Raw genomic sequence first — 123,246 nt, 5'->3', positions numbered from 1 at the left:
AACAATGACAACATCACTAATAATCCTTCACATTTGCAGAGCTGTTCAGAGTGCTGGAAACAAGAGGGGTGTTATTGCTGATAGGAATGAACATAACAATGGTCAGATCCTCACATGCCCTATTAGGTAAGTAGGGAAGGTGTATGCTCCATTTTACAGGTGAGGAAACTGAGGCGCATTTTTCTGAGGTCTCAATGCTTCAAAGTCCCTACTTTGCCCCCAAGATTCTTGTCTTTGAGACACAGGTTCTTCCTTCAGTCTATCTAGCTCCTTCACACTCACTGAAAGCCCCACTTCCCCCAAGAAGCCTGCTCTGATTCCTGGGTTCCCTGCACAAGCCCCTCTCTTCTTTGACCTTCTCTACTTGGCCAGGAAGTCCAGAATGGTTATCGTGAGTAGAGAAGTTCTCTCTCAGTTGACTGTGAGCTTCCTGAGGTGGAGGGGTGGAGAACAATTGTGGGTATCCTAGTGCAGGGCTGGGCTTGGAGAAGGTCCTCAATTCTTGTCTGTGGATCTAGAATTTGACTTGGCAGGATTAGGCCTGTACCCATCAGAATAGATTCTGGCCAACCCTCAGAGTTGTGCTGGAGAGGGAACCTGATACCACTTGGGAGAATCCCTCATATCTATGCTTGCTAAGGCAGCCACATGGTGCCTGGACCTGTCAGGAGGCATGTAGGTCAACACTGGTGCAGCCTCCTTGTAGGATGGTGGGGCGGGAGACCTTCTGTGTCCAAGTCGCATTGGCCGGAAGATGAAACTAGGTACTTGACGCCCTTTCCCCATAACTGGAGAATTCCCAGAGTCCTGTGGGCAATTTGTGTGACCAGTGACTGACCAATCCCAAGAGCGGAGATACAAATAGACACATAGCTTTAGCCGTGAACAAATCTCAGTACTTTATTCATCCCTTGGCAGGGAGAAGGTGGCCAGCCAGTCGGGAGGGGTGGCTAGGATATGTTATCTATTCAAATAGCATATAGCACTGATTATGCAGAACAGGAAGGGAAGCAATAAGTTAACAGCCACATAAGTTATGAAAAAATAATATATATATATATTTTATGTATCTTGTATCCCTACTGAGGATTTGCTCCCTTGGAAACCAATAAATAGGCAGAGAAAAAGCAGCAATCAGCACCCTTTGGGATCTCAGGATGGGTGTGTCCGAGTTCCCTCCAGCCTGAGTCAGTAGCCCTTCAGCGCCCCCGACAGGCCTGGAAGACCTGAGCCCTCGGAGGAGCCCAGGCCTCGTGGAAAGGAGATGAATGAATCAAAGAGCGGGGCTAGAAGAGGAGGGGAGGCAAGGGCAGGTAGGGAGGAGGGAGGGAGAGCGAGGAGGGGGCTTGTGGAGTGGGAGGCTAAAGCTGCCAAGATCCCCTGCAATCTGCAAAGACAAAAGCCAGGAGGAAGAAAGGGGAGCCCCGCATCTTGTTGGGTGCAGAGTTTCTCTTTGGTTGTCACTGGGGCTCCCCAGCCCGACTGACTGACCACAGGAACTCAGAAGGTCCCAGGCCTTCCTGGACTGCGCCTTCATCATGGCCCCGCCGGAGTCAGGGGAATGGACATGGAGGGCGGAGGGCAGAGGGGGAAGAAAAGGAGGAGCTCTGACCCCACAGGGATGGGGTGTCCCCGGGCTCCTCAGTGAGTGCAGAGGAGGGCAGGGCCAGGCTGTTTGGCTTGATGGGGAGAACAGAGACGCTGAGAAGGGATTCATGGGAAATGGGCCTAGGGTTTCATGGCAGGGGTGGGGCTGGGAGCTGGTACACCAAAGCCAGGTTTCAGGCTGGGAAACACCTGTGTGGGGTGGGGAGGCGGGGGAGGGGTGGAGAGCAGGCAGGGTGGCGAACCCCAGGATGCAGGGAGGGGAAGGGAGGACCGGATCCTGCCGCCTGGGCCCAGGCTGCCGTCCAGCCTCCACCCCCGCCCCCCCCCCCCCCCCTCCGGGAGTTCATCATGGCAAGAATAGCTTCTGGAGAAGGTGCCGGGAGCTGCTTGGGCAGCCTGTCCATTTCTGTGTGACCTGCTGGGAGGATCCTGCAGGAGGAGGGAGGGCACAGGTGTCTGGGCTGATCTCAGAGGTCCAGGCTCAGGCCCCAAACGCCCAGGGAGCCTCCTTCCCTCACTCCCTAATACTGTCAGACCTCTGGGGAGCCCAGCTGGTGCAGGAAAGCCAGGGCACCCAGCCCCCTCAAACTCCGGATACTGGGAGGGGGATAAGCAATCCTCACTGTCCCTGGTCCATGGCTGGGTCTGGGTGAATGAGGGCACCAGCCTTGCACAGAGTTTGAGGCGAGGCGAGGCTTGAGATGTGAGTTTAGGCCAGGGCAAGGGTTGGGCAAAGGGTCAAAGGGACCTGCTCAGAGCCCTCTGCTGAGTAGAAGTCTCAGAGGAGCGAGGAGGTGGAGATAAAACTGACCCCACTTCCCGTTCACCCCGTCAGGAAGCCTCTGGCCAGAGGCTGGAAGGGTGGATTGTGAGATGCTGATGCCGAGTGGCGTGACTTTGAAAAGCTGGTGGACAGTCCCAGCACTCATTGTTTGAACTCTTCTCAGTTCAGAATCAGGTTTGCCTCCCCTTGCAACCTAGAGGCTCTGAAGAGCTTTCTTGAGTCCGGCTCCAGTCTCTCCTGCTGCAGGGTGACCTGGGCTCCCGGTGTCCAGCTGCCTCACTCGGAGGCCTCTGACTCCTGCAGGAGGAGCTTCTCTGACATCTCGGTGATTTTGATCACGGGGCCTCTGCTGTTCTTCTTCTTCCGGAAGGGGGCTCTGGCCAGGTGGGACTTGGAGGCAGCTACAGGGAACAGAAGGGGTGGGGGAGGGAAGGGGCTGGAGGTGTGGGGGCCACTTAAAAGGATGCCTTTGGGGTCATGACCCCCACACCCTGTCCCCCTCTCCTCTGTGGGGCAAATAGACTCACCAGTCCTGGGTCTGGATTGCACAGTGCTGACCACAGCGGCCGGAGCCAAGTCCATCCTGGGAAAGGAGGGCGAGGGAGGGATGTGAAGGGAGCCTGTGGCTTATGTTCCTCTGGGATTGGGGCCTGGGGACTGGCAGGTAGAGGGCAATTCTTGTTGTCATCCCCAGCCCTGGGCTGCCCTGCTGTGTGACCCTGGCTCACCAGCATGTCCTCTCTGAGCCTCTGCCCCCTCTCCCTTGTATAAATGGCTAACTTTTACTGAGCGCTTATTTGTGACAGGTATTTGCATGCAGAATCACCAGTCCTCCTCACCACAGGTGGAGCATGTTTATGATCAGCCCATTTGCCAGATGGGAAAACTGAGACTTTAAGAAGCTGGGCCAACGTCTCAATTTGTAAAGTGGCTGAGCCGGGACATGAACCCAGGCCTGCCAGGCTCACAGTATCGTGCTGGAGGGGGAGGCTGGCTGTGTGTGGCGCTGGTTCTCTAGTTCTCCTTCTCCCTCAGCCCCACCCCACTGTCCCCACCCCTCACCTGCTCTCCTCGCCCTCCACCAGCTTGCGGTAGGTGGCGATCTCAATGTCCAGGGCCAGCTTCGTGTTCATGAGCTCCTGGTACTCTCGTAGCTGCCGCGCCATGTCCTTCTTGGCCTGCTGCAGGGCCTCCTCCAGCTGGGCCAGCTTGGCCTTGGCGTCCTGGAAGGCCAGCTCACCCTGCTCCTCGGCCTCCTTGATGTTCTCCTCCAGTTTCAGGCACTGCAGCCAGGAGGACAGAGGGAAGGGGTCAGCGAGCAGAGCTGAGAGGGAGAGAGTGGGCCGGGGCCAGGAGCCCACCTCACGGGTGCGTGTGGGGAGGGAGGGCTAAGCAGTCCGTTCCCGGGTGTGGTGATGGGTTGCATTGCAGCACCAGGGAGCTCAGAGAGACCTAAGGCGACACTGTCCAGAGACCACCAAAGAGGCCACCTGTCCCAGCCGCCCTTCTTTGAAGGCCCACCACTCCCTTCTCTCTGCGTGGCTGGCGGGAGGTGGCAGGCTCTGGGCGTGTGTGGCGGGGGCTCTCTAACAGTCCAGCAGCCCTGGCCAGTCCACAGAGCCCTCTCACAGGCAGAGATCACGTGATCCTCACAGCCCTCTCGTAGAGCAGGTGAAGGACGGAGGCACAGAGGTGCTAAGTGACTTGCAGGCCACTTCGGTCACTTCCTCTTGCACGTACTCAGCATGCATGAGTGAGGTCTGTGTGTATATGTGTGTGAGCAGGGGCGGGACGATGGGAGAAAGAGTAAGAGAAAGAGAGGGAGGGAGAGGACATGTGTCCCTGTGCTCCTCCCCGCTCCTCCCCCCGGGGCTCCTCCAGACTCACGTGGCTCTTCATGGAGAGGATCTGGGATCGGAGCTTCTGGATGCGCACATTGAGGTCAGCAATCTCGCTGCGGCTGCTCTGGAGGCTGTTCCCAAACTCGGCTGAGCAGGCGGCCCGCTCCTCCAGCTGGAGGGCGGAGAGGGGGTGGTGGGCAAGATCTGCTCACTGTGCCCCCGCCCCAGCACCCTGCTTCTCACTCCTTGCTGCTCCTTTTCCTCTCACCCCAGCCTCCTCGCTCCGACGCCCTGTCCTGCCCACCACATCCTCCTGCTGGCTGCCCTAGACTGAGCCGCACAAGCTGTGCCCACACCTGGCCTGGCATTGCTGCCACCCAGGGTGGCACAGGAGGGAATAGACTGTGGGCTCTCTTGGCCCAGCACAACGCTGAGCTCTCTAATTCTCCATGCCTGCCTGGGAACTGCCTGCTGTGGCCTCTGCCCTGCCCAGGATCTCAGCACACACCTGAAGGAGCCTCAGCCATCACTAGTGCAGCCCCTGCTGCCCTGGCGGCCTCTCCCACCCTGAGGTCCGCCACGAACCTGCCTCCGGGAGTACGCCTCAGCCTCCTCCTGGCTGCGAGCCGCGATGGCATCATACTGGGCTTTCACCTCCTCCACGATGCCGCTCAGGTCTATGTGGCAGCGTCTGTCCATGCCCACGGTCACTGACATGTCCTTCACTTGGACTGTCAGGTCCTTCAGCTCCTGGTGGCACAGATGTGGGGGTTCAGGGCTGGTGGGGGACACCCCATAGTCCCTTTATCTCCAAGGTGAGGGGAGGGGAGGCTATCTGTCTTCCTGGAGAGACAATCGAAGCATGAATGCCTCCCAGCTTGCACTCTGGGAAAGCAGCTCGCCACCCCACTTGCCCACTCTTGGGCCTTCCTCGCTTCGCAGCGGAGAGGGGCACAGGGAGGACTCCTGGCTCCAGGCCTACCCTACAGACTTATTCTCCTTCACTTTCCCCACTGTCTGCACTGTGGCCACCCCAGGATGCACACCTTCCTCCTGGGTGATGGGGAAGCAGCCCAGGACATTTGGGCCTGGGGGAGCCGTTCGCTCTGCTCATGTTGCACCATTGTGGCTCGAAGCAGCTTAGCCCCACCCCCCCGCGATCCCTCCCCCCTAGATGGGGAGCTCCCTGAGGGTCTGGCAGAACCATTTCAGCTCCGGGCCCTCCACATCTGGTAAGGGAGCATCTCAGTTTGTTGATAAATGTTGGAATAGAAACCCTAGAATGATGAGGGCAGGAGTGGGCCTAGAGACTGACAAGCCTATACTCTGCACCTGAGGCCAGGTGACATCAGGATCACCTGAAACGGGCTGGCCCCTCCCCATCCAGCTGAGGGGCTTGCCCAGCAACAATGACAATGGGATTCAACCTCAATATTTCCCTCTTTTCCCTATCCTGTAGGATCCTCTCTGTTCCTCCTCTCTGCTCAGAAAACGCCAGCCTCCATCCTCAGAGACCCAAACTGGTAAAGCCTCCCATTTCCCCGGGGGCTCACCCAGGCCCGGCCTGTGCTGAGTGCCCTCCTGGCAGCCTCGCCTCCCATCCTCACCCGGCCTGCAGGAGTGTGAGCCCAGATCACAGACAGGAAAGAAGCCCAGCACAGAGGTTATGGGGACACTGGGAATGCACTTTGCGGCTCTTGCTAAGCTCCCTTAGAGGGGCAGAGACAGGAGGGGAAGCCGCTGTCCTTCTAGCCCCAGACTGGCTCTTTCTGTCACAGCTGATAGCTTCTGGCCTGAATACTCAGGGATGTGGAGAAGCAGGTGGGGACAGGGGTCTTCCTAAGGGGCTGCAGGGTGTCCCCTCTCTGGCCCTGGGCTGCTTTCCCTGGAGGTGCTGAAGAACTGCTGGCACCTGTAGGGGGGGTGGGGGTTGCAGGGGGCCCAGTGGGAAGGAGGAGGAGGCCAGCATTGTACAGAGTGAGTCAGATGGCCAAGGCTCCTAGAGGCCGGGAGGGGGGCCAGGCAGTGGGGGCGAAACTCTCCTGGAGGAGGGAGGGTGTGGGGTGCAGATGTAGTTACTCCTACTGGTACTCACAGTCCATCCTTGACCTCTCCTTCAGGCATCAGATTTTGTTCAGTGATCTCATTTTTCTGATATATTTATATTTTTACTTGCTTGTTTGAATCAGGATCCAAATGAAGTGCATATACTGCGGCTGGGCCATATGTCTCTAAGTCTCTCTTCCCGTAGACGCAGATACCCCTGCCATCGCTCTCTGTTTTTTTGTTTTCCTTACTGTTTTTTAAAATTGAGAACACTGGGTTGCTTGCCTGGAAGCGCCCCACAGTCGGCATTTTACGGATTGCTCTGTGTGCTGGTTTAGCACGCACCTCTGCTCCCTGCGTTTCTAAACACTGGCATTGGAACTGGAGGTCTGCTCCGATCAGGTTTGGTTTGGGCTCATGACCGAATTCTGACCCTGTCTCCTGACTTTGGGCCCCTCCCTGACCCCCATCTGTCTCTATGCTCAGAGAGGTTGTGTTTGAGCCTCTGGAGTCTATACCAGCCGAGGCAGGTGCCTCTGACCTGCAGCTCGTACCCCTGCAGCCATAGAATGCAGGGCCCGGTGGGTCAGCTAGTGCCACATGGGCCGCTGAGCAAGCCACCCCTCCCCTGTCTGCTCGCTAGCATCCCTGGTGACAAGGATGGGCTCTGGGAAAGGGAGCTTGGGCAGGGCAGGCATCCTGCAGCCTCTCAGGCAGCATCCTGTCTCTGCCTCGAAGCTGCAGGACCCCGAGCCCAGTGGCCAGCTGCCCTTTAGGGGGTCTCCTGACAAAGGGTTTTGGTTGACCTTCACATGAACAGAGACTACAGGTCAAAGGCAAGGAAGGGCCGACCCCGTGCCAGAATAAGGTCAATGATGCCCACAGACTCACACCCACCTCTGCTGCCCCGGTTACCACGGAGACTGTCATTTCCCACATGGAACCAACATCCCGGCCAGGCCTGCTTGGCTGGGGACAGTTTCAGAGATGCAGCTCTGGGGTCTTCGGTCACCAGGTGGTGGGGGCCAGCGGGTTCTGCATAAGGCCCTCTATTGGCACTGCCAGCCCCGGCCTAGGTTGGCATTTGTTTCAGTTCAGGAACAGGCTAGGTCAGTGATGGCGAACCTATGACACGCGAACTCACTTTTTTGGTTGATTTTTCTTTGTTAAATGGCAATTTAAATATATAAAATACCAAAAATATAAATCTTTGTTTTACTATGGTTGCAAATATCAAAAAATTTCTATATGTGACACGGCACCAGAGTTAAGTTAGGGTTTTTCAAAATGCTGACACGCTGAGCTCAAAAGGTTCGCCATCACTGGGCTAGGGCACTGTCAAAACACACAGAAGGAGGGCTCCCCCACCAGGGCAAAGGACTGGCTAAACCGCTGATGGAGCAGGGAATGCAGGAGCTTGGTAAACAGAAGCAGGAAATGGAGGGTTTAGGACATCTGCAGGCCTGTTCAGACATGCCAGCCCATGGGGCTGCACAGTGTAGAACAATGCTGCCTTGTGCGGTGTGGCAGTGCCACCCTGGGCTGGGCCCTAGGAGGATGTCACCTCCAAGTTGGCAAGAATTAAGCCGAAGTACAGTGTAGAGCTTCTCTAGGGAGCCAGAGGCTGAGGAGCTGCCACGTGGATTGGGTGACCACGCTCCTGTGGCCCCCAGGTCTGAGGGCTCACTTAGTGGTGCTCAGTAAAATGTAGGAAGGGCACTGGGCTCTGAATGCCACCACCTCTTATAAGCTGGGTAACCCTGGGCAGTTTTTAAACCTCTCTGAGCCTTGGTTTTTTTCATCTGTAAAATGGGCATAATTATAGAACTGAAAACAGCTAATGTTTACAAATACTTCCCACGTGCCAGACACTGTTCTAAGGGTTTTGGGTTATAGTAACAAAATAAGTCTTCACAGCAGGCTGGTGAGGCGGGCGCTATTATTCTCCTATTTTGCAAATGGGGAAATTGAGGCATGGAGCGATAAAAGAACCCGCTGAGTTCACGTAATTGCTGGGCCAGGATTCAATTCCAAGCTGCTCTGACGTTAATCATTATCCCTCCCTCATAGAGTTGTGAGGATTAAGTGAGATTATGCCTGGAAGGTGCGTACACGGTGCGGGGATACAGAAGGCCCTCAATAAACAGTAGCCGGGGATATTTTCGTAACTTGTGAAGGCGACGGAGCCAGGGGAAGTGTCCAGGGCAGAGCAGCCGACTCCCCGAGGCACCACGAGGGCAGGCGCCAAAGCGGCTTAGACTCAGCAGGTTCCCTTTGCAGCAATCTGCACCCCAGGAGGTGTGCCTGGCTGCAGGGGGGTGTCCTCAGATGTAGCTAATCTCTGGAACCCGAGTTTATGGGTGGGGCAGGCGGAGTTCTGGCTGGCTGCAACCAGGCCCACGTACGCTCAGGATCTGGCATGCACTTTGGTAGCTGAGGGGGAATGCGAGCCTCTGTCAGCTTAGGCTTCTCTCACCAGCCTGTGCCTGGAGGTGAGGGGCAGGGGGACTGCCCAGAAGGATGCAGTGTGGACATGGGGCCCCAAGCAGTGCCTGGCCTTTGGCTCCTGCAGGCCTATCCGTGTGAGTGTTGTGTGTGTTGTGTGTGTTGTGTGTGGTGTGTGGTGTGTGTGTGGTGTGTGTGTATGTTTTGGGGAGAGGAGAGGGCTGTTTTCGGGGTGCGTGGTGTGTGTGTGTGGTGGGGTTGTGTATGTGTATGTGTGTGTGTATATGTGTGTGTATGTGTCTGGTGTGTGTGTTTGGTGTGTGGGGTGTGTGTGGGGGTGTGTGTGTGTGTGGTGTGGGATGTGTGTCTGTTTGGTGTGTGTAGTGTGTGTGTGTGTGTGTTTGGTGTGTATAGTGTGTGGGTGGGATGTGTGTGTGTTTGGTGTGTGTAGTGTGTGTGTGTGTTTGGTGTGTATAGTGTGTGTGTGTGTGTGTTTGGTGTGTGTGTGTGTGTTGGTGTGTGTGTGTGGTGTGTGTGTGGTGTGTGTGTGTGTGTGTGGTGTGTATGTGTGGTGTGTGGTGTGTGGTGTGTGTGTGTGTGTGTGTGTGTTTTGGGGAGAGGAGAGGGCTGTTTTCGGGGACACAGAGGTGGGCCTACACAAGTAGCCCATGCTTTGCTGATCTGGTATCTGCTCCAGAGTTGAAAGCAGCGTGTCCAGCCCTCCTGGGGCGTCTCGTGTCTGCCATGTTTTCCTGCCCCCTGAGGTGGCCATGGCTGCCCCTGCTTTTGCTTAGACCTGCTCTATCAGATGCGGTGGCCACTAGCTATATGTAGTCAGAATGGAGGTGGGCTGTAAGTGTAACCTACACATAGGATCTTGAAGACTTAATATGAGGAACAAAAATAGCCTGTTAATTTTTTTATATTGATCACATGTTGAATAATCATATTTTGGATATATTGGGCTAAATAAAATGTATTATTAAAATTATTTTTTTTCTGTTCCTTTTATTAAAATAATGTGGCTACTAGAAAACTTAAAAGTACATATTAAATTACATAATTACTAGTATGTATAAATTATGTACACATGACACATGTGGCTCACTATGTTTCTGTTAGTGCCGGTGCAGAGGCTCACTGTATGGGGGATCTTTTTAGCGAAGAGTCAGTCTTGCCTTCTCAGCCTGCAGCGCAGACCTCGCTTCCTAACACCTTCACCTCGCTGCCTCCCAAAGTGCCAACCCGGCTCTGAGCTGAGCCCCTGCGGCTCTCACCAGCACAGCCGAGCCCTCCCCTGCTCTGCAGCACCCTCCCCAGGTCCCCCCCCCCCCCAAGGCCACCCAGCACACTTAGAATAAGGTCCAGAGCCCGGCTCTGGGTCCAAGCCCTGCATGATCTGGCCCTGCCTGCTTTGCCCTGGTTCTTTCCTTGCTTTCACCACCAAACTCACTTCTGCTCTTGGTGCTTTGCACAGCTCTTCCTTCTGCCCGAAGCCTCCTCAAGTCTCCATTAGGCTGGATTTTCCTGGTTTTGGCCTCCTCTCGCTTGCACCTCCTCGGAGATGCCCCTTGACCTTGGGGTCTAAAGCTTTCCCCTCCCTCCAGCACGATGGCATCACTGGCTTCTTTGCAGCCCAGCACTTCTCACTCTCCAAAAGGATCTTCCTTCAGATGTTTGTTTAGTTGCTTATTACTGTCCCCTCTTAGCTGAGCTGCACCCCTGCGAGCAAGCAGGCACTCTGGCCGTCTTGCTCGCCTGCTGTGATGGCAGTGTCTGGCATCGGCAGGCCCGGAGGACACATGTGTTAGATGGATGAATTGGCTTTAGTCCTCATCACCAGCCTGCGAGCCCGCTACTGTTACTCTCCCCACTTTACAGGTGAGGAAACCGAGGCACAGAGCGAAGAAATAACTTGTCCAAAGTCATAGAAATGGTAAGGAGCAAGAGTCAGGCTTGGGGTCCAAGGGCTGCAACGTCTAAATGGGACAGGAGCCAAGCAGTTCTGCAATGCTCAGCTCAGATATACGTCTGGTTATGCCTGGCCTTCCTCCAGCCATAGCTCCATACTTGTAGGACCTCCGGCCTGGCTCCGAGTTTGGGCTCTGGGGTGAGCAGCAGGGAGGTCAGATTCAGAAACACTGGCCCTGTGATGCCTGCCTCGGCTGCACCCACAGTGAATTTGGGCCGAGAGTTGTGTAGCTCTGATACCTCCCCCCTCTCCACAGGAGGAGGTCGTGAAGCTGTGGTCAGCAGCCCCTAGGACCATCTTAGCAGAACTTTCTAACTGTGGTGCCTTTGATCCCTGCTCTGGCCTTGGCTGCGTTGCCATAGCTTGGCACCAGCTGTTTGCAGTATGCAGGCTGCCACGTCCTGTCATCCCCAGCAGTGGTGCTGCCTGCTCATAGCTCAATGGAAGCATCACCCCTGCAACTTCTCACCCCTGAAACAGGAGGTGTGGAGAGGAGAACACATATCCCATAGGATGCCAGGAGGCAGAGTGGCGAGGAGGGGCAGCGCCCAGAAGCCAGCAGCAGGGCCCGTCTGCTGACTGCACTGACTCTGCGCTAGGCCTTGCTGGGCCATTGTCCCCCCAGGCTCAGCTGGGGACTTAGGGACAAACGACAGTGTGTCTGGAGGCTCTCTGTCTGCATTTACTGGGTCATTTTTGTTTGGTAGAAGCTGGTATTGTCTTGTAACCAGAGAACCTGACTCCAAGCCTTCCCTGCCTTGGCTCAGAACAGGGAAGGGTGAAGCGCGTGGCCATCAGAGCTGGAAGCGGGTACCTGCAATCAGGCTGCCGGGACAGAGGGAGATCGTCCAGTAGGAGTGGCTGCTCAAGGCCCCCTGGCTCCCTGCTCTGAGGCCGCCTCCTGACCCTTGTCCATATGCACCTGGTCCTCGCGTGCCCTCAGCACAAGGAGGGCACGGGTGCTCCCTGAGAGAGGCCTTTGGGGACCCTACCTGCCCCAGCTCCATGAAATACGTGATGAGGGACAGGTTGGATGTTGGATGATTGACAGCCGTGCAAGAAGGGGCTAGGAAACCGTTACAGCTGTGGCCAGAAACAGCGAGTGACTGTGAAGGTTCCACACCCCACTGGACGTCCTTCCCTCCCCTGCACCCCTAGCCGTGGACCAGTCAGCTCGTGGCTCGGCAGGACACCGCCCTGTCTCCTCACCTGCTCGTAGACAGTTTTCATCAGGTCCACGAAGCTCTGCAGGCTTTTCAACTTGGTCTCCAGTTCGGTCCGTCGAAGACACTCTGTGTCCAGGTCCTGGGGGTGGGAGCAGTGGTGAGTGATGGGAGAGGGAGTCGGGGGTCCCAGGGTGGGAGTGGGGTGGGGGTCTTTGCTTCCTGGGTCAGAGGGGGGCGAGTCCCAGGGGAGACCTGACTCAGAGCCTGGAGGAGGAGCAGGTGGGGCAGGTATCTATCTCTGTGGTCTTGGGACTCAAGCCTCTGAGGGCTTTGCTGGGGGATCTGGAGGGAAAGCGGGCAGAGGGTCCCCGAGGAAGGAGCCCGGGCAGGCTACCTTCTTCAGCTGGACGAAGGTGAACTCCATGTCTGTGCGCTTGGAGATCTCGTCTTCGTACCTGGGAGGGAAGGAGGGAGAGAGAGAGAGAGAGAGAGAGAGAGAGAGAGAGAGAGAGAGAGCGCTCAGCTGGATGTGGTGGGAGCTTGGGGTTTGGTTAGCCCTCCCTGGGCGGGGCTTAGGGCTTTTGCTGTCTCATTTGGTGCCTTGTGACAATGAGCAGAGAGTAGTCCTTCCTTCAGGTGGATGGAGGCCCTCTTCTTCTATGGCACAGCCCTACTCCCCCGTGACACCCTAGTGTTGGCTCCGGGGAGGCAGGCCACCCGTTCTCCTTCCTGACTCTCACCAGTCCTCTCCTGCTGGCGTCTGCCCCCTTGCTGGCTGTGCTCCACATTCGCCTCCTCCAGGAAGCCTCTCCTGATTGGTAGCCCTTTCACCCTGACACTTTATTCCCTCATCTTTTCCCTAGTTCCTCCCCTAGGAGTCTCAGTTTCAAAAAGCTGTGCCCTTGGCCAGGCCTGAACCGAGCATCCTGCTTACCCCTCGCCCTCTCCCACCTCTCCCCTTCCCTGCAGCCCCTCCCTCCTCCCTTCTGCTGGATGGCAGGACACCATCCATCGTGTTCCCTCCAGAGGGAGGGCAGGAAGAATGTGGACTCCACAGTCAGACGAACCCTCAGTGTGGTTTTGGGCAGGAAACGCCATCCCTCCTTCCTTGAATCCCTGGTCTACCAGGGGTGTGCCTGTGTGCACGTGTGCATGTGTGCTTGCATGTGTGTGTGTGTGCCTGGGGCCGATGAAGTCCCCTCCTGACACAATGACAGACGTGCACAGTCAGTACCCTCTCTCCTCAGCTTTGCCTTCTTTGCTCAAGTCCACCTTGTGTTTGGAACAAGGACACTGTTGGGAGGGGAGATGGGTCCCTGCATCCCTGATCTTACCCTCTTTCTCTAGTCCACACGTCTGTCTTGGCTCCCGGGGGGGGGGGGGTGTTGGCCAGCCTTCCTGCCCCCCGCATCCCCCCAGCCCTGCCTGCCCCGGGGATGTGGGGGTTCTGTTGCTTCCTGTGTGCTTCCCTCCTCCCCAGGGAATACCTGAATCACTGGGGCTCTAATTACAGCCGCCTGCCCAGCCCCTGACCTCCCAGCCGGGCAGCGTCACCCCTCGCCCACATCAGCTGCTGGACCTGCGCCCTCAGGCCTTCTTTCCCGCCCGCCTTTCCGAGGAGCGGAGGGGACAGACCCAGGGGTGAGAGCCCTCAGGGCGCTGGGTCTGAAACTCAGTGTGCTGCCTGGTCACTGCCTGGGCTTCCAGCGTCTGCAAGGGGCTCCTAGGCTGCAGGTCACGGTGGCGGGCGGAGGGCGGGTCAGGGACTTGCCAGGGTGGATGAAATGCCCAAGAAGCTTTACCTTAGAGTCCTCAGCCAGGCAGGCTGCTGGTCCCATTTCACAGATGGGGAAGTGGAGGCCCAGAGAAGGGCCCGGAGGCACGTGGGGTGTGCTGGTCAAGCCCGGGCCCAGAGCCAGGCCAGGTGGGCTCCAGTCTTGCTTCCTTGCTCACCAGCCAGGCGACCTTGCATAAGCTACTTGTGTGTGCCTCACTCCCGACAACGGTGATGTCGTGAGGATGAAATAAGCAAAAACATGACGTGCTCACCGCAGTGCGTGGCGCCTGCTAAACCTACTGCTACTCTGACCACCTACGCTCCGTTCTCTCCAACGCCAGCCAGGCCCTTGGCCCCTCTGACTCAGCCTCCAGCATTTTCGGAGAGAAACGGGGGAGGCCTCATGGCAGAGAGAGAGCACAGGAGGTTCTCTCCGCACGGCCTTTACAAACCCTCCGGGCCAGGCTGACTTGAACAGGCCTCCCTCTGGAATTGGGGGGAGCCCAGATCTGAGCAGCCCCTTATGGCCTGGCCCTCCCCACACAAGCCTGGGGGTCAAACCTTTCCCCTTCTCCCCTCCCCCCTGGATAGGGGAGCTCTGCCCGCCTGGGAGGGCTGTCCAGTTGGGGCCTCTGTGGTGCCAAGCTCCTCTTTATCCCTCCCTGCCTTTCCCATCCTCTGTGCAGCCTTCCTCCTCCCTCCCCATGGGCTCCGCTGGGTTTGGGCCCCAGGTCACCCCTCAGCTGGGTGCTCTTGTGAAGGGAACAGACTGCACAGCTGTCTCCCATGGACCTGAGGCGCTCGCCATGGCCTTGAGCAGGCGGTGCCTCTAGCAGGGACTCTGCTTCACTTTTAGTAAGTAGACGGGTTGGCTAGCTGGTCCCTGGGGTCCCGGCTACGTCCAAGCTTTGGGAAGTCTCCATCTCTATAGAGGCTGAGGTTTGCCATGCCCCCCATTTCACCTCCAATCTCTGCCAGTCACCACTCTCAAACCCGTTCTCAGCCCTCTCAGCTCGTCACACCCACACCCCCCTCTCTGCCCAGCTTGTTTATATCTAGGAGGGAAGCTGATCTCATCGGCCTTGAGGAGGCAGGGCACACCCCTCCCTGTCAGGGCTTGGGCTGGCGTCTCCCGGCTCCTGGGGGCCCCGGGCTTTGGAAGGCCAGGCGGCAGCTTCCCGGGCTCTGGCGTGCAGACCCGGAAGCCCTCTGGCCTCACTCCCCCCAACTCAGGCGGGTTCCCTACCTGGAGAGAGGATGGGAAGCCCTGAGCCTAAATGTAAAATCAGGCGGCAGATAGAAACCAGGCGGCAGGCCAAATGAGGGGGCTGAGCCAGATCAGAACAAGTAGTGTTTGTACAGAACTTCCAGTTACAAAGTATCTCCGCAGATGCGATCTGGCTGGGCTCATGGGCGCAGCCTCTCACCCTGGATGACATGGGCTGGGATGGGTTTTAGCTGGGATGGGTTTTAGCACGCATGGCTCTGTGACTGCGGACCAGCCCCTGTCCTCTCTGGGCCTGTGATTCCTTCCGCATGTAACCTATGTCCTCCCACCAGCTCTGCCATTCTCTGATCCTTTGAGGGCCAAAGACCTACTAGATACCAGTGAAATGAGTCATAACTTCCCCCATTACGGTCAGAATGGGCAATCAGATTCCTTATGTGTTTATCTAGGACCTGGGAGAGAAGGGCTGGAGTAGAGGAGACCTCCAGGCCAGGGAGGGGCCCAGCCATAAGGACCAGTCCTGGCCAGGGCTGCAGATCACGCCTGTTGGCTGGAAAGTTCCTGGCAGACTCACAGGTGAGGAAACCGAGGCCCCAGAGTGGGGGGAGCGTCCTGGTGACCATGCCCTCTGACTGTGGCCTGAACAGAGGTGATGCGGAGAGGCGACGGGCAAGCTAAGCCCCAACCCAGGTCCCTGGACAGGCTGCCCACACCCTCCATCCCTGTCTGCTAGCTGCTCAGGTCAGCGGGGCTTGGGGCAGGACCCAAACACCGGAGGTGGAGAGGGGGTTGTGCCTCAGCCTGTCCACCCCTCACCCTGGCTGGAAACCAGACCTGAGAAGGGGGTGAAGGGGGCGTGCAGGGGCAGGGCCTCTCTGCCCTGCCCAGCCTCCGTGTCCGTGAAGCCCTGGCCACTGTCTGATCAGAGAGGGTCCTCTCTCCTCTGAGCCACCCATGTGCGTGGTCTGCCTTTCTAGACTGTCCAGTTCAGCCCAGCAAGCCTGCGTGCGTCAGGGACGGCCCTGTGTGCGGGCACTTCAGCCTTCTAGGGGTAGGAGGGTGGCCACTCATCGCCACACTGAACTCTCCACTTGCTCCTCACACCAGCCCCAGCTGGTATCAACCCACACAGGAGGAAACTGAGGTTCGCCTGTTAAACAACTGGACAGAGGTCACAAAGCTAGGGTGGGAGGGGGCAGGGAGTAAGTCCCTTTCAGTCTATACCTAGGCTAGGTCTTTAACCACTGAGCTTCCTGCCTGCCAGCTTGTCCCCCAAAGTCCTAAAAGCATAGTGCAGGCTGGGGCTGTGTCTCCCCCATCTCTCTGGACCCCACTGAGGTCGGCACACACCACCTATAGATGATTGCTTCTCAATTCCAACAAAACCCACTGCTTCTGTCTTCTGCCTGCACCCGCTCCCTTCCCTGGCAGCCCATCCAAGCCCATCAGGACTTCCCACTGCCAGTGGGACGTGAGCGGAGAGCAAGAGTGTTTATGGACACAAGGGGAGGGGACAGGGGACAATGGCTGTGATGGTGCCCAGGGGTTAGCTGTCAATCACAAGCCTGACCTAGTGTAAGAGTCACTATCTGGGGGTGGGGAGCTGTGGGTTCACTGCTATATTCCCTTGAAACCTAGAATACTGCCCGGCACATAGTAGGTCCTCCGTAAGTATGTCTGGAGTAAAGAAATGCTTCTTAAAGAAGCTTCCTCTTTTTCTGGCTTGAGTGCCCCGGACCTTGTTCCTGAGGGCAGGTTGGTCCCCACCCCCAGTCCCTGCCCACCGCCCCCGAGGGCGCACGTTACCTGATCCGAGACTCCTCTACCTTCTCCAGCATCTGCAGCAGGTTGGCCTCCAGCTGCCCCCGCTCCTGGCTCACTGTGCGCAGCTCCTCCTGCAGCCGGCCCTCGTACTTCTGGTAGAGGTGCCCAAGGTCAAAGGCAGTGGAGCCCTGGCTCTGCAGGAAGCTCCAGCGCGTCTCCAGCAGCTGGTTTCGCTGCTCCAGGGCCTGCACCTGGGAGAGCAGGAAGGCTTCGGTGACAGGGCCAGGGTCAGGCCCGGAGGCCCCAGGACCGCCATCGCACCCCCTCTGGGGCTCCCCTGGGAAGTGGCAGCTCATCGGCTCCCTGCGCCTCTCTGGGGCCCTCACTCAGCACTCAGATGGCACCTCCAACGGCTGATTGTTCCAACTGAAGATGGTGAGATAAGGAGGGATCTGAGAGAGGTGGAGCCAATTAGCAAAGGTTTCCTAGGGGAGGCGTGGGGCCAGCTAGATGAAGGAAGGGGCCAGGGTGTGAGTGTGAGGGCTCTTCGTGCCGCCTGGGGCTTGGGTGGGAGACCCCAGGGAACCTGAGGTGTCAGAGGCCCATCTGACACCCCCCTCGACAAGCCTGGTCTCATTTTGCCTTGGAAACCCAGCAGGGTAGGGCCTGGTTACTACTTAAGTGCTAATCCTCCTGGCAACCATGGGCTTGTAGCCTTGCCAAGCCTCAGTTTCCCCAGCTGGAAGTTGGGGATAATGTCACCTGCCCTTCCCACCTCTGTGGGCTGTTGGGAGGAGAGCCTGGGATGTACTTTGAAATAGAAACAAGAGCAAATGCTTCTGTGGCTCCTTCTGGGCATCAGGCCTGTTCTAATGCTTCACATGCTTAACTCATTCAATCCCCACCACAACCCAAAGGGGTATTGTTATGAGTTGCATCTGCCCGTGAGGAAAGGCGGCACAGAGAGATGAACTTGCCCAGGGTCACAGGATTAGCAGGTGGTAGAGCAGGTGTGGACTCCAGTGAGTTTGGGTTTAGGATCTTTTAACCACTGCAACCTATGCCTCCTGTCTGCTGCTGGGCCACCGTGGGCCCTGCGCCCACCTGCCCTTCTGCGCTGGCTTCTGCCTCTAGCTAGGCCAGGTGCGCCTTGAGGATAGAGGCTGGGGGCTCTGAGCTCAGCTGCTCCTCTCAACCTCCGCCTCCTTCACACTCTCCTGCTCAGACTGCTACACGGGCACCCTCAGCTTACTCCTCAGCTACCAGCAGGCCGCCAGCGTCCCTCCTGCATCCTCTCCTTCCCTCACCCAGTCCAGGCCAGCCAGCCTGGGCTCCCCTGCCTCTTCCCCACCCTGCCTGTCCTCTCCAGGCTCCAGCCTTCTTGGGGCATACCCTTCCCACCACTCCAGTCCCTCCCCAGCCCAGATGTGCCCCCATCTCCCCACCTGCCACCGCTCCCTCCGTCCCCCCCCCCCCCCCCCCCGCTCCGCCCCATTCCCTCAGTATGAGGCCCTCAGTTTATCTGCTCCTCACTTGTCTGGACCTACCACCCTCCCATCAGACTGACAGCCATCTGCTCCCTTCTTGGGGTCCCTAACCCCTTGGCGCCGGGACAGGGATAGACCACAGAGGCAGGAGGGGTGGCTGGGCCTGGCTTCTGGACAGTGTGGGCTGTCGTGGTCATGAGGATGTTGTGATGACAGCCCCATGGTGTTCCCTGTGACCGCAGGCGAGTAGCTGGGCCCCTTGCTGCCCACTGCGGGCACCAGCTCCCAGAATCACAGCCAGGAGCCTTGGTCCGTACCCTTCACTTACAGAGGAGGAGACGGGGGCTCAGGGCAGTCAGGTGACGTGTCCAGTGTCACACAGCAACTTGGTGGCCCAGCTTCCCAGACCTGCCCATCTGATGGTGGCTGCCTACTCTGGACGGTCAGGGGTTCCCTGTTCCTCCTGAATTTGGGTGCCTGGTGGGCCTCCTCTCTCTTTCTCTGCCCTGCTCACATCCCAGGCAGTCTGATGCCCTTGGGAAGTCCCCCTTGGCATTCCAGTGACAACGCTCAGTCCCACCGGCACTGGGAAGTCCTGCTTGAAGCTGACCTAAGCCTACCGTCTGTGTCTGCGGTAGTCGCAGCCAAACAGGTTCCGTGGGGATGGAAGTCAAGAGGGTTTCTGTCGTACTTGTGTGTGTGTGTGAGTGTGAGAGGGTTGTTGGAGGGGAGGTATCCGCTCGCCCCACCTTTGCTCCGTTTTGACAAGCAGGAGCCGTGTTTACAGTGAGGGTGGGGTGCGAGGAGAGAAGTGAGGCTCCTTTCTCCACCCATGAGCAGCAGAAAACCCTTCACGCCAGGCAGTTCTTCCCGTAGTCTGACTCCAACGCCCTATGTGCAGCACTAGCCTCTGGAGAGGGGGTGCGTTTGGCCAGCCAGTGCAGCCAGAGGGCATTCTGGCTCTGGGGGATGGGGGATGGGAGCAGCCCCCACCCCTGCTGCCCCTGGGGGAGCTGCCTGTTGTCTCAGTGGTTGGGGATGGCACGGAACCCCCTCCCAGTACCTTCCCACAGACAGGCTCCTCCCTCTCTGCACAAAGGCCTAGGGAGGTGCCAGGTTAATTGTCACCATCCTCCCAGACTGCTGAGCACTCACCTCTCCTTCCCCTTCCTCCCCATCTGGCTGACCCCCCTGCTCTTAGATCACTGGGTGGCAGTTCTAGGAGGGACCTCAGAGAGCAAACCTGCCTCCCACTGTACAGATGAGGAAACTGAGCAGCCCAGGTCCCCAGCCCATGGGCTCCAGGCAGGTGAGCCGACAGGGTGGTGTCCTTGGGCACGCAGGTCCTATTCCTCAGGTGAGGGGTTTGTCAGATCCCCTGCCTTCAGCCAGACGTTGGCTTTGCCCAGGGAGCCCGTGGGCCTCTTGGTCAGGAAGGGCTGGTATCTGCCTCCTGCGTGCAGGCAGGGCACGGCTCTGGGGACTTCCAGAGGTCACACAGGCCTTGGGGAAGACATGGTGCCACCCTCTGTCTCCAGGCATGTCACCACCCCTCTTAGTTCCCCACTCAGGCTGACTGCTGGCCCCTTTCTCCTGCCCCATCTCCCTCCCCTCTGTGGTCTGCATGTGAAGGTGAGCTGCCCGCCAGCGGCCTCTGCGGGGTGGTGACATGGCCCTCCCTGCCTCCCTCAGCCTCCTCTCCTGCTGCTGCTCCTGCTCACGCCCTCCTCCCGTGGCTGCGGCTGGACCAGCCTTCCCACTGGCATGCTCTCAGGGCCTCCCTCAGAGCAGGAGGCACAGGAACTACAGAGGGGCAAGTGGCTTACCCAGGAGGCACAGCCTGCGAGTGGAGGAGCCAGCACTGCTCCAGGGCCTCTTGCCAACTCCTGGTGGCCTTCCCCAATACCCCTTCACCCCCTCTTCTCCTTCTCCACGAGCAAGGCCCTCGTGGCCTTTACAGGAGATAGAGAGGGACTGGAGCTGACAGATCTTCCCCATGGGATTGTGAGTCAGGGCCAGAGGGCTGGACAGGAAGGTGGAACTCTTGGGAGGTCATCCCTACTGGCCATCTACTTCGGAGTAGGACTGCAGGCCATGCCTTCACCAGCCATTCCTATGAGGGGGTATCCTCTTGGCCATACTCAGAGCGCCTCCCTAGCCGATGGAGGGTGTATGTGTGTGTGTATGTGTGTGTGGGGTGTGTGTGTGTATGTGTGTGTGGGGTGTGCATGTGTGTGTGTGTGTGTGTGTGTGTGTGTGTGTGTGTGTGGGGTGTGTGTGTGCATGTGTATGTGTGTGTGGGGTGTGTATGTGTATGTGTGTGTATGTGTGTATGTGTGTGTGTATGTGTGTGTGTGTGTGTGTGTGTGACCCCAGCCCACACAGCATGTTATTCCCAGACATCCCAGAGGCCAGAGCCTCCTCACAGGCTCCCTGATTTCTCTCCATGCCGCAGAGGGACAGAGGGGATGTGAAGCCAGAGGGCCCTCGCCTGTCCCTTCTCTTTGCCTAGAGCCCCACCCCTACACTGGCTGCACTCCTACCCACCCCCTCTTCTCAGGCTCCTGCCTGGAAGGGGCTGGTGGGCGGGGCCCATGATGGTGTTTCTGATAGGACAAACAGCACACCTGGGGCATGGTAAGTGCTTTATGCATTTTTTTCAAAAATGATCCCATTTGATTATGACAAGCCCATTACACGGATGTGTACCGAGGCACAGGGAGGTTAAAGAATTTTCCTGGTCAGAGGTGGAGCCGGGATTCAAACCCAGTAATTTGGCTCCAGATTGCACACGCTTAACTGCTACCTGCTTCCAGTCAGGCCCTCGTGGCCTTTACAAGGGGACAGAGAGGGACTTGGGCTAACAGATCGCCTCAGAACGGGTGGGTCAGCCGAGACTCCTCAGGCAGAGCCCTAGCAACCAGGCCCCTGGAGGCCGGCACCCAGGGCTCCCTGCGTCCACCCTGAGGAGCACCTGTCTCAAGGTCCAAGCTTGAGGGTCGGGAGGCTCCAGTCCTGCTAAAGACCTTCAAGGGCATTGCCTTGGCTCCTGGGCACAGGACCCCAACCCCTCAGGCCCCTCCCTGTACCTGCTCACCCTCTTGTCACCACCCCCCGCCCCCCCCCCCCGCCCCCCCCCCGGCAGAGGCACAGAGTAATATCAGCTCTGGAGTTCAGGGAACAAGCCGCCCATCTGAGCCAAATTACATAGCTCATGAAGCATTCCTTTTAAGGGATTAATCTGGGTTAGGAGAGGAGGTGGCTCTGCAGGGACCTGCCTCCCCAGGGCAGCAGGCTAGTCTGCTCCTAGGCCAACAGCCCTCAGTGCAGGGCACTGCAGCCAGCCAGGGCTCCCCACCCCCCACCCCCCACCCAGGCACTCCAGGTATGGAGGCAGGAATGCTGGTCCGGGCACGTGAACGGGAGAAAGAAATGGTTCCCATCACAAAGGCTACTGGCTTTGTGTCTCACAGACCCGAGTTCAAGTCCAGCCTGTAGATTTGCTGGTTGTGTGACTTGGGCAAGGCACGCAGGCTCAGGATGGGCCGTTTCCTCGTGTGCATAGCGAGGGAACCAGGCCTGGGGGTGTTGTGTGTGGGCTAAACGACACGCATCTGCTAGGTTCCCACAGAGAGCCAGGCACAAGCGATGCTCTAAACCGGCTGCTCTCTTCCCTGGGCCCCTCTCTGGGAGCACCCGCCTCCTGGGGACACGAGCAACAGCAGACAGAGGAGCCCAGAGGCAGGGAGAGCAAGGCGCAGGCGAGAATGAGTCAGGGCAGAGGGGTGGCTCTGGTCTCCTGTGGGGGGGGGGGGGGGCTGCAAGAAGGTGGAGTTTTCCTTATCGGAAAAATGGGCATAAAATGACTTCTTTCCTAAGGCTGTTGAAGGAAAGAGAGATAAACATGGAAGCACGCAGCACAGTGCCCAGCATGTAATAAGCAATTAAGTAACAGCAGCTCTCACTGTTGTGACTATTACTCTTGGGCAGGGCCGGAGGGAGCAGAGCTGAGGGCTGGTCAGGAGAGGTTTCTGGAAGAGGCGAGGGAGGAGCAGGCTGGGGAAGTGGACAGGGCTTCCTCAGAGCTCCGGAAGCCCTTGCCCAGGGGCAGAGGGGACACGAGCACCCAGACCAGCATGCGGCCGCGGCATCGGCTCTCGGAAGTCAGGGCTCCGGGCACTCGGTCCGTCTGCTCAGGTGGGGGCCTGGCTGGCTGCCTGTCTCTGACTCGAGCATCCATCCCCTGCATTCCTATCTCTTGACTCCTCCGCTGCACCCCACTCAGCGGCCTCCTTCCTTCCGGAACCCCACACGCCCCCTAGGCTCCGGGGTGCTCCTGACTCCAGGAAGCTGAGCAGAGCCCGAGGGCTGGGCAGGAGGCTGGACCCCTGGGAGGTCATTGCCACTGTCCCTCTGCTCTGGAGTCGGACCGCAGACCATGCCTTCAGCTATTCCCACGAGAGGGCATTCTCTTGGCCATCCTCAGAGCTCCTCCCTAGCCCCTGCCTGGGGGGAAGGTGACCCCAGGCCACACAGCACATTATTCCCCAGACCTCTCTCAGAGGCCCTCCTGGGGTCTCTTTCTCCCTCCATCCCGGGGACGTCCCTCCACATCTCTGCTCAGAGCTTACGGAGCTAGGAATGCCGGCTCCCCATTGGCTGGGGGCAGGGGTGGGGCATGATGCTCGAGGAATAAAGAATTCAGCCACCTGCCAGTCCTTACCTCTCTGGACCCTCTTCCCACGCTCACTTACCTTGCCAATCAGGGAGGCAAATTTATCATTGAGAACCTTCATCTCCTCCTTTTCTTGGTTCTTCTGCTGCTGGATGGCTGGGTCCACCTTGAAGTCCAGGGGCACCAGCAGGCTGGGGTTCACCGTCACCTTGGGGATGGTGCCAGCTGACCAGCAGCCAGTGAGGCTGTGAGAGCTGAAGCCGGGCCTCGGGGCTTCGCAGCTGCCCCATTCCGAGGTCCCAGGCCGGGGGCCGCCCGCTGGAGTCACCTCACAGCTGCTCAGGCTGCTGAAGCCAACGACGCAGGAGCGGCAGGCCATCGCGGCCCCCGGGCCTGGAGCGGGGCGGGTGCAGGGATGAGCGAGGGAACCTCTGTGGGGCGGCGTTGGCAGTTGGCTCCCGTCGCAGGTCGGGCAGGCTGGGGACTGAGGAGCAAACACCTGTCGTACAGTGCTCATTAGCTGCAGGAGGGCGGGCACCTCCCAGCCCGACCAACCTGTTAGATGGTTACATGATGTGGTGCCCCGGCCCCTCCCCCCGCACCACTCCTCCAGGCCCGGGATCTGCCTTGCTGAGGGGGCAGGTCACAGCCCCCAGCCCAGCAGGGCCTGGCTCCAGGGAGGGGTCGAGTCTGAGCTGGCTGGGTAGGGGTGGGAGGCGGCAAGAGGAAGGGGCGATTCAGCAAGGAAGGAGAGGAGAGAGAGAGTGTGCGCCTGCCTCTCACCGCAGACCTCGCTGCATACCTGAAGGCTGACGTATCCAGGCCCACATACTTCTGGAAAGGATGAGGCAAGCGCAGGCCCTGGGCTCCCTCCCGAGTACAGGGCATCTCCCTGAGTGTAGGGCTGCCATGCTGGGCGCCGTGCCAGCCTAGCCTTGGAAAACAACACCTTTATTATTTATTTTCCAGCTGCCCGAGAGTCTCCCCGGCTTATCTTCTCCTCTGCCATTCTTCCTCCCTCCCCGCCCCCTTCCTTCCTTTGATCTCCCATTTATGAAGCACCTACTCTGTGCATCCCACTGTTTCAGAGGCTGGAGAGAAAAATAGATGGTCCAGGCCAAGAGCCTTTGGCTTTAGACATGTGAGACGTGGGTTTAAGACTCAGCTTGGCGGCTCACCACTGGTGTGACCTCAGGCAGGTTACTTGATTTCTGTCCTCGGGTGTGAGATGCGTATGGAACTACCAATCCCACAGGAGGTGGTGTATGCAGAGAACTTAGTGGGGGCTGGCGCAAAGCCCCAGGAAACGGTGCTAAGACCAGTGCCTGCCTTCTGGGAGCTGAGTCTGGTGGGGGAGACAGTTATGGCCCAATGTTGCCCTGCCTCAAGGGCCATGAGAATGTGCCCCTGCCTCCCCCATTCCCATTCCTCCGTTCTCACTTCTGCATCTCCTTCCCCTGTTTCATTTTAAATATGAAGTAAAAATAGAAAGACAGCAATTTGCTCCTACAGAGCCTCTGATGGGGCAGGGGAAGGCTCAGTCTCTTCCCTCCCCCCCGCCCCCCCCCCCCCCCCGCCCTGCACTCCCTCCCACCTTCCTGAAGTTCCAGAGGCTCACTTTTCACCCTCCACTCTTCCCCTCCTGGGCCTGCCTCTTCCTCCCTCCCTGGCCTGATGTCCTGGATGCTCCCTCCCTGGCTGGCTGGCTCCGTGTGCCCTCCTTGGACCAGGCACACCACCCTGGGTGGAGGGTCACCGTGGAGAGAGTGTGTCTGAGAGAGAGTCAGGGGTAGAAGGGCTCTCAGCCCCTCTGGAACTGGAGGAAGAGAGGCACATTGCTCATTCCAGGCCTCCCGCCGCCTGGGCCAGACCTCCTTCCCACACGGGGCGTTTCTGGCTCACTAAGGCGCAGGAATCTGTACCAAGGGCAGGAGCCGATCCCGAGGCTGCATCCCAGGCTCTGATGCTGGGGGATGAGTGACGGGGTCACTGCACTGGGGACTGTTTCCACTTCTGACTCCGCTGCCACGTTGGGCACACACCTGCAGGGCCCAGCCCAGTGTCCCTGACCTGGTATCTGGATGGCATGTGGTCAGACTCAGCACCCTGCCCTCCCCACCCAGCTGCCCCTGTACCCTGTGGGAAAGCGGAGGGCAGGCAATGGCATTGGGTGACAGCTGGCAGGTCAGATATGTCCCAAATGCGTTGCATGGATTAGCTTCCTTAATCCTCATTTGAGGTAGATGCTTTCCTTCTCACCAGCTGGGTTTACAGAGGCGGAGACTGCGTCTCAGAGGAGTTAAGTGACTGTCTAAGGTCCTGGTGCTGGATTTGAGTCCAGACAGTTGGAGCTACGGGCCCTTCCTCTCATCTTAGCCTCTGAACCCGACGACCCCTGGAAGGGGCAGTGGATAAAAAGGGAAGCTCTCTTCTTACTGTGTGGGATTCAGCTCTACCTTCTAATCTTCTTCTTCTTCTTTTTTTTTTCACCCAAGGATCTTCTTTCCATTTATTTCTACAGAGAGTGAAAGGGAGGAAGGAGGGGGAGAGAGAGAAAAAAACATCGATGTGAGAGGCACATTGATTGGTTGCTTCCCGCATGTGCCCCACCATCCAGGCTGGGCACCTGCAACCAAAGTAGGTGCCCTCGACCAAGAATCAAACCCATGACCCCTTGGTTCACTAGCCAATACTCTAACCACTGAGCAAACGGCCTGGGCAGGCTATGAGTATATTTTTAACAGATATATATTGATTGTCTACTCCTTCATTTCCCAAACATTAATGTGTACTCGTTATAAGCCAGAGTAGTGATATTAATATAGGATTTAAGATTTTTATAATAGAGATGAGAAATGAATACATGCTTAGTAAAAAAACTACATAAGTACAAAATCTTTCATAAAGTAGAAATGATTCATTCATTCATTCATTCATTCCATGAATATGTATTGAATTGCCGGGGCCCAACCCCAGCAGGTCCAGGGGTTCCCAAAGGCGTAGACGGAGTTGGCGAAGAAGGAAGGACACGGAGACAGTGTTCAGTTGATCAGCAGCCTAGCCAGGATCTCCAGCCAGGATCTCCAGCCAAGTTCTGGTCTGGATCTCCAGAGAGATTCTGCTGTAATCTTCTTCTTTTTAAATTCTTTGATCCTCACCTGAAGATACGTTTTTAAAAAATATATATTTTTATTGATTTCAGAGAGGAAGGGAGAGGGAGAGAGAGACAGAAACATCAGTGATGAGAGAGAATCAATGATAAGCTACCTTCTATACGCCCCACACTGGGGATTGAGCCCGCAACCTGGGCATGTGCCCTGACCCGGAATCGAACTGTGACCTTCTAGTTCATAGGTGAATGCTCATCCACTGGGTGATACATTTTTTAAATTGATTTTTAGAGAGAGAGGAAAGGACAGAGAGAGAAACATCGATGTGAGAGAGAAACATTGATTGGTGCCTCCTGTATGCACCCCCACTAGGGATTGAGCCCACAACAGATGTATGTGCCCCAACCGGGAATTAAGCCCAAAACCTTTTGGTGCATAGGATGATGCTCCAACCAACTGAGCCACCTGGCCAGGGCCCTTCTAATTTTCTTTAAGTTGGAGGCCCAATTCTTCAAAGTGCCTCTGTCAGCCCCTGAGTTCAGATAGGTCACAGTTAATTGCTGAGTCCCTGGCTTCGAGGCTGGCATTGCAGGGCGGTCCCTGAGGCCTGAGCACGGGGCGGCCCTCTTGAGGGTGGCCTGGCCTCTTGAAGGCATGGAAGGCATGCTCCCTGGGGCTCTGGCCCTGGGCTGGGACAAGCTGGGACTGGCTGGGACGTGGATCCCACTGCTGCTTCCTCCCTGCCCGGCCGTCTCTCCTGGGAGCAGTCAGAGAGCTGTCTTGACTGTCAGCTGTGGCTGCCAAACAGGAAGAGCAGTCAAAAGGCCCCAAACAAACACAGCTCCATGGAAACACCTAGCCCTCCCCTTTCCTCCCCATCTCTCCCCTAGCCCCCCCTCCCCCCGGGTCATTGTTCCCGGTGAAGTGTCCAGGCCTCTTTGTTTCCACCCCCATGGAAGACCTAACACGACCCTCTCCTGCCTAGATATGGAGCCTGGAGCACTTAGGGGTTCAGGGAGCAGGATGCCTGGCAAAGATGGGGGAGGGAAGATGGAGAGTGAGTAACATTTTCAGTCTCTTTGGGGACGTTGAGGTACCTGGGCAGTCTCCAAACTCCCCCTGAGAGTACTCCCACACAAAGCTGAGCCTTCCTGTGGGGCATGAGCTTGGGTGACCCCAGGGGCAGAGCAGCATCAGTGAGGAAGCCCCTCTGGGACCCTGGAGGCCTGTCCTGGTTGTTGCTTACATAGTCCAGGGGCAGAAACCACAGCACCCCCTCCCTCCTCCTCCTCCTCCTCCTCCTCCTCCTCCTCCTCCTCCTCCTCCTCCTCCTCTTCCTCCTCCTCAAGTCTCCCCGCTTTGCCTCTGGTCCCCTGAGCTGGTGACAGGATGCGATCCTGATCTCTCAGGAGGCAGAGAAAAGGTGGGAGGGGCAGGGCTGGCCAGAGGTAAGGAGTGGGGGAGGCTCAGGCCGGGCTGCCGGGAGCCTCCTGAAGTTGGTCCTCAAAGAAGCAAGGGGGTTTTCCCATTTGCTCTGCTTCCTCCTGCCTTCTGTTTCCCTCTTCACCTCTCTCCTTCCCACACCTCTGATCTTCTCCCTCTCATTCTCACCCACCTCTTCTCTCTTGCCTCCCTGTCTACCTGTCCCTCTCAGTGTCCTGCCCACTCAGAGCCCTGGCCCAGGGCGCCTCTGTCTCAGCCCTGGGGCGGGAGGCGTCTGGGCAGCCCCCGCCGCCGGGTGGATGGCATTCTAGGCACGGCATCCCTGTGTCACAGTTTCAGCACCTCCTCGGTGCCTTGCTCCCTTTGGCCTGGATCCTGGGACAATGCAGGGCAGCGATGCATAGTTGTTGGATGAATGTCTCAGTGAGCACATCCCAGCCTGGCTGGGGCCCTGGCGCAGGACAGGGCCCTGGGAGAGACTGGCTGGGAAGAATCCTAGGCTCAGGGCATGATGGCAAGGTCAGGACACTCCTTCAGGAAGCCTTCCCGGAGGAGCCTGCTTGGGTTCCTGTCCATCTCCCCTCCTCTCCTCTAAATGCACCTCCCCGTCCAGGCTCCCTGGGTCAGGGCCTGCTCCCTGACGTGACGAGGCTGGACAATTGGCCTCCTTTCTCTGGACTGTCTCTTTGAGAAGGCCTGTCCTGAGGCTGCAGGAGGGAGGCTCTGCCCAGTGGCTAAGTTCTGGGGATGGGATGGCCTAGGCCCGGGGCTGAGGGTCTTGAGCCACCTATGGCTGCGTGGAAAACACTTCTGAGGGCCTCAGAGCTGGGGGCAGGGGCGCTGAAAGTAGATTTGGGATGAGAGAGGGCTAAGAAAGGGGAACTCACGGCGAGAATAGAGAAGTTAAGACAGTGTCTATTAAGCCACATGCCAGGCAAGGCTATGGAGACACGGAGAGGCACCGACCCCGTGAGGGTGTCTGCGATGCCTTCCCAGTGGGGCCAGTGAGCCAAGGCTTGAAGGAAGAGGGAGTGCTGACCAGGAGGCAGAAGTGTGTTTCAGGCGAAGATACTTGTGGGGGCGAGAAGCTGTTTGTGTGGGATGGTGACCATTACGACAGCCCATGTCACCAGAGTGTCAGAGTAGCTGGGACTGCTCCGGGCCCGGGGAGGATACAATCAAAGCATTTCGTTACTTCACGTAAAGTCCTTCAGCGGCTCCCTGAGGACTTTGGGATAAAGTCTAGAAGATTTCTTGGAACATCAAACAAGATCCTTTGCACCTGTTGCCCTTCTTTCTCTCTGGGTTTCAGCTCCTCGATACCCTCTCTCCTTCCACATCCCCTGCCGATTTCCACCCCCACCAAACTGACCCGGTTTCTCTGAACCCACTGAATGACCACGTGCCCGTGTTGGACAGCGCAGACATGGAACACTGCCATCGTCGCAGGCTGTTCCGTTGACAGTGCTGGTCCCTCTACGAGGCAGGATCTGAGACGGGCCAGGAGGCGGCAGGTTCCTGCAGGCTGGGAAGTGCTCAGGAGGGACTAGCAGGGCAGCACGGGGTCATGGCAGAGCTCTGGACGGGAGACCTGTGTTCAGGTCTGGGCTCTGCCACTCACCAGCTGTGAGGTCTGGGGCCAAATGCTTGGCCTCTCTGGGCCTCCGCGGTTTGTAAAATTAGATTGTAAGAGCCACCTGGATAATTGTTGTTGTTTTTATTTTAATTTAAATTTTGTTTTCCAGTTCAGCTCATCAGTGTTTCTCACACTGTTGCCAACCCCCTCGCTACGCCGGGGGAACGCGGTTCCTGGGCCAGCAGCGTGCGGGGAGGCTGGGCCGGTGTGGGCATTCTGTAATGAGAGCAGGCGCGGGAACAGGGAGGTGAGCAGAGGCTAACTGCACTTTCCTGCCTTCAGAGCACGGAGCCCAATTTGTAGTCATTTGTTGTTGGTTGTGTGCTTGTCCTCCTCCCCTTTGCAGCTCTGTGGGCACCAGGCCCACGTGGTGCTGTGCTGCCCCCGTGTCCCAGCGCCTGGCACAGTTCCTGATGCCCGTTAGGTGCTTCTGACCATTTCTTTCTGGAACGAGGAAGAGGCCAGCCACCCTTTCACCCAGGCCACTTGTTCTCTGTGTGCTGACAGGAGACATCAAGAGCTTCGCATGGCCCGGCCGGTGTGGCTCAGTGGTTGAGTGGCGACCTATGAACCAGGAGGTCACAGTTCAATTCCCGGTCAGGGCACATGCCCAGTGTGGGGCCTGCAGGAGGCAGCCGATCAATCATTCTCTCTCATCATTGATGTTTCTATCTCTCTCTCCCTCTCCCTTCCTCTCTGAAATCAATGAAAATATATATATTTTAAAAGAGCTTTGGATGGTGTAGGTGGACAGACCCCAGGTGGGCTGGAGGAAGGTCAGGATGGGGTGTCCCCGGCACCGCTGGAGGGGGCTCTGGAGCCTGCCCCACAGGACCTGGCTGCTTCCCTGCCAGGCTGTGCTGGGCTGACGAGGACGGGCCTGTGGCCGACATTGGGTCCTCTGCCCAGGGTGTCACACACACCACCACCGGTCGACTCCCAGAGGCCTGGCATCAGTTCCCGCTCAGCTTTGGGTGGGAGCTCTGACAACCTCCTTCCCTGGCCAAATGCCGTAGGTGGGCGAGAAGACTGATGGTCCTCCCTGAAAAAGAAACAGGCAGAGGAAGGCTCCTTACGCTGCTGAAGGCCCTTAGGCCTAGGGTTTGGCCAGGCATGCATTTAGGACAGGGCAGGGACCCAGCCATAAGCCCCCAGCCCCTCTCCTTAGATGTCCTGCCTGTGGATGAAGCACATGGGGGTTGGTCTCCCTGATCCAGGTGTAGGGTAGGCCCAGCCGACCGAGGGAACCCCAGCCCATGGCTGGCTAGGTGGGTGCTGGGCTCATGTCAGTGGCATTTGGCATGGTTGCCAGGCCTGCTTCTGGGTGGAGAGAGCAGGAAGAAGAATTGCACAAAGGGAAACTCGAAACAGGGCCCCACTTCCTCTGGTGGCTCACCGCCTCCCAGGCGGGACTAGGGGGTAGCACAAGCCCCTTGCTCCTGGGACACTCCGGACCTTCCCATCTGCTTCCTTCCTCCAGAGGAAATTCCAGGTCCCAGCCACAGGGCTCTCAGTGGCCTCCTGCCACTTCCCACCCCACTCGTTGTGCCTGGCTGCTCAACCCATAAGGAAGGCTTCTTCCAACAACCCTCATTTCTCAGCCAGGAGACAAACACTCGGGTCTCCCCTTCCGCCCACAGGCACCACCTCCTGTCTGCCTCTGAGCCTTCGCGTGGGCCACTCAGCCTGCTCCGCCTGCCCCTCCCTGCAGGAAGTTTCCCCAAATAGCCCGCACGTGTCCTTTGAGCAGGAGAGCTCTTAAAAGCAGCACCCAGGATGACAGGGGGGGCTTTGTTTTGTTCACTGCTCTATCGCCACTGGCACATAGTAGGTGGGCAGGAAATAGTTGTTGAATTAAGGTGCCGTGTGCCCGCTATTATTTAGCACTTGTTTCTGTGGATCCCTTAGTCAAAGTCTCTTTTCTCTACTACCCTCCCCCACTAGACAGGGCTGGGGACCCTGTTTCCCCTCCTCCGAGCGCCCCCAGGCCTGGAATCCTGGCCACTGGAGAAACCGGCCAATCTTGCCTACCCTGGCATTGGTGCCTTCATTCAGGAAATGCTTTCTGCATCTCTTCTGGGTGCCTGATCCTGGGGACTGGGCTGTGGGGCAAATACAAGGATAAAGGAGGCAAGGTGGTGACTGGTGTTCTCCCTGCATTCCGGGCTACCTCTGCCTCCCAGTGCAGTGCTTTCTGAACTCTGGGATCTCTTCCCATCCAGCCTCTGCCTCCAGGCCAGCCGCCCCTGGTCCCAGTGTCCTCAGCCTCCCGTTCCTGGCACTGCACATGGCTCTTAAGGAGCTGAGCCCTCCCTGGGGCTGCTTGCAGAGAGGAACAAGGAGGGACTGGAAGGCAGGGTGGCAGACAAAGGCAGGGCAGGGGAGTGGTAGGGCTTTGGGAGATTCTTATTTATAAGCCCAAACCGCTCCCCAAGCTTTAGCCACTGCCTTTATCTGCCCTGATAATAGACCGAAACCATATTCTGCTCCCTGTTGAATAATCAGTGCCCGGCCTCTGCGAGTCTGCCAGGATAGCAGCAGCCCAGGGTGGTGCTGGGCACTGTGCCCGCTGACATGGGGCAGCCAGCCCTGGGATGCCTCAGCCAGGTGGGTAGCCACCAGCCTGCAGACCACCCCGCACACAGGGACGTCCTATCCCCCAGGGGTTCTCAGTGCCCATACAGGGCACGCAGGCGGCACTCAGGACAGATCTCTGGAACTAAAACATGAGCTACGGTGGCTTATGGTTCATTCGTCTTTGTATCCCTAGCACCGAGCCTGGTGCCTGGCATACAGGAGGAGCTCAGTGGTGGAACTTCATGCACTCAGCACCATTTTCGGGACCTACATATGCAGGTAGCTGGATCCACTCTCTCCCCATCCCTCTGGCTCCCTCCTCCAGCACCTGTTGGGGGTCTCCTGATGCAGCGAGATGTGGGCAGTCTCCGAGGAGGCCACGGAAGGCGGATCCCGGGCCAGCCCTGCTCGCTGTGTCTTAGGGACAAAGGGAGGAGGAAGTCCTTGCATGTGTCCCCATAACCCAAATTAGTACCCAGGCTCACAAAAAGCGCTCAGACAGGGACCTGATTTCATCTCCCCAACGCTGCTCAACGGGCCGGGCACCCTGCACCCCCATTTCTCAAGACGTGTGGGATTTGCACCTGATCTTCTACCTCCAAGCACAGCCCCCAGCCCAGGCTTCCTCATGTGGATTAGAGTCTCAGCCCACAGTCAAGGTTTTGGGAGAAGCTGGGAGGAGCTCGGGCTGGGAGATGAGAGAAGAGTTGGGGTGGGGATGGGCCAGGGACAGGAAGCCACAGCGGGTGGGTGAGGAGCAGGGGAGCAGGGCTCAGGGCTGGGCCGCTGGCCTGGGCGCTGCATGGAGCAGACCGGCCAGTGGGAATCTGACTACCTCAGCTCCTCTCGGAGGTGCCACTGTTGCCTCCCGAGTGGGCAAACAGTGCCGGGCGAGACTGGGGGCTAATGAGTGTTTTCCAGAGGGCGATTCCTCTATGTGCGGTCTATCTCCCTGGGTCATCGTTCCGCAGTCTGCACTTAGCAGGGTAATAGCAGCCTGGTCTGCGGCTTCTGCCCACCCTCTGGCCCCGGGGCCTGCAAACAGATGGCAGCAGATGAGGGAGAGGAAGTCAGGGAGAAGCAGGAGCAGCATGCCCTGGCCCCACCTGCTTCCTTATCTCAGGTCACTGCGGGTGTGTGTGCCCACAGCCATGCGGATGGCACTCCGCAGGCCAGGGCCTCGCTGCTGCCCAGATCCAGGGATCCTTACAGATACCCACACCCTCTCCCAGTCCTTACTGTCCTCAACTGCCAACCCTGCCCAAGCCCAAAGAGACCACCTCTGCCGCCCCTCACCCACCTTCCTCAAGGGGAAGGCAGTACCCTTGATCCAGGACCCCACTCCACCTCCAAGTGTGAGGCACAGTGCTCCGTGCTCAGGGGGCTTCCTAAATCCATGTGACCGCTCATGTGGTGGGCATTATTTTTAGGTTACAGTTGAGGATGCTGAGTCTCTGGGAGGTTAAATGACTTGTCCAAGTTCACCTACTGTGGTAAGCAGAACAACGGACCTCCCAAAATGTCCATGTCCTAATCCTCAGGACCTATGACTGTTACCTGACACGGCGAAAGGGACTTTGCTGATGTGATGGAGCTAAAGATCTCGAGATGAAGAGATTATCCTGAATTATCTGGGTGGGCCCAGTGTGATCACAAGGGTCCTTCACATCTAGGAGAGGGAGGCAGAAGAGTGATGCGACGTGCGAAGTCTCCACTGGCCATCACTGGCCTTGAAGGTGGAAGGGGGCCTAGGAAGGGGGGTGGCTTCTAGAAGCTGGAAAAGGTGGGGAAATGATCTTCTGCTAGTACCTGCAGAAGGAGCACACCCCTGCGGGCACCTTGATTTTAGCTCATTGAGATGCCTTTGGGCTTCTGACCTCCAAACGGTAAGATAATGCAACTCTTATTCTAAACCACTAAGTTCATGGTGATTTGTTATAGCAGCAACAGGGAACGAATACACCCAGCTCGTGGCAGAAGTAGGACCGGAGCTGAGGACTCAGGCTTTATTCCGCTCCCTTCGTCCTTACCCGCCTGACGACTATGCTGTGCTCACCACTCCAGGCTGCCTCTCTTCCTGTGCCCTGCCCACATTTTCTGAGCTGGAAGTCGAGGGTGGGAGGGAAGATTCAAAACTGGAGCAGAGGGTAGATTTCAGGAACTCTCCTCCTCTGACCTCAGCCTCCCTTCTGTCTCTCCCCTACTGGGGTTCAAGAGTCCTTAGAAACATGCTTCCAGCAACCCGTTTCTTGGGGGGTGAGGTGTCAAGGGAGGCAGGGCATGTGCCAGCCGTTAGGGCTGGGGGTGCGGAGGGGGCTAAAGTGTTAAAACCAATGTTGTCCCTCTTTCAGGGCAGGCACAGCCTTCCTGCTCCTGCACTTAGCGTGGTATCTTTCTCCTGGTGCTGGATCTTTGAAAAGGGAGTGGGTGGGATGGGAGGGGGCATCTGAGAGTCTTTTTGTTCCAAGGCCCTCGAGGGTCTGCATGTCTCTTTCAGGGCAGGGGGGATGTCTGAGTGTCTGGGTACCTGGTTGTGGAAGGACCCAGGGGCCCTGCTCCCCTGCCTGTATGGGGTCTTTGGGCAGTGTGTCTGTTCAGCCTCTGTGTGTGTGAGTGTGTGTGTGAGTGTGTGAATGTATATCTACTTCCACTTCTGTGTGTGAGTGTGAAGACAGGTGAGTGTGGGAGAGTGTGTGCTTTCTCATCTGTGTATGTAAGCATGTGAGGGCGAGCATGTGCTCCGCCAGCCTGAGGGGGGTGAGCCGGATCCCTGCGCCCGCCAGCATTGCCTCACCCTGTGACACAGCTGCTAATGACTGTTTGCCATTGTCTGTCAGCGGTGGCATCACCTGCACTAATGACAGTCTCTCTTGCCTAATGACCCGGCTTCTGCCCCATCATTTAGAGCCACAGGAGCACTGGGGCCTGTGGCCAGAGAGATGTTGTTGAGCTCAACACATTTCCCGCTGCGGGTGAGGAGACCCATAAATCCCACCCTCCCCCACAGCCCTCCGGGTGGGCTGGGAATTTCAGCTGGCTGGTGGCCTTCCTGGGCGGGAGCCCGCGGTCTGGGCCCTGCTTCCATCTCCCTGCAGCTGGGCAGCTGCGCCTGGGCTGCCCTGGTTTGGAGCTGAGGGCGTCTGGGCAGCCCAGGAGTTCACAGAGTCCAGGACAAGCCACCTTGTGTGGAGTCCCACCACTGAAGCCTCTTACATGGACACCACAAACACGTCTTTTATTATTGAAATGCAGTTACATCCGTCTTCTCGACTAGGAAGGGAGGAGCTGGGGAGGGGCTGCTGGCCCCTTCCTATGAGTCCGAAGCAATTTGTTCAGCCTCTCGTAGCTTTGAACCTGCTCCGTCCTACTGTTGTTTCCCACTCACAGGCCTGCCTCCTCCTCCCCTAAGCTTATCTAGATAAGCAGATAAGCCTGGTATCCACCTGGTTCATCAGGGACTCACGGAAGGCTTTCTGGGTTAAGGAATGCGCCCTTGGAACTAGCTGTGTGACCTTGAAGTGACTTGCCGTGTCCGTTCTGCAGAATGGGGATGCAGCAGTGCCTGCTTCAGGCTGACTTACATACACCAACTCCAGCCCTTCCCACTCTCTTCAAGTGGTTTCCTTATTGTGCCCATTTCACAGACAGGGGATCAAGGTCCAGAGCACTTAGTTGTGCCCACACAGTTAGGAAGTGTGAGAGCTGAGGCTCAACCCCAGGCCCATCTCTCCCCGCATCCTGCTGCGGTGTCTGAGGGAAAGGCTGAGGACACGGCATTGACACTGGTTGCAGAGGCTGGGAAGAGGGCACCTGGTCTCAGAAGGGTCTGCAGTGCTCCAAAGGGAGAAGCTTCCCTCGAAGAGAAGCTTGCCTCGTCCAGGCACGCACTCCCCAGAGACTCCTGCCCTGATACGTCCTTATCTGGGGCCTCCCTGGCAGCCAGGTGGGTACTAGAACATGAGACGCTTGCTTACCGTTGGGAGTTTCTTCAGTTGCTTGATTATCAAGAGGAAAAAAAAAAATGCAGGAAGAGAGATGTGACTTAGATTCCAGAGCCTTCTTGGCACTCCTTAAGGGCAGGGACTAATCCTCTAGCAAAATGGGTCTCATTAACACTGGGGACTCACGACCTGCGATGACCATGGGAGATGCGGCTTTATGAGAACATGTGCAAAACAACATATAAACAAGGGCACAGGAATATGGGGAAAACGTTGGACCCAAGCGCCGAGGGGACGCTGGGCAAGCGGTGGGAAGAACTGGGTGGGGTTGGCTGGGGAAGGCTTCCCGGAGCAGGGGGTGTGGAGCAGGATGGGGAGGGACAGGTTTCAGTGGGGTGGGGGCAGGAGGGGAGCAGCAGGCACCTACATCCCGGCGGAAGCATTCCTGGTCCCTGGCTCAGTGACCTGGCACCCTGGGAATGTGCCCTGCCTCCTGGGCGGGGGCTGTCCCGCCGCACATCTGCCTAACCCCTTGGTGCCCCTTGGTGATGACATGGGAATGTGGTGCAGCCTTGGGACAGGTCTTCCTCTCCAGGGAGTTTGGCCCAGTTTGGCACGTGGTCCTTCCAGGTGTCTTCTCTGTGGGCTGTCAGGGGAAAGAGATCAGGGAGGAGTATGTGTGTGTGGGGGGGGCAGCTAGGGGCAGTTGGAGATTGGGAGAAATGGGGGGGATGCTAGTAAGGCCGAGTGCCTCCCTAGAAGGGGGTCAGGGTGCCGATAGGGTGGACGGCGGGCCCACAGTTGGCCTGTCCTGTGCTTGGCTACTGCGGGGCTGGGCCCGGGGCTGAGCAGCGGAGAGAAACCTTGGGTGCTCAGAACGCTCTGCTTCCTTCAGGCAGGGACTTGGGGGCTGGGAGTCAGGAGGGGAGGACAGAGTTTATGTGATGGGGAGAGAGTGAGGTGGGGAGGGGTTAAGGACCAGCACACAGGAGAACTTTGGGGCTGGGGTTGACTCCTGGTCTGTCCTCACCTCTAGGGACGCCCTGAAACTGGGACAGAGGTGTCTCTTTGAGACTCAGAGTCATTTTATAACTGACACTTAGATGCGTGTCTGCAGCAGCCTCAGGAATGACAGCATTTGGTCATTCATCTCCCGCCTGGCAAACTCGCCACAACAGCATCCTTCAGGGCCAGCAGTTTGGAGGAGAGAGACGCTGGAAGGGATGGGAAGGCAGAGACTGATCCTTGGAGAATGAGAGGGAGCCCTTCCTCCCCTCATTCATTGTCCTTTGGGGAGCAGTACACAGCGGGGGGTGGGGGGAGGGGGCTATTGGGTAGCATGAAGGGGCCTGGTGCAGGAACCTAGATCCTAGCCAGAGACCATACGTGGAGGTCAGAGCCCTGTGGGGACAACTTGTGTTGTTGGCCCTCACATCTCGTTCTTGGGCTCCGTGCCCAGGCCTCGCTGTCAGCACCTGCTCCCTGAGCCAGCACCTGGCAAACGCAGCCATGAGATCATGGGGCGGGGTAAGTTGGCCGGCCCCCCATCTCCGCTGGAGCCGCGGCAGGTGCATGGCAGAGCCCAGGCCTGGCGCCTCTGTAATCTCCCTCCTGGCCGCTTCCAGCGAGGCAGCTTCTCCAACCAGCCGGTGTGGTCTCAGCCACCTCAGTCCCCAGATTTCAACAAAGGTGGGACACCGCCGAGTGTCATGGAAGGAAGGCTGAGATTAGACGTCAAGAAGGATTTCCTACTCAAGGGATGGGATGGTGGGGTAAGGGGAGGGGAGCTGAAATTAAGGACACATGTTAGTGATAACTGCAGCTCTCTGCATGGAGGGCTTCCTCTGTGTCCCGTTCTGTGCGAAGGGCTCTGTAGGCAGCTTCCTTGTGATCTTCACCATGACCTTGCAGAGCATGGAACTCAGGCAAAGTCTTGGCAGCCAGTAAGCAGGGAAGCTGGTACCTGCAACTGAGCCTCCAGCTTGGCATCAATCTTCAAGTCCAGGGAGGTTGGGCCCCTGGGGTGCTTCCTCACACCTTCATTTAGGGTTCAGGGGTGAATAAGATCGGGTGCTTGAGGGCAAGAGTTGGAGGTTAAACAGGCAGAAACGGTAAGAGTTGAGTTCCTGTTCCGGGGGTGGGAGTCCATCACGCAGGGTGGGTGGGCTTGCTTCTGTTTGACACATCCTGAGTCAGGAAGGAAGCAAGCACATCAGAACGGCAATGCGAGCAGCAAGGTGAGGCAGCAAGACCTGTGACTTCCGCTGTGTGTCACAGGAAGGGCATGTTCCTCGAGAGGGAGAGTGGTTGAAGGGCTCAGTCTGGAGGTGGGGAGGTGGACCACCTCATTTGGGGGTCTTCGTGCAGGTGTGTGTGTGTGTGTGTGTGTGTGTGTGTGTGTGCAGGTGCACACCTATGTGTGTCCAGGCTCTCGAGATGCACTTTCTGCGCCCAGTTGGCTCTGAGCTCTTCGGCTGCACCTGTGTTGTTGTACCATAGGCACCCACGGGCTACCTTACTGATGGTCTGGAAGGTACTCTCTATGTGGGTGCAATGCCGTCTTGATTGGAGGACCCTTCTTATTTCCCAAATGTCTGCTAATTTGGCAGACAGACCACTTATCTAGTCCTGCTATCCCCACTTTTACTCACAGGACATTTCCTCTGCCATTAATCCAAGGACTCCCATTCCCTTCCCCGTTTCTGAGGATGAACTGGGTCTAGGATTTTAGCTAGTGGTGGGCATATGCCATTCCTTGTCTGTGAGCCCACACTCCCCCCTTGACTCATTCACCTCTGTGTCCCAGCTTCTGCAGGACTGGACCCACTGTAGCAAGTCGCCGCATGCTTATAGCAAGAATGCGTGGAGACGAGGGATGCGTGGTGACTCCTGGCATGTAACCGGGGCCAGCCCTTGGGTGTGACCTGTCAGGTGCCACACTGACTGCTGGCTCCTGTCCGATCTGGGCGTGCAAGCCACTGCCCATGTCAGTGGGTCTGGGGTCAGATCCCATGTTTCCAGATGCGGTGGCAACACATACGGAATCCTGGGATGTCAGTGCTGTAGGGAACTCCCAAGACCATCCAGGCTCAGACCTTTCATTTACAGACAAGGCGCCCACTGAGAGGAGAGGCCTTGCCCAAGATCACTCAATATTTTGGGGACACTGTGAGTCTCTTGACCCCTGTTCCACAGCCCTTTCCATCGTAACATATTGACAAGCCTCTCTCTCCCTCACTTTTTTCTCTTGTTTCTGTACTTTTCTCATGCTTCCCTCTCTCAAGTTCACCAGTCCAGGCCTTGCTATTCCTCAAGGCCTAGCCCGGCCCTCCTCCACTCCAGAACCTACCTGATTCCTCTCCTCTACCTTCTTCTGCACCATTAACAGCATGTTCTGCTAATTCCCATTCCCTAATTGTCTGTAACACAAATTAATGCTTTATTACTTGATGCTCTAATGACCTGGGTTCTAACCAGGCTCAATTGCTGCATGACCTTGGGCTACCTACTTAGCATTCTTAATCCTCTGTGTTTCTCATCTGTAAAATGGGGCCGTCATTTGAGACTGAGTGAACAGCAGAAGCTGAGCTCAGAGGGCTCGACTTGGAAAGTGGTGAGATTGAAATTTGAGGCGTGGTGGTGTGGATGGGGGTGACAGCTAAATGGCAGGCAGGGGCCAGATGGTGGGGGGCCTCAGATGGGAGAGGTTATGCTATTGGCAATGAGGATCCCTCAAGGCATTTTTGGAATGCAAGTAATAAGCCCTCACCCAGAGTTTGGAGTGGTCAGGAAATGGGGTGGGAAGGGTATGGGTTCTGGAGCCGGCAGATCGGGACTTGCATTTCAGCTCCATCACTGGTTAGCAGTGTGATGCCGCACAGCTTGCTACAGCTCTCTGAGCTTCCTTTTTCAATTTGTAAAATAAAGATTATATCTACCCCCATGGACTTATGGGAAGGATGAGCTGAGAAAGCGTCTATAAATAGCTTAGCTTGGAGTCTTGTACTTAGTAAGTGCTTAATGAGGGGTAGCCATTATTACCGGGTCACTCCTATCATCCAGGAACATCCACCTGCCTGCCTCTTGGCCTGACTGTGTCCCTGGGTTTGTCTGGGCCCTGAGTGACAGGCTCATTCCTCACTTTCCAAGGGCAGGGCCCATTCTCTGCTCATGCCTCATTCCCCTGCTCTAGCTGTGCCAGGAAGTGAAGGAGTTGGGAAAGCTGTTGAGAAGAGAGTAATGTCATGCTTTGGGTAGCTGGGTGGCTCTTCAGAAGCTCCAGAGACCTGCAGGCAGGCGGTGGGAGTGGTGGTAGTGGTGGTGGTGGTGCGGGGGTGGGGGTGGGGGTGGGGGGGCGGGGGAGAGGTCCAGGCCTCCTTCTTCTTCTTTTTTAAAAAAAATATATTTTATTGATTTTTACAGAGAGGAAGGGAGAGGGATAGAAAGTTAGAAACATCGAGGAGAGAGAAACATCAATCAGCTGCCTCCCGCACACCCCCTACTGGTGATTTGCCTGCAACCAAGGTACATGTCCATGACCGGAATCAAACCTGGGACCTTTCAGTCCGCAGGCCGACGCTCTATCCACTGAGCCAAACTGGTTAGGGTGGCCAGGCCTTCTTGACTGACCATTGGCCTTACGTTGTCCGAGGGGATTAGGCATGCAGGGAGCTCTGTGTCAACAAAGAGTGCCCCCACTCTTCTAGCTGGGCTGTCAAGCCAACTCTCCCAGGGATAGTCTTGGGGCCTCAGGTGCTGTGGTGACCCTTCTGCTGCTTGTGAACCCCGTGAAGAGGGGCAGGGAAGGAGCAAGAGAATGAGGGCTGAGGGGGAGCTGAGCTCCAGCCACCCACTGAGGGTCTCCTTGGCCAGCACTGGTGGAGAGGGAGCCAGACACCCTATCAATGAAAGCGTTAGAGTCTAATTCTGGTCAGGTGCCTGAGTTGGTTGGAGTATCATCCCATAACCAAAAGGCTGTGGGTTCAATTCCCAGTTGGGATGTGTATGGGAGGCAACTGATGGATGTTTCTCTCAAATTGACATTTCTCTCTCTCTCCCCCCACCCCTTTCTAAAAAGTCAATGAAAATAAAACATATCCTCTGGGGAGGGTTAAAAAAGGAGTTAGAATCTAATAATTATTAGATGATGTTTATAAAACACCTACTAGGAGCTCAGCAGTTGTCAGGGGCTGAGGGTAATCAATTGGCAAAGATTGACTGGTCCTGCCTGCATGGAGGGGGTTCAGACAGGCATTTGGAGGGCTTGAGGGGGGCGCACTGGGAATGATGGGAACTCTGAGGGCTGCGCTCGGCCCGTTTGGGGACCTGAAGGACCTGAAAGCAGTTTTGTGCTGGAGAGCAGACACTGGGTGGGCGGTTTTGGGAGTGTTGGGCGGAGATGAGGCCAGAAGAGTACACAGGGGTCTTGAATGCCACAGTGAGGAGTGTGCACTGTCTCCGGGGCGGTGGGACCACTGAAGGGTTTTAAGCAGCGGAGAGACGCGGTCAGATGCAGGGGCTGCAGTGCCGTGGGGATGAAGAAGGGCGTGTCTGACTCCGTGATGAGGGGGCTGGCATGCCTCTGGGGAAGGAGAGGGGGTTGACTGAGGAGTGGGTGTGTGATTCTGGAGCTGCAAGAGAAGGGGTCCTGCCGGGCGAGAGGGCTGGGACTCCACTGGGAGGAGGTTTGGAGCCCCGGTGGGTGTGTAGGTGGGATACAGGGCAGGCCTGAGTCAGCGCTCGGCTGCAGGGGGAGGCGAGGCACAGGGCGGTGCTGAAGGAAGAGCAGGCCAGGGGTTTGACTGTGGCCTTGGCTCCGCCAACTCCTCCCTTTAGGCCTCAAAGTCTGGTCAGCTCCACAGGCCCGCATACAGGATAGGCCCTCAGTGATCCGTTAAGGGACACTCACTGTTTCCCCATCCGGGCCTGAGGTCTGGGACAAGGAAACCAGGAGAGGCAGAGCCTGTGGCCCAACAGGCCCCCACTGGCCACAGAATGGCTCGAGGGGGCTGTGGGCATGATGACCAAGCTCTGGGATGGCTCTGGGAGGGGCTGGAGGGCCGGGGTTTGGGGAGTGTATCCAGGGTGAAGAGCCGCTGGACAAGGTCCTGGGCCCAAGGCCCCCTCATCTCCTCTGTAACCTGCTCTTAGAACATTTCAGCTCACCAGGCTTACCATCCAATCCTGTCCCAGTGCTGTGAGAATGGGACCAGGCCCCAGGGCTGGAAGGAAGGGAAGGTGGGTGATGGCTTAGGCACAAAAGGGTGAGAACCCTGGACTCACCAAGCTCTGAGAGTCTCTACATCTTTGCCTTCCACAGCCCATCTTCCAATTCCACAGAGCCCTGGACAGGGGCAGTAGGCCCAGGAGCTGAGTGAGCGGGAAGAGAGATGCTCAGGCCCCAGTGGCCGCCTTCTGCTCCCGGCACCTGCCACCTGGGTCTTGTTGGAAACTGTCCTCATGTGGGTGCCAGGTAGGTGTCAGGTTGGGGCTGGCCAGGGTGCTGAGGTCGAGGACATCCCTCAGGGGATTGCTGCCAGTGGGGGCAGGGTGGCGGGTGGTTCAGACAGCCCAGGAGACAGAGGGAAAGGGTTTCCCCCTCAAGCCCCTGCCCACCCCTATGGGTTCCTGTGACTGGAAAAGGCGCTTACTGGGGCTCATACTGCCTCCGTGCATCCTCTCTCCCCTGCTCTTCTGCCTCCTCTCTCCCTCCCTCCCATCCTTCTTCCCTCTAAAGTTTCCCTTCCATCTCGGGCACTGTCTTTTCCATCTCCCCCCATTTCTTTCTTCTCCTTCCCCCCATTCCTTCCCATCCCCTCTGTTTTCCCCCCAGTACCTCCTCATCTTCCCTTTGGTTCTCTTTCACTCACTGGCCCCCACTCAGAGCCGCCCATTCTCCCCTCTTGGAGCAGGTCATCCCATCCACTGCAGGGAGTCTCTTCCTGAAGACTGGCAGGGGCCCAGCCAGAGGCCTCATGGTGCCACCTACTGCCTCAGGTGGTGGGAAGACTGTGCCCAAGGACTGCCCTTCAGAGCCCAGGTTGGGACTGCGGGCTGGGCAGCGGCCCCTGGAGGTGAGGCTGGGGATTGCAGCTTCCTGTCAGCCCCTGCCTCCCTGCTCATCTTCTCAGCCCAGGCACCCTGCAGGTCCCACCTAGTTGCATGAGTGTGTGAATGGTGTGTGGACACTAGGGCATAGTATGTCATGCATGCGCACATGTGAGTGTCTGGTGTGGGTGTGTGATTTGAGTATGTACATCCTGCCGGTATCCATGTCTGTTACTGTGTGGGTGTAGAGTGCACACACGAGTGTGTGAATGGCATGTGGGCTCTGCAGGCTTTTGCCTGTGTGTAAATCCTTTGTGCACCTGTGAGTGTGTACACATGAGAGCGCCTGTGATAGTGGAAAGGCACATGCTTCTGGGGGTACCGGGAGGAGCCTGAGGGCTCTGCTAAGTAGCAGCTTATCTGCACCTGGGGACACCAGTGAGCAGGGAATAGCATGAAGACAACTGGCTGTGTGTGTGAAGGGGTGAAGGGCTGTGAGTGTGTGCATGGCGCTCTCCCTGCCATGACAGGCTCATGTGTACACATGTTTTCACTGTAGTGTGGGGGGTAGGAGACCCCCAGGAGGGTGACCATTTGGATCTGCAATGCCATGGTCACATGCGAGTAGCACAGAGGGCCTGGGGGAAGCTGTTTTTGTGTACGTGTGGAGACGAAGTCTTTCTAGGCCAGGGGTGGGGCGGGGCTGAAAGTGGAAGTAGTTGGTGATTTATAAGCTTTTAAAGAAATGCCTCAGCCCCCAGTTGGGCCCCAGACACAGTGAGTGCCATGCATTCTTCAGGTCTGACATCAGCCAGACACCTGAAGCCACAGCAACGAGAGGAGGCTGCCTCCCTCACCTGCCCACCCACCGGAGGCCGAGGCCAGTGGCGAGCACGCACACCTCTTGCCCTGAAGCTCCTGCTGGGTGCAGGGGCACACTGCCCAATGGATGCCCCCGTCCAGCCACAGACCCCTCCCCAGCCACCGAGGCCACGTGCCAGAGGCAGTGGAGCAGCTGTCTCTGCCTTGGTGGGCCTGGGTGCCCCCTTTCCCAGCTAAGCCTGGCTCCTTCAGGAGAGCTGAGTGGGCTTCCTGCAGGCTTCTCTCCAGGACTAAGCAGGCACTAAGCAGAGTGCAGGAAGCCCTCGATAAATGCTGCCTGGAGGAATAAGTGAACAAAGGCCGGTTCCCCAGAGCGGTGCTGTCTGGCCCAGGGGGTTCCCTGAGAGTAAGTGGTGCTGTGCTTAGTGCTGGGGGATTGGTCTTTGACTTCACCTCTGCATGATTCTCTCTGAACTTCCCGTTCCTTCTTTCTAGAAAAGAGCAGAAATCCCTCACAGGGTCATGATACCAATGAAATGTGGCGGCGTGCCTGATACACGTGCTGAGTTCTCGGAACCACAGGTAACTCCTCCCTGAGGGATGCTTGGAGCCCTTTCTGTAGCTACACCTGGACCAGCTGTGAGTCAGCTACTGCAGGGCAGCAGGGATCCTCAGGGTCCATTCTAGAAGCATGAGTCAGACCCAGGTCAGGACAGGGGGTGTTCACACTGGGGTCAGATGCTGGACCCAGGTAAGAGCAGACACATGCCTGGTTGCCACCGTATCACGCTACCCTGTTCCAGTAGCTGGATCTCAGGAGGTGGGAAGGGGAGCCTCCGATGTGGAACTGAGCACCCCCAGGCCTGTGGGGTGCAGCGTTGTTGACACAGGCTCTGTGATATCGAGATGCTTTTCAGATAGAATAGCCTGAAAGGGCCCAGGGATGACCTAGAAGGCCTTGCTGCTGCTGCTGCTGCTGCTGCCGGGGCAGGACCTCTAGCCCTGGGCCTGGGCCCAACTTGGGGACTCCTTCTTCTTCATTCGAGCTCCTGAAGCCAGCTTGCCAGGCCCAGGTACCTGTCTGGTTCCTGAGAACCTCTCATTCATCTAGATCCCAGTGGTCTCCAGTGAGGACTCAGATGAGCTTTTCCAGGCTTTGGTGAACATCTGAGACATGGAAATGCCTACTCTGAACCCTCCCACACCCTGACTCTGGGCAGGGGTCTGTCCTTTCCCATTGCTGTAAATTGTGACTGCTCAGCACAATGGACAGCACTCATGCCTGGGGTGGGCCAAAGTGGGGATGAGGGTCTCCGTGCCTTGCAATGGCCAAAATTTTAGCCACAGCACACGTATCTCCAAAGCCTGACTTCTTATTTCTAGGAGCCTTGTCTTCTCGGAAGCCAGGAACTTATTGGCTTCTTAGGACAGATAACTAAGCACACCATTCTGGATATTCATATGGGTGACGTGATTTAGGAAGAGGTGCCTCAGTGGGCCTTTGCAGGTAGGAAAGTGGAGGGCAACGGTGTGGTGATGGGGGCTTATCTTTGCTGCCCAGACATGCAGAAAAGTCAGACACACACAGAAGTCACCTGCTGCGACCAGCCCTTATTAGGCACTGGGAGGAGTGGGTGAGACTGTGACACGAGGTCTGCCGCACGGCTCTTGTCTTGTAGCAGCTCACAGCTGTGCAGCGGACATAGGTGTCAACAAACATTGATTCCTTTCCATGCTTGAAATTTGCAGGACTCTCAGGGAAAACATGAAACCTGTTAAAATGTGCAGAAAATGAAGCAGCAGCTTGGCCGGGAGGGAAGGAAACCAAACCTCATAAGCCTGGCTTCCAGGGCAGCCCTTTCCTGGTTCTCTTGGGGCTCCTGGGGTGTGGGAAGAGTCCTGGGTTGCTTTTCCTCCTGCCCCAGGCCCCAGGGGCCGAAAGCTTTCAACTCCTCCTAAGTGCTCAGTGCTGAGGTGGAAGCCGTGGCCCTCAGCCTGCACTCCGGCCCTCCGGCCTGGCCTCTGATCCCCTGGACAGAGCTGTTTGCCCAGCCCACACCTGGCAGTCTGTCCCTGACTGTCAGGACGAACAGGTTTGGCTGACCAAACTGGCAGCAGCCTTTGTTTTCAGTGAGATAAAGAGTCAGAGCTTTGGCCACAGCTGAAATAAACCTTTTGGACTTTATTTTCTCTTGAATTGTTTTTAACTTATGGAAAAGTGGCAAAAAGAGTACAAAGAACTTTTTGGAGAACCATTTGCTGTCCCCCAACCCCGTACTTTAATGTGTATTCCCTACAAACAAGGACACATTCTCTCTCAACCACATTACAGTCATCAAAATCAGATTAACATTGACATGTGACTGCCATCTAACCCTCAGACCCCATTCGAGTTTTGCCGTTTGTCTCAATAATGCCCTTCACAGCCAAAGCATCGGTTCAGAATCCTGTGCTATCTATCGCCTTTGGTGGTCGTGTCTTCTTAGTCTCCTTTAGTCTGTAACCGTGCCTCAGTTTTGTGACCTGGACACTTTTGAGGACGATAAGCCAGTTGTCTTACAGTATGCTCCTCACTTTGAGTTTATCTGATGTTTCCTCATGATTAGATTCAGGTTGTACATTTCTGGCAGGAAGACCACAGAAGCGGTGCTGTGCTCTTTCTAGTGTATCCTGTCAGGCAGGGCACAATTTCAATTTCTTCCATCACTGGTGATGTTAACTTTGGTGACTTGAGATGATGTCTGCTAGGTTTCTCCCCTGTGAGTTACTTTTTTCCTCTTTGTAATGAAAATGCGTTTTGTGGAGAGATATTTTGAGACCATGGAAATATCTGGATCTCCATCAAATTTTCTCCACTAGTTCTATCCTCACTGATGTATCTTGGCTTAATTATTGCTATGGTTGCCAAATACATTATTACCTCTACATTTATTACTTGGTATCTTCTGTATGGGAACCCCCCCTCCCCTTTATCATCTTCACATTTATTTATTCACTAGAGGCCTGGTAAATGAAATCGTGCATGGGTGGGGTCCCTTGGCCTGGCCAGTGATTGAGGCCCATTTGGGCCATCTTGCCCAGTCTGGATCAAGGCCAATTGGGGCCTGCTGGCCAGGGGGAGCGACTGGGGGAGGTTGGCCAGCTGCAGGAGGTTGGCTGTGGGAACACACTGACCACCAGGGGGCAGTTCCTGCGTTGAATGTTTGCCCCCTAGTGGCCAGTGTGTGTCATAGCGACTGGCCGTTAGTTGCTTAGGCTTTTATATAGATAGATTTATTTATTCATATTATACTAGTGGCCCAGTGCACAAAATTTGTGCACATTAAAAGGGAATTAATTAGAGGAAATATTTCAATATTGCTATTTTCCCCTTCTTTATAATAGAAGTGTCAGAGATGAAAGAAAATTAGTAAAATGTATATGAAATGTATATGAAAATCTCCCTCCTTTTAGAGTCTGGGGTGCGCCGTGGGACCCAGAGTCAAGTCTCCGCCCACCTGCATGCACCTCAAAATCGTGCAAGACTCAGACCCAGCCAGCCCCACCCCCGTCAAGCCCTGCAAGGCAGGGAGTGCAGCCTCAGGTCCCCCTGCCCAGCCTCATGTGCCCTGGCCCTGGCACTAGGGCACGAGGGTATGAGGGCGCAAGGGCACAAGGGCATGACAGCCATTTGCATATTAGCTCTTTATTATATAGGATTATATAGACTCAGAGATTCCTTCTATTTTATTCATTACTAGAGGCCCGGTGCATGAATTCGTGCACAGGTTGGGTTCCTCAGGGTGGCCTGCATGGATTGGGCCCCAGCTCACACCCCTGCAGCCCTGCCTTGGCCTGGCACCACCCCCTCACCTACTCCACTATCCCGCCTGTGGCGCAATTGATCGGGGCCTGGCCCCCACTGCTGCTGCTGGTTACCATCTGTGGGGCAGTTGGCAGGGCAATCAGGCCCTCGCTCACACCCGCCTTGGCCTGGCGCCACCCGCTTACCTGCTCCACCATCTTGCTACAGTCCTGCTCTCATCAGGGCCCATCAGGCCGGCAGCACCTCTACTGCCACCTGCTGCCAGCACAGTGTTGCTGATGCCCGCCATGTTCTGTGCTGCCCCCTGGTGGTCAGTGCATGTCATAGTGAGCAGTTGAACTGGTCTCCTGTTTGAACTCATGGTCGAATGACCGTCTGAGGGGACAATTTGCATATTAGGCTTTTATTATATAGGATTTATTTTGATGCTCAGATTGTCCCAACTTTGGCCTGTGGGAGTCCCTTCAAGCTGGCTTCTGTATTTGATACATTCCCTCCATTCTTTAAGACTTCCTGACTTTTCTGAACAAGAGGGTCATGACTCACTCATCTTGTGATTTCTCTGCCCCTGCCATGGAATTAGTCATTTCTCCAAGGCAACTTAGTTCCTTTAAGTGGAGAATGGTATTTAGAAACCAAGATCTCAGCACTAGGTATGTGCATAGCTTTCGAAATGTCAGTGATTTTTCCGACTGGTAAGCCAGGAACAGAACGTTGCCTTTAAGCTTTAAGATTCTAGACCAGTGATTCTAAAACCTGCTCAGGTGGAGGACAACATGAAGAAAATGAGATTTTAGTGGAAATATATATTTATTCAGTAAACATGAAATTTTCTAGAATCTAAGACATCTAATCTATATGGATGTGGAAAGAGGGGATATACATCATGTGTATATGTATATGTGTAATCTATACACACATAATTTAAACATGTGTATTTTATCTCTCTGTCTGCCTATCTTGAAGACCGTGAGTTCACACTTACCTTCAATAACAATTCCATACCACACAGTTCATTCTAGTTTCCCTTCCATCATTTCTGTGTGTAAAACCAACCTCCCCTGTAGCCACTGCCCCAGCTCAGATGTCCTCTTCTGTGATGGACAAGTCACCCCACTGCATGCACACTGTGCCCAGACTTGGGTGCCTACTTTCCTTGGCCCTATAATATATTTGGGACTGAATTATGCAGGGAGGAAGGCAGGCAGGTAGGCAGGTAACATTTTGGACATTTTTAACGACCAATAAATAATTTTCTGATCTTTGGAAGGTTTTGCTCAAAACTTGCCCTTAAAAAAATGATATATGCTTTGCTATTCTTGAAATACCAGACTATGTGAATTATATTTGAAAACACAGGAAGGGAAAAGTTATCCATAATTTGAATACAGCCTTTGTTTAGCGTTTTAGTGCATCTCCTTTTAGTCCCCTCTCCCCAGTGCATCTGTTTTCTTTGAAATATACTTAGAGCTGTAAAGTTGCTACACCTTTCCAACCTGCCCATTTGCTTGAGGAAACAATGAACACATTCACTGCTTATGAATTCCTCGTATGTGCCCAGCTCTGTATAGGTTGCTTTCTCTTTCTCATTTAAACCTTAACATAATATTGCAAAGTAGGTATTTTCCTGACATTAGAGCTAAAGAAATGGAAGCTCAGGGAAGCTATCCAAAATGGCACTTCTGGTAAGTGCTAGAGCTAGTGCGGGAACCCACGTATCTCTGACTCCAAAGTCTGGCTCACTATCTGACCTCCCTGAAGATAAGTATAACCAGTCTCCCACAATACAGCACTGTCTCCATAACTCTGATTTTAAATGCAGGCGTATTGGCTCTGGGAGTCCTTTCAAGCTAGCGTCTGTGTTTGATACATTCTCTCCACTCTTTAAGCACTTCCTGACTTTCTGGAACGAGATGCTCTGGCCCACCGTGTGATTTCTCTGTCCCAGCCCTGGAATTAGCCATTTCTCTCAGGAAACTTAGTTTCTCGTAGTGGAGAATGGCATGTAGAAATCAAGGTATGCTCAGGGATTTTGAGATGCTGTCAGTGATTTCCTGACTCTAAAGCCAAGAACAGAATGTTTCATAACTTACTGGCACTATTTCAACTATGCCCCTGCTGTGGGCTATGTGGGCTGCTTCCTCTCGCTCTGTAAAGAATGCATGGTGAACATCTTCATGGATATGTTTTTCCATGAATTGTTTTCCAAAGGGTTGGCCTAATTTGGTTTTATTTTTTAATCCTCACCCAAGAGTATCTTTTTATTGATTTTGAGAGAGAGGGAGAGAGACATTGATGTAGGAGAAACATTGATCCATTGCCTCTCATATGGGCCCGACTGGGGATGGAACCTGCAACTGAGGTATGTGCCCTGACCAGGAATTGAACCCACAACCTTTTGGTGTACAGGATGACGCTCCAACCAACTGATCCACCCAGCCAGGGCAAGGGTTGACTTAATTTGAGTACTACACTCAAACAGCGTTGGCATAGTATTATTTTAAAAATAACTGACACAAAAAGTATTTTGATTTAATTAGCATATATTTGAATATATGTTCTGTCTTATTCAAGAAACACTTAAGGGTTACCTGCTGTATACCAGGAATGATGGCAGGAATGGAAGATACAAAGTTATTTTTATTGTATAAGTCTTCAGAAATCCAACACCAAGGTGACTGTTTTAAGGGCTGTGCCAGTGAGGCCTTGATTGAAATGCAGGGGGTGATGTGGGGGCAAATGCCAAGACAATGGGTTGGCTCAGTCAGCTCAGGAAAGATGTGATGTGGGGTAGATGGGGTTCCCAGGTGTTGGGTGTGACAGTTGTGTCTTAGCGCCAAACCCTCACTTACATGTTCTGCTTTGTGGTGTGGAGTTGGCTTTGCCAACTGGTTCTGTTAGGATCTGCCAATAGGGGGTGCCAGAGGGAGCCTGCAAGGCCTTTGCTGTCTGTGGGTTTCCTTTCTGCTTGCTGTTCTGGTGAGCTCTGCCTGGCAATGGGTCTTCTCCCTGCCAACAGAGCCTTCCTGTAGCAGCAGCTGAATCCATTTGGCAGTTTTCCCAACACTAGGAGTATCAGCTTCACTGGGCCCTTCTAATCCGAGGTCCTCCCGCGTGCCAGCCAGCCCCAGCTCCCTCCTCAGAGTTCTGTGCGTCAGATCCCCTCCTCTCAGTGTCCAAGTGTTAACAGTTCCAACCTCTTCCCTTTGTTCCCTCAGCCCTAGTTATGGCAGCTGCTTCCGCCCGTCCCATGATATCCCAGGGTTTTCTTTTTACTCTTTCAACGTCCCAGTTAACAACTCTATGCCTAGTTCACAATTCTTTACATTGAATCCTCTCTGTTCAAATACCTGGTGAGACTATTGTGTCCTTATTGGAACCTGGCCAGCGGGCCCGTAGGAGCTGCAGAGCTGGCTGAGAGAACGCAGCCTTTCCCAGAGCGTTCTGGCTCCTCTTGCCAGGTGTTGAGTAGGAAGTGTCTAGCTGGGCTGAGGACTTGTTGACTGGAGAAATTCCAGCTAGATGCCTGGCAGCTGCATGTTCCAGGAAGTCAAGGGATCTCCTGGAGATGGGAATCCGTTCAAAATAGTTGGTCTTCATAAATCCACATAAATATTTTGTCCGTTTGAGGCATTAAAGGGCCACAGAACAACTTTCATTTCAACTCTATGCAACAAGCATTAGTGAGCACCTATCAGGGTCAGAACACGGGTGAACGCAGAAAACTGCACCCCTTCTGACTGAGCCACGTAGGGATATACAAAACGCACAACTCAAACATCCCCAGCGGCCTCAGTTCATTACCCACACCCAGCCACATCCGGCGTTACAACTTTTTGTGGACTCTCAGGTAACCCTCCCTTTCCGCCAGGTCACAATAACTCACAAGTTACAATCCTTCTAATGCCCATGTCCACAAGCAAACTTTAAGTCTTTTTTCCCCCCAAGTAAAATGCCTTATTTACTGCAGTCATTATGTATTTCTTTCCTTTTTTAAAAATTAAAAAAAAAAAATCCCCCTAACCGGTTTGGCTCAGTGGATAGAGCGTCGGCCTGCAGACTGAAAGGTCCCAGGTTTGATTCCGGTCAAGGGCATGTACCTTGGTTGCGGGCACTACCCAGTAGGAGGTGTGCAGGAGGCAGCTGATGGATATTTCTCTCGCATTGATGTTTCTAACTCTCTATCCCTCTCCCTTCCTCTCTGTAAAAAATCAATAAAATTTATACAAAAAAGATTTTTAAAAAAATCTCAATTACAGTTGACATACAATATTATATTAGTTCCAGGAGTACAACAGTGTTTAGACATTTTTGTTATGTATTTCTTAACCATGTAATATGTGTAAAACTGTGCTACTGTTTTTATTAGGTTCCTATCTTTTTTAATGTGTCACTGATGAAGTTTTGAGTGTTGTGTCCCTAACCCCATTCCCCCCCCCCCCGCCCCCCCATAAGCCTTGTGGTTTTGTTGCATAGTATTGTGATTTTCAGGAATGCATATGTTATAGAAGAGCTGACTAAGCCTAAGACAAAGAAAACAGCAAGGGAGATGACTGCAAAATGCTTCTGAAGCTAGAAAGTGGGACAAATTGTAACTAACTGTGAAATAATAGAAAACACATATATCGGTCTCTGCCCTTCGCTCCGGGCACGGGGCTCTTAAAAACCCTTGTAAATTCCTAAGTGGTAAGAGTGCTAGGAACATTTCTTGTCCTAATATTTGTCTTTGCCCCCGTGTCTGACACAGGGCCCCTAAAAACCCTTGTAAATTCCTAAGTGATAAAGAGCACTAGAATCATCTTTTGTTCTATTGAGGCAACTTTGGCTGTGTTCAAGAATAGGGGCTGGTTACCAGAAAGACCAAGTCATGATTAGAAACTTGAAATTTTTAGCCCCACCCTCCAACCTCAAGAGAGGAGAGAGGGGCTGGAAATGGACTTAATAATTGATCATACCTTTGTGACGAAGCCTCCATAAAATCCCAATAGTATGGGGTTCAGAGAGCTTCCAGGTTGGTGAACACATCCACAGTGGGAAGGTGATGTACCCCAACTCCACAGGGACAGAAGCTCCTGCACTGGGGACCTTCCCAACCTCACCGTATGTATCTCTTCATCTGGCTGTTCATCTGTGTCCTTTATCATATCCTTTGATAAACTGATAACCGTGTTTCCTGAATTCTATGAGTTGCTCTAGCAAATTAATAGAACCCAAGGAGGGGGTTGTGGGGACCTCAGATTTATGAATAACTGCTCAGAAGCACAGGTGACAGCTTGGACTCCCAGTGGAGTGGGGGACTGAGCCCTTAACCTGTGGGATCTGAGGTTATATCCAGGTAGACAGTGTCAGAATTGAGTTCAAGTATTGGATGCCTAGCTGGTGTCACAGAATTGCCTGGTGGAGAAATCCCGGAAATGTCAGAAGTGAGCATTCTGTGTGAGTAGTAAAGGAGACATGCGGAAAGAGAACTGTGGATTTTTAACACACTAACTTAGACCTAAGAAAGTTGACTATTAAGCCAGCTATGAGAAAGAAGGGAGCCACAGAGAGCTTCAGCAACCTGCACGGGTTCTCCTGAGCACATTGTTGAATAATGAGTCTCGGGTGTGTAGAGTGACGCTGGGGAAAGAATGACCGGGAGTTGTAAGCTGAACAATTTTCAGAGCTCATTCAAGTTACTACCAATGAGAGAGGGGAGTCCCCAGTGAGCACCTGGGGAATTCAGCAGAGACCCCAGAAGGGTGATGCCCTAGTGAATGGGCTAAATTAGTCCAGAGTAAAGACTACTCTAGACTCGCCTCACCAGAGCTTAATATTGGAGGACTATGCTACCAAATCCCAAGACTTACTATAAAACTGCAGTAATCAGGAGTGTGTAATATTGGTAAAGGATAAACATATAGATCAATGGAATGGTAGGATCCAGAGATAGACCCAACTGCAAAGAAAAGACCCAAAAGGCTGACAATGGGATTTCTTCAGGTGAACAGTTCAGCTGTCTCATGCTACAGTGAGTCCAGCATTGACATGCCTCATCTATGCTCATGAACTCCCAACCCAGTTTTAGTGTTACCTCTGGAAATGTGAGTAGTTAGCCAAGAACTTCCAACATGAAAACTGGAGCTCAGACAACAACAACAACAAAAGAATCTGGAGGAAGCAAAGACTAACTAGAGAGATTAAACTATTAAAAGAAAAAAACCCTCCCTTTTATTAATATTTTCAAAGAGAAGATATTTCAAAGAAATAATTCCAGAAAAATTTCCAGACTTGAAGGACATGAATTTGTACTTGGAAATGGCACACTAAATCCCCAACAGATACCATTAATTCATTCCACTGGGAATAGAAAAGATTACATGAACTTCTAGAGAGGAGAAAAAAGGTTTCATATAAAGGATCTAAAGTCAGAATGGACTCAGGCTTCTCAGCAGTAATATTGGCAGATAGAAGACAGTGCATACCTTCAAAATTTAGAGGGGAACCATTTTCCAACTCAGAATTCTACAGCTGTGCAAACTATCAATTGTTTTGAGAATAAAGACTATTCAGACATGCATTTTCTCAATATATTTGTATCACCTTTCTCAGAAGGCTGCTGCAGGCTATGCTCTGCCAAAACTAGTAAACTAAGAAAGAGGAAGAGATAGAATGCAGGAAACAGGGAGTACAGTGCAAAGGAGAAAAGAAGGGGGTTCCTTGGAAGAGGTAAAGGGAGATCCCAAGATGAAAGCAATGCAGCAGGTCTAGAGAGCACCCAGTCCAGGTGGGAAACTGGGAGAGAGCCTGGGAAAAATGGCCCCAGGTGATGAAACTGATAGAAATATTTGACATGTTTGACCATAGTGAGAGGTTTAGGCAAGTGAAGGAGGGTCTGGGATGATTTAGGGATCTATATCTATATCTATATCTATATCTATATCTATATCTATATCTATATCTATATCTATATCTATATTCATATCCATATCCATATATGTGATAATGATACAGATCATTATTAACTCTGGAAAAACCAAAAGTAAGAAAGTATATTACATAGTTCAAAGAATGAGTGAAGTATACTGCATGGCTCAGTTGTAAATACCAATTAAAGACATAGTTCCATCAGGAAGAAGGGAGATGAGAAATGTGGTGGCTGTGGGGTGGTTGTGAAAGAGGTGAATTATCACTTTCCAGAATGGGAAGTTAATATTAACACCTAAACCTGAAAAGACAAGAAAGAGTAGTATAAATATACCACTTAGAGATATGTATATACATTTAAAAAATAAAAGTTTAAAACTTGAATGACAGCCTTTTGGGAGCAGAAATCATGTATGCCTGAGAGCTGCTATTTTTCATCATAAGCTTGTGGTTTGTCTCTTTAAACTATGTGTATGAATAACTGATAAAAATCTATCTGTCTATCTATCTGTCACCTATCTATCTATCTATCTATCTATCTATCTATCTATCTATCTATCCATCCATCCATTTATATTTGGGGACCATTGTGAAAATGGTGGCTGAAGTGGAGAAGGCTGACTCCTTCCCCCTTTGTTCTGTTGATATGCTCAACCAATAGGATAAAAAGCTAATCAGCTAATGAGGGTAGATGTGAAAGTCTGGTGTCTGCTGGAGCCCAGAGTAGGCACATCAGAAGCTTTGAGTTCTTAGAAACCTGGGATCAAAGGCCTGGGGAAAGCTTGTTTGTCTAGGAAAGTCAAGGCTCCCTGAGACACTGAGGGAGTAGAGCCACTCCCTCAGGACAAGGAAAGGACTCAGCCTTGAACCTCTGTGAGGTCTGGAGAGAAGTTCCCTAAACTTACTGACAGTAGCTGCCCTACAAGGAACCCATCCTGTTTGCCTGAGATGGGTTCATACCTGGAGCAGCCAAAAAGCCCCAAGCTCTCCCCATTCTTCAGACAAGAGTCCTGCATGCCAGCCCATTTGCTGCCAGCCTGAAGGGAGAACACCAATTTGAACAATCAGAACAAGTGCCTCATACTGAGGAAAATTTCATGGAACAAATGAGATAGAAATTAAAAATAATGTACAACAAAAATACTTCTATGGTGATTCAACAATTTATTGCTAAGGAATGATCTATATATATAAAACCCTAATACGCAAGTAGACCGAATGATGGAACAACTGAACAACCAAACAACCAGTTGCTATGATGTGTGCTGATCACCAGGGCGTGCGCGCAGAACATGGCAGGCGTCGGCAGCAGGAGACAGAGCGCAGAACATGGCAGGCATCGGCTGCAGTGGAATGGTGGAGCAGGTGAGTGGGGGTGCCAGACTAAGTGGGGGCACCGGTCACTGTCATGGGGTGAGCCTCTGGTGGTTACTGAAAATTCTTTGCTCCTGCTTGCTGCGATCCCCTCCAGGCATTCGCATATGCTGCTGGGGCCCAGCACTGGCCCAATTGCTCAGTGCCATCAGTGGGTGCGAGCGGTGGCTGCCAGCCCCAATCACCCCTCAGGGCTTCTCCACCTTCCCCTGCTCCTGAGTGGTGATCGGGGCCCAGCAGCCGCCTCGCACACCCACTGCCGGCGATGGCTCCACTCTCACCCGCAGCCAGCACTGGAGCCACTGCTGGTGCTGGCCCCAATTGCTCTGCACTGTTAGTGGGTGCGAGCAGGGGCTGGTGCCATCTGTGAGTGGGGCTGCTTGCAGACAGGGGACCAGGGCCCACAGCAGGAGGGGCTCGGCGGGGGCGTGGAGGATGGGCCGAGTGCCCACCACAGCCTTGGTGCCCACAGTTCCTTTCAAGGTGCACGAATTTGTGCACTGGGCCCTTAGTCTTGGAATAAGAAAAGAGGTTTTGGCAATTAAAAAGTACTGAATTTAAAACTCAATAGAGGAAGTGAAAAGTAGAATAAATACTACTGGATGATAGAGAAAGTCATTCAGGAGATCAGATGGAGGAACTATCTTGCAACATGGAACAAATTACAAAGAAATGGAAATTATGAGTGAGAAGATAAGAGAATGCTAAAGCTAGGAGATCTTATATCTGAATAATATTTGTTTCAGAAGGCAGGAGAAAAGAACAAATAGAGGAGAACCAATAAAGAAATAAACAATAGAAGAAAACTTTTCTGAGCTAAAGAAAGACTTGAGCATTAACATAAAAAGGGTTCTTCAAATGCCTAGCAAGATTAATAATAAAAACAAGATACACACCTAGTCATCTTTTGGTGAAATTTCAGAACTTCAAAAAAAAAAAAAAAAGTAAAAATCCTAAAAACTTCCAGACATAAAACAATCAACAACAAAAACAGTTTACCTGAAAGGGAAAGAGAATCAGACAGGCACTGGAGATCTCATTTGCAATGTGGAAAGCCCTATGATCATTAAATGATCCCAACAGCTTCCAGGGGAAAGAACTCAGATCCAAGAATCTTGGCCAAAGGTTATTAAGTGTAAGAGTAGAAGACAGAAATTTTCAGATCTCTAAGGATCTATGTACCATTTTTCAGTAAATTATTCAAGAGTTAGTTTTAGATAAATAAAATTAAATTTGAAAAAAACCCACACATCTCAAGATAGGGGAAGACAAAGAGCATATGAAACAGTGGAGAGCAATAGATCTAGTAAAATTTATAGTAAATAAATGGATGATGATAAACTAATTTTTACACTATGTTCTACATTAGAAAGGATTTTTGAAATAGAAGGCAAGGGGGAAATCCTTAGTAATAGGTTGAAATTAAAAGTACAGATTATTTCAATCAAACTAGGATATGGGATGAAGAGGCTGATGTGGTTGAGAGGAAAGAGGTGATGAGCATGAGGGAATAAAAAGTGCTATAGGATTGTGCTGAGTTAAAGGGAGCCATATAACTATATAATTTTGGTATGTTGGTAGCGAATTATCAAATAGAAATAGAATATGAATTTAATTATAAACAGAAATATGAATTTCAATATCTCTATCATCCAGCAGTATTTATTCTACTTTTCACTTCCTCTATTGAGTTTTAAATTTAGTAAATGTTAGTGAACTTGAGATGGATAGAAAAACTTCTAAATACCAGGAAGGGAAACATTTAATTTAAAACAGAAAAAAACTGGAAGGATACCCATAATAGTAGAGACCTATGGGGTCAGGTAAGGAAGGTGGGATTTAGAGAAGTGAAAGGAGAACTTTCATTTTTTCCCCTTCTTTGTTCTTCTCTAAGTTTTGAATTCTTTTAAACAATTAGGATGCATTGATTCATTGCCTTATAATTATAGACAATAAAGTAAGAAACACTGAAAAGTCACCACTCTTCAAAGATGCAAAGGTGATGCCATTGGCAATGTCTTTGGAGAAACTCCTTTCTTTCCCTGCACACACCCTCCGCCCCCCCCCCCCCCCCCCCCCCCAGTAATGAGTAATGATTATTACTGGAGAAAAGGGCTGGAGAAAAGTATGTGGCTAACTTCTGACACGACTTTTATGTTCAAAGTAAAAGCTAAAGAATTATGCCATAAATGAAGATGTCTATCTGTGTACTTACAAGTTCCCCTTTATTGAGAAGAGGTGTTCTGACATGCCCTATGGGGGATGCACTGTTCTCAACTTTAGAAAATTGGACTCTGTGATGGGCCTAGAAGCCACCAGCGCAGTGGCATGGCCTAGTAGATCTTCTTAACCTAGGAGTTAAGGCACCTCATTTTAGTTTTGTCCCTGCCGTTTGTATGGGCTACATCAGTGGTTCGCAACCTTCGTAACGCCGCGATCCTTAATACAGTTCCTCATGTGGTGGTGACCCCCAACCATAAAATTATTTTCGTTGCTACTTCATATTTGTAATTTTGCTACTGTTATGAATCGTAATGTGAATATCTGATATGCAGGATGTATTTTCATTGTTACAAATTGAACATAATTAAAGCATAGTGATTAATCACAAAAACAATATGTAATTATATATGTGTTTTCTGATGGTCTTAGGTGACCCCTGTGAAAGGGTCGTTCGACCCCCAAAGGGGTCGCGACCCACAGGTTGAGAACCACTGGGCTACATGCTTTTGTGCAAGTCATCTAACCTCTCTGAAGCTGACTTCTCACCACAGAAATACTGTGATCCTGCTCTTAATCAACATTCCCTAAATGCTTATTTTATGGAGAATGAATAAATAAATGAATGAAGTAACTTGTCTGAGGTGACCCTTAGTGGAAGCCTACAAGTATCTAGCTTAACACACAGTGAAGATGGGTCCCTCCTACCTCCCTTCCCCCCACCCCTCAGCACTCTGCACACCTCCTGGAGGATGCGCTCCTGGTTCTCCACGGAGCACAGGACCAGGGTGCAGACCACTGCGTCCACGGAGCCATCGGCCACCGGGTGCGTGTTCTCCCCGGCGGCCACCACGAAGCGCTCAAACTGCACGTGTCGGTTCTCAGCGATGCTCTTGATCAAGAACTTCTCAAAGTTGGGGTTGGGGTCTACACAGGTCACCCTGCATCCGGGCGGATAGAACCTGAAGTTGGCCCCGGTGCCACAGCCCAGCTCCAGCAGGCAGAGCTCCCCCGACGGGCTCCCGTGCTCCTGCAGGCTGCTGAAGAGCTCCCGCTTCTGGCTCGCCATCTGCTTGTGGTACATTGAGATGAACCTCAACCAGAAGTAGGGGAAGTATTTGTTTGCATATCCCGTTCCACAAGCCCAGAAAGTTCAGCAGGTACATGGGGAATGCCAGGATGCGGACGGCCAGAAAGAGAAGGTGGGTGAGGACTGCCAGTGTGCAGGAAATAGAGCCCAGAACACAGGGATGGGGGACTGGGAGAGGGATGCGGGTGGTAATGTACGATTCTGTAGACCTCCTAGGAGTGCAGTCATCAGGTGAGGGATGAGCTGGGGGAAGTGAGAGCTCGACTCCCAGTCTCCTTGGGCTCTTACCAGCAAGGAGAAGACAGGACGCCATGAGCATGCTCCAGCAGTCACCTGCCACAGCAATAACTTCAACACCAGAAACAGCTCCCATTTACTGAGCCTCCAAGTATATTTTATAACATTGTCTTCTTCAATACTTAAAAGAACCCATGGGATAGACACTATTAATTCCCTGTTTTACAGAAGGAGAAACTGAGTCCCACAGAGGTTAGCTACAAGATTGTGCAGGGGGAAGTGGCAGTCTAAGTAGAATCGGAGTCCACACCTTCATCCGGGTGCTGCAGGGTGTCCCGGGGATGGCTGATCTGTTAGGGAGAGTTACTATCATGCATGCAGGGTGTAGGGATAGGTCAGAACTGCCCCACAACATGTCTTTATCTATGAGAAATAGCCATTCTAATTGAGTCTGTAGAACCTTCTCTGGCTAACTAGCCTTCTTGCCCACCTTTGAATAGCCTTGTCCATCCTTGGTTCCTTCTTGCTGTCAACGTAGAGGCCTTTCTCCTCTGCAACAAGCTGGCCTCACCTGGACTCTTAAACTCACCCTCCAACCCTCCTCCCTGCTCCATAAGTTAGCCCCCCGCTCATATTTAACATCTCTCCCTATGGTCTAGCCCCCTTTCCACTGCCAAGCCACATGCTCAAATCTATTTATGCTACAATAACTTTTTCCTTTAGCTTGCTTTCCATTCAAGTTAACTTCTCATCTCATTTTCCTTTACTGTCAAACTTCATGAGAAATTGTAGTTGGCACTCCATGTTTCCATGTCCTCACCCCATTGAAACCTCAGCCTGCTGATGACTGGTTTATACTCCCACAGCTCCAATGATAGTGCATGCAGACAAATGAGAAGGCGGCCAGAGGGAGGGGAGCAAGACAGGGTGACAGAGGACTAGAAAGTGGTGACCAATCAGCGGAATGGAATGCTGCATCTGAGGAGCCCAGAGAGGCTGGTGACCAGGACACAGGTGGAGAGAGCCAATCCTCAGAGCCCGAGGGAGGGGGAAGGAGAGGGTGGGAGGTAAGTTTGGGTGGGGGAAGGAAAGTAAGGGAGTTTTTGCCTTGATTTTCTCAGTGAGAAAGAATGCGCTGATACTTTAATTTTTTTTAGTTTATTTATTTTTTGCTCTGAACCTTTTGAGAGTGCAGGTGCAGGGTATAGGGTGGCATAGAGAGTAGAGAGGCTTTACAGTAGCAACCAGGACAGCTGGGAGAGGTTGCTGAGCAAAGGCAGAGGGAAGTGCCCAGTCGCAAAGAGGGTGCAGCGGAGCCTGAGGATCTGATTTGGTGGTGGCACCAGATCTGCAGGAGACGGTTTTCTTTGCCCATGCTCTGCAGGTTAGCGCTCGCAGAGAAATTCAGTGTTTAGGCTGAATAGGCCTGGGGGTTTTTCCTCTTGGAGGAGACTGAAGGCTGCGGGGTCAGAGAGGGAGGGTCCAAGCTGGGAAGAAAGTCTGAAGGAAGGTGGTTGGCGGGGAGAAATGTCACAGTCGGGATAAGGACTGAGGCTGCTGTGTGGCTGAGGAACACGTTTGCTGAGACTGAGAGCTACGAACAGCCCTGTGTGTGAAAGGCTTCAGAGTAAAGCCGTGTAGGGTCTAGAGCAGCGGTTCTCAACCTTCCCAATGCCGCGGCCCTTTAATACAGTTCCTCATGCTGTGGTGACCCGCAATTTCATTGTTACAAATTGAACATGATTAAAGCATAGTGATCAATCACAAAACAATATGTAATTATATAAAGGTGTTTTCTGATGGTCTTAGGCGACCCCTGTGAAAGGGTTGTTCGACCCCCAAAGGGGTCGCGACCCACAGGTTGAGAACCGCTGGTCTAGAGTGTGGCAATGGGCAGAGAAAAGAGAAAAGGATGGAAGTGAAAGTCAGCAGAATTGCAGAGCTAAGGAACGATCAGGCTAAGATGCCGGGAGGTCATCCACATGGAGGATGAGGGTGCCGGTTGGGGAGGAGCAGCAGGAACCAGGGGCCAGCATCCCTGCTGAGGGTGAGGGCGTGGCAGGAGGTCAGGAAGTGACTGTGAGCTCAGCAGGGACCAGCTACAGAAGAGGAGGTAGATGTGGGATAAGTGGATGGCATGAACTTTGTAGGACTTTAAAAAAGTTACAGTGACTTATGCAATCAGTATATAAAGGTAAAAACACTATCACTATGTAAGGGATTTTATTCTTTTCAATGAATAGCATTCCTCTGAATGTATGCAGCTCAATAGATTTAATCACTTCCCATAGAAGGGCATTTATGTTGTTTCTGTTTCTCACTGATATAAAATAATGGCAGCAGAGACCACATGTGCATGTGCACTTTTGATGAGAACATCTATAGGATAAGTCCCTGGCAGTGGAAATGTGGAAGGCCCCCTGCCAGGGAAGGCGCTGGCTTTTTTTTAAATTCATGTCAACTGAACCCATGATGAAGGCAGAGCCTTATCTTGGGGGCATATCTAACCAAGAGGTGGGAATGCCTCATTGACCTTCAAAGCCAGGTGCCGGGAAATGGGTTCTTACCTAAATCTAGTCAAGCACCAGGGATTCGGACCCACCCGGAGGTGTCTATTTACGAGGAAGCCACAAGAATGCACACATTCCCCCTTCTATTTACCCTTAGTAAAACTTCCCGGTATTTGGCTATAAATAAAAGTTGCTGCGATGGCTCTGGGTCCTGTTCATCTATCAGAGAGCAGACGCCACACTGGGTCCCAGCTTCCCTCTATTTCTGTCTCAGTCTTTTTTTTTTTTTTAAAAAAATCTATATTTTATTGATTTTTTATAGAGAGGAAGGGAGAGGGATAGAGAGTTAGAAACATCGATGAGAGAGAAACATTGATCAGCTGCCTCCTGCACACCTCCCACTGGGGATGTGCCCGCAACCAAGGTACATGCCCTTGACAGGAATCGAACCTGGGGCCCTTCAGTCCCCAGGCCGACGCTCTATCCAATGAGCCAAACCGGCTAGGGCCTCAGTCTTGTTTTACTCATTTTTCCTTAAAACCTCATCGAGTTCTATTCAAGATTTCATCAACCCCTGCGTTCTTTCTCTCTGCACTGGTCACAAGAAGAGAGAATGCCATTCCCCCCATATCTGACGCCACGAACAGGGATCCCCATAGGAAATACTTGGTTAAGGACAAGTGTATTCGCCCTGGCTGGTGTGGCTCAGTTGGTTGGAGTGTCATCCGAACACTAAAAGGTGGTGGGTTTGATCCCCAGTCAAGGGTGCATGTTTCTCTTTCTCTCCTGTCCTCTCTCTAAACAAAACAAAACAAAACAAAACAAAACACACACGTGCATCCATTTTGTTTAGATAAGAACAAATGTCTTCAATTTTGACAGAGGATGAGCCAGTCGATGACCCCATGAACAAAGGACAAAACTCTCTGTCACCCACATTCTAACCTCTGTGGGACTCAGTTTCTTCTTCTGTAAAATGGGGAAGAAATAGTGTCTATCCCATGGGTTCTATGCCATAGGGTTAGTGTGAGAATTTTTTTTTTTTTTTTTTTTTTTTTTTTTTAAAATATATTTTATTGATTTTTTTACAGAGAGGAAGGGAGAGGGATAGAGAGCTAGAAACATCGATGAGAGAGAAACATTGGTCAGCTGCCTCCTGCACACCCCCTACTGAGGATGTGCCCGCAACCAATGTACATGCCCTTGACTGGAATCGAACCTGGAACCCTTGACTCCGCAGGCCGACGCTCTATCCACTGAGCCAAACCAGTCAGGGCAAGTGTGAGAATTAAATGTGTGAAGAGATGCAAAGTGCTTAAAACACTGCCAAACACATGTAAAGTAAGCACTATGTAACCAGTAGCTCATATTCTTTTTTTTAAAATTTAAATCTTATTTTCAACTACAGTTTACAGTCAACATTATTTTATATTAGTTTCAAGTGTGTATCATAGTGGTTAGACAATCATATACTTTACAAAGTGTTCCTCCAATATTTCCAGTACCCAGTTGGCACCATACATAGTTATTACAATACTAGAGACCCAGTGCACAAATTCGTGCATGGGTGGGGTCTAGCCAGCCTGGCCCCAATCGGCGGATCGGGTCTGGGCCTGTTGGGAGGAGGAGATGGTGGGAGGTTGGCTGCCGGCCATCCCCCTCATTGGGCAGTTTGGCTGGCTGCAGTGGGCATCATAGCAACAGTCATTCCGGTCATTCCGGCATTCTGGTTGCTGGTTTTTTATATATACTAGTATAGATTGTTGACTATATTTCCTATGCTGTACTTTACATCCCTGTAACTATTTTGTAACTACCAATTTGTACTTCTTAATTACTTCACCTTTTTCACCCAGTCCCCCAAGCTCCCTCCCCTCTGGCAACTAGTCTGTTCTTTCTATCTATGAGTCTGTTTCTATTTTGTTCATTTGTTAATATTGCTATTTAGATTACAGGTATAACTGGAATCATATGGTATTTGTCTTTCTTTGACTGATTTATTTCACTTAGCAGCCAGGTCTACCCATGCTATCACAAATGGTCAGATTCATTCTTTTTTGTGTGGCTGAGTAATATTCCTTTGTATATATCTATCACAATTGTTTTATCCACTAGTCTATTGAGGGGCACTTGAGTTGCTTCCATATCTTGACAATAGCTCATATTCTTCATGCCTGTTGTTCACTTTTCTGTTGCAGTTGTTTATCTTTTTCTTTTTTAAATTTATTTTTTACAATATACAAAATAAATTTATTACCAGATTGTAGATCAAAATAATTAGCCATTTATATGCAATAAACATTAACATTTCAAGAAAAAAGATTTTAAATATAATAATACTAGTGGCCCAGTGCATGAAATCACATTAATAGGCTGTCTGCCGCTTCTGCAGGAGCCGGCGGGAGCCACAGCGGGCCTGAAGGAGCCAGTGGAAGTGCTGCTTCCATTAGAGGCCGGAGGGAGCTGCCACTGCCACCCGCAGGAGCCGGGGGGTGGGGGGAGAGACCGAGAGGCACTCCATGCATTTCCTGGTGATCGGTCACACATACAGCCCCGCCCACCTGCATATGCCTCGCTGCGCACGAAGTGTCCTGCTAATTGGTCCTTACACATGAGGGCATGACTACCGTTTGCATATTGGCCTTTTATTATATAGGATTGTCATTTTCTTATGGATTCATCTATTTAGGAAAGTAGCTTGTTGGCTGACATATATGTTGCTTCCTTGTCTTTCATTATTTGACTTTTTTAAAAAAAGTAGTACATTCCATGAAGAAATGTTGAATGACTCTTGTCAAACAAGCTCAAAAGAGTCAGACTTTGGCTAGAAATAAATGACAAAGATTTATTCCAGGGTCTTAAGGTTTGAAAATTGTAAACACAATTAGGCAATTCCCAAAATTTTCCAAAGGAGAAAGAAAAATGTGAGAGTTTGTATAATAAATAGCACATATTTGAAAAAAAAGTCAATCCTGCATCATGAGCCTATGGATTGGCTAAGGATGGCCATCTTCCAGATGTCCGGTGGTCTGCATAATGGGTGTCAGGTGGTCTGGATAATGAAATATTCTTTCTTTAACATGACACGTGGTTCTCTATAAGAGATGTATGTATCTACAGCACACGGACATTCTTGAGGTTCTTCAGAGGTTTATCTATAAAATTTAGGTATATCCAGGCACTGGCACACCACTGAAAAGTCAAAAGTTTAAGTTTCACGCTAGTTAAAGCAAGATTAGAATAATTTCTTCATGCCTAAACCTATTTGATTTTAATAATTTAGCAGCTTGACCATAGCAACTCCATTTTATTTCTTCCTTCTTCTCCTCCTCAGGTTTTTGTTATGATTACAAGTATTTGAATTCCAAGATAATAAAAACAAATCATGCCTTTTTTTTTCTTTAGAAACCAGAGGCTGTATATTAGGGGATGGACAATGAGCAATAGTTCTGAACGTGCAGGAGGGAGCCAAAAAGAATGTCTTCGCTCCTCTCCAGGGAACAGTAGCCAGTTCTGCCTGTGAGGACTGTGGGACCCCAGGTCCAGGCAGGTTTAGAGAAGCCAAGCCGGGCTGAGGACCTGGGGGTTGCTTGTTTGTTCATAGCTGGGTCCAGGGGGTTCTGGGAAAGCCAGCTGGGGAGGAAGTGAGTGTGTGCTTGGTGTGTGTGAGTGACAGAACATTACAGAGGTGGGAGTGAGTCTTTGGGGAAGGCCAAAGGCTTTGTGGGATTAACTGGGCTCTGGATTCTGCAGGGAATCTTCAAGCTGGTCTCTGTGAGGCCGGTGGGAGCCTGAGTCTAGATGAACCATTGGGCTGCGCACTCTTACAGAGCAGGAATCGGTCCTCGGCCTCTGAGTTAATAGCTGCTTGTGAAGCCCTCCAGAGGGTGTTTATGTGTGCATCCTGGCACTGTGTGGGCTCATGATGCTGGCCAGCCCGTGAGCATACAGACAGGAGGAGGAAGGCAAAGCCTGGAGCACCAGGAATGCTTCAGGGAGGGGATGGAGGCGGACACGGGGCAGGCCCTGGAATGGGGAAGTGCTGCTCTAGGGGAGGCTGAGCCTGGGCCAGGAAAGGGCTGGGTCTGAGGTGAAAACCTGGCCAGCTCATTGGGAGGGGCTAGAGGTGGGCTAAAGGTGACAACAGGCTCTCAGTGGTCTTTTCCAAAGGAGCCGGCGATGTTGAAACATCCATGAAGATGGAAACAGTTGCTGTTTCCCTGAGGGCAGAGCTCCCCTCTACCCCCTCAAAGCTGGGTCTGGAGAACAGGGCAGTGGAGAGGGTGTGGCCTGTGTGGCAGGAGGCTACTGGGAAAGCAGGCGGGTGCTTAGCTGTCTCTGTGTCCCTTGTTCCCTGTTCTAACCCAATGTTTATCCTTCTCTAGGGCTGGGTTTGAAACTCCTGGGAACCTTTAAACCAGTGGTTCTCAACCTTCCTCATGCCGCGACCCTTTAATACAGTTCCTCATGTTGTGGTGACCCCCAATTTCATTGTTACAAATTGAACATAATTAAAGCATAGTGATTAATCACAAAAACAATATGTAATTACATATGTGTTTTCCGATGGTCTCAGGCGACCCCCAAACGGGTCGGGAACCACAGGTTAAGAACCACTGTTTTAAACAGGAAGATGGCAGGGTCGGGGGATGGGAGGAGAGTCTGAATGCAGATGCAAGCACACCCACAGACATAGATACAAAAGTGCTGCCCCAGACACTCCTTCCCCCTGGACCTGGACTCCCACGTGTATAAGAATGTCAGACATGCACAAAGCATATGTCTAGAGTGTGCATGCAGAGAAGCCCCATGGAAGTGAACAGACATCCACAAAGTGTTCCAAATACACACAGGCGTCCCCTTCCTCATCAGAGACAAATAAGGGGACAGGACTGTGATTTAGGGGTGGGGGTGGGGGAACTCAGGCCCAGGGTAACCATCCCCCCCCCCCCCCCCCCCCCCCCCCCCCCGGCTCTGGGCCTCACATGCCTACTGGAGTGAGGAGGAGAGGGGGGAGAAGGGCGGTCATGCCCCACTTGGCGTAGTTTCTCCACGGAAATGCGGTGTAGTGGCATGCGGCCAGGGAAACCAGCTAGGCCAGGCCCACCCTGGGGTCAAATACCTCAAGAACTGAGCTGATCTGTCACGGAGGGGAAAACACTGAGCTGATCTGTCACGCAGCGCCTGGAGGGGGCGTTAGGGAGTGCTTTTCTGGTTATCAGTAGTATTGGGGCGGGGGGTGCGCTGGGTGGGAGCTGACTCCTGGACTACAGCTTTTCTGTCCACCTCTTCCGCCAATCTTTGACGGCTTGATGGCCCTGCTCTGGCCTCAGGAGCGGATCTTCACTCACTCCCTTAGCCCCTACAAGAAGCCTTCCCTGGCTGGGTCCGGCTCGGACCGCTGTTTCCCACGGCTCTCTCGGGGACTACCGCCCTCTCACTCCGGACGGTTCTGGTTCAGACTGAAAGCCTGGCCCCTGCCGGGTGGGCGGTGCGGAGGGCGAGGGCGGAAGCGCGGCCCGGGGAAGGGCGGGGTGGGGGGGGCGCAGAGAAAGGTGGCCCGCGGCCAGCCCCGCCCCTACCTGTGTAAGCCGCTGGGCCGGCGCCTAGCGGATAAAAGCGGCCAGGTTTGTCCGAAGGTCAGCGAGTTTGGCTCCCTCTCGCCCACTGCTAAATCCAGCCCGGTGCCGCCAGCATGTCCACCCACTTCAGCTCCCAGGTCTTCAGCTCGCGCTCCGCCACCTTCCCGGGGCGCGGGGCGCAGGTGCGCCTGAGCTCGGCGCGCGCCGGCGGCTCCCGCAGCAGCAGCCTCTACGGCCTGGGAGCCCCGCGGCCGCGCGCGGCCATGCACTCCGCCTACGGGGGGCCGGTGGGCGCCGGCATCCACCAGGTCACCATCAATCAGAGCCTGCTGGCCCCGATGCAGGTGGACATTGACCCCTCCATCCAGCAGGTGCGCCAGGAGGAGCGTGAGCAGATCAAGATCCTCAACAACAAGTTCGCGTCCTTCATCGACAAGGTGAGCCGCTGCAACCTGCCGAGTACGCCACGCTCCAGGCTGCCGCGGCCACTCAGCCCTGACTGCGCGCGGGTTGGCGCTGGGAGAGCTAGCCTCCCTTTCCCCCAGTATCGGGAGCCCCAGGCCGGGGACAGGGGTGGCTCTCTTTCTGGGCCCCTTTCTCTGCGAGGGGGCTGTGTGGAGTCAGAAGTGGGGTAGGGGTGAAACGCCGTTCCCAGCTAGGGAGGTCCCCCTTAGCCCCTCTGTCTACCCTAAGGCAGATGCTGAAAATAAAGGGCTGGAGGGAGGTAGGGAGGCTCCCGCCACACCCACCACGCCCACCACGCCCTACCTGGTCCTCTAGCTGCCCTTTGGTGGTAGGAAGTGAATGAGGTTGGAACTGCCTTTGGAGACAGCCCATTTGGGGACAGGGAAGGGGAAGGGACATTTGGGAGGTGTTTTTCCAGAGGGGTGGGGCTGGGGTGGGAAGTGAGAGTTGGGGATGGAAGGGAGGGGGGCAGGCTTGACTGATGCCGGGCAAAGTGGGGCTGGACCCAAGAACTAAGGGCTAAGCCAGCTGGGCCCACTGACCAGGGTCTCCTCCCTCAGGTGTAGACCAGGCCTTCCCTCTCCTACCTCTCCACCTCCCCCGCCTCCAGTGCCCTCTTCTCCTTCACCATTCAGACCGTGCATGTCCTTCAGGCCCAAGTTCCTTCCCTGCTGTTGAGCTGCTCTGTCTCACTGTCCACAACCCCCATGTCCTGCTGCCCTGAGTTGCTGGTTCTGAGAAGGCTTGCTTTCCACTCCCAGTCATATTAGGTGCTCCTTAGGGCCCTTTTGGGCCCCAGGGCTGAGCACATAATAGATGCTCATTTTACATTGATGCCTGTAGCACTCTGTCCTGAGGCCTTGTTGGAGGAAAGGGAAAGGGGAGAGAGGATACTCAGGGAGGACAGGCAGGTCCCAGCCTGCAGGGAGGAGGCCATGAGGCCCAGGACACTGACAAGGAGAACCCCTTCAGAGAGGGAGGTGGAGAGTACCCATAATTCAGTGGGGTGCACAGGTGGGAAGAGACCTTAACTTTAGCACAGTGCCCAGACACCCTGGTGAACCAGGTACACTTGACCCCTGGGTCACAGTCTAAGACACTCGAGACTGAGAGTCCTGGAGAAGAGGCTTGTTCAGGGTTATTTTCCCAGAGGAGAGGGCCAAGGGCTGGGGGCCCAGGCTGGGGGAACAGCCAGTGGGAGTATGGGTTCTGCGGGGTGGCTGGGGACCATTCCAGTCCCACTGTGGGCAGCACCGTCTGCTCCTCATCAGTTTCCTCCTCCATTTCCATTCTAGGTGCGGTTTCTGGAGCAGCAGAACAAGCTGTTGGAGACCAAATGGGCTCTACTGCAGGAGCAGAAGTCGGTCAAGAGCAGCTGCGTCCCAGGCATCTTCGAAGCCTATATTGCTGGCCTGCGGAAGCAGCTTGAGGCCCTGCAGATGGATGGGAGTCGCTTGGAGATGGAGCTTCGGAGCACACAGGACGTGGTGGAAGACTTCAAGAATAAGTATTGGCTCCCAGTGTGAACTGTGGGGTATGAGGGTTCGGATGTGCACCCAGTCAGCTGGCCCTCTGCAAGTCCCCTCTGGGTTAGGGGTCAGAGGGTGAAGCTGCACAGTACAATAACCCTGAGTGGTCTTGACTAACACATTCCCTGCCTAGCCTAGTCCTTCTTTGTCCCTGAGGGCTGTTTCCAAGTCCTTCTGGTCTTTTTATCCTGAATTACTCCCAGGAAAATATCTCTGCCCAGCCCTGCCCTGCCCTTTCCTTTTGGGTGCCTGACCAAGACCCCAAGAGAGGGTAGGGCAGAAGGTATGACAGACGTGCTTCAAATTTGCACAACCCTCATTTCGTTCAGGTGAGAAATTAGAGACAAGAGAGTTCAGGGACTTGATCAAGATCATATAGCAGATCACTGGAGAGCTGGGACTTGAATTTTGGGCCCCTGGTTCCCTGGAGGAGAAATGGAACCAACTTGGTCTGGAAAGAAGCAAGGAGAGAGAATCATCATTGTGAGCTAGGAGAGAGGTTGCAGAGGCTGAGGGGTGGGTGTGATCAGGGCAGGAACCAGAAAGGGTGCTGTGAGAAGGGGCAGGGAGTCCAGGGTCCAGGAAGGCTGGGGATTTAGGGACAGGCCTTTGAGGTGTCCACTAAGTTTTCTCATTGAGTAGAAGCCAAAGCTTGAGGCTTGGGCTGCCCCACCCTTGCATGTCTGCACAGTGGGCATTGGGGTAGTGAGTGTGCTCTGTTCCCTGCCTGGGGGTGCATGACAAAGCCAGAGCAGGGCCACTGGCTCTGACTGGAAGTAGAACAAACAAAGGCCTCTGAGGAGAGTGCTCACCCCCTATTTCCCTAGGGCAACAGTCAACAGGATAAACCCCACAGCAGGTGGAACAGGCAGGTGCAAGGCAGGGAAGGCCTGGGGCAACCAGCGAGCCCCTTTTGTCTTATTTTTAGTGAGCTCCTTTGTTATGTGCATTTGAATTTGTGGGCACACATACTTGCCCTCACCCCAAAGCCCACAGAGCTTTCCTGTGGAGTCAGGCTGAGCTCCGGGCTGGGGCTGAAGGAGGCACAGGGAGGGCCCTGGGTGTTGCTGCCCAGAAGCTCCCATCTGCACGCTCTCAGGCCCAGCAGCGCTTGGCTTTGCCCAGGCAGGGTGGACAGAGCGCCTCAGGGATGTTTCCATAACTACTCATAGGGCCTGAGGGAGCGGGAGCATGAGAGTCGGGTTCCTGGAGGCTGTTTGCCTGCCCAAACATCCTGCTCCCCACCACAGTTGTTCCTGTTTCTGACCCTTTTTATTTACGTTTCCCAATAAATACTCGGGTAAGCCCACCTGCTCTCTTGCTCTGTGCCCTGCTTTGCTCATGTCCTCCGATGGATGGGGCTGGCTCTTTGGGACAAAGAGGGATGGGAGGGCGGAGGGGGACTGGGCCACCTAGTTGGGGCCTGGTTATTCCAGGAATGTATGCAGCCCCTTTCTGATTCCACAAGGTTCCTCCCTTTCAGGCCCCTCCATCCCCCACAGGGGGTAGGATCAGGTAGTGGTTAAGGCATGGGCCTGGAGTCAGACTGCCAGGTTTCAAATCTGGGCTTTGCCACTTGACAGCTTAGTGACTGGACAAATCACTCTGCCTGTCTGTGCCTCTGTTCCCTGCCCTGCTAATCTCGTACCATTGTTGTAAGATTGGTGTGGGGATTGCCCAGCTGGGTGGCTCAGTAGGTTGAGCATTGTCCCGTACACCAACAGAGTTGCATGCTTGGTTCCCTGTCAGGGCACAAATCTAGGTTGCGGGTTTGATCTTCAGCGCATGGATGTTTCTCTGTTTCCCTTCCCTTCCCTTCCCTTCCCTTCCCTTCCCTTCCCTTCCCTTCCCTTCCCTTCCCTCCCCTCCCCTCCCCTCCCCTCCCCTCCCCTCCCCTTCCCTTCCCTTCCCTCTCTCCCTTTAATAAAATCTCCTTGGGTGAAGATTTAAAAAAGTTTGTTGTGAGGATTAAATGAGCTAATGCATAGCTAGCATATAACAGTGTAGGCTCCATATGAAGCGGTCTGTAAGCATGGCTTTTATTCTTTGCTTTCTCCCAGCATATGCAGCCTTTGTCTTTTAGTTCACATGTTCCCTGCACCATCCCGCCACCCTCCCCCCCCCCCCCGCCCCCTCGCCTATCCCATGCCAAGACTCAAAGCCTTAGGAACCACCATATGGAAAAGTTGGGGGCATTGGCTGACACCTGTTTTTTCAGGGGGTCATTAAGGAGAGGGTGAGGGTGATGCAGGGTAGATTTTCACACCTGCATCTGAGGGAGTTGGAGGCAAACCTGCACCAACACCATGCCTTTCTCTTCTACTGCAGGTATGAAGAGGAAATTAACCGGCGCACAGCTGCTGAGAATGAGTTTGTGGTGCTGAAAAAGGTGAGGGGGGCAGATAGGAAGGATGGGGGATGTTGTCTGAACACAGGGGATAGGGGACCACATGGCCCTCTCACCTGAGCAACCAATAGAGACCTGTGACCAAGGTCTGCTCTAGGGACTAAAGAAGGGAATGATGGGCTTGGAGAAGGAGAGATCTGGAAGTCAGGCCACTATAGCATAGCCTGTCTTGTGTTTGTGTGCGCACATGCACTTGTGTGTGTGTGTGTGTATTTATTTGTGTGTGTCTGATTAGTCACTAGACTTGTTTCTGGGACTGGAGGGGTTAGAATTAATATCAAAGGATGAAAGTTAGAAGGGGAGATTCCAACACCAAATAAGGAAGTGTTCTAGCACAGTCAGAACATTTTAGTACAGACAAGGGTGGCACATGGCAGGCTGGAAATACCTGCTGAATGAATGGAATGGGCTGCCTCGAGGCAGAGTAAGTTCCTCATCCCTGGAGATGTGCAAGCCGAACTTGGAAGGTCTTAGAAATATCGTACAGGGGTTTGATTTAAGGTTCTGATTCAATGCATAGTCACTGAGCAGCTGAGTTTTCCAGGACCATCCACATACATGCAGCTGCCCCCCCCCCCCCCCATCCCCCAGTGCTGGGCCCTTGAAGATTCAGGGATGCACTATCCATAGGAGTTTAACCACGGGAAAGTGTGGCTAGAAGGGATCCAGACATCATTTGGACCTGTGGTGCTATCTGTGGCCCACCTGTGCCAGACCACCCATGCTGCTAGTTAAACACTCAGGCTGGAGATGTTCCATGTCTGAGAGTGGTGCCCTGGAGTCTGAATGGTTTTATGCTCTCTTATTTGACTGATCAGAAGTTGAGGCTCATAGTTAGTAGGTGGAAAGGATTTCCCCTGAGTGTCTAAACCACCAAAGCCTTTAGGAACAGGTAAAGTGTTGGGTTTGGGGCTTTAGACTGCTCTGGGCTGCCAGAACAGAGATAGTACCTCCGGTCCTGGGGCTTTCATGGAGATTTCAATCATGCAGCCTGGGAGAATCGAGTAGAGGAAACTTCATCCGTGGGCATGTCAGGCAGCTGGAGAAACTGTATGCTTCTTGGTAGGGCAGTGGTGTTGGCCCTGTAGGTTGGGCAGTGCTAGCTGACTCCCACCCCTGCTAAATGGTCTGTGTACTTCTCACCACTTCTCCCAGGATGTGGATGTTGCCTACATGAGCAAAGTGGAGTTGGAAGCCAAGGTGAATGCCCTGAATGAGGACATCGACTTCCTCAGGACCTTCTATGAGATGGTGAGAACCTCAGGAGTGGGAGACATGTCATGTCCTACATGTCCTAACCAGGGGGCCATCTGGTCCACCCCCACCTCTGGGCTAGTCTGGTGTGAGTTGACTGTGTGGGGTACCTTTATCCTTTTTGGACTTAGGAATCTCAATGGACGGGGAGTTCGGGAGGAGCTGGCCTTATCAGAGAAGATTGGTAGGGTCCATCAGGATTGGCCTTTCAGAGACATGGAATGACCATTTTTCTGGAAGTGGGATAGGGAGGGCTGAAGGAGCTAGGAGGATGTCAAGGGATCCCAGGCTGTGATGGAGTTCAGTGGTGGGCTGGGTGGGACAGGCCAGGGAGCTGAAATCAGGAGAGATGAATACCTGAGAGTTTCCACCCAGAGGAACTGGGTGAGGCTGCCCACCAACTGGCCACTCTGTTCACCCTCCCACCTCATTCTTTCCTACTCACTCTTGCCCTGTGCTGGGCTTCCAGCTCTTTCCCTCATGGGACCTAAAATCCTTTCCACTGCCATCTGTGTGAGGCTCTGGCCTTAGGCAGAGGGCAGGGTGGCTAGTCATCTGGCAGGACTGGTCTGAGACATAATTTCATGTTAACCTACATACAGTTCTCATTTCTCATTTCAGTCTAGTCTGTGCCTGAATATTCAGCCTCCATTAGGCCCTTAGAGTGAATTTCCATGTGTTAATTTCAGGGGATGGATCCTTGAGGCTTTCTTTAGGCATTTTTAATCTTAGTGCAGGTATTCATATATCTGTCACATGATTATATATATACATATATATATCTGTGTGTATTATATATGTATACATAATTATGTTCTTCTCATTATGAAATAGGTACTCATTGCAAAAAATCCAGAAAATTAAATAAAGCATAAAATTGAAAACAGGTCACCTATACCTGCTCTTATCATCTTGGTATCTACTTTTCCAGACATTTTTTGTGCATATATACATATAGAGATATAGAAATATATCCTATATAATAAAAGAGAAACATGCAAATTAACCGTCCCTCTGCTATGCTCAAGCCACGCCCACCAGCCAATCAGGAGTGAGTATGCAAATTAACCCAACTAAGATGGCGGCAGCTACAGAGCTGGAGCGAGCAGGAGGCTTGGGTTGCCCCTGGCAATGGAGGAAGCCAAGCTTTCCGCCTGTCTTGGCTGGCCCTTGGTTCCGCTCAAGGCTACAAAGTTTCAATTTTAGAAAATAAATAAATCCCAGAAAAAAAGAAAAAGAATAAAAGGAGAGGCTGGGAGCTTGGGTTGCCAGGGGGCGTGGCCAGACTGAAAACAGCCATTAGCCCCTTACCCAGGCTGGCCAGGCACCCCAGTGGGACCCCCACCCTGAACTGGGACACCCTTCAGGGCAAACCAGCCAGCCCCCACCCATGCACCAGGCCTCTATCCTATATAATAAAATTGTAATATGTAAATTGACCCTAACAGCAGAATGACTGGGAATGACTGGTCACTATGGCACACATTGACTACCAGGGGGCAGACGCTCAATGTAGGAGCTGCCCCCTGGTGGTCAGTGCGCTCCCACAGGAGGAGATCTGCTCAGCCGTAAGCCAGGCTGATGGCTGCCAGCACAGCGGTGGTGGCGGGAGCCTCTCCCACCTCCTCAGCAGTGCTGAGGATGTCTGACTGTAGCTTAGGCCTGCTCCCCACTGGCAACTGTACATCCCCCAAGAGCTACTGGGCTGCCAGAGGGATGTCTGACTGCCAGCTTAGGCCCAATCCCCCAGGGAGCGAGCCTAACCAGCAGGTGGACATCCCCCGAGGGGTCCCAGACTGCGAGAGGGCACAGGCCGGGCTGAGGGACCACCCCAAGTGCACAAATTTTTAAGTATTTTAATAAAAACAGAACCATACTTTTTCCATATAACAGTATGTCACGGGTACATTTTCCTGTTTGTAAACACAGCCATGTCATCAGATTTAGAAGCTGCAGAGTGCTTTGTTATAGACCATGGTTTATTTTACTCACCCCCTAGTGCTCCCCTCCAGAGTAGAGCTCACGCCTGGCAGCGCCTCATGGCAGGAGCCGTCACAGCCCACCACACCCTGTCAGACGCTTAGTTGAGAAGTTGCTAAGGGGCTCTTCAGGGAGCCAGGGTGGGTGGAACTATTTAGCAGATGGTGGCCTGTACCTTCTTCCTGCCTGGTGACTCACACCCACTCTGGCCTCTTCTCCCTTTTTCTTTCCCTGGTGTGTGGGGATTCCCAGGATGGGCATGGGTGTGTCATGCCCCAGGTCCCCATGTTCTGTTTGGTCCCTACAGGAGCTGTCAGAGCTGCGGTCCCAGATCTCTGACACGTCTGTGGTGCTGTCCATGGACAACAGCCGCTCCCTGGACCTGGACAGCATCATCGCGGAGGTCAAGACCCAGTACGAGGAGATGGCCAACCGCAGCCGGGCTGAGGCCGAGACCGCGTACCAGACCAAGGTGTGCAGCCACTGGGGACACATTTCCTCCTCCTGCAGGGTCCTTGGTGGCAGTTTTCCTTACTCACTTGGTTTCAAGCCTTTAGGGCCTGGCCCTGCTGTTCTGGCAGGACGCCGTGTAAGTCTGTGGTGCTCGCCAGCGTCCTGGGAAAAAGAGGATTGCAAAGGACAGGCCCTGCCCTGATGCAGGAGCAGGGCAGAGGAAGTGGACATGGTTTAATAATTTTAATAGTTAAAATGTGGCAAGTATTCATAGTGTTAGGCAGTGTTTCAGATGTTTTAACCTGTATTGACTCATTTAAATCACAGAACAGCCCTATTAGGTAGGCACTGTATTATCCCCATTTTACAGATGAGGAAACTGAAGCACAGAAAGGTTTAGTAATTTGCCTAACTCCACACAGCTGACAGATGGAAAAGCAGGGTCCTAGGCTGCAGACCAGGCACTGTAGGGAGGCGGTACAGCTGACTGTGAAGGTGCTGAGGGAATGGGTCGGGGTTCCGGGGGAGGGAGCCTGAGGCAGGGGTTAAAGCAGCACAGAAGGCTGTCTCTGCAGGGATAGGGAGTCATCCATGGTGCACAGGTGAGAATACAGGTACGCCCACAAGGAGACCTGGGCTCAGATTTGCTGTGTGATCCTTGAGCAGTGCCTTCATTCTCTGGGATTCACTCTCCTCATCTGTGTAATGGGTGGTGCTGAGGAGGGGGATGCATGATAGGTTGGGACCTCAGACTTCCAGGGATCCTCCAGCACTGTGATGTGATGCGGATGGGCAGAGCCTCAGGATCAGTGGGGTGGGCCCCGGGAGCCATCCTGGTCCTCTCTGTCTCGTCTGGGAGGAAACTGAGCCTCTGAGCCACCCACTGCCCTATGTCGGCCTCTTGGCATTGGGTGAAGGTTGCCGGGAGTCAGACTTTCCCTCCTTGGGAAGATAAGCTGAGAGGGTTTGCCATTCAGAATCTTGGGCCTTCCTTGGGTGGGGAGAGGGACGAGTTGCCTGTAATCATTGCTCACACCTTGTCATACTTCTCTGTGTGGCTGTTCCAGTTAGAGACCCTGCAGGCCCAGGCCGGAAAGCATGGGGCGGACCTCCGGAACACCCGGAATGAGATTGCGGAGATGAACCGGGCCATGCAGAGGCTGCAGGCTGAGATTGACAACATCAAGAACCAGGTGGGCACAAACCTTCCTCCTTGCTCCTCCCTATTTGTTAGGGTGTGTGCAGGGCAACCAGCTGACAGTGAGGAGAAGGAGGCTGGTGGAGCGGGGGGAGGGGGGGCGGGGGGGCAGTGTCAGCCTGCCCCTGCCTCCCACCCACTGCCCAACCCGGGCCTGGCTGAGGCTGGTGCAGCTCAGGCCCACTTGTGAGAGCTCCAGGACGGAATATTCTTGGCCAGCTTTAGGCTCGGGCCAAAGGGAGACGAGGAGCCTAGCTGGGCATAGAGCCTGTGGAAGAAGCCTTGGGCTGGCTGGCCAGAGAGGAACCACCATTTGTTACCATCTTGGTATGAGCACTCTCCTTGCACCCAGCTGTGGGTGCAGTATGCGTGCCTGGGAGCTCACAGTGGTGGAGGGTGGGGGGTGGAGGACAGTGGCCAGGAGAAGTCCTTACTGTGGCTCACAGGCTCCGTCTCAATCCTGACCTCACTTTCCACCACTCCCTCGCTGGCTATGCTCCGGCCACACTAGCCCGCTTCCTGTACCTTGCATTTATTGCCAGGCATCTTCATGCTTCAGGGCCTTTGCACTTGGTGTTGCCTCTACCTGGAATGTGGTTCTCCCAGCTCCATACATGGCTGCCCCTTTCCTATCCCTGGGGTTTAGAACAAGAGATCTCAGGGATGGCTTTTTCAACTACCTATGAGCAGTCTGTCCGAATGAAGCACCTGTCACTCTCTGAAATGTTCTGTCTCATTAATTATATATTGACTGTCCCCCACATCCACTGGAATATAAAAAATGCTGCCTTAGAGCAGGGGCCCCATTTGTATGGTTCACTGCTCCTCCCTTCCCAGCACCTGGCACAGCCACAGAGGTGGGAGGGGCAGCTAAACCTGAGCAGGTGTCTGCAGCGGGGAGGGAGGGAAGGTGACCAGTGCAGCAGCTTCAGAGAGCTAACTTCCAGAGGAGCTGGGAGGATAGGATGTGGGGGTGGTTTGCCCAGAAATGTCTTCCTCTCGGAGCCCTGCAGGCCTGTTGACATGAGGGCGGAGGCCTCTGGCACAGATGCAGGGCCATGAGTCACCGGTGAAGCGGGCCAGCTTCCAGGCCAGTGGGGGAGGCACAGCATAACGAATGGCGGCTGCCCAAACCCTGCAGCTTATGCTGCATCCGGGTCTCCTCTCACACTATAGGGCAGAACCAGGCCCCAGAGTTGGGGTGTCTGCCACCATCAAGGGGCCCAGAGGTAGTGGGGTGGGCCTCGCCAAGGGGGCACCAGTGTGACAGGTAAGGGCACTGACAGGTGAGTGAGGGGCAGAGAGTGTCAGAGGGCCTCCTGGGGAGGATTGGGGGGCTGGGCAGAGGGCAGAGTGCATGAGCTAAGGAGAGGGGATTTGGGGACAGACAGTGGTGGGCGAGAAGGAAAGAGAAGGAGCACTGGTTAGGGCCTGGGATGGTGGCCCTCTCGCTGACAAGATGAGGCCTGACGCTAGATAGACTCCTCCACAAGCAGAGGGAACGCCATAGCTCGGCAGGAAGTGGCAGCTATTGCTCAGGTCCATCATGAAACTGATCACCCCTCCCGAACCTGGGGGCTCCAAGCAGTGTGTCTGCTCCAAGTCCTGCTCCCGGCCTGTTCCAAACTGCTTCCAGTTTTGAAGGTGGTTTTGGTTCTATCCGCCGCCTGACATTTGGGAATTTAACTAGGATCCCATAGCTTTGGAGGTCCTCCAGCCACGGGGAGCTGGGCATTTGCGAATCGTATTAGGATTTATTAATAATAATAATCCTAATAGCATTTGTTAAGTGCATGCTCTCTACTGGACACCACCCAGTTTGTATATTACTTCATTTAATGCTCACAATGTCCTTATGAGGTAGACACCAGGATTATTGCTATTTTAGAGAAGAGGAGACTTTGGCTTAGAAAGGTTGATTCATCCAAGATCACATAGCTCGTAAGTGGCAGAGACAGAATTAGAACCTAGGTATTGGGTATCAGAACCCATGTTTTTAACCCCTGGGATCCTCTGGTGCTTGGGGAAGTAGGCTGGTGCCAGTGAAGCCCAGTTGGCCAGCAAGTTGCCCAGGTGCTCACCTCAGGATGGGGAGGCAGGAAGGCAGTGACTGGTGAGACCTGCCCCCACCTCACAGCTCCTCTATTGCCCACAGCGTGCCAAGTTGGAGGCTGCCATTGCTGAGGCTGAGGACCGTGGGGAGATGGCACTCAAGGATGCACGTGCCAAGCAGGAGGAACTGGAGGCTGCCCTGCAGCGAGCCAGGCAGGACATGGCCCGGCAGCTCCGGGAGTACCAGGAGCTCATGAACATCAAGCTGGCCTTGGACATCGAGATTGCCACCTACCGCAAGCTGCTGGAGGGCGAGGAGGGCCGGTGAGGTCACAGAAACTGAGAAAGGGATCCTTCTGGGGCTCAGTAGGGCCTGGGGCTTGACCTTTATCCATAGAGAAGCATGTCCTATGCACCCTCTTATGCAGGGCACTGGAGGTGGGAGTGCAGGGGGTACAGCTGAGGCCCACTTCTTTGCCCCTGAGATGACCTAGAAGGAAAGACCATGTGGTGTAAAGCTCATTGGAGAAGTTGAAGTAATGACTTCATGTAGGTGGCCATTAACAGGGCCATCTTATTTGATCCTTAGAACACATTCAGGTAAACAGGTCAGGTATTGTTAATACAGAGAGAAGCTGTGGTTCAGTTTTATTAACTGAGGGGACAGGGTTGGTGTGCAGTCAAGCTCTGCTGATTCCTGGTTTAAGCATCTTCTATAACCCCAGGCTGCTTCTCACTATGTAAAGTGCTAAGTCATGAGGTATTGACTGAATGTGCTGGAGGAGTTCATTTCTCCCTGTCCCCAGAGATATTTTCATACTTACCTGCAGCCTGAGAGGGGGCTGGGAGGGGTTGATATTGGTCTATTTATTTATTTTTATTGATTCCAGAGAGGAAGGGAGAGGAAGAGAGAGAAGCATTGATTGGCTGCCTCCTGCATGCCCCACACTGGGAATCAAGCCCCCAACCCAGGCATGTGCCCTGACCGGGAATGGAACCGTGACCTCCTGGTTCATAGGTCGATACTCAACCACTGAGCCATGCCAGCTGGGCTGGGCTGGGTTAGTCTTATAGGGCATTCTTCATGAAAGACATGGAATATATATCCATGAAGTTGGGCCTTCCTTCTCACCTTGATGGGTTGGTTGATTCATTCAGTCACTAGATAGGCTTTAGAGTATGTCTTGGGGGAAGGTCAGGATTTGAAGAGGGTGAGAAGGAACAATGTAAGCAAAGCCCTGGAAGTAGAACTCATCATGGCTTGGCCTACAGAGATAGGTAATATGTAAGACATATTTCTGCCTTCGGGGAACTTGCAGAGGGGTAGAGGAGACAAGACATCTGCAAAGGAAGCGCTCAGAGACTAGTAACTTGGACCTGTAAAATGCTGAGTTTACAAAGGGCCTTTCCTTTTCTGAGCGTTATTCTGGAGGGCTGGGGAGAGAAGATGGGGAGTGAATGGAGTAGAGAGGAAGGAGGTGAGGTGGGTGACCTCTCTCCACCTCTTGAGGACGTGGAGATAGACACCTTATTTTTATCCCTTAATCCAGGGTGAGGAACCTTTTTTTCTGCCAAGGGCCATTTGGATGTTTATAACATCATTCATGGGCCAGCAAAATTATGAACTTAAAAATTAGTATGCTATAATTGGTCAAACATTTAATTAACTCACCCCAACGCCTTGGCAGGGCCAGACCAAATGATTTCACAGGCCTTATATGGCCCGTGGGCCACCGGTCCCCACCCCATCTTAATCCCTCAGCCCTTCCCAGGGGCAGGTCTAGGGTTAGAAACTCATCCACTCACCCAATTTGGGGAGGCCTTTAGTTAAGAATACAAAGTTACAAATATAAAATTAGGCACAAAGCAAATATTTATTTAGGACCAGAAAAGGGTGACAGGGTGAAGAAAAGAAAAATCGTGCAGATCACTAGAGCCCAAGGTATTTAGGTTCCCCTTTGAGTTCTTTAGGAATTGAATTCTTATATGGAATTGTTGCCTGATTTCAACCATGCTTTCCCCTCACTCCCCAACTGCCAGTAATGCCCAGCACTTGCAGGGACCATTTTAACAAGGGACCTGGAAGCTTCCTAGCATACCTATCTCTTGCCCTTGGCCTTTGCTCTGCCCCCTGGACTTGGGGCTGCTGAGGCCAGGTGGCTCCCTCACTCCCTCCGCAAAGGCGAGGTGTCCCCTCCTCCCCGCAGAGTACACTCATTCCCAAGGCCAAGGGCTTGTGTGTCACAGAGCAAACACACCCAGCTGTCTTGGCGGATTTTTAATTTCCAGTGCAAGACGGTGCTTCAGCTCCACTGGCTGCTTCAAGTCACCCCACCTACCTCCCCATTCCCTGCTCAGTCCCTGTTGGAGCTGCATTCACTCAGTCAACAATACACTAATTATTTTAACACATAGTAATGACTACCTGCCAGACCTCATGCAGGGACTGGAGACACAGTAATCAGTCAGCTACAGCCCACTTTGAGGATTTTATGGTCTGGTTAGGGGAGGCAGCTGTCTATGTAATAATAAGAGAAGCTACCATTTACCTAATCCTGTGTGCCCAGAGCTTTAGGTACACTGTGCCATTGAACTCTGGCAAACCACCCTGTGAGGTTGGTACTGAGTGAGGCCCTCTTTGTAGATGAGGAAATGGAGGCCCTAAGACATTCCCAAGGTCATGTCGCCAGTAGGTACGAGGGCCTAAGTGAACCCTGCACCCCACTCCTCCTTGCTCATTTTGCAGCAAGGCTGAAGGAAGGCTGGAAGTGTGGGGCAGAGGACAGAATACCAGTCCTGTGTGGGGCCTGGACAGAGGGGCCTGGGAGTGCCTCCTCCAGGGCTGAGGGAAGGGCTGCTCTCACAGGTCTCTCCTCTGCCCCCAGGTTGACCGGAGATGGAGTGGGAGCCCTAAATATCTGTAAGTCCTTGGCTTCAGCCCACCCCTTGTGCTCTCCAGACTGGGTGGGGCCTATAGGATGGCATGTGGGCCTGAGGGCCGGGACTTGTGGGGATCTGGAGCCTGCCTCCTTCCCTTCAGTAGCTTCAAGCAGGTGCCCTAGAGCTGCCTCAGCAGCCCAGGGAAGCCTTGCAGGGGGCACCCCACCCCGCACTGTCCGAGGCTCCTTCTGGGTTGGCCCATGGTGGGTAGGGTGGGAAAGGGAGGTGATGGTGGAGGGGGAGAAGGGGCAGCCCAGCAGGAGGGTGGGTGGAGTGAAAGGATGGGCCCTGGGTGGTGGGCCCATGCTGACGGAGTCTTCTCTCTTCTTTCCCAGCTGTGATGAATACCACCGGTGGTGGTGGCAGCGGACTGACCTACAGGGGAACCAGTGGTGGCAGCGGACTGGCCTTCGGGGGAACCATTGGTGGCAGTGGGCTAGCCTTTGGGGGGACCATGGGCAGCAATGCCCTGAGATTCTCAAGTGGAACCCAAAAGGCCTATTCCATGAGGACCACATCTGGCACTCGCAGGAGTGTCCTCAACTGAGCCCCAGGTGTGGGGACACCCACATCCCTTCCCCCCCAGAGTCGTAAGAGATTCCCACCCTGGTCCCATCCCTGGCCCCAAGACTGCAAAGCTGTCTACAGAATGATGTGAGAACAGCTTCCAATAAACAGTCTCTTTCTGAGCCTGGGTGAGCCCATGGCCAGCACCTGGTATCCTGGCTGCATTTGGCTGGCAGAGAAGGGGGTGAGGAGGGAGGAGCCCTCGAGCGGGTCTACTCTGGTAACTGGAAGCCTCTTGTGCAGGAGAATGGGGGCGCTGCTCTAAGGAACTCTTATGGAATGTGAAGCCTTGGCCCTCTCCCAGGGCTGGGCCAGTTCCAGCTCTTCTCCTGAAGAAGCCCAGACACCTCAGGGAAGTTCTGGCTCTGCCAGGAAGGGGGCAGCCGAGTCCTCCACTGCTGAGGGTGGGGCCGTGTGCCCCTCCCCCCTGCACTTGCTGCCAGAGGACATGCCTCAGGCTGTTTCTGGCTGGAACAGCCAACTCTCAGACTGGCTGCCCTCAGCCCTTCCTGGTGCTTTGTCTGCCAGGCCCTGGACTGTGTGTGTTTGGGTCTAGGATTCTGTGGGGGACAGGTAGGGGGTGGGGTTGGCAGTGGGAGGAAGTCTTAGTGTGTGTGTGTGTGTGTGGGGGGGGGACGGGCGGGGGTAAGGTGAGGAGGCCAACAGAGTCTGGGTCCCCGGTAGTGGCTCTGTGCCCAAGTCAGTGGGGTGAGGGATGGTCTGTGTATTGAACCCCCGAGGGAGCATCTGTGTTAAGTCTGTGCTTGATGGGGCATCTGTGTGTCAGGTCTCTGACTCGGGGTCTGTGTAACTGTGAGTGTGGGGTGTCTTTGTGGCCTGTGCTTGGGACATCCATCCAGGATGGACAGCAGCACATCGATGGGTAGTGGGGAGGAGGTGGGAGGTCTCTCTGAGACCCTCTGGGAGTGGTGGTGGTGGTATGTGTGTGGGATGGGGTCTACCCAGGGAGCGTTGGTTTATGGGGGAAGGGGAAGTCTGTATATCCGATCCCATGGTCAGGAACTTTACCATGTTGAGGTGGGGGCGTCTTGGGGGAGTGGAGGGAGTGGATCATGGGTGTCTCAGCAGCATGGGGTCCCACGCAAGGTGTCATGGGAGCCAGCACCCCATCCTTGCTAAAGCTCCTCCCTGTTGCCCTTCTCACTTCCCTTCCAGCTCCTCTGTGTGCCTGGGTTTTGGGGCTGCCAGCCAATGCCCCTGCACCCTTCAGGATGTAGGAGTGTGGCACCCTGGGTAGAGTGCCCCAGAGACAGCCCACCCTGCCTCTCTGGCTGAGAACAGCTCCCCTGTTGCCTCCATTGGGGGTGAAAACCGGGTGGGAAGCCCACATGTGGAAGCACAGATGCGCAGGGAGTCTCTAGCCATTACTTATGACCCCTGAGCTTTATTGGAAACATGGAGACCAAGCATGCGGGAAAGGGAGCGAGAGCACAGGCAGCCGAAGAAAGCTGTTCCCTGGGAGATGCACCTCAGCCATTGTGCACAGGTTTAGAGGGCAGGGGAGGCACAGCACCAGCAGCACTTCCACACCAGACCCGCCCCAGGGCCAACCCACCCCTTAGAAGCCACAGGAGTCCAAGTTCCCAGGGCAGCCAGTCAGGATTGGACCTTTGCCCAGGGTTTCGAGAAAACCAGTCATTCAGACTTTTGGGGATGGGGAGAATTACCAAGACACACCAGCACGGAGAGCTGACCTCCCTGGAAGAAATGAAGAGACAAGCAGTGGGGGGTAGGAGGTGCGAGAAATGAAGGCAGCAGTGTGGACAGGGCAGGGATGCTTCCCGAAGCTCTTCCAGCTCAAGTCCAGGCTCTCCCAGAGCACCGGGCTGGGGCTGGGGCCGGCGGCTGGAGTTGGGCCGGCTCGCTTGCAAAGCGGTGTGTGTACAAAGACTGAGGCACTAGGCAAACCGCACCAGGCGGCCACTGCCACAGCTCTGCCCGCAGGGCGCGCACATTCCAGTGTTCACCGCTAGGTTCCCGCTGCAGGGGGCACTGCAGGCGCTGCCGGTCACGGGCCTGGAGCCTGACACGCAGAGGTCCCCGCAGACAACGCCACCCCGGGAGCTGCTGACACCTGCGGGTGGAGGACAGGGCTTAGTCCCTGTGCCAGATGGTGGCCAGCGGTCCTGCTTGCTGACCAGAGCCCACTTCTCTTGTTCAGAGGCCCCCCCCCCCCCCCCCGCCCCTCATTCTTATTCCTGGCTTCCGCCTCACACCTGGGCACTCCTGTAGTCTAACCTCAAGGATGGATCCTTGATAAACTGTTAGCCCAGGCCCCTCTATCGGCAGAAATAGCTACTAAAGTGATCTCCATCATTCACTGCTGCATTCCTCTCCTTCCTTCCAGGGTCTTTAAATTGTGGTTGTATATTTGTAAATAAAATTTTATTGGAACCCAGCCAGACCTGTTTATTAAGTATTGCTTATGGCTGTGGTTACTTTCACATTATAATGACAGATTTGAGTAGTTGAGACAGAAACTGCATGGCCCTCTGTCTAAAATATTTACTATGTGGCCCTTTAAGAAAAAGTCTGCCCTACAAGAACCCCAAGTCCTTATATTGGAACCCACAGTATAGATTACTTACAGACATTTATAGCGCCAATCCCTTCACACAACCTGTGGGGAGAGCAAAGAGACAAAAACTAAGTGGGGAGAGCAAAGCTTGCAAATTCCCTTCTCAAGTAATCTCGATGCAAATTCGATGAAAGCAGCAAGCAAACATGTTCCTGGCTCTAAGCACAGTTTGGGGAGATTGAAGAGGCATCCTTCCCACAGGTGTGAGCCTCACCTCTGCTCCTCGCCCTCCAGCAGGCGCCTGTAGGTGGCGATCTCGATGTCCAGGCCCAGCTTGGAGTTCATGACCTCCTGGTACTCCTTGAGCAGGCAGGCCATGTCCTGCTTGGCCTTCTGCAGGGCGGCCTCCAACTCGGCCAGCTTGCAGCGGGCATCGCTGACGGCTGTCTCGCCCTGCTCCTCTGACTGCTTCACTGCGACCTCCAGCTTGGTGTTCTGGAAGGCACGGTGGGGTGGGGGTGGGGGGTTTACTAAGGCTCCTGTTCTGGATTTGGGGTCAGAGGCCAGGCATCCAATGATCATTGACTGTCAGGAAGAAGGGGCCTCACCCATTTGGGAGCTCAGGGGTTGCAAATTAATGCTGCCAGGAAGGTTGGCACAGTGTCTTTAATTTTGGAAATGTAACACAAAAATCCAAATTCCTGGCTTCTCTTGAAAAATATCTAAGGCTCTGGGCCCACTGGCCCTGCATTTCCATGAGGCCTGCCTCAGTTGGATCTGATTAGCTCTATCCTTTGTGCTTTCTAGTTTACCACACTCTAGTGCTTTCAGCACAGCCTACTCCACGCCTTTACTAACCTCTGGGACATCTGAGTGTGTGATCGCTGACCTAGACCAATGGGCCACAGAGGTGAAATGGTTTACCCCAAATCATGTGGTAATTAGAGGCAGGGCTGGTTTGAGAGCCCCAGTTACCTGCCCCTCAGACCAGTGCTATTTCTCCTGCCCCTTTATGTCCCTAAGACCAAGAGAATCCTGGTCATTCCATTCTCCTCCATACTGCTCCCCCCATACTCTCCCCTCTCATCTCCGTTCAGTGGAATGGAGAGCAATTTCCATGGAAGAGATTCAGCTAATGTGTGCTGTTTGTTCCTTTTCCCACACTTTGGCAAGGTGTCAACCCCGAGTGCCCCTGCTGCGGGCTTAACCCCTTCTCTTGCTACACTGAGGGGTAGGCCAGGCTCCTGTACCTGGCACTTGGCGTTCTCGACCTCGGCGGTCAGCCTCTGGACCATGCGGTTCAGCTCGTTGATCTCCTCCTTAGTGCGGCGCAGGGTCTCCCCGTGACGGATCACTGTGGCCTTCATCTCCTCGCACTGGGGGGAAGCAGAGATGCTCCTGAGACACGGATATGTCATTCCACTGAGCCCCACAGCTTGCACATTGGCCACCCCAGCTGCCTGCCCTTCCCTTGCCCTTTTAGCATCCCTCCTGCTAGGGTGCTGGGAAGGGGGCACGGGGCACTCACCTTGCTGCGGTACCAGGACTCGGCCTCGGCCCGGCTGCGGCTGGCGATGTCGTCATACTGAGCCTTGATCTCGGCAATGACGCAGTCCATGTTCAGGTCCCGGCTGTTGTCCATCTTGACGACGACCGAGGTGTCTGAGATGTGGGCGTGGAGGACACGGATCTCCTGTGGGGCAGGGGAGTGGGAAGAGCTTCTTTGACCAGAGCCCTGCGCTCGCGGTGTCCCCCTCATGGTCCTTCCCCGTTCCCTCCCTCTGCTTCCTCCAAGACTCACTGTCTGAAGGCCCAGTCTCTAAGCTGCCCCCTCAACCTGGGGCCTCTAAATGCACCTCAGACCCAGAGTCCACGGCTGAGAGGAGCCTTGCTGCTCTGCTGTTCTGCGCTCCCTCTCACCTCCTCATACAGTCGCCGCAGGAAGTCAATCTCCTGGGTCAGGGCCTCCGCGTTGGCCTCCAGGTCTGATTTGCGCAGGTAGGCGCAGTCCACGTCCTAAAGGGCAGCGAGTAGCACAGGAGTCTCACTGGGAAGACCACACAGAGCTCTTCCCACCAGGGAGGGCACCCTCCCTGCAGACCCTCCTCAGCTGCTCAGCCCAGTGCCTGGTTTCATGGCCTTGGTGACGTCCTTTATGCAGGTAGAGGGGTCAGGAGCAGGTTTGGGTAAAGGAGGGAGACCCTGAGGTTTCCAGGCACTTCCTCTGGTACCCACTGGGATGATGCCTCCAGGATCCACATCTTGTACCATCACTAAAACTTAGGATCTAGTGTAAAATGGGTCAATTCTACCGATGCCCTACCAATCTCTGCTCTGGAATCTCATGGAAAGAAATATAGATCTCTTGTCAAAGAAGAGGTCTCAGGGATCAATTCTGCTTCTTTCAAGCATGTGTGACTCAGGGCAAGACCCAGGACTTCTGTGCCTCAGTTTCCTCACAGTGACCCTTGCCTTCCTCATATGGAGGTGGTTGGAAGGACCTGGTGAGAGTCTACACAATGGCACTTGTGCTGAGTCAAGTCTAAGAGGTGAGGCACAGCAGCACTGTTTACGCCTTTCCCAACTGTGGCTGGTCTGAGGATTTACTCTAGCCTTAGTGTGCTTTTTCATTCACAAATGTTTATTGAGTGCCTACTCTCTGCCAGGCACAGGGCAGAAGGAGGTGGGGAGCCACTGGCCAGGTGGGAGTTACCACAGATAGAGGAGATTGCCCTGCCTGAAGTAGGCGGAGTGCCCTGGTGTCCAGGGCCACCCAGGGAGCATTAGGGCATTTGGGGAAAAGAATAGAGGAGAGGTTGGGCTATGTGATTCTGGGGGTGTCGCTCAGCCTCTCTGAATTACAGAAAGCTCCCTCCTGCCTCTGCCCTTGGTTCTGAGTTGTGGGAAGAGCATTCTGGGGTCACTCACCTTCTTTAGAACTACAAATTCATTCTCAGCAGTGGCCCTCAGTGCCACCTCCTCTTCATACCTGGGACAAAGCATAGGTTCAGTGTCTAAAAGTTCAATAGGCTGGGATTTGAAGAGGAAAAAAAAAAGTAAATTAGGGCCTACACAAACAGACTCCAGGAACTGGGTCATTTGGAGGTGATCATAGAATCGAAGTGTTGGACTAGAAAGGACCTTGTCCATCCCTTTCCTCTTGGTACTCGAACCAACCCCTGTCACCCAATGCTCTTACTGATTCAGGAATTCTCACTCATGTTGTGGGCCAGGGTGGGTGCCATGCACATCTTCCTAGGCCTTCTCTCTGCTTCTGGATTGTAACTCCAAAGGGGGCAGGAACCCTGCCCTCGTCTGGTATCCCCCTTACTGCTCTTCCTTCCTTTCTTACCCCTCTGTCACCTCAGGGCCCAACACAACACCTGGAACATAGAGTACATGTTCAACAAATGCTTGATAAATTAATGAAGTAAGCATGTAATAATGAGGTAACTGGAGCAGCTCAGACTCTCCAATGTTTCAATTCCCACCCCAGAAAAAAAAAGCCCCACAAACTTCCTGTCACTGCCTTCTTCCTTGTGGAAAGTTCTTGTGGTCTAACCGAGAGCTACCCGGCTCTGACTTAATCCAGTTCCTTTCTCCAAAACTTCCTCCCTGATGCACTCACTTCTTCTTGTAGCCCTCCATCACCTCCTGCACGTGGTTGAGCTCTGAGGCCAGCCTCCCGCTGTCGGCCTCCACACACTCGGCCTCGCGCCTCAGCGTCTCGATGTAGCCCTCAAACAGCGGCTCCAGGTTGCTCTCGCAGCACTTGCGGTTCTGGTAGTACTGCCACTTGGTCTCCAGCAGCTTGTTCTGCTGTTCCAGGAAGCGCACCTGCCATTTGGGGTGGGAGCAAAGTCAGTGGGAGGAGCCGATATCCCCAGCCCTCCTCAGAGAGCAGGCAGGGTCAGACAGAACTGGCAGCGCCCATGTTGTGCAGAGGCAAGAGGTGGCCGCCATGGACCCTGCTGGGCTCTCCTGGGCGCAGAGGCACGAGAGTCCTTGCTTCATGATTGCTTGTTCAGGCCTGAGCGAGGGTCTGTCTAGGTGGCCCTGGATGGAATGAGTGAGAAGCTGAGGGCATATGTGCTGTGCTGGATTACAGTTGGGCTGGGGGGACAAGGAGGGGTGGAGGGTAGTGACAGGTAGGGAAGGCTTCCTGGAGGAAAGGATGTAGAGCAGGGGTTGGAGGGATACAGGAGGACGAAAGCCTTTCACTCCAAGCTCCTCCAGGGCAGGGCCTATGGCTCCTTTAGCTATGTCCTCAGTGGCAGCCTGGGGCTGGGTGAGCAGTTGTTTGAATGGATGGTCAAGGTGGGGAGGCCTTCCTAGCTGGGGAGGTCAGAAGGGCAGACTCTCACCTGGGGAGCTGGAGAGAGGCTGGGCTGGAGTCCTGCTCTGCCACCCACTCTTGGTGGGCCCTTGGGCAGGCCCCTTGCCCTATATCCCTGTCTCCTTTGAATTCTGTTTGCACTCAAAGGGCTGGACTGGGAGTGGCAGCAATTCTCAAATATGAGCCCTTTGCTGGCTGTCTTCAAAATGTTGCCATCCCCTTGTGTGATTTCATTCATGATGTATCTATAAATGAATTTTCTTAACATTTACACTTAAATGAGATTAAAGGAGTAACTTTATATTATCACCATAGTTGTAAAACCATTATCACTATGCATTCATAAAAGGAAACCATAAAACATAAATTGTAGCTGAAACTGTTGCCCAAGAAAGTTCTGAACCTCAAGGCTTGCTCTCTTTATCAAAGTGGGAGAGTAGCAAGTATTGGAGGGATGCTAAAGACACACTAGTATTAGCACCCAATGAAGATTTTCTCCATTTAACCTAAAGGACTGAAAAACTCGTGAAAGGAGATGAATTTTCTCATCAGGTGCTATTTAATGCTTTACTGTATTAACTAAAAGTATCACATAAAATATCAGCACTCCTGCCCTGGTTGGGTGGCTCAGTTGGTTGGAACGTCATCCAGTACACCATAAAGGTTCTGGGTTTGATTCCCATCAGGGCACATACCTAGGTTTCAGGTTCCATCCCCATCCGGGCATGTACAGGAGGCAACTGATCAATGTTGCTCCTCCACATCTCTCTCTCTCTCTCTCTCTCTCTCTCTCTCTCTCTCTCTCTCTCTCTCTCTCTCTCATTGGATAGATATATCACCCATTTCTAAAGAGGCAGCTTGGGAATCACAGGTCCTCCCAGGAGTTCCAGGATCAGGAAGGATGTGCTCAAGAACACCCAAACCTTCTATGTGGGTACCCTGCCTGCCTGGACAGAGGTTGTCTGCAATAACATTGCTATCAAATCAGGAGCCCCTGCCCAATACACAGCTCTCTGTCAATGTGATCCGTCTCCATCAGATGTGGTCCATCTCCTCCGTCAGACTGGGAGCTCACCAGAACCACATCCCTCCTGCCCCTGACTCCTCTCCAGTGCCCAGCCCAGCAACGGACACCCACCTTGTCGATGAAGGCAGCGAACCTGCTGTTGAGACACTTGATCTGCTCCTTCTCCTCATGCTTCACGCACTGCGCGTTGGGGTCGATCTCCAGGTTGAGGGGCGTGAGGAGGCTCTCATTGACGGACACGGTGGTGATGCAGGGTGGGCTGGGCCCGCACACGCCGCCTGAGCGGTATCCGAAGCTGCGTCCACAGGAGCCAGAGCGGAAGGTGCCGCAGACGCTCTGGCTGCCAAAGCCCCCTGTGAGGCCGCGGTAGCAGGAGACCCCGCGGTAGGGGGCGGCGGTGATGCAGCAGCGGCCGGGCCGGGGCCCGCAGGCGGAGGCGCAGCTGAAGGCGCGGACCCCGCAGGGGCCGCCAAGGCGGGTGGAGAAGCAGGACATGGTGCGGCGGCGGTGGCGGCAGTGAAGGGCACTGAACCCCGAAGTCGGCGTGGAGTCTTATATCGCTGCCCGCTGGCCCGGGGAGGGAGCGCGCAGCCAGCGCATTTATGAGCTTGGAGGTCGGCCCTGGTGCCCAGTCCCGCTGGGAATCAAAGCGGGCCGGCCGCCTGGCTGCCTCCATAAAACAGCGTTCGCCCCCTCGCCCGGCTTTATGGGGCCCAGAAGTGCCCGGTCAGCTCCGCCCGCCCTGTGCTCAGGGCGGGCCCGACACCCCTCTGCCAGACTCGGCCTGGGTAGCGCTGGATCTTTGGCTCCATCCCCAGGCTGGGCAGCTGGGCGCACCTGGCCCCTCTTTGGGTCCCAGCCCTGCGAAACCACCCTTCAGGCTGGGAAGCCTTGGTCTTAGTTTTTTGTGCATTTCCATATGGTGTGTGTGTGTGTGTGTGTGTGTGTGTGTGTGTGTGTGTGTGTGTTGAAGGGAAGGGGTCTCTGAGGAACATTTTCTTGTCATGACCTGGAAGGTGGATAACCTTTCTGAACCTAGTTTCCTCATGTGCAAAATAGGGATAGTAATGGTGCCCATCTGAGAGTTGTTGGGAGGACCTAATGAGATAATGGACAGGAAAGCAGTTAGGGCCCTACCTCTCGCTTAATGAATGCCCCATAAATGTTTGTTTGTTTGTTTGTCCTGTTTATTTTACTGTTATTGCTTTGCCATTCATCCTGCCCCCTCCCCCTTTGGGCAAAAACTTTCTCTTCTCTTTTTATCAGAACTCAGCTTACGGCTCCTTTCCCTGTGAGTATCACACCACCCTTCCCTCCGAGAAACTGTTTCCTGTCCCCTCTCCATTCTGCTCGGTGGAGGGGAGGGAGTTGCATGTATGGAGTGCCTACAGCGTGTAAGGGCTTTAAAATGCATTATTTCATCCTCCTGAGGTTTACCTGATTAGGAAGGTGAACCCAGAGTGGCCCGGTGACTTGTTTAAGGTCATGCATAGAAGGCTCCATAGAGAGGGAGGGTCAGCTTGAAAGGTGGCTCCCAGCGCTCCCCCACACTGGGCGCTCCCAGGGTCTGAGTCTTTGGGTGCTGAGGAGGGTTGTGGTCCTCTAGGAGGCAGGGGCCGGGGCTGCTAGGCTTTGGGCTTTTTAGAGAAATCGGCCTCATCCAACGCCTTTCCTTCAACTGGTGCTTGGTCATGGCCACCAACTCTAGGAGGCCAAACCTATCATAATGGAAGTTGATTATGTGTCCAGTTATGGGCAGAGGAAACCAACGTGTGAACTCAGCAGCCAATAATAAAAAGAAACATGTAAATTATTCTTAGCTTCCTTTGTTTTTAAATATGAGTTATTATTGTGCAAAGGGTAATTAAATCCTGGAATTCAGAGGTCATCATGGCTGCAGTGCTTGCCTCTGGCTGCCTGGCATTCCATTTCCAGGGAGTGCCCCATTGCCCCCTTTCCAACACCCTTAAGAGCCCAAGCCCTTTGGTTCAGCCTTGGCTTAGTGGGAGTTTCAGCCCAGCCTTAGTTCTGTCCTCTGTAGAAGGTGGAGCCCAGCTCCCCAGTGTCTTGTGCTCCTACTTCCAGCTGCAGCTGGAGTCCACAGCTGTGTGACTCACGCCTTGAGGATAATGCATTCCTACTCCAAATTTCTCCAGGGAATGGTGGTATTGGTGACATCTTCCTTTGGTGTCCCGTCCTGAGAGGAAATGGACTTACCCCCGAAGCATGGAGGCCTTAAATTAGTCCTATGGAGGTACGTATGTGATTCTTGCTTGGACCTCTTTCTGGGTTTTGGTGGGTCAATGGGTAGGACTTTCTGTGCTATCACAATTGATGAGATTCGTAATCAGCCTTTGTCCACACAGATAATTAAGTGCATTAACATCCAGAGAGACCAGAGGGCTGCGGGTTGATGTGTGCCCACTCAGAACACAAGCTGAAGGGGAGGGAATTGAAGGTCTGACGGCTGGAACAAAGTGGTCCCCCAAAGAGTCAGTACCAGTCTCTGACCGAGCCTCAGGGACACACACACGCGCCCTGCTCTCTCTTTATTATTCTGGAACCCATGCACAGGAGATGGGCTTAGCATGAGCATTCAGACACACCAAGAAGAGATTTCCCTACAGAGAGGGTTGGTAGTTCTGCTTCCTTGGGGAAGAGGAGGGCTGTTCTATTCTTGGCCAGTTCTTCTAGAAATCATTTTCTAACCCCTTTATCGCCAGTCCATCAGTCTACTGATGAAAAGCAAATGCTCTGTCTTGGTTGTCAGGTTTCTTCTTAACCCCCATCTCCTCCCAGGAGGGTCCAGGAGCCAATTCAATGCAGGTGCAAACACCTGCTGAGCACTCAGGAGGAACTGGCTCAGGGCATGAAGGAGGAGATGGCAGTCCCCAGGCAGGGCAGGCAGGGACAGAGGGCCCTGATACACAGCTGCAGGGTGTCTGGCTCTAATGGAGGAACACCAGGCCAGCGGGACTTGGAGGGAGAGTGAGCCTCAGTTCCTGAGCTTGGGGCCAGAGGTCAGGCAGGGTCTTTGGAGAAGAACACAGTTTGATTGGACCTGAAGAATGGTGAAGAACTGAATGTGCTGAGATGAGTGAGAGAGGGGGAAAGATGTAAGCAACCACACAAAGTAACTGAGGCTATCGGTGTGACAGGAATAGCTGGCAGTCCACGTTAGCTGAAAAACAGGAGCTGGAGAGGGCAGGGGGAAAGGCGGCAGGCTGGGGCTAGGTGGTGGATATGGTGGCTGGATGGGGCGGGCTTAGAATGTCAAGCTGAGCACTGGAGGTGCTTGACCTGAGAGCGCCATGATCAGAGGGGAGCCAGCCAAAGGGATGGGCGATACTATATGGAGTGTATGTGTGAGAACGTGTGTGTGTGTGTGTGTGTGTGTGTGTGTGTGTGTGTCTAGTTTTGGTAACCCAAGGCATCATTATGAAACATCTTAAATATCAATGTGCCCATTTAAGAAACACTTTTTCCCCCTTCTCTGTGGTGTAGTGATCAAGAGTGTTTCTGGAATCAAATACAACTAGGTTCAAGCCTGAGCTCCGCCATCTGGGTGAAAAATTACATCATCTCTCTGAGCCTCAGTTGGTTTTGTGTCTAGAATGAAGACATAAAACTTGCTCAGGGATGGGGTGAGGATAAAGTGAGGTGTGTATGTAAAGCATTCGTAGAATGCCTGGTACATAGTAGGTGGTCAATAAATTCTAACTGCTATTATTATTGTTGTTGTTGTTGTTATTTCTCCTCTATTGCGGGTACCTGCTCTGGTGACCACCCCAGCCCCTCCCCCATGCCAGCCTGCTCCTCCAGGTCTGGGTGCTGTTCGGGACCAGCTCCCCACAAAGGTTCTGAGTTATCCTTATTGTCCCTTTGCAGGTGTGAACAGCTCCCGGGACAGTGTTGTTTCTGGGGACCTCTCTGCCGCCTGTACCTGTGGCACCAGATACAGTGGGATGGGAGCCTGTAGCAGCAGCTGTAAGAAGGGTTAAGTTGGCAGGGCTTGAGGAAACACCCGAGCCTCCAGCCCTCCCCCCACCCAGAGGGTCCCAGCTGGCTCTTATGCCCAACCCACCCAGGTGCAACCCAGTGGCAGGTACAACTGGTTGATCTAACTCTGACCTATTTTCTCTGCTGTCCACTTCTCATTTCTTTCTTTCTTTCTTTTTTTTTAAGTATCATGTTTTCCATTTTATTATTTATTTATTTACTGTTAATCCTCACCCAAATATATTTTTGCATAAATTTTTAGTGTGTGTGGAAGGGAGGGGGAGAGACAGAGAGAGGAACATTGATGTGAGAGAGACACATTGATTGGCTGTCTCCCGCATGCACCCCAACCAGGGCTGGGGATCATGCCTGCAACCAAGGTACATGTCCTTGACTGGAATGGAACCTGGGACCCTTTGGCCAATGGGCTAAAGCTCTAGCCACTGAACCGGACTGTCTGGGGTCACTTCTCATTTCTGGTTGTGTGAGAACCTCACTCCTTGTCTTCTGCCTCCCCCAGGCCAAGAAAGGCTGCTGGGAGGAGTGACATGTGGATTTCTTCTGTGGATTCTGGGCTGCCTGGACCCATGAAGAGGACAGCCCGACCTTCCCCTTCCCTTGCACTCTTGTTCTTCCCTTCCTTCCCCAAATCTCCATTTCCTCCTTGCTGTCTGTGCTTAAAATAAAGTCATATATTCCTGTCATGCTTGTCAATCTCTTGTCCATTATTTCAGGCCTGGAGGGTTGGGTGACATCTCCTGGAGGGCATTCAAGGTGGCGGGGGCTGCTAGGGTTATCCCAGCTATTTATGCATTGGTGTGCTTAGGGCTGGGGACATTGAGGAGGGGTGCTCTGATGGCTCAGGGATCCTTGAGGTAATTCTCAAGTGCTAGGAAGTGTCTGGCACAGTGTTGGCACAGAGCAGGCACTGAGCAATGTTAGAAGAATTAATGACTTCATCTCTAAGGTTTCCAATTTCCCATAGGTCAAAATATACATCATTGCATACATCATTGGAATTGTTGCAAATTGAGATGTGTTGGAGGGAATATAATTTTTTTATATATTGCTGGTCAAAGAATAAATTACTATAATGAATTTGGCAAATAATTTTGTGTGTGTTGTAATATGTACGTAGATACTGATTCATGACATAAAATATACTTCTTACTTTGAGTTGTGGTTAAAAAATGTTTGATAGTCAGGACCTTAAAGATCCTCTTTCTGAGTATACCAGTAGACATGTACCAAAAAGCTCATAGCAAGATTGTTTGTTATAACAAAAAGAAAAATATACACATGCATACCTATAGGAGAATGGAGAATTATTCATACATTGGAATACTATACAGCACTGAAAAAGAAATAAATGGATGAGTCACAAAAATAAGATGTTGAGGAGGAAAAATAAAATTATAGAAGCATATAGGCAGAGTAATTCTATATATAAAGCATAAAAGCAGGCAAAACTAAATGATTGCTTGGAGGTTTATTCACACATGATAAAATAATAAAGAAAAGCAAGAAAATAGTTAACACAAAAACCCAGGAAGGTGATTACTTTGGAGATTGGATGGGATTAGGGATGAAGGATGCTATGATAAGGGTCCCCCAGGGATATTTGAAGGTCCTGGTGAGTACACAAGGATCTGTTTTATTAAACATATGTTATATATACTCTTTGGCATGTATGAGAAATTTATAAACAAAAAGAAATGCCAACAGAGGCTTGTACTCTCTAGGCCCCTGGTTCCTTCTTCAGTTTAGAGTCATCACCCCAGATTTCCTATCAGGTCTTGGGAACTGGAATCCCCAGCCCCAGTGTCCCTCCCTCATGTCTGTCTTCCCCATTGCTAACAGATAGGCCTGCCTAAATTGCCTGTCTGGTAGCAATGTGGCTGGTCGGTTCGAGAACCTTCCTGCAAGGCCCATTCCAGCCCAAGGACCTCCACTTTCCCATCTGAGCTCCCAGAACTGCCCCTTCTACTCCAGGTCAGAACTCTGCAATTGTCACAGGTGAGGTCATAAAGCCCCCAAGTAGGAGAGGCCTTGTCTTCAGAGGTGAGGATTCTGGGAGTTCCTTGGGCTGTAGCTTGGCTTAGTGCTCACAGGAGGCTTGGAGGAGACCTCAGCTTGGCTCATCATAGTAATATCAGTCAAGTGCCCTTATTTACTCTCCTCGTCCCCTGATCCTCCCTCTTACGCTGCTGCCCCCACCCCATAGTGTGAGGAGATAAAGATGACCATGCAGAGACACCCGCAGAGCCTGGGGTACAGCAAGGAAGAGCTGAACAGGCTTAACCAGGCCATCCAGCGGCTGACTGTGGATGTGGACAGAGCTGAGAGTCAGGTGAGGGGTGGGAGTGGGGGTGGCAGAGTGGTGTTGTTTGGGATGTGTGTCTGTTATTTATGACAACTAGCATACATTCCCCTTCCCTCATCCTTTGAAGTAGATTGAGTTTCTCTTTGTGAATGTCTGAGCAAATAGGACTGTGGCTATCTGTGTACATCATGCTTACATTTGCCTATGATTCTCTGTAGTTCATACGGGTAAGTGATTCAACATGTAGGTAATATATATGCTTGTTTTTATATTGTTTTTATCTGTATGTACATTTTTATGTCTATGTGTTTTGTTTGCCCTTTATAGCATTAAATTTGAGCTCATCTTTAGAATTTGCAAGATTTTACCTAGAAATCCAGTTTTCTGGTTTCTGTTTAAAAATATGTGGATCTGAAAAAAAAAAGTGGATCTGGTAATATTAAACTACTAGAGGCCTGGTGCACAAAAGTTTGTGCACTCAGGGGGTCCCTCAGCCCGGCCTGTGCCCTCTCGCAGTGTGGGACCCCTCAGGGGATGACCACCTGCTGGCTTAGGCCCACTTCCTGGGGGATTGGGCCTAAGCTGGCAGTCAGACATCCCTCTGGCAGCCTGGGAACCCTCAGGGGATGTCCACTTGTCAGCGGGGAGCAGGCCTAAGCTGCAGTCGGACATCCTTAGCGCTGCTGAGGAGGCGGGGGAGGCTCCCACCACCACCGCTGTACTGGCAGCCATCAGCCTGGCTTGTGGCTGAGCAGAGCTCCCCCTATGGGAGCACACTGACCACCAGGGGGCAGCTCCTGCATTGAGCATCTGCCCCCTGGTGGTCAGTGTGTGTCATAGTGACCAGTCATTCCCAGTCGTTCTGCTGTTAGGGTCAATTTGCATATTACCCTTTTATTAGATAGGAGTGCCTGGCCAGCCTGGGTGAGGGGCTGATGGCTGTTTGCAGGCTGGCCACAGTCCCTTCAGGGTGGGGGGGGGGTCCTGCTGGGGTGCCTGAACAGTCTGGGTGAGTGGCTGATGGCAGTTTGCAGGCTGGCCAAGCCCCCCAGAGGGGCTGGCCATGGCCCCCAGCCACCCAAGCTCCCAGTGGAGGCTGGCTGGAAACAGGTATCTGGGATTTATTTGTCTTCTATAATTGAAACTTTGTTGCCATGAGCAGAGGCCACAGCCGGCTCAGGGCTGGTGGGAAGCTTGGCTTCCTCCATCGCCTGGGCAACCAAGCCTCCTGCTTGCTCCAGCTCCGTGGCTGCTGGCCACCATCTTGGTTGGGTTAATTTGCATATAGTCACTCTGATTGGCTGGTGGGCATGGCTTAGGGCATAGCGAAGGTATGGTCAATTAGCATTTTTGTCTTTTGTTAGTGTAGATGTCCCACATGGCAGCATTTGGCTTGGGAATATGTTACTTTGTGTGCCACAGCCCCCACCACTCCAGATTGCCTCATTTAACATTGAGGCAGAGGGTTCTTTGCCACTTACCATCACCTAGGCTGGCACTGTTATCATCCCTGTGGAGAGAAAAGGTGCTGAGGCCGTGTCTCTATCTAAAGTGGAGAAATGAGCCCTAACTGGTTTAGCTCAGTGGATAGAGTGTGGGCCTGCGACTGAAGGGTTGCAGGTTAGATTCCAGTCAAGGGCAGGTGCCTCGGTTGCAGGCTCAATCCCTGCGCTGACTTGTGTGCATGCGGGAGGCAACCAATCAATGTGTCTCTCTCACACTAATGCGTCTCTCTCACATTGATGTTTCTCTCTCTGTCCTCCCTCCCTTCCATTCTCTCTAAAAATCAATGGAAAAATATCCTTCGGTGAGGATTAACAAAAAAAATAATTTTTGTCCTGCCAGTGGCTCAGTTTTTGAGCATTGACCCATGAACCAAGAGGGGGGTGGTTCGATTCCGAGTAGGGGCACATGCTTGGGTTGCAGGCTTGATCTCCAGTAGGGGGCGTGCAAGAGGCAGCTGATCAGTGATGATTTTCATCATTGATGTTTTATCTCTCTATCCTTCTCCCTTCCTCTCTCTCTCTCTAAAACAACAACAAAAAACAACAAAACAAAACAAAACAAACACACACACACACACACACACACACACACCCCAAAAACCCCAAAACCAATAAAGACATATTTTTAAAAATAGAGAAATGAAAGGCTGGAAACGTGAAAGAGGTGCTGGTAATTTCAGGACACTGAGAGCATGCACATTTCTCTGTGGAACTGGATCCTGTTGTACACAGTTAATGTTTGGCCTTTACCGTTTGATGCTTCAGCCAGGCCTCTGTTGGCATTTATGTTTGCGACTCAGGCTTAGGCCTTAGGAAGGACAGGTTCCACATGAGCACTCCCGTTCCCTGACCTCTCTCCCTGGCAACCTCCTCTTTTCTCCCAGCCCACTCTTTGTCAAGCCCTCCCAATCACACTCCACACCGGAGGGAAGGGGTTCTGCTTTGGTCTTTTCTTGCTTTCTGGAGAGACAAGTGTCTTAGGCTCTGAGGGAGGTTTGCCCTTCTCCAGGAACTGATGACGCTGAGGGGGCAGAATGAGAGGGTGGGCATGTTGGGGTTCAGTCCTCCACCAGTCACAGCTCTGATCCTGCCTCCCTTCCCCCAGCCTGTTTCCTAAGCAGCAAGCACATTACCAAGGCAAGCAGTTATTATTATTTCCCCTGAAGACTTCACATTCTAGTCTTCTGTGAGCACAGAATAGCCATCTTGTTAGTTTCCCTGATAAAACAATAATCTCAGCATTATGTGCTAAGGAGCATTTGCTGCTTCTCCCATCTGAACTCATTTTAGAAGTGTCACCATACTGATGTCAAAGGCTTTCTCTCAGCTGTCCCAAATGGCTGGCCCCAAATCTCCATCCTGGTAATAGGGTGCACGTACACACACACACACACACACACACACACACACACACACACACACGTTTCAGAACAGGCATGCTCACTCCACACAACAATCTGTAATTCTCATTGGCTCCCCAGCCTCTGAGAAAGGTCTAGAGATCCTTGAGGAGATAGAGGTGGGGACCAAGGATGTCCTTCTGTTCGTGGTCCCCCCTTTCCCCCCAGCCCAGCGAACTCGAGGGAGCTCTGCAGGAGGAGGGTGCCTCAGGCAGTGCCAAGGGCAAGCTGGCCCAGCTGGAGGCTGCCCTGCAACGGGCCAGGCAGGACATGGCCCGGCAGCTGCGGGAGTACCAGGAGCTCGTGGTCGTCAAGCTGAGCCTGGACTTTGAGATCGCCACCTACCGCAAGTTGCTGGAGGACGAGGAGAGAAGGTAAGGGCTGGGCAGTGCTTCAGATATATCACAGGGGGTGTGGGGGTCACCACCTGGGGCCTCAGCAGCTGGGGATGGGGTGGGGAAAGGTGACCCGAGTATCCAGAGACTTGTTTTCCTGGAGGCAGTTTGTTCCCACTATTCAACAGCCCTTTAGACGGAAGGCCCCAGCTAATGAGCACCATGGCAGCTAGGTTAGGGCAGCTCATAAAGTCATTCACCCCCAGGACCAGAGAGCAGGGGCTAGTTTGTCCCTCATGACAGCTGCAAGGCCCAGCCAGGGGAGTAAGGTCCCAGTACGGAGTGCCTTCTTCTCAGTTCTGCCCATCTTCCTGGGACCTGGGGAAGGCAGGGTTTGTGGGAACCAGGAGGGCCTGGCTTCTACTCTTAGACAGCAGTAGGGACTCAAAGACTGCCAGCTCCACCCACCTGGGGACACCAGGCTGAGGGGAGGGAGAGGGAATCCACTATGCAGCCATGCTACATTTATTATCTCTTTTAAACCCGCAACCCCATGGGAGGATGCTTTGTCAGATGAGGAAACAAAGTCTCAGAGAGGGCAAAAGGACCACCTCAAGGATGCACAAGTAGAAAGGGATTAAGTGAGGCTTGAACCATATTCTTCAGATAATTGAGCTGTCTTCTCTGTGGTCTCCTTTAAAATGCACCCCCACCCACAGCCTCCCTTTTCAATGTTTAGGCCCCCCAAAGTATAGATCTTTTGCCTTCTCCCTCTCCTGAGAAGACATCAATAAAAGTGAGTTATTTAAATTTATGGCAGGAAAGATTGAATTTAAAGGTTCAAAGGAGCCTTCACTCAAAAGGCTGTGGGGACCTGAGAGAACCAAGGAGCTTGCAGGATGAATGACTTCTGTAGAGAGGAGAATGGGGACTGTTACACCCAGGAGCGAGGTCCACTTACCTGTGTCCCCCTCCTCCCTGCAGGCTTGGCCTGAGACGGAGATCAGAGAGCCTCAGTAAGTAAATAATAGGTATAACCGGTTGGAGGGGCCAAATCTTATCTGCCCCCCTTTGTTGTGCATCCTCTTGGGAAGGGAGAAGGGGTCTGCATCCTCTGTGTGTCTCCCTTTGCCAGGGGTGGTTTCTCTCTTGGGAGTGAGTCTTTGTGTTTGTGTGTAGGGTGGGGGGAGGGTCCTGGGGTCTGTTCTTTGCAGGGAGGTTCTATTGCAGTGGTTCTCAACCTGTGGGTTGAGACCCCTTTGGCGGTCGAATGACCCTTTCACAGGGGTCGCCTAAGACCATCCTGCATATCAGATATTTACCTTACGATTCATAACAGTAGCAACATTACAGTTATAAAGTAACAACGAAAATAATTTTATGGTTGGGTCACAACATGAGGAACTGTATTTAAAGGGCCAGAAGGTTGAGGACCACTGTTCTATTGGTTTTGCCTGGGGTGCAGAAGGAAGTTCTGTGACCTTATTCTCGTGGGCGAGACTTTTATTCTTGGGTGGGGGGAATCTGTGTCCGACTTCGGAGAGGGAAGGATTCTTGAGTCTGTTTCTTGGGAGAAGGGGGTCTGTGTATCTGTTACTTTGGGGAGTTTGCCTGTCTGACTCCTATTAGGGAGGAGGGTCTGTGCATTGCTTCCTGGAGGAGTTGTTGGTATGTCTGTCTCCTGGGGTGGAGAGCGGGAAGGGGGTTTCCTCCCTCCAACAGCCACTCTCTGCTCAGCTCTGGACAGTGATCTCACCTGCCAGTCCGGCTTGGCCCGGGGCCCTGACCGTCTGCTACCTTCAGGAGCAGGAGCAGGTTCTGATGCCCTGGAGACGAGCACTCCTGGTTGCAGCAGCCCACTCTGCGGCTCACCAGGCCGTGTCAAGGAATTCAGCTGCAGAGACTTCCCCGGACGTTGAACACATCCTCTCCTGCTCCAAGAACCCTAGCCTTTGCCCCAAAGACTTGGTCCTCTGTCTCAGACGCCCCTCCCAATCGATCTGGCCCTCGCCTCATTTCTCCCTCGTGTCCCTCACCCTGAACCATAAAGTCTCAGTCTTGCCCTTTGAACTGCCGCGCCCCTCTTTTCCTGGGACTCTTCCTTTGCAGTAAAAATGTTCTGCAGTGGACTGAGCCACCAGGCTGTTCGCACGTGGATTCCTCAGAATAAAGACAAAGCTGGCCAGATTTGGGGCCGGGACACTGCCCAGAAGCAACCACCCTAGCTTGGGGTCCATCGTCAGCTCTTCCTGGCAGAGGAGCTGAGAAGTGCATCTATTCATCCACTCATTGGCTACAAACAAAAACGGAGTGGCCTCTGGGGGTCAGGCATAGTGCTTGGTGTGCAAGATGACACGCTCGTCCTGGCTCCCTGGAGATGACATTCTGGTGGAGAGGGGGCCCCTAAACAAGAATGCAGACCAGAAAGAGAATGGAGTGGGCTAGGGATGAGGGCGTGCCTTCTGTGCCCAGGCAGGGGCTCTTGAGGACAGGCCCAGGGAAGATGCCCTCGCAGATTGGGGCTGGGGGATCTGAGCACAACTGGGAGGCTCAGGCCTGAGTTCTAGTTTCACAAGTGACCTGAGGGTGGGCTGGGAACAACGTATGACAGTGGAGGAAAGCACGCCTTTGGAACCAGACTGAGGTTCCAGCTCTGCTTCTACTCCAGGTCTGTGGTGTAGAGTAGTTTGAGTTTTCACAAGGCAACTAACTGGACTTTAAGGGGCAGAAGACAGGCCAGTTTGGAGGGTTGGGTGGCCAGTGAAGGGCTGGATTTCTGAGCTCTTGCCTTGGCACACAGCCTGAGAGATGTCCCTATCTATTGAGCTCACATTTTTGTCTATTGCACAAAGGTTTACATCATCAGTGCGTCTGGGAAACAAAGGTTTCTGCTTTCTAAGTCCCGGAGTAGGGCTAAGGTGCGTCATTGGCCCGAGGCTCTGGCTTTACCTTTTAAGGTAATACTAGTGCTAGGGTGTCTGCTGTTTTCCTGGGTCCCTGCCCAAAGGTATCTAACAGGCTCCCTTCCTGGGTAAACAGGAATCTCATGCCAGAGGAATGGGATGGAAACATGGCTGTCAGGCTACCAGCTCTTGAAGGGTAGGGGACATGGCCCCACCGGACTCCTGCATCAGTCCCATTTGATCTATACTAACACCAACGATATAAATGTTCTTACCGACACTCCCAGTGCAAATCAGCTCCTGAAAACAGATCTTGCCCTTCTGCAAGAGTTTTTGGTTGGGCATTTTGCCCAGGAGTTGCAGGCAGGATTTCTGATGAGCCTACTGCAGCCTGCACCACAGAGGACTGGCTGCTGCCTGAATTTTTCCTTTCTAAATCCCAAGCCTGACGTCAGTCCAAGAGATTCCCGGAGCTTGGAAGGTTGGAATCTCTTGCCGAGCCAGGGCCACGTGGACCACAGCAGTGTTTGCAGCTTGGGGACTGATTCTCTGAGTGGCTCCCCTGGCCATGGACCACATTCCAGCCTGGGGTGGGGGAGAACTACCTGGTGCATTTATGGGGAGTCATTCATCTTCCCATTTTTGAGCTTTATGAGTTGGGATGACTTCTGAAGGGAGGAGGGTTGTCACCAGCGCAGTCATCGCTTTGGGGACCTCAAGGTGTCAGCCCAACTGTTGGCTGCTGATGCCTGTCTCACACTTAATTGCACTCAAATATGTTGGGTGCAGCTTAGCTGTATTAGTGTCTCTCTTTGAGCCTTAGGTCTGGACTCCTGACAGGTGTTACAGCTCAGAGGGCTGGTTAGAACAATTGCACGCTCTGGAACTCTCCCAGGGCTCTGCCCTGCTCGGAATTACCTGGGATTGATACAGTCCCTTAAAAGAGCCTTTGGCTCCTGGTCTATCAATACATAGTCATAATTATTTCTGTTGCCCTGAGCACTAGGGGTGGGGGTTAACATCTCTGCTATAGTTTTCTGGGCCTGGGCCTGGGAATGTAGATCCGCTCTGCTGTATAGATGTATGTTCAGGGCTCGCCTTGGCCCATAGTGAAGTCAAAGAGCCATCTCCCAACTCGCACCACCTCTTGCAATATCCTCATCAGTGTCAGAGCGGGGGCGTGGAGGGGGGACGTTTCCCTGAAGGAGGAGCTCAATGACTTTGGAAGACATGAATAATTCTCACTGTACTTCAATCTCTAATCACAGATACAAGTGTAAATAGAGGCAAAGCAAATAATACTAAAGATAAACATACATCGTCATAAATTTATGCCAGGCACGAAGTGCTATATATGAAGTTCCTCAATCCTCCCATCAGCACTGAGGTGGGTGCTCTTTTTATCACTCTCACTAGAGATGTGGACACTGAGGCACAGGGAGGGTAAGTAAATTGTCCAAGGTCACTCAGTGAGAAAGGAACAGAGCCCAGGCCGTCTGGCCCCAGTTTGTGTGCTCGCCTCTCTGCCACATCATCTTCGTGTTAGGCGCTGTTTGTGAGGTAATTTACCAGCAATGGCAGGTCTCCAAACCTCAAGGGACTCCATTTTTTAAAAAGGCGCCATATCAAAGGCTTTCTGAGAGTTTCAATTATGTACGTATCCTTAAAGAATTCTAATAAATTACTCAGCCCCGAGTCTTCCCCACCACAACAACAGTGATTTTCCTTACGCTTTGAGTGACTGGAGAATCAGCTCACAGGGGTGCACAGGGATGTTTTCTGTGGTTTGGTGAAGTGAGCTCCAGAGATGCACACGGGTTCAAACCCCAGCTGTACCATTGACCTCAGCAGGGGGCCCAATTACTGAGCGTCTCTGAGCTCTGGCTGCTTCATCTGCAAGATGCATCATAAAAGGTGGTGTGGATGAAATCTACAAGGTCGTGTGAATAAAACTGCACTGTGTGCGGGCCCAGCTCAACCCTTGGCTAAATCTCAGACTGCTGTGAGCCCAGGGACAGAAGATTGTATTGGAGACCCCAGACTAGGCCTTTTCTGCTCCATGGGACTATCGGGATCCTCCCAAACCCTAACCCTTGAGGATAACAGAGGTGAACACAAGGCCCAGGGTTGGCTACATTGATTTATTGGAAACACAGATTAAGACAGAGAGGAACAGAGGAGGAAGGGGAGAGGCTGGGGGACCCTGGCCACTGGCCCCATGGCAGCCCAGGGTAGGGTCCTGGTTCTGGTCCTTCCTGTCCTGGAGCCCCCTTCCTGTGGGCACCAAGGGGACTTCTTTCTGGGGTAGCCTTTCCCAGCGTGGGGTGGGTGGGTGGGGGCAGAGCATAGGAAGAGGTGATCACAGATACACAGAGGAGTCTAGGAGCAGGATGGACCTTTCAAAGTGCAGGAGAAATAACCCAGTGCTTGCTCCCCCCAGGGCTGGACCAGGCCCTGCTGGGAGGGAGAGATGCTGGTCGGGGCTTGAGCTGGGACACCTAACACTTGCGGCAGCTGCTGACACAGGAGCCTACGCCGCAGGAACTGATGCCACAGGAGCCCACTCCTCCAGTGCCCAGTCCACAAGATGTAATGGAATTGCAGGGGCCACAGGGGGCGCAGGGGCCGCAGGGAGCGCACATTCCGGTGCTCACCGCCAGGTTCCCACTGCAGGGGGCATTGCAGGCACTGCCTGTCACAGGCCTAGAGCCTGACACACAGAGGTCCCCACAGACGACTCCACCCCGGGAGCTGCTGACACCTGCGAACCCCAAAGCATGAGTCAAAATTCTGATGGCGAGTTATCCCATCCCAAGGATGCCCCTCCCCAAGTACAGTATCTCTACTTGACAACTCCAGGTCCACCCAGTCCCACAGCTGTGGTCTTTCCTGCTGTCTGACCCCAAACCCCTTCTGTTGGAATGCCAGCCCTTTTATATTTAGGTCCCAGTGAAACCCCTCCTTCCAGACTCTTCCATCCTTTATAGCAAGAGAGTAAATCTACCCACACAGGGCCCATGTTACTTACAAACATTCACGGCCCCAACGCCTTCACACAGCCTGAGAGGAAAGAAAAAAAGAGCAGTATTAGTAACTTGGCCAGAATGGCAGACAGAGCTCCACAAATTTTGGGGGTTGGGTCCACAAGTCAAGAGGGGAGAAGCGGAGGTCTGAGGAAAGAGCCCTCCAAAATTGACCACTACCCCAAAGTGATAAATGACAGGTTTATCCCAGGCTCTTGGCCCTTAATGGGGCAGAAATGGCAGCTTGGCCAACTAGGGTCTCACCTCTGCTCCTCGCCCTCCAGCAGGCGCCTGTAGGTGGCGATCTCGATGTCCAGGCCCAGCTTGGAGTTCATCACCTCCTGGTACTCCTTGAGCAGGCAGGCCATGTCCTGCTTGGCCTTCTGCAGGGCGGCCTCCAGCTCGGCCAGCTTGCAGCGGGCATCACTGATGGCTGTCTCACCCTGCTGCTCTGATTGCTTCACAGCAGTCTCCAGCTTGGTGTTCTGGGGGCCCGGAAGAGGATAAAACAGGTTATGGTCCCCAGGTCTCTCTGTTCATTTCCTGGATGTGTCCAGTCACTCACACCCAGCTGGCCACACTTCCAAAATAGGCCCCTCACCCTCATGACCTGGGTCTCACTGAGTAACCACACCCATGACTCTAGTCATGCAGATGGGCTGGAGAATGAATGTTGAAGTCCACATGGCCTGTGGAAGCCAGGCCAGGCCCTCAGCCTCTCAGATGCCCCGTACCTGGCACTTGGCATTCTCAACCTCGGCGGTCAGCCTCTGGATCATGCGGTTCAGCTCATTGATCTCCTCCTTGGTGCGGCGCAGGGTCTCCCCGTGACGGATCACTGTGGCCTTCATCTCCTCACACTGGGGGGAAGCAGAGATTCAGGATGGGACCTGCCACCCATTCAGGTCACCACAGATGACAGTGCAGGTTGTACAGTGCTCAGCCTGAGCAACCATCCATGGCAGCCCTGGCCCCTCAACCTGAGAGCTGTCTGGCCTCTGTTACCATCTTTAGGATCAGAATCCCCAGAAAAAAGCAGTCTTTTCTAATATAAACCTCACATCCCTCCCACTGCCATGTCTAGGAGGCAGGTGTCCTGGGCCACTCACCTTGCTGCGGTACCAGGACTCGGCCTCGGCCCGGCTGCGGCTGGCGATGTCGTCATACTGAGCCTTGATCTCAGCAATGACACAGTCCATGTTCAGGTCCCGGCTGTTGTCCATTTTGACAACAACGGAGGTGTCTGAGATGTGGGCGTGGAGGACACGGATCTCCTGTGGGTATGGGAGGAGGAAGGATCTTGTTTATGCCAGCGACTCCACCACCATAGCCTCCACCCAATCTTCTCAGCCCTCCCTGGTCTCCAACCCCCACCTCCTCATGGATGGCAGACTGATGCCCGAATCCCTGTCCACCTTAGGTTCCAGGCCAAAGCTCTCTCCTCCAGGCTAGCTGCCAGTTTCTTGCCTGGACCACAAGCCCTCACCTCCTCATACAGTCGCCGCAGGAAGTCAATCTCCTCGGTCAGGGCCTCTGCGTTGGCCTCCAGATCTGACTTGCGGAGGTAGGCGCAGTCCACATCCTGGAAAGGTTGTCAGTCTTTGAGCTCAGAGGACCCATGGTGATTGTCACCCTAATGCCCTCTTCTCAGGCATTCACGGAGGCCGGGTGGAGGGGGAAGGACTCCCAGGGTTCCCATTCCCATCCCATCTCCATACCTTCTCAACTTCCTGGGATGGGCCTCACAACCTCCTCCCCTTCTAAGAACAAACCCCTTTCTGTCTTGAAGATGGGCCACCAACCTTTCCCCTCTCACCTGAGGTAGCTTACCCTCCCATTTCTCCTTTTTTACTCACCCTGTTCCAGGACGCCTGCCCAGACTGCCTCCCCACTCAGACATCTTGGCCCCTCCCTGTCACCCAGCACTCCTCCCAGACTCCACCTGGCCACTCCAGGTTCTGTTCCATCCTCCCCCTCCTTTTATTCAGACATCACACAGCTCTAGACAGAACATTGTCCCTCAACAGAGACTGAAGATGCCAGGCTTATGGGACCTAAGCCACAGACCACACCTCTGAAGCTGAGCAGGACATCCAGAGGTCAACCCGGCCATCCCCGTGCCCCAGGACACAGTGGATATTCCAAGGGTATTGACCTTTGTCAAAGCTCTGGATGTTCCTTCCATGACCTGATCTCTGGGAATTCCCCATGTGATTTGACAAGGTCTCTGCACCCCACACTGAGCTTGAGACCCTCAGGGTCTCCTCAGGAAGAGTCTGTCTTTCTAGGATCCCTCATGTCTGTGCTCCCCAATACCACATGACTCACCTTCTTCAGAGCCACAAACTCATTCTCAGCTGTTGCTCTCAGAGAAACTTCCTCCTCATACCTGAGGCAGAAGAGGCAGAGAGGGAGGTCACGGAAGGGCAGGTCTCCCATGAACCCCTCCCACTTCATACCAGGGCAGGGGCCAATGTTAGGAACCTCCCACCACAGCTGGACCCTGGCAGCCCTGTTATATCCTTTTGATTGGATTTAGGATATCACTGCCTTGAATTGAGGGGTCCCTGGGGCCAATCTTCTGGGACCTCATAGCTGCTCTGAGGCAAATAAGGCCTCAGCACCAGCCCTATGCTGGGCATGGCCAGCATCCCCTCTGGGGCACAGCAGCCCAGCCACCCCTCACTGAGTGTGCATCCTTGCACAGGAGTGGGGTCTGTGAGTTCCAGAGGCCATCAGCACTCAGAGCCCTGAGCTATGGGACACCCAGGGCCCCAGGACAAGTAGGGTTTATATCACATCCATGGGCCATGTGCTATAGGTGGGAGGTCAGGAGGAGAAGGCCTGGAAGATGCCAGAAGCCTTCTCCCCACAGAGCACAGGCAACAGCTGCTGGGTAGTCAGACTCCAAGAAAAGAAGGCTAACGCAGGGGAGAGATGTCCTGGGGGAATCACAGCCCTACTCTCAGGCAGGCGTCTGGGCAACAACTGCACAGGTGAAAAGATCCTACTACATCCTGCCACCCTGGCCTGCACGGCTGCTCACCCTGTTGGAATTCTTCTCATGCCTAATCCAATAGTCTTTAACCTAAGTCCTTCCCTGTGTCCAACGTCAAAGCCAGCCACACTCACTTCTTCTTGTAGCCCTCCATCACCTCCTGCACGTGGTTCAGCTCTGAGGCCAGCCTCCCGCTGTCGGCCTCCACACACTCGGCCTCGCGCCTCAGCGTCTCGATGTAGCCCTCAAACAGCGGCTCCAGGTTGCTCTCGCAGCACTTGCGGTTCTGGTAGTACTGCCACTTGGTCTCCAGCAGCTTGTTCTGCTGCTCCAGGAAGCGCACCTGCCATTTGGGGTGGGAGGATCTGTGAGATGGCTCTTGATGCCCCAAAACCAATTTGGGGGATGCTTTATGTTAACTCACAAAGCTGGAGCTCAGCAGAGCTTAGATAGAGTTGAACACTGAGAGACAAGGCAACTTCTGTTTTCTATTATTCATATCTGGATTTTCCATTTTAGGGATGGGACCTAGGGTATGGGAAAGGTCAGTTCCTGCTCTCAGGCGAATAGTTTTCAGTTCTGATGAGTGTAGGTGGCATGTAGTCAGGAGCTGAGTGGAGGTTGTTTTGTTCTTGAGTCCCCCTTCCATGGCTAGCCTGAATCGTGAGTATGAGGAGGTTTCAGGAAAGGTGTGATCAAGGACACCTTTCAAAAGGAGGTCCCTGTGGCCCAGCTCCTATTTCTTATGCGCATTTCTTGTGTCTTGTGTGCATGTAGGGCTTCCTTCCTAGGATACAGTTCCAAGTCTTGCTCTGTCTCTCTGTGGTTTCCCTGCATGTGGACAGGGGTTGTATATATGTAATAACAGTGCTATCAAACCAGGAGTCTCTGCCTCCCCTAGACGCATCTCTCCATCTCTTTGTGTCTGTGCCCTGGATGTGTGTTCATTTATTCCGTCAGACTGGGAGCTCACCTGGACCACATCCCCCTCCTGCCCCTGACTCCTCTTCAGCGCCCAGCCCAGCAACAGAGGGTTCAGGGAAGGGCTGGTCAGGGACACCCACCTTGTCGATGAAGGCAGCGAACCTGCTGTTGAGACACTTGATCTGCTCCTTCTCCTCATGCTTCACGCACTGCGCGTTGGGGTCGATCTCCAGGTTGAGGGGCGTGAGGAGGCTCTCATTGACGGACACGGTGGTGATGCAGGGCGGGCTGGGTCCGCACACTCCGCCTGAGCGGTATCCGAAGCTGCGTCCACAGGAGCCAGAGCGGAAGGTGCCGCAGACGCTCTGGCTGCCAAAGCCCCCTGTGAGGCCGCGGTAGCAGGAGACCCCGCGGTAGGGGGCGGCGGTGATGCAGCAGCGGCCAGGCCGGGGCCCGCAGGCGGAGGCACAGCTGAAGGCCTGGCCGCAGAATCCTGATCCGCACGTCATGGTGCTTCTGGAGGTTGGGCTGTGGAGTAGAAGATGTGAGGTCTGGAGTCTTGGTGGAAACTCCAATGTGCTCCTCCAGGTGCCCCAGTCCTATTTATGGTCCGGTGGGAAGGGGCTTGGCTATGCAGATGGAGTTGGGGCAATTTATGCTTTATGGGCTTGGGCGGTTAGCTGGGTTCAGCCCCTCTCTAGAATGTGTTTTAATGGTGGAGTGGCCCGCACCCTCTTCTGCATAAAAGATGCCAATCTCTGGGCCTTAGGGAGACTCAGCATGTTTCATCTTCAAAGTGCCTGGCCAGCAGGGCATGCACTCATCTGAGTGTATTGGGGAGAGAGGGGCAGGGCAGGCCGGGGAGGGGAAGGATGGAGGAACAGCCCAGGAGAAGGGGAAGAGAAGGGAGAATAGATGCTGGGAGAAGCAAGGAGAGGGGCCTGTGTGTGTAGGAGAGTGAGTGGGGAGGAGGCCCAGGAAAGGTTGAGATGTAAGGTTCCATTCCAGGAGTAGGCAAGGTGCCCCTGAAACACGAATGTGGATGTCCCCTCCCTAGGTCATCCTAGGCTACTGAAAAACATCTGATTTTTTCTCACCACGGCAGCAGCTACTGCATTATTAGATATTTGTATGATGTCTTCTTCAGCTTTTATTATTCAAATTTACAAACATATAGAAATGTTGAGAGAATATATAACAAACATCCTGCGATGTCCAAGATTAGACAGATGTTAGCTTTGTGCCATATTTCTTTTCACATTGGTCCAAGTATTTGACAGTTACATGGCAAGCAAATGAGCAATAATTCAAAAAATTATTAACTATCCATTCCACATTCAATTTTCCCAATTGTCTCCCAAATTTTTAAAAATAGATTTTGTGTCTTTTAACGTATGTCTATCAACTGGAAGTTAACTCTAGAGCTTGGCTGTTCGGTATGGTAGCCAATGGGCACATGTGGCTATTTAAATTAGTTGACATTAAATTAAATTCAAAATTGAGTTTCTCAGTTGTACTAGCCACATGTCACACAGGACTAGTGGCTACCTTATTGGACAGTACAGATATAAAACATTACCACCATCACACCAGCATCTATTGGATAGCACTGGTCTAGAGGCTTGATTGGGCTTAATTGAAACATTTTTAGGCAGAATACTTCATATGAAGCACAAAGTGTCAGGTTGTTCTATTATTCATGATGTTAAATTAGATCACTTGAATGCATTTCCCCCTTTACAATTAGAAAGTACTCTATAAGGAAACATTTTGATAAGAGGATTTTAAAAATTAGTCATCTATTATTATTACACTAGAGGCCTGGTGCACAAAATTTGTGCACGGAGTGGGGGGGTCCCCTTAGCCCAGCCTGCACCCTCTCTAATCCGGGACACCTCGGGGGATGTCTTACTGCTGGCAGTTGGACATCCCTCTCACAATCTTGGACTGCTGGCTCCTAATTGCTCACCTGCCTGCCAGCCTGGTCAACCCTAACTGCCCCCCCCCCCACTGGCCTAGTCACCCCTTACTGCTCCCCCTGCTGGCCTGGTTGCCCCAACTGCACGCCCCCCCACTCCACCAGCCTGATCACCCCAACTGCATGCCCCCCCACTCAGCTGGCCTGGTCACCCCAACTGCATGCCCCCCCTGCTGCCCTGGTCACCCTAACTGCACCCCCCACTGCCAGCCTGGTTGCTTCAACTGGCCCCCCTGCTGTCCTGGTCACCCCCAACTGTCCCCCCTGCCAGCCTGGTTGCCCCTCACGGCCCCCTAGCCGGCCTGGTCACCCCATGCAGCCTGCTGTTCAACCTTTTGATTGTCCCTGCTTGTTCAGTCGTTTGGTTGTCCCTCACTAACCCCCCTGCTGGCCTAGTCATAGGCAGCCGTCTTTGTGAGGGTGTGAGGGTTAATTTGCATATTACCTCTTTATTATATAGGATGCTATAAATGATGTCTAATTCTCACAGTCATATGAGGTATGCACCATTATCCCCATTTTACAGATGAGAAAATTGAGGCTGAGAGAGGCTAAACAACTTGCCCAGTTTTTGCCTTGTAAGTAGTGAAGCTCAGGAGATACTATGCCTTCTCACCTACAAGCTATGACAACCCCTGGATTGCCTTATCCCTGGAAAATCAAGAGTAGAGAGAGTTGTTTAGGAGGGGATACCTGTGGATTTAGGGTTGGAAAGTAAGTCTAAGGATAATGGGCAGTCAGAGGGGATTGGGATGGTTAAAAACAGGAGGAGATGCCTTAGCTGGGTGGCTCAGTGGATAGAGCATCAGCCTGTGGACTGAAGGGTTCTGGGTTTGGTTCTGGTCAAGGGCATCTACCTCAGTTTCAGGCTCTTCCCCCATCCAGGCCATGGCCAGGGCTTGTGTAAGTGTCAACCAATCAATGTGTTTCTCTCACATTAATATTTCTCTCTGTCTCTCCCTCTCTCTTACACTCTCTCTAAAAATCAATGGAAAAATATCCTTGGGTGAGGATCAACAACAACAAACAAACAAACTGGAGGGGACAATGGAGTGTGAGTGCGGCACAAGGGCAATGTGAGGCTGGGGCCTATGGGCTGGACCTGCAGGATCCTAGGCCTGATAATTGAAGGGAGGGGGTGGAAAGTGGCCGTTCTAATTATTCGTCTACTAGTACTTACGGTGTATTGTAAGTAACCTCGATAGATTGAAGTGTATTCTACTTATCCAAGAAGCACCCCACTCCAATAGAGCAGGTCTAGAAAAATTAACTCATAAAGTATAGAGATTTGCATAAGTAGAAGGGAAGAAAAGAGAAGCGAAATGACTTGGCTGGCAGCTCCCTAGCTGCTGTGCCTTTGGGGCAAAGGTAGGCAAAGTAGCTTAAGGGAAAGGAAGAGGGGGTGGGGCGGTTAATGGGAAAAAGAGAAGCAAGAAGGAGAAAAGAAGAGAATAGGGTTTGTCAGGCGTAGGGCTCCATGCAAAACATTCAGGAGTGGGATCTTGTGACAGGACTGCCACGGGGTCACAGACTGTGTCGGCCATCTGGTCATCCCAGAGGAGGGTGTGGCACTTTATGTGTGTGGGGAGCTGGCCAGCACTTTTGAGGCCCTTTATCCGCAACCCTGGGCACTGCCCACAGTTGAGCAGTGGTGCTCCCAGCAAGCCGGCTGGCCGGGTGTCCTGAGGAGAAGCACAGTGAGTCAAAGTGCACGGCACACTCACTTTACCTTTTCTACCAGTATAACTCCTCATAAAAGCGACATGCATAAACACGGGCTAATTACTAAGGGCTGGCCCTTGCCAAGCAATTTTAAAAAAGCAAGAAACAATTTGAAACCAGATAGAAAAAAATTCAAATGTGACACCATTTCATGAAACTTCGGGCATTACTAGTTGTGGCTAATTTTTGAGGACCTAAAAGGACATTTAACCTGTATGTTTTCTTTGAATGAAAAAGTTTTATTGGGGTGAGGGGTGCGGGGGGGAGGGTTGGCAAAACCATTCTATGGCCTTGGCTCTGGCAATGTGAGCTTTATGAAAGTTAAAATGGTTTTTATTGTGAAATATGTCACACACACACACACACACACACACACACACACACACGAATCTATAGATGGTGTGCTTAGCATTATTGGGAGAATGAGAACAGACATGTAACTTCGGAGCTCCCTATGAGCCTCACTGTACCCCCTTCCTTCCTGGCCCGGGGATGGTTCCTCTGTGGGATTTTGTGTCAAATCATTCCTTTGTGTTTCTTTACAGTTTTAGTGCTAAACCTTATATTACTTACTTTTCCAGCTTTTAAACATCATATAAATGGGATCATATTGTGTATATTCTTTTGTGTCTGTTTTTTTTTGTTCAATGTTGCTTCCTGTAGCTTCATACTGTTCATTCCCCTGTGGATTGTACTCAGTTTACTCATCTTTCTACCCTGATGGCCTCATGGTTGTTTCCAGAGCTTGTCTTATGAACAGAGCTGCCATGGACATTCTTTCTCCTGTCTTCAAGCATGATTGTGCAAGAGTCTTTCTAGAGCATTGGGCATTTTTTAAAACTATGCAAGTAGTATATACTTGCTATAGAAACTATTTTATGAATACCCTTTCAAACCCAAAAGATAATAACATCTCTTGTTGTTCATCTTGCTTCATACTAGATACTACAGTGAGAGCACAATTTTCACAATAATCCTCTGAGGCAGGAGTTATTATTCTAGTTTTACAGTGAAGTTCACTGAGGCCTAGTGAGGTTAAGAGACTGGTTCAAGCAGTGTGGTTAGTGGCAGAGCTGGCACTCAGAGCCTGGTGTGTTTGATCCCAATGAAAGGATGAGTTTATCTCATTGCACTTCTACCTACCCACCATCCGCCTTTATTAAAAGTATCACACAGTAGGTGGTGTTTATATGTAACACATTAACACACACACACACCCAGTAATCCCCTTCCTCCAGTGCCCTCTTCTGGGCCTTTCAGAGTGTTCTCAGGGTTTAGGACCAGAGGATGGAGGAGTGCTCATCTTTGTTCCTGGAGAGTTTCCACTTTTAAGACAAAAGCTGGATACATACCCAGATCATGAACAAAAATGCAAACCCTGCAGCACACCAAGGGGTACAAATATTTGGTTCATGGATATTATTTCAAGAGCTTGACACATAGTAGGTGCTCAATAAATATTTGTTGAATGAATGAAATGAATACCAGCTGCATGTTAAGAGCTGAGTAATGGAGCCACCAAAGCTTGGTGGTTAATTGTATAAAGCTTTCTGGTAAGATGGGCTGGGGACCAGATGAAGCAGACCAGAGGGCGGTCACTCCTGGTGTAGGGGGTGGGGTGGGGACACGTTCCTGGCTGGGGCTTGAAGGAGGGGTGAAGCAAAGCCTTAACCTGAGCGATGATGAGAGTGGTAAGGAAAACCAGTCAATGAGGGCAAGAATCCTGAAGGCCTTAGGGTAGTGTGGTAGTGTTGGGGAAGGAAAGAAGTAGATTTATAGGAAAAAAAGAGAGACGAGATGCCTGGTTTTAACTTTACTCTGCAGGGCCACTAGAACGAAGAACAAAGACTGGCTGGGGGACGAGGAGGATGGTAGGGAGGGAGATTTGGGTAGAGAGAGGGAAGAAGAGGGAAGTGGAGGACAGTGCAGGTACAATGGGGAAAACCCAGGAGAAACGGAGAGGGGACATTCCAAATTTGGAAGAGCAGAGGAAGAGGAGGTTGATGGGGGAAGGGCACGGCACTGAGGGCAAGGTGTAGGTGTCCCTAAAGAGGTGGGCAACCTCAGCTCCAGCTTTATAACATCGAATCTTCACAAGGCAGGGACATGGGCTGGGGAATGTTCAGGGGCTTAGCCTGGTTAATGGGACAGACCTCACCAAGGGCAGAACTCCTGAGTCAAGCTTCACTTCCTCCAGGATCCCCACGGGGGCCTTTGGCCCCCTGTTCTCTCACGTATAATTGGCCACTGTCCCAGCTGTCTTGACTGAGGAGGCAGGGCTCTGACTTGAGCCTCTCCTTAACTCATTAACCCAACCGCCCTTCCTGGTGGTTGGCCTGAGGTCAATTCTCTCATTAGCAGCTCAGGTGCTGTGTACACACCCACTCCTGCACCCCTCATTTTCTCTCCCTGGAACCTGGCCTGAACCTTCTTTCTGTGAACAGAGAGTATGAGCTGCAAGGTTATAGAAGGTGTGGCCTCTTGGATACCTACAGGCCTAGTGTGCAGATGCTTTGGTATCCTCAAATGTAGAGACCACAGGCTGCCTCCCAGCCTGCAGCCATGGAACAGAATCCCAGAGACGATACTGGCCCTACTTCCTAGGTCTCTGTCTCAGCTGGCTCTTCACCACCACAGCACCTCATGATTCATTCCTGCAAGGGCCCTCAGGTATCTCTACTGTCTGCCCCCTCTCTGAAATAGCTCCATGTAAACATATCCTGCCTGCCTCTTTACTGAAGCCTGTTCTCACTCTTTCCAGGGAGACGTTCTTGCCTTTCCCATCAGACCAGCTGCAGTCCACATTGCCCCAGAATGGGCACTGTTGGTAGGTTGCTTTCCTGAGCATCTGATGGTACATCTCAAAAGCAGCCCTCTTCAGACTTCTGACCTTTCTCATAAATCGGGGTCTGTCTTCGCTGTCAGGTGAGGAGCTCCAGAATCCATGTCTCCTTCCTTCTCTTAGTGCCTTCTTCCCTCCAAAATTAAGGCAGGGTCCAGGTTATGGCAGGGACATATCAATCACAGAATCATCGAATCCCCCAACAAGATGTTATCTTGTTGAATCCATCATCCATCTTGGGGAATCGGCCTCAACATTCTCCACAGGAACAGAATGAACTGACAAAAACGTCCTAACATTAAAACCACCTAATTTTCCCTTTCTTCCCAGGCATCCCTTGAAAAAAGATCCATTTAGGCTAAAAGAGGAGGTTCTGAGTTCCAGATCTGAAGGTCTTTTGGTTCACCCTATCTCCATAAGCATGATGACGACTCCAGAATAAAGAGTGTTCTCTTTTATATAAAGCATCCCCAAATGGGAGATACAATGGAAGCTCCTTGAGGAAACCATGACTACCTGCCCTCCTTCTGGGATGTTCTTTCTGAACTCTAACTTCCAACTGTCCAGCTGCAGTGAATTCTTAACTTCCCTTGCTCTCTTTGGCATTCCATTACACGTGTACAGGTCATCAATGTCATATCTCTCACCCTTGAACCCATGGTAACCCTGGGCTACTGCCCAATCAGGAGGTTTCAGGATTAGGTAAAATGCAAGACCAGTGCACATACCATTGATTTATGGTTTGCATTATCATATTAGTTTCAGAAATCATTAGGATTTTTAAATGGTCTATTAAGGCTAAATAAGAAATATACATTTATGAATTATTCACAAATAACAGACTTTTTGGTATGTCCAAGATTCTCTTCTCATCCAGTAGTGTGATTTCCCAAGGATTGGTGACATATTCCCTTTGCCTAATAAGAGAGATTGTCATGGAGCCTTCCCTGGGGCAGCTGGGCTATAGTGGGGATTGAAGAAGGGACATTTGATTTGGGGTTCTTTTACAGGGTAAAGAAAGTAACCATGGCCAAAGGTCTCAGGTCCTCCCTGCCCCTTGGATTGATCCCCATGGTAGAGTAACAGTAGATAACACTTATTGAGCACTTCCCGTGTGCCAGGTACTGGGTTAAACATTGTCCATGCATTATTTAATTTAATCCTTCTGCTAGTTCTTTAAGATAGTCAACATTAGTGAGAATTTTACATATGTGAGCAGGTATATTCCATCACACCTGTTGCTATATCCATGGTAGCAGCAGCAACAATAACATCAATAACATATATCTCTACTTCCCCATCAAACCTGTCACTATAACTACTGCTGCAGCAGCAACAACCTCTACTAATATGACTGAATTCTTTTTTTTTTAAATATATTTTATTGATTTTTTACAGAGAGGAAGGGAGAGAGATAGAGAGTTAGAAAAATCGATGAGAGAGAAACACCGATCAGCTGCCTCCTGCACACTCCCCACTGGGGATGCGCCCGCAACCCAGGTACATGCCCTCGACCGGAATCGAACCCGGGACCCCCCAGTCCGCAGGCCGACGCTCTATCCACTGAGCCAAACCGGTTTCGGCAATATGACTAAATTCTTAGAGTGTGTCAGGCTCTGTTCTAAGTGCTTTACATGGGTTAATTCTTTTAATACTTACAACTTTATGAGGTGGGTTCTATTATCTTCATTTTATAAATCATAAAATGAGATACAGAGAGGTTAAGTAATTGCAGGAAAGTCACAGAGCTGGACTTTGAAAGTAGGCATTTTGGAAACTGGGCCTGTGTTCTTAACTGATATGCTAGGTATTTAAACTTTTTAGTTTCAATCATATTAAGAAATGATTTTACATAGTGACAAAATACATACATATATACACACCACATACAATTGAAACAAAAAGGTCATGAAATGTTATTCTTGCTATATATGATGCACTCTGATTTTTTCTATTTTATTTCACTCTATTTGATTTTGTTCTAATTTAATTAAAATTCTGGTTGCTTCCATGAGTGAATCACAATGTGAACTCTGAGAAAAATGCTGCCCCAGAGCCTACTGCTTCTTCTTTTTTTAAAAAAGAATTTTATTGATGAGAGAGAGAGAGAGAGAGAGAGAGAGAGAGAGAGAGAGAGAAAGAGAGGGAGAGAGAGATCGATCAACACACCACCTCTTGGTGTACAGGACGGTGCTCCAACCAACTGAGCTACACCAGCCAGGGTACCTCCTTCTTCTTAATGATTGCAATAAAGAACATCTGCATTGTGCTTTGGAGTTTACTGAGCATGTGCACATCTCTGTAATTCCCCAAGGCAACACTAGGAGGGAAAAGGCGTACTCCATTTCCCAGAGGAGTGAAGTGCCTAGCCCCAGATCACCCAGACCTTTTGGGTTGAAGGCCCACACCATCCACACTGGATGGACAGCACACACCAATATGGATTTGTTGTGACCTCTTCCAAGGCTGCTGACAAACTGCCATAAAGGGAATGAGGTGGCAGGGTTGGCATAACATGGAAAGCAGCACAGACTCAGGGGGAATGGCAGGGGGCTGGATGCTCTCTTCATATGGCTCTATCTAGATCTAATTATATCTGAGCCAAATGCCATGTAGACGCATAACAGTGGTGTCCACCTTAGACCTTCTGAGCCCTGGAGGAAACACAGAGGCTTCAGGTGAAACCCAGGCACACTATCCTTGCTTGGGAGCTTGTTGGAAATGATTGGACATTCCTGAGGCCAGAGAGCCAGTGTGTGTCCCCTTAGGACTCATGGAAGACTCTGAGGGAGGGGATGCCTCCCTCAGCATGGGCGGGCCAAGAAGGTCTAATAAGTTGGCTTAGGGTCTGGTCAGTGTGTAAGGGGGCTAGAGGGTAGATGAGAGTGCACACGACCATGTGAGTGTGTGTGAGATTGTGGGTGGGAAGGCCAGCATGTGAGTGCATAGTGTGTGTGTGTATGCGTGTGCGTGTGCGTGTGCGCGTGTGTGTGTTTAGGGGGTGAAATATGTTGATTGATGTGAGGGATTTGGGAACAGTGTGGGAGTGTTGGATAGGTGTAGGGATAATTGAGAGATTGTGCAAGTGTGGAGCTTTGGCAATGCAGAACGAGGTCATCAGTGTGAGGGAAATCACCAAGCGCACCCCAAGTTCCATATCACGGGTGGATCTCACACTCTCCCAGTGTTTCAGGGCCGGTCCAACCAGCACCACGGACAGCGGCGCTGACGTCATCAGTTGGCATGGTACTGGAGGAGCAGCAGCCCCGCCTTTCCCCTCCACTCCAACCTGAGTCACTGCTCCCTCATCCTCCAGTTCCTGAGTCTCCACAGCTGTATAGAGGGAGGTTGGGGTGGGCGTGGAAGATGTGAGCTGGCTCTTTGAAGATAAAAATTGTGCAGTTTAGGGTAAAAGGCCATAAACATCTGGCCGCATTTGGAACCCAATTAAGTACATTAAGGGAGAACACAGCAGCTAAGCAACCCAAGCCCATAAAAGGCGGCTAATTGCTCCTAACCCATGGACGCACCAGGCTCCCCACATATATAAAAGGCCCAAAGATGTCCGAGACGTAAACACCTTGTCCATTATACCCTCCACTAGGACCTCTCCCTCCTCAGAGCCTCCGTGTCCCAAAGAAACACCATGACTTGTGGATCTTACTGTGCTGGAGGCACCTTCAGTTGTGCCTCCGCCTGCGGGCCCCGGCCCGGCCGCTGCTGCATCACCGCCGCCCCCTACCGCGGGGTCTCCTGCTACCGCGGCCTCACAGGGGGCTTTGGCAGCCAGAGCGTCTGCGGCACCTTCCGCTCTGGCTCCTGTGGACGCAGCTTCGGATACCGCTCAGGCGGCGTGTGCGGGCCCAGCCCGCCCTGCATCACCACCGTGTCCGTCAATGAGAGCCTCCTCACGCCCCTCAACCTGGAGATCGACCCCAATGCGAAGTGCGTGAAGCATGAGGAGAAGGAGCAGATCAAGTGTCTTAACAGTAGGTTTGCTGCCTTCATTGACAAGGTGGGTGTCCTTGAACACACCTTCCTAAGCTCCACCCATGTACAGGACTCAGTCTGGGCACTGAGAGGGGAGTCAGGGGCAGAAAGAGCTCGGACGGCCTGAGTTCCCCACTCTGATGAGAGGGGCAGACACACAGACAAGAACAGGCACTCACACAAGACCCAGAAGACGCAGCTGGGAGTTCAAATAGGCAGAGCTCATGGAAGAGAGGTGTGACCTGGCCGTTCGGAGGCACAACTAGAGTTCAGGACATTGAAGAGGAAATGGCAACTGCTTCTGAAGTTACAGAGGTTCCAGGCCCCACCTGAGGACTGGTTCCCTCTGAGACATAAGGTGGATTGGCCACCCAGTGAAGGGGGCCAGGGGCCAGGGTAGCCGAGCTCTCCTCTAGATGGCTTGTGACATCATCTCCCTGTTACCTGTCACCACACACCCCAGGCTGGGATCTGAATCTTGGAACTCTGCCTAAGAGGGCACCTCTTCTAGCTTCAAGGTGAGGGGGTGAGCCCTCCACCTGGAGCCTGACTACATGCTACTTGGACTCATCAGGTCGGGATAACTCAGTTCACCTGAGAAGGGACAGACCTTTCCCAGCCCCTTGCTCCCATCCCTAAGTCGAAAAATCCAGATATAGATCATAATCAGGAATTCCCCGAGTTGATTTGTCTACCACTGTCCACCTCTAATTTCTGCTGAGCTGCAGATTTGGAAGTTTACCTTAAAGCAACCCTCCAAGTGGGCTTTGGGGCACCAAGAGCCATCTGACCCTTCTTCTCTACCCTGAATGGTAGGTGCGCTTCCTGGAGCAGCAGAACAAGCTGCTGGAGACCAAGTGGCAGTACTACCAGAACCGCAAGTGCTGCGAGAGCAACCTGGAGCCGCTGTTTGAGGGCTACATCGAGACGCTGAGGCGCGAGGCCGAGTGTGTGGAGGCCGACAGCGGGAGGCTGGCCTCAGAGCTGAACCACGTGCAGGAGGTGATGGAGGGCTACAAGAAGAAGTGAGTGTGGCTGGCTTTGACGTTGGACACAGGGAAGGACTTAGGTTAAAGACTATTGGATTAGGCATGAGAAGAATTTCCAACAGGGTGAGCAGCCATGCAGGCCAGGGTGGCAGGATGTAGTAGGATCTTTTCACCTGTGCAGTTGTTGCCCAGACGCCTGCCTGAGAGTAGGGCTGTGACTCCCCCAGGACATCTCTCCCCTGCGTTAGCCTTCTTTTCTTGGAGTCTGACTACCCAGCAGCTGTTGCCTGTGCTCTGTGGGGAGAAGGCTTCTGGCATCTTCCAGGCCTTCTCCTCCTGACCTCCCACCTATAGCACATGGCCCATGGATGTGATATGAGCCCTACATGTCCTGGGGCCCTGGGTGTCCCACAGCTCAGGGCTCTGAGTGCTGATGGCCTCTGGAACTCACAGACCCCACTCCTGTGCAAGGATGCACACTCAGTGAGGGGTGGCTGGGCTGCTGTGCCCCAGAGGGGATGCTGGCCATGCCCAGCATAGGGCTGGTGCTGAGGCCTTATTTGCCTCAGAGCAGCTATGAGGTCCCAGAAGATTGGCCCCAGGGACCCCTCAATTCAAGGCAGTGATATCCTAAATCCAATCAAAAGGATATAACAGGGCTGCCAGGGTCCAGCTGTGGTGGGAGGTTCCTAACATTGGCCCCTGCCCTGGTATGAAGTGGGAGGGGTTCATGGGAGACCTGCCCTTCCGTGACCTCCCTCTCTGCCTCTTCTGCCTCAGGTATGAGGAGGAAGTTTCTCTGAGAGCAACAGCTGAGAATGAGTTTGTGGCTCTGAAGAAGGTGAGTCATGTGGTATTGGGGAGCACAGACATGAGGGATCCTAGAATGACAGACTCTTCTTGGGGAGACCCTGAGGGTCTCAAGCTCAGTGTGGGGTGCAGTGACCTTGTCAAATCACATGGGGAACTCTCAGAGATCAGGTCATGGAAGGAACATCCAGAGCTTTGACAAAGGTCAATACCCTTGGAATATCCACTGTGTCCTGGGGCACGGGGATGGCCGGGTTGACCTCTGGATGTCCTGCTTGGCTTCAGAGGTGTGGTCTGTGGCTTGGGTCCCATAAGCCTGGCATCTTCAGTCTCTGTTGAGGGACAATGTTCTGTCTAGAGCTGTGTGATGTCTGAATAAAAGGAGGGGGAGGATGGAACAGAACCTGGAGTGGCCAGGTAGAGTCTGGGAGGAGTGCTGGGTGACAGGGAGGGGCCAAGATGTCTTAGTGGGGAGTCAGTCTGGGCAGGCGTCCTGAAACAGGGTGAGTAAAAAAGGAGAAATGTGAAGGTAAACTACATCAAGTGAGAGGGGGAAAGGCTGGTGGCCCATCTCCATGACACAAAGGGTTTTGTTCTCAGAAGGGGAGGAGGTTGTGAGGCCCATCCCAGGAAGTTGAGAAGGTATGGAGATGGGATGGGAATGGGAACCCTGGGAGTCCTTCCCCCTCCACCCGGCCTCCGTGAATGCCTGAGAAGAGGGCATTAGGGTGACAATCACCATGGGTCCTCTGAGCTCAAAGACTGACAACCTTTCCAGGATGTGGACTGCGCCTACCTCCGCAAGTCAGATCTGGAGGCCAACGCAGAGGCCCTGACCGAGGAGATTGACTTCCTGCGGCGACTGTATGAGGAGGTGAGGGCTTGTGGTCCAGGCAAGAAACTGGCAGCTAACCTGGAGGAGAGAGCTTTGGCCTGGAACCTAAGGTGGACAGGGATTCGGGCATCAGTCTGCCATCCATGAGGAGGTGGGGGTTGGAGACCAGGGAGGGCTGAGATGATTGGGTGGAGGCTATGGTGGTGGAGTCGCTGGCATAAACAAGATCCTTCCTCCTCCCATACCCACAGGAGATCCGTGTCCTCCACGCCCACATCTCAGACACCTCAGTTGTTGTCAAAATGGACAACAGCCGGGACCTGAACCTAGACTGCATCATTGCTGAGATCAAGGCTCAGTATGACGACATCGCCAGCCGCAGCCGGGCCGAGGCCGAGTCCTGGTACCGCAGCAAGGTGAGTGGCCCAGGACACCTGCCTCCTAGACATGGCAGTGGGAGGGATGTGAGGTATATATTAGAAAAGACTGCTTTTATCTGGGGATTCTGATCCTAAATATGATAACAGAGGCCAGACAGCTCTCAGGTTGAGGGGCCAGGGCTGCCATGGGTGGTTGCTCAGGCTGAGCACTGTACAACCTGCACTGTCATCTGTGGTGACCTGAATGGGTGGCAGGTCCCATCCTGAGTCTCTGCTTCCCCCTAGTGCGAGGAGATGAAGGCCACAGTGATCCGTCACGGGGAGACCCTGCGCCGCACCAAGGAGGAGATCAATGAGCTGAACCGCATGATCCAGAGGCTGACCGCTGAGGTTGAGAATGCCAAGTGCCAGGTACGGGGCATCTGAGAGGCTGAGGGCCTGGCCTGGCTT

At 53.0% G+C, this 123,246-nt stretch overlaps 6 protein-coding genes, 2 long non-coding RNA genes and 1 pseudogene across 14 annotated transcripts in view; 5 read left to right on the top strand and 4 right to left on the bottom strand.

Annotated features, from left to right (window-relative positions):
- Positions 1-1,944: 1,944 nt before the first annotated feature.
- On the bottom strand, positions 1,945-23,344 carry KRT80 (keratin 80). 5 transcript variants are annotated; one of them, XR_004965813.1, is made up of 10 exons: positions 22,873-23,291; positions 16,674-16,882; positions 12,257-12,317; positions 11,906-12,001; positions 4,819-4,983; positions 4,280-4,405; positions 3,455-3,675; positions 2,920-3,049; positions 2,420-2,828; positions 1,945-2,037 (listed from the first exon to the last, which is right to left on the bottom strand). XR_004965813.1 is itself a non-coding variant. In XM_036297587.1 (9 exons), exons 1-9 carry the CDS (start codon positions 23,308-23,310, stop codon positions 2,586-2,588), a joined length of 1,689 nt encoding a protein of 562 aa, XP_036153480.1. In that variant the 5' UTR covers positions 23,311-23,344; the 3' UTR covers positions 1,951-2,585. The 5 variants fall into 5 exon arrangements, 4 of the variants coding, with proteins under 4 accessions (XP_036153480.1, XP_036153483.1, XP_036153482.1 ...); XM_036297587.1 differs by having other exon boundaries at positions 1,951-2,828; positions 22,873-23,344; XM_036297590.1 differs by having other exon boundaries at positions 1,951-2,793; positions 2,920-2,975; positions 22,873-23,326.
- LOC118649967 lies at positions 16,850-45,554 on the top strand. Of its 2 annotated transcripts, none has more exons than XR_004965815.1 (3): positions 16,850-17,066; positions 43,865-43,951; positions 45,119-45,554. It is a non-coding gene; the product is annotated as an uncharacterized LOC118649967 (long non-coding RNA). The 2 variants fall into 2 exon arrangements; XR_004965814.1 differs by lacking the exon at positions 16,850-17,066 and adding an exon at positions 42,757-43,775.
- On the top strand, positions 38,386-42,662 carry LOC118649968. Its single transcript, XR_004965816.1, has 3 exons — positions 38,386-38,668; positions 41,820-41,972; positions 42,412-42,662. It is a non-coding gene; the product is annotated as an uncharacterized LOC118649968 (long non-coding RNA).
- Positions 45,555-56,449: 10,895 nt separating the features above from the next.
- LOC118650671 lies at positions 56,450-59,077 on the bottom strand (annotated as a pseudogene).
- An 8,129-nt stretch (positions 59,078-67,206) lies between these two features.
- Positions 67,207-82,091, top strand: KRT7 (keratin 7). 2 transcript variants are annotated; one of them, XM_036299732.1, is made up of 9 exons: positions 67,207-67,530; positions 68,854-69,065; positions 71,416-71,476; positions 72,650-72,745; positions 75,036-75,200; positions 76,249-76,374; positions 78,535-78,755; positions 81,317-81,351; positions 81,707-82,091. In XM_036299732.1, the coding sequence occupies exons 1-9, from the start codon at positions 67,207-67,209 to the stop codon at positions 81,916-81,918; spliced, it is 1,452 nt and encodes a 483-aa protein (XP_036155625.1). In that variant the 3' UTR covers positions 81,919-82,091. The 2 variants fall into 2 exon arrangements, with proteins under 2 accessions (XP_036155625.1, XP_036155624.1); XM_036299731.1 differs by lacking the exon at positions 81,317-81,351.
- A 464-nt stretch (positions 82,092-82,555) lies between these two features.
- Positions 82,556-90,357, bottom strand: LOC118651030 (keratin, type II cuticular Hb1-like). Its single transcript, XM_036299733.1, has 9 exons — positions 89,952-90,357; positions 88,106-88,314; positions 87,406-87,466; positions 86,398-86,493; positions 86,006-86,170; positions 85,728-85,853; positions 84,752-84,972; positions 84,548-84,579; positions 82,556-84,033 (listed from the first exon to the last, which is right to left on the bottom strand). The coding sequence occupies exons 1-9, from the start codon at positions 90,333-90,335 to the stop codon at positions 83,858-83,860; spliced, it is 1,470 nt and encodes a 489-aa protein (XP_036155626.1). The 5' UTR covers positions 90,336-90,357; the 3' UTR covers positions 82,556-83,857.
- A 5,067-nt stretch (positions 90,358-95,424) lies between these two features.
- LOC118650670 (keratin, type II cuticular Hb6-like) lies at positions 95,425-101,321 on the top strand. Its single transcript, XM_036299001.1, has 5 exons — positions 95,425-95,472; positions 96,064-96,189; positions 99,236-99,441; positions 100,387-100,418; positions 101,212-101,321. Exons 1-5 carry the CDS (start codon positions 95,425-95,427, stop codon positions 101,319-101,321), a joined length of 522 nt encoding a protein of 173 aa, XP_036154894.1.
- A 3,313-nt stretch (positions 101,322-104,634) lies between these two features.
- LOC118650860 (keratin, type II cuticular Hb1) lies at positions 104,635-109,806 on the bottom strand. Its single transcript, XM_036299333.1, has 9 exons — positions 109,391-109,806; positions 108,461-108,669; positions 107,657-107,717; positions 106,815-106,910; positions 106,438-106,602; positions 106,063-106,188; positions 105,593-105,813; positions 105,334-105,365; positions 104,635-105,066 (listed from the first exon to the last, which is right to left on the bottom strand). The coding sequence occupies exons 1-9, from the start codon at positions 109,757-109,759 to the stop codon at positions 104,804-104,806; spliced, it is 1,542 nt and encodes a 513-aa protein (XP_036155226.1). The 5' UTR covers positions 109,760-109,806; the 3' UTR covers positions 104,635-104,803.
- A 9,632-nt stretch (positions 109,807-119,438) lies between these two features.
- The window catches only part of LOC118651835 (keratin, type II cuticular Hb6), a 7,529-nt gene continuing 3,721 nt past the window's right edge, over positions 119,439-123,246 (top strand). Inside the window, exons 1-6 of the mRNA XM_036301423.1 lie at positions 119,439-119,807; positions 120,599-120,807; positions 121,552-121,612; positions 122,360-122,455; positions 122,668-122,832; positions 123,082-123,207. Coding sequence (XP_036157316.1) covers positions 119,439-119,807; positions 120,599-120,807; positions 121,552-121,612; positions 122,360-122,455; positions 122,668-122,832; positions 123,082-123,207 — 1,026 coding nt within the window. The remainder of the gene's footprint in view (positions 119,808-120,598; positions 120,808-121,551; positions 121,613-122,359; positions 122,456-122,667; positions 122,833-123,081; positions 123,208-123,246) is intronic.

The sequence above is a fragment of the Myotis myotis genome, unplaced genomic scaffold, assembly GCF_014108235.1.
Source record: "Myotis myotis isolate mMyoMyo1 unplaced genomic scaffold, mMyoMyo1.p scaffold_m19_p_3, whole genome shotgun sequence".
Taxonomy (NCBI): domain Eukaryota; kingdom Metazoa; phylum Chordata; class Mammalia; order Chiroptera; family Vespertilionidae; genus Myotis; species Myotis myotis.
The sequence above is the reverse complement of the archived record's forward strand: the minus strand, read 5'-3'. Positions and strand labels throughout refer to the sequence as shown.

Bases quoted from the DNA above. Each gene is read 5' to 3' on its own strand.
- KRT80 (XM_036297587.1), bottom strand. From the start codon at position 23,310: ATGAGCACTGTACGACAGGTGTTTGCTCCTCAGTCCCCAGCCTGCCCG. The intron at 12,318-16,673 runs GTAACGTGCGCC...CTTCCCTCCCAG, and splicing joins GTAGAGGAGTCTCGGATCAG to GTACGAAGACGAGATCTCCA. The intron at 3,050-3,454 runs GTGAGGGGTGGG...TCTACCTGCCAG, and splicing joins GTGGAGGGCGAGGAGAGCAG to TCCCCAGGCCCCAATCCCAG.
- KRT7 (XM_036299731.1), top strand. From the start codon at position 67,207: ATGTCCACCCACTTCAGCTCCCAGGTCTTCAGCTCGCGCTCCGCCACC. The intron at 76,375-78,534 runs GTGGGCACAAAC...TATTGCCCACAG, and splicing joins TTGACAACATCAAGAACCAG to CGTGCCAAGTTGGAGGCTGC. The intron at 78,756-81,706 runs GTGAGGTCACAG...CTTCTTTCCCAG, and splicing joins CTGGAGGGCGAGGAGGGCCG to CTGTGATGAATACCACCGGT.
- LOC118651030 (XM_036299733.1), bottom strand. From the start codon at position 90,335: ATGTCCTGCTTCTCCACCCGCCTTGGCGGCCCCTGCGGGGTCCGCGCC. The intron at 88,315-89,951 runs GTGGGTGTCCGT...CCCAAATGGCAG, and splicing joins TCGCTGCCTTCATCGACAAG to GTGCGCTTCCTGGAACAGCA. The intron at 84,034-84,547 runs GTAAGTAATCTA...CTCCACCCGCAG, and splicing joins GATTGGCGCTATAAATGTCT to GTGTCAGCAGCTCCCGGGGT.
- LOC118650670 (XM_036299001.1), top strand. From the start codon at position 95,425: ATGAAGGATGCTATGATAAGGGTCCCCCAGGGATATTTGAAGGTCCTG. The intron at 95,473-96,063 runs GTGAGTACACAA...CCCACCCCATAG, and splicing joins AGGGATATTTGAAGGTCCTG to TGTGAGGAGATAAAGATGAC. The intron at 96,190-99,235 runs GTGAGGGGTGGG...CTTTCCCCCCAG, and splicing joins TGGACAGAGCTGAGAGTCAG to CCCAGCGAACTCGAGGGAGC.
- LOC118650860 (XM_036299333.1), bottom strand. From the start codon at position 109,759: ATGACGTGCGGATCAGGATTCTGCGGCCAGGCCTTCAGCTGTGCCTCC. The intron at 106,911-107,656 runs GTGAGTCATGTG...CAACCTTTCCAG, and splicing joins AGTTTGTGGCTCTGAAGAAG to GATGTGGACTGCGCCTACCT. The intron at 106,189-106,437 runs GTGAGTGGCCCA...GCTTCCCCCCAG, and splicing joins AGTCCTGGTACCGCAGCAAG to TGTGAGGAGATGAAGGCCAC.